Below are 130,943 nucleotides of genomic sequence, written 5' to 3' on the forward strand. Positions count from 1 at the left end.
GCTTTTGCAGTAACAAGAGCTCTAGAAACTAGTTGTTTGAAAGCTGGCTCACCACTGTGAAAGGCTATGGTATTTGCTTGAATGTGCAAACCAAAATGCAACTACAAGGCTAGTAAAAATGAAGAAGGAATAAAGATTTAAAAAGCAAACATGAGAAGGAGGATGTCTGAAGACGAAGCTTTCTCCACAGCACGCTACAGCAAGAGGGTAGCATGGAAGGTTCCTCCCTGAGCTTACACAGAGCTGAATTAACCCCTGCCCTTGGCATGGAATAGCAAAGAACCTGGCCAGAGGAAGCATTAAGAACATCAGAAATATTTCCAAGACTATTACTTAATTATTCATTCTCCTTTATTTTTTTGTGCTTCTAAGACAAGATTTTCCAGCAACACTTGCTACATGCTTTTCTCTATTTTTCAAGGACTTAGGAAACAGGGGCAGCCAGCCATTGGGTAAGCTGGCAACACCCTAGCCTTCCCAAGGCTGCTTTGCATGTAACACAAACTGTGTTTTAGCATTACAGAGTTGGAGTTGCAGTTCATAGCTTAACAGTAACTAAATGATACACTTTGGTACATGTGGACTGTCATAAAAAAAACTTCCTCTGACATTTCTTTCCTCCTCCTCCTTCCCTGTTTCTATTGGGGAAAAAAACTTGCAAGCAACTGGAAAAAAAACCACCTCAAAACCTTCACCAAAAAAACCCCAGCCCAAACCCTTATTCAGTTCAGGTATACAGAAAAGTGAGCCCCAAGTAGCAGAGCTTGTGACTGGGAGGAGCAATCCAAAACCTTCCATTGCTACCACCATGTTCAGTCTCCACTGAGTGCAGCAGCAGATATACTCACCTAGGGCAGCTCTCTGGTGCACCCCACACCCTTGCCCTACCACTCTAACACAATGTAAATTTTTAACTTTTTGCCTAACTTAAACCATCTCACCCCTTGCTGAGTTTTACAGGAGCTTGCATCCATCCTTCACACTCCCTTGAAAATCTACAGGGATACTCTCAAGCTGCCATTGGCCCATCACAAGATACAGAAGGCTTTTGGTTAAAATCAGCACATCAAAAGCAAAATGAGGTTATCAGGGAGGAATGAAGAAAAAGGGTTCTTTCACTGCAAGCTTTGCTGCTCCCAGCAAGTCCGTGTAGCAGGATGGAGAACAGTACTGGAAATAACCCTGACTATTACAAAGCAAAGAAAGGCAACTTTTCTCACCCCAGGAAGAAGTATTTCATATTCTGCCTGCTGTGCCACCCCTGAGATGTCTCCAGGTCTGTCTGGTGAGGAACTCGGGGCAGATGTGAAATCCTCTACCCTTTCACAAATGTTATGAAGCTCCTTGGCATGGGTGGCTACCTGCCTGACCTCAGGAGAGCTCCTAAATCAAAGTTTAGGCAGGAGTGGGTTAGTGCTGTCCAAGCATGCGTCAGACTTTTTACAGCTACTGGCAGAGAGGAAAGTGCTGAAAACCAGCAACACAGCTTACAAGGGTCAGTGCAGAACTCTGGTGCAAATTTATCTTCTGACACAGCCAGAAAGATATGTAAGGAAATAATTAAAGGCAATAACTTTTATAGTTCTCTTTGGTTAGGGCAAGGCCTGGCAGCTTCCTGAGTTGTCTCATCTCAGAAGTTCACATTGCTATGTTCAAAGCAACCTATGCTACCAACAACAACAGTGATCTCTGAAAATACTCACAAGCCAAACTGCAAGGTAGAAATATCAAGAGAGATGGCTTGAGGCCACATAAAACACTTTCATCAACTGAACAAAATTGAATCAAACAGCCTCAGAAGTATGGCAGTTTCCAAGTTCTCCCCAAAGCCTCTCTTCAGCAGGAGCACTGGCTCTTCTCCACACTTGGACTTGCAATCACTGGCCTGGAGTCCAGACTGAAGCTGTTTGGAGGGTTCTCCCCATGAAGCTGTAAGGTATTTCGGGCTATCAGCTCCTTAGCCATTAATGTGAACACCTCTTCTATGTTTTGAGCTTCTTTGGCTGACGTTTCCAGCACAGCTAAGAGCCCGTGCTTCTCTGCCAGGGTGCAGGCATCTTCAAACAGCACTTGGCGCTTGTCCAGCGAATCCGATTTGTTCCCTTAAAAGAAGGCAAAGACATACTTCAACTACTTAGGCTTTTAAAAATTTATTTTTAAATGGATGCAGGAATTGAGTTTTGTTAAACAATAGATTTATGTTAGCAGTAGGAGTTACTGCATAGAACAAGATGTGAGAACACCAGAGCCACAAATATAGACTGTGGTTTAAAACTGCAGTAAATCATATGATAGCAAAAGAGATGAAATCCAAGAAAAAACTAAAAACCTGTGTTCATCTGATTACTTAGTGTAAGTAAAAGATGACTTAGAAGCAACTGTTGTCCTGTTCCCTAGTGGTTTTAAATATTAAATAGCCTTTAAGTTGAATATTTTTTTTGTTAAAAATCTTTTAGGATGATGTAAAAAGAAAGACAAGAATTCAGATCAGCTACCTTAATGCCTAAAATATATACTTGTTTCTGCATGTATATATTAAACTTTTACTTGCAACACATTAGTCAAAATCTATCATGAAACACCTCAGACAAAATATCTTTGTATATTTAGGCAGTTGCAGCACATGTGGATTACTCAGTTATAGCAGATGACTGAAGTCCACATTTATAGTTTAAAGACAACCCTTCATCAAATTAGTACCTTGAGTATATATCAAGTAACTACCCTCTCATGAAGTCCCTTTAAGGATTTCTAAAAGGAAAAAAAACCAAAACCAACCTACCCCACAAAAGAAAAAAACAAACAAACCACAAAAAAAAAAAACAAAAAAAAAAAAAAAAAAACAAAAAAAAAACCAACAAAAAACCAAAAAACCCCCCAGCTTGAGGGTTATTTGCTTTCTTAAGAGGAACCCACCCAGCTTTTCCTCCTTCAGTTCCAGATAGGAAAGTTAGGTTTCCTAACCTCAACTTCCTGCTAGAAAGGTGTATAACATGACTAAGTGTAATTAAATGTACAATGATTTCTGCCAATGTAAGAAAAGCAAACAGCACCAGCTTTGGAAGAAAGCACCAAGCCGGATCCTTAACAAAAGCTTCACTTTTCACTAATTTAAGAACTTCTCTCCCTAAAAAAACCCCAACAACCACCACCATCCCCCACCACACACAGATAAGTCTCTTTCTTTAGATTCATGACAGAAGTTAGGAAAAACCAGCCAAAGTGCAGTGATTTACACCTCCCCTGCCCCCAGTTCCAAGCACTGCATTAGAAGCAGGTGCAGAGGAAGGACAGCAGAAATCTCCCCAGCACAAGCACGGAGGGTGCTGGGAGCAGAGGCAGCAGCTCAGGGGCCCAGCCTGGGGCTCAGCGCTGCCCCAGCCCCGCTGCTGAGCTGCTCTCAGCACACTGCAACAGGCTCGGCCACGCCAAAGGAAATAAGGGCAAGAAAGCCTCTGGCGTTTCACCACACCAGCGTTCTCGTTCGCAGCTCCTTCCCTGGGGGAGGGAACAGCAATAATAACCATGAAACCCAAGGGAAAGGAACCGCGGCTTCCTACCAGCTCCATTCCCGGCAGTTCCCAGCACTGCTCTCCTCCAAGAGGCAATTTCCTGAGCGCCAGTGGAATGCAAGCAGGCTACTCCAGCTCTGCAAAAGCCATCTCCCCATCTATTGTCTTACCTGCTCGGAATCCCATTACAGGGCAAAGCGCATGCACATCAAGAGAGCAGAGAGGAAAGATGAGAACCAGGAGTCTGTGCATCCCCCTTCACCGTGAATTATTGAGCTGCTACATTCCCGTGCAGCAGGAGTACAGGGTCAGGCTTGCTGCAGTTCTAACCTCAACAAGGTCCCTGCCTCCAGCCTGGCAGCAAAGCTTGTTGTGTTATTCCAGCAGGAAAGGAACAACTGCAAAAGGGTTTTGCTGTCTGCAATAGATTTGGTCCTGTCAGGACCAGGCTATGACTTTCCTCATTTTTTTAAGCTTAGGTTGAGTTGACACACTTGGTGATCTATTTTAATTAGAACTGAATTCTTCCTTAATGCATAGTGTATAGATGCTTCAAGTAGTGGTAGGAGACGAGGGAGATTTTATATCCATATTAAAAATCTACATAACACAATATTTAAAACTAAAATCCTACCAATTAACATCATGACCAAGTTTGCAGCACCATACTTTTCAATTTCATGAATCCAGTGAGGAATGGATTCAAATGTGGACCTCCTAGTAAGGTCATAGGCAAGGATGGCCCCATGGGCACTCCTGTAATAAGACTGGGTTATTGTCCGGAAGCGCTCTTGACCGGCTGTGTCCCACACTTGGATCTGTAAGAGAAAGGACAGAAGTTGTAAAGACCCCTGAACACCACTTTCCTGTGTGCTTGCCCTCAGCATTTGAAGCCCCTTGTCCAGAAGGCAGCCAGACCTGTCCCAGCTCACTCTACCACACCAGTGTGCTGTGCCTTCCCTAGATCCAAAAGGCCATTTACAAGCCTACAGTCAATCTACACAGACCAAAGAGAAAGCTCCAAGGGTCAACCCAGTTTTGCAAAGAGGCCAAGAAACCCATTTTCAACAACTGTAGTAAAAGACATAGAACATTACAGCCTTTCAAGAAGAAGAGCAAAGAACCCTAATACAGGGCTGGGCAGAGCAAATCTACATGTAAAACCCAGGCATCCTAACTTTCATCTGCACACAGAGGGAAGTTCTAGCCGACAGTTTCTTCTGATGCTTGTCATGAGAGTCTTCTTCCCTCAAATTAAGCACACATCAAATGGGAGCCTTTGGAAACTTTGAGGGTTTTTCAGCTTGGTGTCCAAGCTCAAACCCCCACATCTCTGGAGGGCAGACACATCTCCAAACTATAGCCTTCTTCCAAAGAACTCCCTGCAGGCAAAGCACAAGCCCTCTCTTCAAGCAGATGCCGAGAAGTCACGAGAACAAGTATGTACCCAAATTAGGGTGACTGCTTCCCCCAGGACATCTTCCTGAGAGAAAACTCCACTGGGAAACACCCCTGGTTAGAAAGGCAGCCAGGTTATGCCAGCTGTCCTCGGCAGGGCCGGGCAGGAGGTGCCTCGCGTCCCGCGGCTTCCTGGCACCGGCACGGAAGGGCGGCTCGGCCGAGGCGCGGCTCGCCAGGAGCCCGGGGCTCGCTCCCGCTACCGACCTTTACTTTCTTGCCGTCGATGTCCATGGAGCGCACGGTGAAGTCGACGCCGATGGTGTTCTGCTGCTTCTCGTTGAACTGCCCCGTCTTGAAGCGGTGCACCACGCACGTCTTCCCCACGTTGGAGTCGCCGATCAGGATGATCTTGAAGAGGTAGTCGAAGGCATCGTCCGCGGCGGAGCTGGGGAACGGCATCGCGGCTGCCGGGCGGGCCTGCGGCCAGGCGGGGGAGGAGGAGCAGCCGCAGGCCCGAGGAAGGAGCCGGTGCCAGGCGCTCACCTGCCGGCGCTGCCCTGCCGGGACAGGTAGCGCCGCCCTGCGCCGCCCTGCCGCGGGGCCGGCGGGAGCTGTAGTCCGCCCCTTCCCCTCCCTTTCCTTCCCTTCCCCGCCCCGGGCTCGGCCGGGCCGCGCAGGGGCCGGGCCGCTCGCTCCCGCCCCGCGCAGGGGGCGGGCAGGGCCCCGGCGGCGGCCGCGGCCGGACTACAGCTCCCGCCGCTCCGCGGGACCGCCCGGAAGGGCCGCCCCCGCCCGCCGACTTCCTCCGGCCGCGCTGGGCGCCGCGCACGGAACGCGGGGCCGGGCTCGGAACGCGGGGCCGGGCTCGGAACGCGGGGCCGGGCACAGAACGCGGGGCCGGGCGGCTCCCCGGGGCGTGAGGCGGTGGCGGCGGCGGAGCCGGGCCCTGCCCTGCCGTGCCGTGCGCTGCCGTGCGCTGCCCGCTCGGCTCCGCTCCCCGCCCCGCCAAGGACGTGGCCACCGCGCCCGGAGGGAGCCGCGTCCTGCTCCTCGCCCCTTCCTCGGGCTGGGCTGGGCTGCGGTGCCGGGCGGGAGCACGGCCCGGCCTCCCCGGCCGCCCGGAGCGCCCTCGGAGCCTTGGGGTGCTCGGGGCAGCCCCTTGTCCTTCCCCCCGGACAGCACCCGGCCGGGCATCCGCGGTGACACACGGTCTGCTTGTGCCGGCTGCGAGGGCACTGGGTGCGTTTGCGGCTGTGCCGCTGTTCTCTTTGGAAAAATGGCATAGGAGGGTGGGGGGCTGTTGGTTTGGGGTTTGATGGGGTTTTATTTGTGTTTTCTTTTTTTTTTTTAATTATTATTATTTTGAAGAAAAAATCCTCCCGTTTGTTCTGCACTTTGGAGTGTTAAGGCTGCGCTTTCCTGCTGGCTTTCGAGGGAAGTAGGGTAGCATTAAGGGTGTTTATTTTGAACCTAAGGTGTGTTATTTTGCCTTTAAGTGAAAGGATAAGGCAGAACACCGAGGAGAGCTTAACAAATAAGGGTGGAAGCCTATCAAAAGCTTACTCAGAATACCGGCTGGCTGTAGGTAAATAGTGCTGAATAGTTACATGAGGCAGTCTAACACTCTAAAAGCACTCCTGTTCCTTTCTTAAAGGCATGTGCTTCACTGCTTTGAGTTCTGTGGGTCATCCTGCTGCTGAGCTTTTTTGCTCTTCCTCCACCACAAAGTTATCATGGTGTTCTCACAATAATTTGACTAACTTTAAAGAAAAAACTGGTTGCAGACTTTTCTAGCCTAGCAAGAATGCAAGTTTTGAATATAGAAAGGGCAGGATGAAGACAGAGGGAAAACAAAATCTTTCATGGTTATCTCTACGCTGTGAAAGTGTCCTGTGCCAGAAAGCCTTCTAGAAAGAAGACCTGAGATTGGGGAGCTCTGAGGAACAGATTGTTTCGATAGCAAATGCTGTTTAAAAAAAATCAGGTGACTTTAAGGTCATGCCAGGTCTTAGCTTTAAAAGGACTCAGTATCTTGGACAAATAAGATCTACGTTTGCATGTGTTGACATGAAGCAAGTAGTAAATCTTGTGCTTTGGGCTGCAAACTGATTACCCAAGGAAGGAACTTTTCCCCACAACATTGCACAACTGGCAGTGTTTTGCTTTCCTGGGGACAGCTCGGTTATCTGCCTGGCGGGAGGGGAGGGAGAGCCAAGGAACCTTTTGTGTTTGACCAGCAGACCGTGTGGCTCACAGCCTGCAAGGACTGGAGCTGGGAAACTGGAGTGCCTTGGCTTCCCTTCTCAGTGCAGCTTGTGTGGGGACAGGCCTGGGCTGTAGGGCTGCGGGGTTACTGCTGTACTGTGGTGCTTGTGTGGGTGCTGGGTCTTCATTCACTGGTGCTGGGACCTCAAGTCAAGGGAGTATCAAGACTGCAAAGTTGCCTCTTCAGGGCTGGTCTGGCCTTCCCACAGCACTTTTTTTTCCTCTGTGTGAGCCCAAGCAGTCTAGACACGTGTCCCTACAAGGAGGTGCTGTGTGCCAGCTGCAGCAGTGGCAGGGTGGCCCAAGAGCTCCTGGGCTGTGTGGAGAGAGATGGTGCCAGGTCTTGTACAGACTCACTGCATTTGCCCTGAAAGAGAATGGAGGGGTTCAGGGAGGTGTAGGATAAATGTGTCTCTGGTGTCTCAAAGCTGTCATAGCTGGGTTCCTGTTACTCAGAGGATCTCCATGCCACGCTCTGTTTTGGAGGTCAGATGGGATGTCAGTTTTCACAGTGGTTCACAGTAGCTGGATATTGCTGTTGGTCAGGCATGTGTCACCACTGGGAGAACAGGGAAGGGAGACTGCCTGCAGTGCAAGGTGTCTTGATGAAACCTTTAAAAGCAGAAATAGAAAGTCTGAGTGAAATAAAGAGTTTTCAGCTGTAGAAATGTGAATGCGACTGTCTGGGCAATGACTTCTACTTTCTCCAGGTGAGGTTATGAAGCTGAACATGAAAAGACTTCTGTCAGATGTGCAAATAATTACATATAGCACCTGTGGATACATAAGGACTCAAAGGCATTATATTCTGTCTTGTTTCAGTGCTGATCCTTTGGGGGAACAGGGGTGGTGCTTCAGTTTAGCTCTCCTCAGCATTCAGAATATGGTGTTGGCATGTCTTCTGAAATACGTGTAGAGAGATTCATCCCCTCACTGCCCAGTGGGGCTGTTTCCCAAAATCTGTTAGCAAACATCATCCCTCGGCCATGCCAGCACAGCTGGGGCATTGCAGTGGTGTGACATGGAGCAGCATGAGGAAACTGTGGTCTGTGGTGGCCTTCCCGCAGTACTGACAGTTCCTGCTTCTCTTGAGGTTGAGGTGTCACCCATGCCCCACACCCATGTCCTGTAGGGACAGGAAGGTGTGACTTGTTGTGTGCTGTACTGATGAGTTAGGGACTGCTGGAGCTGTAATGCCAGGCTTGAGAATAAACAGGAAAGGATTCCAGCTGTTGGATTTCAGCACTGTCCTTACAGCTACTTCCCTTCTTCCATCTGTGCAAGTCCTCTCTTGGGCATATTCCTTCAACAACATCTTGATGAGGCAGTCAGATCCCTTCAAAACCCTTCTGCAGCCATAGCCAAATGCTGCTCCTGTGGCTTCATCACCTGTCTGTGTCCAGCCAGGTAGCAGCAGAAAGCTCTAATTTATGGTCACTCTGTAGTGCACTGTGTGTGTAAATGGTGCACAATGGTCTGTAATGGGAGAATGCTGGAAATTGGTAGATCAGGGGGTGTTCCTTTGGTCCTGGGCACTGAAGAGGCATCTGCTAGGAGAGAACCAAACAAGAAGTGCCATGAGGGTACTGGGAGAATGGGAGTGACAAAACACCTTAATGTACAAGTGATGAATGGGGAGTGGTGTGAAACAAGTTGGAAAGGCGTGGCATGGAGTTGTTCCATCTGGATTTGAGCTGCTTGGGGAGCAGAGCTGTACTTCATACACATGTTTTAATTCAAATTGGTTTTCTCTTCTCCTCCCTTCCCATCTTCTTCTGTTTAAGGGAGAAGAAGAATGACTTAATCACCCTCCAGCCCCCGTGGCCAAGGCAGGAGCAGGGCTAGGGCTGCCAGGAACAGAGCATGGCTGTGCCTGGAGCCTTACGGAGGCAGCCTGCCAACAGAGGCCTCGTGTCCCACTGCACCCACCATCACATTGTTGTGTTCCTGCTGACCTTCTTCAGGTAGGCTGCGTGCTCAGAGATTTGTGTTTCCACCTTTTCTCCAGAGGAGATTGGGCCAACCTGTGCCTGTCTGTGTGTTTCCTGGCAGTTATTCCCTGCTCCATGCCTCCAGAAAGACATTCAGTAATGTCAAAGTCAGCATTTCCAGCCAGTGGACTCCCTCACCCCGAAACAGCACGGCCCCCGAGCTCCAGCCATGTGAGGTAAGGACACCAGGGAGAAGGGAGTGCTAGGAAAGGTGGGCAGCTGCCAGTGGGCTGAGCTTGTGGGGCTGAAGAAGCCCCTTTAGGTGTTCCTCACTTCTCAGAGTGTGAGTGGAAGCTTCACGTGTTGGCACTGTAGTTTTATGGATCACCGGGCAATGCTGAAAGCTTCCCTGGTGGTGCCCAGAGAGAAACTTGTCAAGAAGCTGCAGTGTTCCAGTGGGAAGGGGGCCCCAGAAGAGTCTGCAGTGGCATGGAGGAGGGGGAAGGGAGACTCTTCCTCTGAAGGGTTGGAGGCAATAAACCAAAGCAGTTAATGGGCTTACAGAGAGTCCTGTGAAATCCTGGCTGTGCTTTCTCTGGGGCAGTCGTGCTGCTGCCACCCTCTTAAAAGGTTAGCCAGACTAGGAGAGAAGAGAGCTGTCTGACAGTGCTAGCTGTTATCCTAAACTGATGGTGAAGAATGGCATATTACCTTGCATCTGAAATGCCTGGTTTCCATGCTGAACATCCAGTACCCCTTGTCTGTAAAATCCTGGTTTCAGTTAAAGCAGTGGGAGTTTTGGCAGTGCTTGCTTGCAGGAAAGGAGGTTTGAAACTGCTTGCTTCTCACAAATGGGAAGGCAAGAACTACCTCCTGGTTCCTACCATGGGGTTTTTAGGCCTTTTTTTTTTTTTTTTTTGTAATGCTTTGTCCTGATGCTTTTGGGAAATGGAAGAAATCTCACATCAAAAGCTTGGCCACAGACCATGAGATCTATTAGGGCTGGGAGTTCCAAGTCAGCTGCTGGAGCATTGCCTGCATTAGAAATCATTGGTTATTTGAATGTTTGACAGAGGGAATAGAAGGATGACAAATGCTGACTTCGTGTGATAAGTGAAAACAGTACATTTGGCTTGTAATGTGTTCAGGATTTTACAGATAGCCAAAAGGAGTGAGCATCTCGGGGATGCTAAAATGAAATGCAAGGTGTTTAAATTTAGTTCTTTACTAACATTCAAACAACCAGTATATTTGTGAAGCTGATTTGTTGGTTTTTTTTAATATATAGATGGTTTGGCGTTTGCTGGATGTTGAGATGCATGTGTCTGATCAAGAAAAATGGTCAAACTGATCCTTTAGTTATCAATTTATGTTACATCTGTTAAACTAAGTGGATGTGTGATTGGTGTTGTCTGTACAGGATGTTCTCCTGGAGAGGTAGAATCAAGCTGAAACTGATGATGTTTGAGTTAGGCACATCTCCAGGTCGGGCTTGGGTTGGGTTTGTTTGTTTTCTAATGGAGGCATAGTGGGAAGGGAAGAAAACTTTGTTCTGATTCACTTCATTAATTCTTCAAATTATCCTCAAAGCTTGCTATTTTTTTTATCTGATGTCACTAATCTGTCTTTGGGGACTAGTGAAACTTTTTCCCTTTTTTTGATCATATTGAAACTAAAGTGAAACTCAGAGTAAGCACAAACCCCAGCAATATTAGTGATGACTGGAGTTTGTTGTAAATAGTTTCCAACCAGTCTATTTCTTCCCCTTGTTGCTTTTGTGTTCTTTCTTTTCTGTTTGTTTTCTGTCATTTCTTATTTTGGCTGCTGCCACAAATACTTGAAGGGAATTATTCATTTAGTGAAGACAGCAAGAGAAGTACAGAAGAGATGATGCACATAAACCAGAATATGCCTTTATTGTATTATTCATTAAAATGCTCATCAGTGTTTCAGAGTAAGGAGCTGTCTAACACCTGCATGCTTGTTAGAAGTAGGGTTTGTTTTGCCACTCATTTGTCTTGATTCAGGTGAAAGGAGCATTTCTCACTTCTGGTTTACTAGCTTGCATTTTAGAAGTGAAGCAAAGTGTCAGTGGACATTTTCTGCCAGAAGATAATGCCAGAATTGTTCCTGATTTGTTGATAACTGAAGTGTTGGAGAAATGGGAGCTTGCTTGGGCCAGATGCTGTTCTGCTTTGGAGCTGGGGTTTCCATTGAAAAAGAGTAGAATGAGCTGTGCCTCTCCCCATTTACCTGTCCAGTTTTTCCCTCTGTAGCTCTGGAACAGCAGCCATTTATTTCAAAATTCAGAAGAAGCAACTCTATTCCTGGGAACATTGGACACCATCTTTTTGTTTTCCTATGCTGTGGTGAGTAAAACTAACCCCAAACTGCTCAGCTTTGGTTGACTCTTGTTGGGAAGATCACACCCACAATAAAAAGCTTAGTTCAGAGGCAAACCTCTTTCAGTTTCTGTTAGTTCTGCCCATGCCTGTCAGCCATGTGAAGATGCTTGTTAACAAACACAAGGGAAATACTATCACTTCAGAATTTCTTACACCCTGTCACTGGGGAGGACTAGTTCTGTCTCTCCAAGAGTTCCCAGCTGAATTCTTTCAAACAAGAAATGTAATGAGCAGCTACAAGCAGGGTTTCTTTGGTGGCAGGAGAAGTGGCTAGAATCAAACTGTATCTTGATGTAACAGCACTGTTTGGATTAGTATGGCCTTTCTATGTGGTTTTAATTCTCACAGCTGCAAGGTGCAGATCCTCTGGCTTTGTCTAATGCTGTGGTTTGTTCTCAGGGTCTCTTTGTCAGCGGCATAGTTGGGGACCGCCTGAATTTACGCTGGGTTTTGTCTTTTGGCATGTGCTCCTCTGCTCTGGTGGTAAGTTGGAACATTGTAGAGGGATTTAAAAATCTGCCCTAGGGTTTCTGGGTAGGGTTTTGCTGCAGGGGAGAGGAGGCTGTGTTTCTGTGTGAATCTGCTCATCAGCTGTACCTCAGTGGTCTCAAAGCCTGCAGCTCTAACTTGGTGCTGGATGCATGAACTGCCTAAAGCATGGGGCATAGATGACTCTCTCCTTCCTGAAATGTCTTGCTCTGGACACTGTGTCAGAAAGAAATTCCTGAGTTGAGGCTTATCTAGAGAATTAATGAACAGCTTTTGCTCAAGATTAGTGTGTTTGGGCTTTTGGGGACTGTTTTGTGGTATAACTTAATCTCTTAGACCGTCTATGTTGTTATTGAGGCTTTTGCTTGCAAACACAATCTTTGCTCTGTTCTTTAAAGGACATCCTAACAATACCAGGCACTCATTTACTTATTTTATGTAACTGCCAGGAGGGTATGTGTCAAAAAAGAATGTCTGCTTAAAACAAAAGGTGCTTTCTGTTCAATTTCAAGCCACTTCAGATAAGTGTAAATCAGTTTTATCTCGTGGTTTTCTGGTTATTAAAGTGGTGGTAAGATGTGTGGAGTGTTTGTTTTACCAGTGGCTACAAACCCCACTGTGGCCTGTTGGACTCTGCAGACTCATGACTGAATGTGCATCAAGCACCCTGTGCCACAATGTGTGTTTATTTTGGGTTAGAGCACTTGGTAATTTGAGAGCTGGCTGTAGTATTTGTGTTAAATTTGGTGAAGATACATGACCTGTGAGTGCTCTGTGTTTGCAGAGAGCCTCAGGGATTAGCATGTCAGTACAAGAGCAGATCAAGAGACTACTGTATTTTTAGTGTTGTCATTGAAACTGTTTGTGTCTTCCTTCTCTTCTCCTGTTATAAGTGTGCAAAAGTCTTTTGGAGAGGAACTGCCATGACAGCACGTTTGTCTGGAGTCAGAGCTGTGCTGGCTCAGCAGAGGGTGCTGTGAGCCCTGTGCTGTGTCTCAAACACCAGCCTGGCCTCTGCCCTGGCCCTGCACAGCTCCCTGAAAGCTTGTTCCTTTTTTTAGGACCCCACTCCTGCTTGTCTTTCAGCAGTAGCCTCAGGGTGTCTTGTCTGTTTCCCCCCTGCTCTCCTCTAGGTGTTCTCCTTTGGCACACTCACAGAATGGTTGCATTTCTACAACAAGTGGTTCTACTGCTGTCTCTGGGTTGTGAATGGCTTGCTGCAGTCCACTGGCTGGCCCTGTGTGGTTGCTGTCATGGGAAATTGGTTTGGAAAAGCTGGGTAAGTTGAGTTTTCTTCAGTGACTCACTCATCTGACATGCTGAGTAACAGATTGAGCTGAAATGCTCAAACCAGAAAGGCCAACTGTTAGATCATAATTAAAATTAGGTAGGGTGAAATGTGCCTTACTTGTTGCATTCTCTCTTTCACTTTTTTGTGGAGCCACTGGACAGCCTGGTGTGAACACAACTGTGTGTGTTGAAAGCATAGGTTCAAACTTCAAAAATCCCATAGTGTGGAGTGACTGAATTTTAATTTTCCTACCACTGAAAAACCTGTTTCTCTCTGCTTAAAGAGGGCTAATGATAACTGAGTCATGCTGGGCTCTGTTCTCACTTTGGGGTATTGCAGATGAGCTCTAGTCATAGTTTGTAACCTTGTTTCCAGCTCACTCTCCTTTAACACAGATGTTTCAGGGTTTCTAGCTTATCTATTTGGCACCTCCAAGTTGTTATGTGTTTTGTTTTAAATGAACTTTAAGCTAAGCCCCTTTGCAATGGAAGGGAAAATGGTGTAACTTTATTCTTAAGTTAAAGTTCACTTACATGTTTTGGTTTTGTCTTGTTCTTAATGTCATCTGTCCTTGCATTGTCTGCTTCAAATCTTCTTTCCCTTCTGCAGGAGAGGTTTTGTCTTTGGACTCTGGAGTGCCTGTGCATCTGTGGGAAATATCCTTGGGGCATTCCTTGCCTCCTGTGTTCTCAAGTATGGCTATGAGGTAGGTATTGCTGCCTGGCTTCTAGCTGCACCTGCATGTCTGAATGGGACACTGGGTTTTTATCCTGTCTTTGAGAGACAACAGCCTCATATATCCAATTTCATCTTCCTGAATTCTGTGGAGGCAGAACAGAAAGGCTCTTCCTTTCCTGACTCTTCCAAGCTGGGAGAAATGAGCCCAAGACTCCTCTGTAAAAGGGACTGATTTTATTAAGGAGCTCTAGTGTCACATTGTACCTTCTTATGATTTGGGTGGTTCAAGTGCTCTTCAGAGTCACCCATCACAGGTTCTGAGCTGACTGGAGTCCCTGGAGCTGGAAGGGCATGGAGGCATAGCTGCTGTGACTGGGAAGAGGCCAGGCTGTCATGTGGCAGTGGACAGCTGAGCATGGGGAATGGGAGTGACCCAGCACATCTCATTGCATGGGGCCTCTGAGGAGGCTGGCACAGCTGAGCTGGTCACTCTGGACAAGAGCAACCTTGAAAAGCCTGGGAGAAGTGTGCTGAGAAATCAGAGCCAGACTCTTTCCAGGACTGCACTTTGAGAGAGCAAAAAAGCAGTGGGTGTAAAGTGAAGCAGGGATGGTTCCATTTGGATGTTTGGAAAACCATTTTCCTATGATGTATTTTAAGCACTGGAACACGGGGGCAGACTCTGGAGGATCTGCCTTTGGAGGATTTCGAGAATGTGATTGATCAAGGCTCTGAGCAACCTTGTCTGAATTTGGTGCTTGACTCTTCTTTGAGCAGTCCCTTCCCATAGAGGTGGATCTCTGGTTGTGTTGGCTCAGCTCCTTCCTCACTGCTGTCAGTGCAGATAAGCCAAGTCTGTTCAGGGGATGCAGAGATCACTTGTTTCCAGGTGTCTTGAATGCAGTCTGGCTTGTTGTAGCTGTGTTTGCTCTCTCATGAGGTTGGAATGTAAAGAAACCCTCATTAGAGAGGGAGGTGTTTGTGGCTGAAAGTGCTTTAAAAAGAATGTTGTATTTATTTCTGCTCAGTATGCTTTCCTGGTGACGGCCTCGGTGCAGTTTGCGGGAGGAGTCGTTGTGTTCTTCGGGCTCCTGACGTCGCCCAAGGAAGTGGGTGAGTGGAAGAGCTGTGCTATTTCAGTCCCTCCATGAGAGCAGATCTGCAGCTTCCCGTGGAGTGCTGCTCATTCTGACAGCATTTATCCTCAGGGCTCCTAGCAAATGGTGCTGCACCTTAGTGCACTCAATGGAGCAAATGCTTTACTTGCCAAGATCACACTAAATGCTGCCATGTGTCACATGAATAGGATCTGGATGTTTTTTAAAGCAAAATAAAACAGCCTGGCTCTAACATCTCCACTAGGATATGCCTAATTATCCTAATTATCAGTTTTTCTTCACCTGAAACATCAGTGTTTGTTAAAGAAACAGCAGGCAAACTGATAACTGACTATTGTAGGAGAAAACTATGGCAAGCCTTAAGTGTGCAGTGGGAAGGGAAAGTAACTTTGGTCTGCAGGTCTCCCACAGCCAGATAAATAACTCTTGGGTTGGATGTGTTTCTTCTCTGAGAAGGTGGTAGGCAAGTCAGAGTGCAACAGGGAAACAAAAGAACTTTGGGGCTTTGACAGGGCTGTGGAGGAGGTTTCCCAGGTGCCTGCAAAGGCTGTAAAGTTGGGAGCTCTAAAGCTGCCATAAAGCGTGCTCGTAAGAGTGCTCTGCATCCCAGGAAGCACAATGCAGTTCCCAGGCCTCCCATTCCAGCAGAGGCATTAACAGCAGCAGGTGTCTGAGGCCCTGCTGCTGCTCTCAGCTCCACGCTCAAGGGAGGTGGCACCCAGGGCCAGGCTGAGCATCCCAAGCCCTCAATGAGGGGGGAAGTGCACTAATTTGTTGTGTCTTCCAACTAATGGCCAGACACTCAGAGCAGACAAAGCGACGCCAGGATCACACAGTACTTTCAAGAGCCCTAGAAGACAAAGGGTAGAAACTGGCGGCACTGCAGATCACCATCTAGAAGAGTTTCTAAGCCACAGGAGGATGGAGGTATGGGAGAGCAAGGGAACTGCTGGAAGCTAGAATTGCTTAAAAGAAGTGAGCATAGCTTTAGAGTGGGGAGAGGGTGAACAGTCTGTGGTCTGTTTTTCCTGTTGCTTATTCCTTGTAAAACTTAGGCCTCCCTGAGCTTGGAGCAGATGAAGATGAAGCCAGTGTGGAAGAAGATGCCCACAGACCCCTAATGGGCAGCGATGATGTAGATGATGATGACCAGAATTACTCCATTCAAGCAACTGACAATGGCAACCAGCCCAAGGCCATTGGCTTCTTCCAGGCTTGCTGCCTTCCTGGTGTAGTACTGGTGAGGACACAGATTCTTAAGAGCTGACTTAACTGTTGAACATAAAGCTGCCTTTTTGTGTTGTCAGGATTTGTACACATCATTGTTAATATGCTGACCATATGTTGTAGTGGTTGGCATCTGATGTCTCATGCTGTGAAAATGTTGGGGTTGGGCCTGCTGTCCTTGTGTACATGGATGATGCTGTCTGGATGTGTGGTGTGTGTTGCTCTTCCCACTGCTCCATGGAGTGCATGTCATGAGCCAGTGAAGTGCAGCAGAGATCCTGCCCTTCCTGCTGTGAATCTGCAAGGGAGGCCATGCCAAAGGTGGCTGTAGGATCTGCCTTTCTTGGTAAGGTAGATGCCTGCCCTGAGGAGTGGGTTCTCACTCCTAACTGAGCATCACACAGAGCTCTGTGGCACTGATACTGAGGCTTGGAGTTTTTATCTTGAGTCTATCTTAAAGAAGAAAGCTGCCTGAAAAGCCTGAATCAGCATGATGTAACATCTGGCAAAGTGTGCAGGGTTTTTTTATGAGCAACAGGAAACAAGGCCTGATGATGCAGTTTCCACATATCCTTGTCCTGTCCCTTGCAAACTTGTGCTTCTGTATCAGCACTGTTGCCCAATTCATGTTCAGCTGAAAAGTTAACCTGTCATTAAAAAGCAGTGTTAACCTTCTGCAGCAGGACACACATTCTGTGTGCCCCCTGAATACTGGAACCAGTACAAGAAAGGGGGCAGAGCACTGGGAGCTGCCTGGGTTTGCCAGGGAGCAGAACTGCTGCATGGGCAGTGTTGTCAGGTACCCTTGATGAGCAAGGCAGTTGGCTGTTGTGATTAAGGCAACAGAAAATCTGGAAGGGATGGGTGCATTGTCAGTGTGTTGAGTGCAGGACAACCACAGTCCTATTGTTAGGGCTGCAGTTGAGGGGTGGCAAAACAAAGCAAACCCATCTTGAGCTCTTTCCTACTCTGGATAAATGCCTCACACAAAATGTTAGTGATGGTGTCTGCCTCAGTTGATGTGTGACTTGTTTTCACTGGCCTGAGCAAAAGGAGATGGCAGCAGCTGAGGTTGTTTGCTTTGAACTTTGGGGTTTGGGGACACATTCCATGCCCTAATCCAACAACCTGAGCACCTCTGAGTCAGAGCTTTATCTGATGTCAGCTTAGTGCCCAGCCAAACAGGGGTACCATGTCAGATTGGTGAGAGACCAAATGCTGAGAGAATCTCCAAAGCCTTGTCAAGATTCTACAAAGAATTCATTTGACATATTTTTTCTGTAGCTCCTCTCATCTCCTGCTGAGTGATACAGTGGAAGAGTTTTAGAACAGACAGCTTTCCCCTGAGCCTCTAGGAATTCAATGTTTAATCACTCAGACAATCTGGTAGACAGTTTCTTAGTGTGTTGTAATAAATATCACTTTGTACAGTGCACTTTTCACACCCAGAGGCAGGAGAGCCCTACCAAACATCCCCATGTCTTCTATGTATGGTGGAAATTAGTTTGTGTCCTAAGAGTGAAAAAGCATTAATAATACAGCTTAGAAGTCTGTATCTATTAAAATAATATAAATTCAGAAGAGATGATTTTGTGGAATTTAATATATAAAAAGATCTGCTTTTTGAAATTCAAAATCAAATGTCCATATGCACAGAGCCTCAAAGGTTGTGCTTTAACATCTTTATCCTATTTTGCCTTTTCCAATTAATTCCTTGAGCTGCTATCTTTGCTGAAGTAGGGTGACCTGTCCCTCTGCATGCTGGGCCAGCAGCCCCTGAGCACTAATCTTTGCCACACACATGAAGGCTCTGTGGGAGGAGATCTGCTAGCTAAGGACAAACTGAGCCCAGCAACCAAAATAAAGTTGTCTCTCAGCTGTTGGGTTTGGAAGCCTGTGCTCAGCTTTGGCCAAACCTTTCATCCCATGTTCTGGAATACCTGCCTGGGGATTATGAGTGAAGCTTTCTCTTGTGGTGCTGTAAGCAGATGAGCCTTCTGAGCAGCACAAGCTAGCACAGAGGAACCACTTCACATAACTTTTCTCAGCATGATGCACAGATGACTAAATCTCAAGCCTGTTTCGTGTCACGTGGCTGGCTCCCTTCTCTTCAGAAGGTGAATTAAATTTTCTTCATTTTTTGAAGACTAGTGTCATTTCCTCTCAAGGTTACACTGAAAGTGCATTAACCCATTGCATTCAGTGATAAAAAAATAACCTTTTTGACAATGATTTTTGTATTCCTGAGTTCCCTTTGATGTTCAGCATTAAACTTTCATGATCCTGCCTTCTTACATGAAATTTAGAAGTGCTTTCCTCTGAAAGCTTTAGCTGGATCCAGAGCGTTATGGAAATAAGCAGAAATGCTGTTTGCATTTCTCAAGTGCTAACTGCTCACTGGCCCTCTCTTTGTTCCAGTACTCCTTGGCCTATGCCTGCCTGAAGCTGGTGAATTACTCTTTCTTCTTCTGGCTGCCCTTCTACCTCAGCAGCAACTTTGGATGGAAAGAAGCAGAAGCTGACCAGCTCTCAATCTGGTATGATGTGGGAGGAATCATAGGTGAGTGAGCAGGGGAGTGACACCTTCTTGCAGCTGCTTCCCCAGTGTTTGAGAATGAGAGACAGAGAATGCAGCCAGAGCAGTTGTGTTCACTGGGATCTAGCTGGTCACTTAATGTGGGAAAAGTCTAAGTTTGTTTGTGGCTGCTTGACTTATCTTTTTTTTCCTTAAACACAAAGCATATGACCCCCTAAAGAGTTAACATATTAGAGTTAACATATAAGAAAAGTTCTATGTACAAAATGGGGCCCCTGCTTGCTACTTCCTTTCTGACAGGTACCCTTGGGGAAGATTTAGATCTGGATTGGTGGGTTCTGTACTGTCCTGTCTGTCCTGTGTTTCTAAGGACAGACTCATTGCAGATCTCAGGAGAGCAGGCACCAACTGTGTAATGTTCAGAAATTAAACCTAATTGCTTTTATTTCTGCTGGCTGCAAAACCTGACCTGGTTCTTCCAGAATCAAGATTATATTCTGTACATGTGTTTGGACTTCTACTCTCCTGTACTCAGGTTCTAGTTTTATTCCCTTGTCCAGTTAGCTTTAATAGACATCCTTGTTTGGGTCCATTCAGGGTCTGGTTTTGCCTCTGTGGCATTTTCTGCATTAGGCTTTCTCAGCATTCTGACTTTTACCAGCAGAACAGTTCCTGCAGAGGTACCCATGGTACATAAGGTGATTTTTATTGCCCTTTGGCATTTGTTGCATTGAGTTGCACCTGCCCTAAACAGGTGAGATAGCAGAGAATGTGAGGCCCCTGTGTGATAATGTTTTCCCTGTGAGAAGGAGCTGCCTTTTCTTGCACTTTCAGTCAAAGGAGCCAGCCACAGTGTTCAGCTTGCTTAATCCAGAGTTGTGGTGGTCCTAGAGCTGTGGTGGTCCTTTAGGGGAAGAGGAAGGAAAGTAGGTGCATTGGCTAGTGGCATGCCAAAAAAAAAAAGAAGCAATAAACTCCCAGTAAAGCAGTATGAGTAGTTTTCTCTGCTTTATCTGAGACTTAAATTTACTGTTGTCTCTGTGTCTGGGGCAGTAGGGGCAGGAGGCTTAGCTCTCAGGATGTTAGAGGGAATGTGTATTGATGAGGAGGCCACTGCATTCAGTGAAACAAGCTTTGTTCAAGGTATCAGCATCCTGAGCCTGACAGTGAAACTTCTTTTTTTGCCAGGTGGGACCATCCAGGGCTTGATTTCTGATGTGCTGCAGAAGAGAGCCCCCGTGCTGGCAGTGAGCCTGCTCTTTGCTGTGGGCTCTCTCTTTGGATACAGCCGTGAGTACTCGTGTGCTGCACAGGCTGAGAGGCTCGTTCAGAACCTCCTGCAGAGAACCAGAGCACAGCCTGTTCTCATTAGGTTTTCTGGTCTTCAGACTGCTGCTGGATCAGAATGGGGCCTTTTGGTCTGCTTTGATCAAGTGTGGCACTGTGCAGAAAGAAATCTGTTCTCTGGTTAATTGGGTGGAAATGAATGCTCTGAGTGGCTGAATTTCCCTGTAGTGGTGAGTTATGGTACTGGTCCTTCTGGTACTGATCCTTCTCCAGTGTCAGTGAGATTTTTGGCATTGTCATTGTGTCAGCACCATATTTGGCAGAGAAAGTAGTCTCAGGTGCATCCCTGTACTCTGAGGAAAGAGAATCTGTGGACAGATGTGTGCTGGAGTATATATTCACTACTCAGAGGCTGGAGAAGCTCTTAGACTTCACTACTTAGACTTCTGAAAATGGTGAAATTGCAGAGTTTCTGCCTCTTTTGTGGTAGATATAGTTCTTGGTGTCCAGTTTTTGAAAGGAACCTTGGGAAAACAGAGTGTGAGGAGATGGGAAGATGTAATTTGTGTGAAACATCTATGAAGCAGTGCTAGGGGTGACAGGTTTGTGTTTTCAGACCATGTCCTGTGGTACAGAGTGATTTAACTCTGGGATGCCGTTTCACTGCTCTGTGTGTTCCTCCAAAATGGGATGGTGACCCATACAGACTTTTATAGAGCACTTTGAGATCTGTGGGCAGAAATTTCTGCTGGATCTGGAAATGAACAGTGACTTTTGGAAGCTTGCAGGCTTACTCAGATGGTCTTGAAGTAATTATCATTGAATAGCAAGGATTGGGTTTGGTGGAGTTTTTGTGGCTCTTGTGTTAACTCATTGCTTTAAAAAGTGAATTGGAAATAAACATGAAATTATTGCTGATGAAGTTTGAAGTTTGTGACTAGGTAGCAGAACAGCCAGAGCCCCAGGTGCCTTGTACTTAGCTCAAAATGTGCTGCTGTCCAGGCAGATAGAGAAGCCTCGGGTGATCCAAAGTTCCTGTAGTGTGATAATTCAGCTTCCATCAGCCAAGCCAGGAAACCTTATTGTGCCCATAAGAGGGATAATGGCCTGAGAATATATGAGGAGGGTGCACCTTGCCTTGTGCAGTAACTCACCCTGTGTGGGCCCTGAGGGGAAGGGAGTGAGGAATTCAGGGGATGCCTGGAGGTGAGATACCAGGGAAAACTGTCTGAAAGGCCCTGAGGGGCTGCAGTGGAAAACTAGCCCCATGTACACATGCTGCTGGAGAGGCAAGGGGAACCTGTAGGTGTTCAGACATGGCTTTGTAAGGAGGAATTTGTGTTTTGGAAAATGTAGGAAGAGTGAAAGGGCTGATTCAAGTGCTGAATACTTTGTGATGAGAGTTTGAGCTGAGTCTGACTTCTCCAGAGAGATAAATGAAGGATTCTCTTACTATTCAAGTTTTATTTACACTCACCTGGTCTTTCTCTTGCAGGTTCCCCAAACAGCAAGCCTATCAATGCTGTGATCATGGCAATTACAGGTAACTTCTCAAAATCCACTATTATGCTGGTAGACATCTAAATTCATTGCAGAACAACCAGCAACACTAGCCAGGTGGTGGTAAGGTGTCTGTGTGTGCTGCCATCTCTGCTGGTTTTGCAGAGAGAGTGAAAACTGGGCTCCAGTTTCTGTTACCTTTGGAGAACAGCTGTAGGAAAACTGCCTTACAGAGGGAGGTATAGAATATAGACTGTATAGAATCATGGCCTGGAGCTGAGAGGATCTGTCTTGAGTGCAATATGCTGGAGGTGGATTTATGCCAAAATACCTAGCAGTGATGTGGTATCTGAGGAAATGAGGATATGGCAGAGTCATGAGCTGCAGCTCAAACTTGAGAGTGTTTGTCAGAATCCAAAACACCCTGTGTGCTGGGAGAGGTCACAAGCTTTTTGTGCTGCCACACATACTGTGCTGTGTTATGGAATTAGGCCTGCATGAATAGAGCCTTTCTTTCCAAACACTCTTATTTCAGAACTCTCTGTCCTGTTGTTGTGGGTATTTTTTTTTTGGCCTTCCATCTCTTCCATGAGCCCCTGGAGACTGAGGGTGTCCATGCTAATTAAAATGTTCTTGTTATCTATTTCTGTGTAACTACTCCAGATATTTCAGGGTGTTCCATGATTGTGTGTTTCAGGTACCTATCTCCCTGCAGTTTGTCTCTGAGAGCTGTCCCTAGACTTAATTCTTGTCCTGAGCTTTCGTGGTAGAAAATCTGTGTTTTGAAGATGGTTTGTTGAGAATCTGTATGAGTATTTGTTTTGCACCAAGGCTGTTTTTTGTCACTTTCAGGATTTTTCATCGGAGGCCCTTCTAACATGATCAGTTCTGCAATTTCTGCTGACCTGGGGCGTCAGGATCTGGTGAAAGGCAGCAGCGAGGCTCTGGCGACAGTCACAGGAATTGTGGATGGAACAGGCAGTATTGGTGCTGCCGTGGGCCAGGTGAGGCTGCCAGGGAAAAGAGAGGTCTGGGGAAGGAGGAAAAGTGTCTGTTGTGGTTACAGGTGTTAGTGCATTCATCAATCTGAATTGTGTTGGGGGAGACAGAGAGGGTTGGGGTTTTTTTCAAAATAATTCCTTTAGAATCATCCAAGGGAACATGTCTGTTTTAACAAAGTTTCCAGTGGAAACAATGTAATTAAGATCTAAACTAAGTGTTCACAGTGCTAATGTTAAGGCACTTTGGTAATTCAAGTGAATTTTACAGACTTTCATATCCTGAACTTCAAAAAGCTTTGCAAAGTGGGAAAAAAAGTATTTTGAAGTTTGGGGGTTTTTTTGTTTTGAGATGATCGACAAACCTTTTCTTACAGAAAAGTGTATCTCTATAACCGAGTAAAATTGGAATGTTACAGTGTTTATGAAGTGATTTAAAATTTGCTCTTATTTGTGCTTTCTTTTTTTATCTGTGGATGTCTTTTTACACCTTGTAATCCCAGCCCCACTTGCTCCAGCAGTCCTTACAGTCTGAGGAGCAGAGTGTTGCAGAGGAGGAAGCTGACAGTGTGCCCACTGGGGATGTTTTCTTCTCAAATACAAGTGTTAGCTACGTGAAAGAACACAGTGGTGCTCTGGGGAGGATTTAGTAGAGAGTTTGGAGCCAGTGTTTCTCCAGGCATCCTCCAGTGGTGGTAAAATACCAAGGATGCAGGCAAGGCTTGCAAGTTTCTTTGCCATTGATTGCCTGATAAATGCAATCATTCAGTTACTGTTTTGTAGGATAGATGCTGCTTATCTCCTCTGAACATGGAAAATTACAAGTGCTTTGAGGACAAATATCAGTGCACTGTTACACTCAGTGCTCTTCTGGCATCAGCTCAGTGTTTTTGTCTTCCCACACACATACCATCCAAACTCACATCATCATAAAAAGTGGGTCTTTGCTTCTGAGAGATTCCACCTGCCTCCCCTTCCAACACTGCATTTATTCCAGCAGAGACAAGCACGACGTCATTCTGGGGGTGTGTGAGTGACAGTAAATGCACAATGAGCACGTTGGAAATTCACATCCTGTTCTGATATACCCAGTGGAGAAGAAGGGAGGCCCTTGTGCAGCATCTGAGTATAAATCTGCTAATAAGAGACAGATTTCCTTGTGTGGCCTGGGCTGCCCAGCTGAGCCAGGGTGCAGCTCAGAACAGAGTGTAGTCTCAAGTGTCTTGCCTAGATGAAGGGTTAAGCAGTTACTGGTAGCACAGCTCTTGAAAATGTGTCCTGTGTAATTTATAACCCATTCTGGAGCTTTTAGTTCTTCTGAGAGTACTTACATCCACTTATGTCCCAGTGTTCTGTGCAAAAACCTCGTATTCAGCAGAGTCGATTTGTCACCCTTTGAAACTGTAGTTCACTTCTGTCTTTGTGCTGTTCTGAGTTACTGTAAAGCTTCAGGGTGGTGTCTCTGCTTTGCTGAAACTGTGGGTTTTGTACAGAAAAAGGCTGCTGTCCTGAGTCATCCCTTCTGACAGGAAAAGATCACACAGAGCTGGTCACAAAATCTTCCAACTGGAGTGCTAACAGCCCACAAAGTCTAGAAAATGAAAGTGTCATGCCTGAAAGTCATGTTTATCTTCCCAGTTTGAATAATATTTTTTTTCCTCTTTCTGTTTAGTATCTAGTGTCTTTGATCCAGGAGAACCTGGGATGGATGTGGGTTTTCTATTTCTTCATTCTAATGGTAAGAAATCACCTTTTTAAAAAATTCTTTGTCAAAGCTCAATTTGTCATAGGATGTTCTTGTGGGAACATGAGCACTGTGACTCCTGATACCATTCTCAAAGTGGCCTGGGGTGTGGCTTTGCCTCAGGTTGTCTAAGTCAAATCAGTTCATTTTGGATCCTTTAAAGTCACGTTACCCAACAGGAACTGAGATTGTAGCAGAGACACAAAAGTACCTGCCCAAAAATACCTGTATGCATTTCCTAAATCAAATGCCACCTGACTTCCAAGGTGGGGCTTCTCCCTCCTGCATCTCCATGGTACAGAGTTTCTAATGTTTTTGGAGAGCTGAAGTTTAGCTGCTTGTTTGTTAGGTCTTGAAGATTAGTGGAAAGAGTGGTGAGGGTATTGAAACTAAACTGAAAATGCCTTGGCCCTGTTTTGCTGCTGGGGCAGAGAGCTGTCGAGGCCCTGATGTCCTCAGTATCACCACAGTGGTGCACAATTTACTTGGTCTTCTCTGCTGGAAGTGCCAGGAGATGTCTCTGCCTCTGTGCTGGCAAGGGAGAAGGCCACTTTGGTAAGCAGCAGAGGTGGTGAGGAGCAAGGTCCCTGAGGAACTGGAGAGCTCATCTTTATGAAAAGGTGATCGTGACAGCTGAAATAATTGTATGAGCTTTCCTGCAAGCTCAGCCCTTCCTCTGCTGTGCCACTCTATCACTGCTTCCCTAAGCCTGTGTCTTCCTGGGATGGCCTTGGATGCACACTGGAGCAGGGGGGGCTGCAGCTCTGGTTGCTCTGTGCTAATTGTCCTGGATTTGCTTCTTTCCCCAGACGAGTTCCACAGTCCTGTTCATTTCACCCTTGATAGTGAGGGAGATCAGGCTGCTGCTGCACGAGCGGCGGCTGCGGATGCTGGCAGAGTGAATCTGCTCCCTCTGCCTGGACTGCTGTGTGCAGCTGACACCTGGGACACTCACCAAAGCTCTGGGAGACTTGTTGGGTACATCCTCCAGGTTTGGACTGGTTCAGAAGGACTCCACAAGACTTGATTGACTTGCCTGTGGTGAGCTCAGTCGTGAAGCACCAAATACCTGTCCTGAGACCACCTGTGTCGTGGAGCTGCTGACCTAAGCCAGACAATCCAAGGGACTGATGGATTGTCCCAGCCTCCCAGACCCTTCCAGCAGTCACACCAGGGTCTTCTGTTGGGTGTCTCATTCCTATACCTTTTCTTATTTATTTCTGGATTGCTGACCAAAGTCAGCTCTTTGAAACTGACAGTTTTCAGGAGGCTGTCTCGCAATGAATCTTGATGCTCTTTTGTGCTGGTGAAATCATACAGTGCAGTTCATGGATAGTCCTAAATTTCAGATCACCTTAGCTTTTAGAAAGGGCAAAAATAATTATTTGGGATTTATGCTGTCCAGTTGTTTAAAAACTGCTGTTGCTAAATCTCTGCACAGATGGACCTCTGCTATCCCCATCTATTAATTGTTACATATTCCAGTAGAGTCACATGAAGAAGTTACCTCTGTATTTGTTTTTAACATTTTTAATAATGTTACTAATCTCTGAGAAATGAGATTTCATTTTTTAAACTATTGAAGCAGACAAAGAGTGTGCAATACTTTATATAATCTCTGAAATAAGCCTTAATAGGTCCTTTGTGTCTAAAGGATCCTTGGATGGCTTCAGGGATCAGTAATGGGACACAAACACTTTCACTACTTTGTTTATTGCACCTGACCAATACTGACCAAAATGGGTGTGAGGTGACCTTCTGAAGGAAACTGGTGTCACTGACTTCATACTCCTTGGGCAATTGCTCATCTCTAGCAAAGCAGGATCAGAATGGAATTAAAGGAATTTAAGGGACCTGGCTGCTCTCAGAGAGAGGCTGAAATGTACTCATGGAGTAGCATTAATGAGCAACTGCTGCTGTTTCCCCTCATGCTCCCGTGGCTATGGCTGCATAGGGGACCTCAAGCTCCAGGATTTGGAAGCCTGAGTTGTACCTTGGAAGGGAAAGGTAGATGCAAGTCTGCCTGCAAGCACTAAAAACAAGTGGCTGTGCTTGCTGTGGTGGTGTTTGAGTGCTTTGCAGTACTCTGGTAAATGGGGTGACCAACTGACAGCTCTAACATTTATTGGTGACCTTAATGGGATCACTGAGTAACTTCTCAAAAAAATGCTTTCTGTTTATGCCTTGAAATAGGGACCAATTACACAATTCATTGTAACTGGTCTGTGTTAACCTACAGACCTTGTGAGCAAACACTCTGTCTAACTAGTCAGTGCCTGGATGGAGGTGGGGAGCAGCAAAAGTTGGAGCTGAGAATTTGAAAATTTAAAAGGGAACAGTTGCCTTTTCAAAATGTGCATTGATTTTATTTTTTATTTTTAATTGATGAATGTCGATTTTTAGTCATGTGTTGATTGTAATGAGTGGAACATCATTAGTGCCTTATGGTTCTACAGTTTTGAACGGTTGCTTGGTGGTTGCTGCTTCTGTAGTTATGTCTCCATGCACAGCTTTGCTTAATGTGGAACTCAGTTGCCCCATTTTATATTTTTTGAGTCTTTTTCTCTGGGTAGAGGTGATTATTGCATTTTTTTTGTTGACCCTCAAAGTATTTCAGTGCTTAGAAAAATAATGCCATTAAGCTGATACAGGGCCTGAGTCCTGTTCTTGACTCTTCTCATTCCCATTCCAATTTTTGCCTGTATAATTAGAGCAGGAAACTGAGAATCTATCATCCTGTTCTCAGAATTATGCCCTGGGGTTAGTTTTCACATCCCAAGCTACTCATTAGCCCCTGTACAAATAGAATGAAAACTCCCTGAAATTTAGTTCTAAAATTGATTGTGGCACCGTTTGCCCGGGCTACAGCATCTGAGAATCTCTGGTTTCAAATTCCAACCTGGATGAACTTTTTGGCTGCCTCTGTGGGCAGCAGATAAGCTTCTGATGAAAGGTGGGGTGGGAAAGGGACGTGGCTGGGGTCGAGGGGGAGGAGAAGGCCGGCCCCTGTAACAAATGGCTTCCTGTAAACAGCTCTGTCCCCTCTTGGGAAGTGTCAGCAGTGATGGAGTGCCAAGGCCAGGCTGCCCAGCGCGTGGTGCTTTGGGACCACCCCCATTAGTGTGCCCAGGGCGTGGGGATTGCTGCTGTGCTTGTCCTGGGTTTGCAGTTCTCTGTGTTTCTCCAGGGTGCTCTGAGGGAGAAAGGTTTTCAATCTGGTAATGTCTGAACTGACCTCACACGAATAAACATTCTTTGACTTGATCTGGGCTTGTCCTTCCGTGTGCTTTATTCCACTCTCCCTGGTGTGGTTCTGCTGAGCATCCTCCTCTTCCTCCCTTCCTCCTCCTCACAGGTCTGGCTCTAGCAGCTGCTTTTCACTCAGCTGCTGTGAAGACCTGAGCCCTGACTATTGCTGAAACCAAACCCTCATCCCAGCCTAAAAGGGGACCATGTTCCAGGGCTGCATTCTGGCACTCTTCCTGATCAGGCTCACAGGAGGTTTTGTGAGAGTCCCCTAACAGAGATGGTGTAACTAATGGTCCTAAAGGAACCAGACCATATACTTGGTTTTATTAATTTATTTCTTTGTTGATCTGCATGTAGAAGTCAGGTGTTCTTCCCTTGGAATTAAATGTGCCATGTGGCTGTGGCCCTGCTGTGCCTTCTCTCCTGTGGCTCATTCCATTAAACATGAATCCATGTCTTTGCTTAGCTGTGTTTAAATGGACACAGTGGGGGACTTGGTAATTGTGTTTGTGTTTTATTGTTTATAATAAATTCTGAACTGAGCACAATACCAGACCACTGGAGAAACTCCTGCCTCCATGTTCTGGTCTCTCAACCCCAAGTAGTTTGGTGGTACTATCATGCTGCTCCTCAAGGAAACTAACAGTTCATGTTTTTACCCCTTTTCTGTCACTTTTTTCCCCACCTACTCATCAGGAACTTCCCAGCCTACTCTGGAAGCACTCTGAAGAAGGAGTAGAGTTTTGCTTGAACATCTGAAAATGCTGACAGTAGCAAACCCCATCACCACCACTGTGACTCCAGAGCATAATGTGTGGGCAAGCAAAAGAGTAGGAATTGCTTAACTTCAGAAGTGCAAAGGAAATGCATAAGGAACTGATCTCTGTTTCAGACTGAATGCCAGGTGTGACAGACTGACCAACTGATACTGACAGAAAAGGTGTGCTTCAGCCCCATGACACCTGTCTGTGTTAAGGAAAGGCCTTGCAATAGGTGTCCTAGAAGCAATGCTGCTGTGTCCTGGTTTCTTTGGAAGTCTGGAACCCAAAAGGTTTGGATGTCTGCCTAGTGGGTACCACTGTGCTCTCCAAAGCAGGAAGAATTGAGCTTCTGGTCTCAGTGCTGGGCAGCCTTACTGAGCATGTGAGCTGCTTGTCCCCACCAAACCCAGGAGAGCAGCTCTCCCTTCTGCAGGAGAGTGGGACAAGCAGCAGCATGCTTTAGGGGTTGTTTTCTCTCAGAGATAGAAGGAGAAAGTATTTTGAGATTGTCCCAGAGACCTCTCCAGTACAAGAAATGACTGCTTGGGGGTGGCTTGGACACACTGCTCTTTGGTTACTCTCCTGCCATTAACCCTCTATCCAGCTGTGCCCAAAGTGCTCTGCCAAACCTGCTTGCAATTTCTCCCCCCTTCTTCTTTTCTAGGTTCTTTTCTAACTGGAATTGCCTACAGGGATGTTTTGGGTTCTGTATTGCAGAAGTTTTCTAAGGCACAGCATGCCCACCTTCCTGCTTTGTCAAGCCTTATCTAATCCTTTTAGTAAACAGCCTCCCACTTGCAGGAGCCTGAGGATGCAATGTGAGGCTGGACTGGGGCTCCCTGTGCTATGTACACGCCCATGAAAGCATCCCCCATCCCTGGAAGTGTTTAAGGCCAGCTTGGATGGGCTCTGGGCAACCTGGTCTTGTGGAAAGTGTCCCTGCTTACAGAAGGGAGGGTTTGGAACTAGATGAGCACTCAGGTCCTTTCCAACTCAAATCATTCTGTGATTCTATTGAAGTATCTCTAAATGAGAGTTGCTTAGAAGAGTATTTAGTACAAAGATTAATTCAGGCAATTACTGGGAACATTTCTTTTGGTTCTCCTGCACTGGTGATGATATTTCTGTACATTTGGATCCAGGAGGTTCTCTTGGAATGTCTCCCTTGACCAGGGCTGTGACAGCAGGCAGGTGCAATAGGCAAGTTGGAGTCTTCTCCTGGAGCAAAAGGCAAGCTTTTTTACTCTCTTGTAAAATTTAAGAGTGCTGGCAGGAGAAGAAAGACTGCTGCTGAGGATAGAGAATTCCAAGTAAGCTATTTGGGGACAATCTGGTTTTTTTGGGAATACATTTTGAAGTGGCTGATGGCAGTTGGAGGACTTATAGGTGAGTTGGTGAAGTCTCTGTAGTTTTGGTCTTCCCCTGTTGTGAAGCAAAGGAAATCCATACAACACCATGTCTTGTCCTTGAGGGCCACATAAGTAGCAACAGAATTCAGAGTGTACCACTGGAATGATGCTGCTAAGGAGGAGATTACTTACATGTGCTAATTAAATCTTCTTTGTTTATAATGCAGTTAGCAGAGTATCGGGGATTTAGGATGGGTTGATTTCTCTGGGCTCTTGGATTCCAACACTAGTTCAGGGAACTCCTGCACCAGGACACCTATATCCTCACTCCTTTCCCTGTTTGTCAGCTGGGACACGTTTCTAGAAACTCACTCATCTGCTCTGGGGTGCATGGCAGAGGAAAGGATGCTGGGCTGACAAAAGCTGGTGCTTGCCTGCAGCAAGTGCCAAAGATGACAAAGCATTTGGGTTTCAGCCCAGTGCACTATCCAGCCAGCAGGATGGGAGTGTTTGAGAGGCAGCAGTTTCATTGAGACTGGCTCAGCTATCCATTTACCTCTTCTTCAGCCTCCTTGCCTCTCTGCTGTAACTCCTGCATCCTTCTGGGAATAGTAAAATTTCAGTTTTTCCAGCAGGTTCATCCCAGGACTGATGATCAAGTCATGGCAGCAAGTAGGGCAGATGGCAACAAGCAGCTGTGCTTGCTCCTGTTGAGTGCAAAGGAGCTGTTCCATGGGGATGGGCACACAGGTGGGAGCCCTGCCTGTGGGAGCAGTCCTGTGGCAGCATCAGGGACTTGGGAACCGACCCACGCCCCCAGAATATCAGGGCACTGCCTGTGCAGGGCTGGGACAGCCTCTGCCGGAGAGAGCTTTGTCTCTGTCTGCATCTCTTCAGCTCTCAGGCCCATTTTAGAACTCTGTTTTGGTCCTGTGTGCTCAGGTGGCATCAGGGCTGGTTTCCCTGAGGGAAGGAGAAAGAGGAACACAGAGCCATGGCTCCAGCAAGCCTGGTTATGAGGGAATCTGTCCTTTGCTCCCAACTGCCAAAATCCCAACTGGTAAAATCCCAACTGCCTTATGCACCTGGTTCCACACTACTTTGTCACTTGCTTTGGTTGCTGTTTTGCTCTCAGTTGAATGAGGATCTCTGTCTGTCTTCTCCAACTTTATTAAGCACAATTTTCTCAACTGCCTTCACTTCTCATGCAGAAAGGGAGCAGGGAGTTGTTTTGGAGGGTTTATCATAAGTTTGTGGAGTCTTTTCTTTGCTCTTCTCTTCCTGATTCCACTGTCCCACCTCAGTTTACCTGTTTGACCTCAGATGTACAGGGCCACGTTCTTTGTCCCCAGCCTTTTCTTTGCTCCAGCCTTTGTGGTAGCTTGTGTGCAGGACCAGAGAAGGAGAGACAGCATTTTCTGTGCTAACAAAGTGAGCATTGTTGTAATGCTCTTGCAGAGTGGGTGGATGTGATTGCCGACAGATGTATTCCTTCTGCTGGGGTGTGGATTAAGGCTCAAGGTGACTTTGCTCCTTCATAAATTCACTGACTTTCCCCAGGGAACTGAAGGGGCAGGACTGGGAGGGAAGAACTATGATAAATGGAAGTGTGGGAAGGAAATGCACTTACATAGGCCACGCTGCTTAAGAACAAATGTGTGCTCTGTGAGGAGCTCTTGCCATTGCTTAAGATACCACTCAGTGGGTTAAAAAACCCAGGAGGATGTTTAGCTGAGAAGCTGAGCAGGCTCCCTGCAGGCTGCTCTCCCAGTGTAATTGCCTGGGTAAGTGGATTAGTGAGCAGCAGTGTGGCTTGTTGGGGGTTAGGCAGGCTCTGAGAGAGCAGATCCCTGTCCCCCACAAGAGGACACAAGATGCAGGAAGCAGCGTTGCTCCCTTCCAGTCAGAGCTGTTTGATGCTGAAAGCTGTGGCTGATGGTTGGTTGTCATTGTGGGGGCTCACTGGGAAGGGTCGCATGGAAACAGTTCCTTTCAGAGCTATCACTTGTCCTTATCTGCTGCGAGGTGGGTATAGTGACAGCAAATCACATCTTGGGACACTTCTCTGCCTTTGTTGCCATGGGAATCGGCGTCTTCCGCAGCTTTGTCTCCTGTGAAAAAAGAGGAGTATTGTTACCTCTGCTGCCTTGCCCACTGCAATGTGCTGAGGGTGAGAGGGGGGTTGTGGTCAGCCACAGAGCACCAGGAGGAAACCTCAGTGCTGGGGACAGGCTGTGAGGTCACTTTGTTGGAACTCTCACCAGCCGTGCAGTGCCTCCCTGTGTGCTGGCTGCTGCTGTGGCTGGTGATGCAGAGCACACAGCGAGGCACTCTGGCCCAGGTGGCCCTGCTCCACCAGCCCTGGCTGTCAGATGCTGTCAGACCCTGCCAGACTAACAGGGCTGGGACCTGCCCTGGCATCTGCTCCATGGTTAGGTAGAAGAATCTGGGTCATGTCTGATGTGCCAAAACATGACATCAGTTCAAAAGCCTGCCATGGCCCAGAGGTTCAAACATGGGGACTTAGGTGGGGCCACCTGCCTTTGGGGGAGTTGTAGGGTACAGAGAGAGGTGTACCAGTTTTATAGGAAACCTACTGTGTTTTGTTTCCCTTCCTGGGTGACTGAGTAGCCCCAGCAGGGACATGGGACCCATGCTGCAAGTGCTTCTTTCACAATCAGGAGGTGAAGGCACTGCAGAGTCACTGAGGGTACCCAAGGATCTGCCACAAAGCAGGGTTCCTAGCCCAGGAACTGCATCTCTCCTGTGCTTGAGTTCATGATCAAGCCCTTTTGAATGTGGTAGGGAGCTCCCTGTGTTCATACCATACATCTCATCCCTTCCTCCTAGCCCACACTCATGTCATTTCTTTAGAATTGCAACTGATCTCTATTTTAGTTACACTTCTAGTGTGGATTCCAGTACTCATTCAAAAGGTGTCTATCTGCCCAAAACTCCCACGTAGTGCAGTGGTGCTGTTATTTCCCCAGTACTGAGGAACTGAGTCAGAGGAAGGCTGAATGACACATCTGAGGTTACCCAAAGGGGCTGAGCCCTGCTGGGAACTACATCTGGAAGTTCCTCCCACTGTGGCCAGAGCCCTCACCCTCTTCTTATGTGGCACTGGCTGTGGGGCATCGCCCTGCTCTGCCCCCAGCCTTTCATCTCAGCCTGGGCCCTTGGACTCTGAAATGGGCCATAAATACAATCAGCCCCTTTCAAGGGGAGGGAGTGATTTATCTCAAGATCTAAACTTTTGGCAGTGGAATTAAAAGTAGAATTTGAACTAGTCTGTGCAAAAAAACCCACAATCACAATCTGGTGCTTTTGCTTGGACTTTGATGTTTGTACTGTTTCGTGCTATGCAAAGATACTTTTTAATGTTCAGCCATTCAAAGTAGAAGTGGTTAAATGTAGAAATATAGATGAGAGCTGTGGAAGTACTAGAGCAGCAGGAAAATACCATAAGAGTTTAACCTGGGACGGAAGGAAACTTACCATTTTCTCCAAAGTGTGTGCAAGTGTTACATTTTTAAAGATATATATGAAAAAATACCTGTATATTAAGCTGGCTTAAGGGAGTAGTTGAAAAATGCAGGAAGTTTCACTTTCTAGTCAAAGATATTTGTGTTTCTGTATTTATTCTTTTGCATATGTATGAGTATATACACATGTATAAATACATGAAATGCTCACACTGTTGTAGCTCAGTTTTTCTATATTTTTCTCTCTTCATATGGTGCTGCTTATTCTCTGAAGATATTCATCCCAAAATTCACTTTAACAGAAATGGGCTTCACTTACAACTTGAAGCTGTTTTTGTTGCCTTTGACCTCTGCTTGTGAAAGTGCTTTCTTGAAAGTAGCCAAGAATATAGAAATAACATGACAGGGTAAAAACAAAGAATAATAGAGGGTGGGCAACCACTGAGTCACCATGAAATACTGCCAATGGAGCTTGCTGAGCTCCAGCTCGGCTTGGTCTGGCTACCTATGTCTCATTGCTGAGTTCTTCAAAATGTGTCACTACAGACAGCTGATGCAGCCAGCTAACCACAGGGAAATGGTAGAGCTTCAAAGCTCTGGGAATAATAAAAGTCATGTCTGCCACTGTCTGCTTACTCACCCTTGAAACGAGCTGGTATGCAAGCAGCAGAGAGCAGTTGAGGCTCACAAACAGACTGACTCGTAGGCTGTGATGTGTTAGAAATTAGTCATGTTTCAGTCTGTGCTTCTGATTTTGCTCAGCAGTTGTCTGCACTGCCATGGTCTCTGCCTGCTGTCCTGGACATTGGGCAAGACAGGAGAGGTAGGGAGTGATGGGCACAAAAGGATCCCTCTGGAAAGGAGAACTAAACCCTCTGCTCTGCCCCACCACTGGTGGGGAGTGCCCAGACCAGCCTGGCAAACAGCCCTCCATGGCAGCGCAGCTGTGCCATTGCCTCTGGTCAGGGTTTGCACAGCAAGGGGTAAGAATTCCTGGTGCTGCCAGCAGCCAGCAGTGATGGAGGTTGGGAAGTGTGTGGATGTGGTGTTTGAAAGCACAAGGGAATGCTTTGTTGGTGTGGGGCTTCCTGTTCAGTGCCTTCCCCAGGGTGGACACCTCCACAAGGTCTTTCACCTTTGCCAGAAGAAAGGAAGAGAAGGTTGCTCCATTGTTCTCAGGTTTCAAACCAGCTTTCCCTCCCTGAAACTGTGGGGCTGCTTTGGTGGCGTTGTTCTTTCATGAGTCTGAAGTGGCCTAGCTGGGTTTTCAAACACGTTAGACCCAAATCCTTTTCCGGTGGGCTCAGGAGCCCCCTGTCCCCCTCCCCACTGCCTGGGGCTCAGCCCTGCTGTGCTGCTTTTGAAGCCAGGCCTACAGAGGTGCATCACCACAGCCTCAGGGCTTGCTGCAGGTGGGTTCTGGCTGGCTGTGGTGCCCAGAGCCCTGTTTGCCCCAGAGCACTGCAGGCACCAAGGGAAAAAGCCAGCCTTTTTCCTCCCCTTGCTCCATCCCAGGAGCACACGAAGGCTGCTGGCATTTCCACTTGCTGCCCACATGAGTGGAGACCCCATGTGGACCCATCACATATGGGATACCAGCACTGAGAAACAGATGAGAGAAATGAGCCCAGGGTGGCAGCTCATTGTCCTCAGCCTGAAAAATGTGGTGTCCAGTGCTCAGGGAGGGAACAATAATGTTGTGGTACTGCTGGTGCCACATGGAGAATGTAAAGGGCCTGAGCAGTGGGTGGTCTGATTTGAGGGATGTGCAGCGCTGTATTTTCCCATGCACTATGAGTGTCCTGGGTTGCAAAGCCAGCTGAGACAGATGGGTGCTGCTGGAGCCCAGCTCTTATCCAATGCTTTTTTCTTCTGCCCAGTACCAGGTGGCAGGGGACACAACCAGAGTGGTGGCACAGCAGCAGAGGGGATGCCCACCCAGCCGGTGTGTTCCCCTGGCACACCCACCAGCAGATGTGGTGCTGCACGATCCCACCTGCAGCCCACAGCTGTCATGGCAAGCAAACCTGGCTTCCAAATAAGAGCTGACAAACCTGAGCAGAGGGGCAGTGCCAAGCAGTGGCTGTATTTAACCCTTCACAGGCCACCTCACAGGTGAGGGCAGCTCCCCAATGGGATCCCCACCTGCAGGGTCCTGCTGCTGCTGGCACAGCCCAGAGCCCCGTGTAGGGCTGGGAGTGCTTTAATGTTTAGCAGGCACGGCTGCACCTGTGCAGAACAGGCCATGCAGCAGGAACCTGCTGGCAGTGAAAAGAGAAGGGGGTTTTACAGCCCATGCTGCAGGTGCTCTCTGAGATGTTAATGTCACATCATCTTGCTTCTACTTTTCAGAAACATAAAGCCCAACTCGAGTAAAAAATCCTCCAGTGGAGCTAATGAGAGTCACACATGTCAGTTCTTTCTGGCAGTCAGGAATTAATACAGAATATTTTATCCTTTAAAATGCTGGGCAAACATTAACTAACCCCCTAAACGCCCTTCTGGGATAGGTAAATATTACTCTCTCCCAGGTGCAGAAACTAAAGAGGAGAAGTTATGCAATTTGCTTAAAGCCACAGAGGGGATCAGGTGGGGGGAGGTTTTAATAGCTTGTGCCTGTGCTTGGGCTCATTACAGGTGCTGCCTCTCAGACAGTGTTCTTGTATAAGCTCAGGTGCAGTGGGGGGAAATATGCTGGTGTCCCCAGAAGAAGTGAACCAGCTGATGCATGAGCATGCAGGGGCTGTGGGGAGCATGGGCAAAAGGAGGGGCTTTTGGGGACAGCGAGCACATGGCTCTGCAAAAGCCCTCTCACTGTGAACTCAGTTAAGTTTCAGCCCACCACCTTCAAGGCAGGACTTGAAACTTGTTTCTTCCAGGCTGAGTTTGCCACGGACGGGGAGTGCCCCTCAAGGGCTTAATCCCAAGCTGCCTGTCTTTAAAGTGGGTGATAAATGTTGTCTGTAGAGCTGCCTTGTTATCTTTGGCATTTACATCCCAGATACGGCGGCGGGACGGCCGCGAGTTCGCAGACCTGGAGGGAAAGCAAGCTGAGCGCTCATCCCAAGGAGGGGGCTGAGCCTTCCCCCAGTGCCTGCTGCTGCTGCCCTCGGGTCAGGGCGAGGGTGTCTGTGGGGCAGCGGTGCCTGGTGCTCCACAGAACCACAGCACACATCCCTCCTTTTCTTCATGGCTGAGATTTGAAATAGCCTTGTAGTGAGGGGCTTCTCTCCCTGTGCTTAATTGCACCACACTAACCTCTCCCTACTCCCATTCCCAGAGTGGGTTGGCTCATCTCCTCCTTGCTTGTTTTCTCATCTCTGACCTAAAGCAGGGCTTTAGTTTACAGGTGACAGACAAAATTCAGTGGAAATGTTGGTGTGCCAAGCTGCTCTTGCCTGCAAAGGCAAAGGTCTCTTCTGTGCCTCCAAACAGTGCTGGGGGTTACCAAGTGTTTGTTTGCCCAGCAGACTGCAACCATGGCCACTTCAGGGCAGTCACCCTCCATGGGAAAGCCCTTGTTTGTTATCCCTGATCCTGGTTCACATGCAGTCTGAGGCAAGGCCATGTACTTGGGAGTCTGTCTCTGTGTGATGGGTTGCCAGAGAAGGCTCCTGTCTCTGCTGCCTTGTGCCTGGGCTCTTTTAATTAGAGACACATGGTTCATTATTTAAAAGAATATTCTTTGCTGGTTGTTTGTTAGGATCTTGTATCTGAGAGTGCTGCAGCTTGTGAGCCTTAAATTAAGCTGTAGGAAGGACACTGAGCACCTGGGGAAGGGGCTGCTGCAGAACTGGAGCCTATTGTTCTCTCCTTGAATTGTGGGGAAGCTCTTTCCCCATGCTGGCTCTTTTACTTGGGAGCCAACTAATACACACGGCGGTTTGTTTCTCTCTCCATCTGTTCCAACTTCAGTTTATTCACGGCTCTGTAGGTATTGTACACTCAGCTGCTTTTTTTTTTTTTTTTGGATGGGAGAGCCACCCCTTTTCATGGTTCACTTACTCATTTTGTAGGTCTCTGGCTTCCTTGTCAAGATTTCTCTTTTGTTGTATTAATTGGTCATAAATCTATAGTCAGGTGCTGCATGCGTGCTTCCCGTGTGCACCTTAACCATCTGCCAGGTTTCATCTCCATGGCACCCAGGCCAAATTCCAGCTCTGGTAATCACAACCTGCCTCCCTGCATTTTTCCTGTGTTTTTAATTGGCTTTAATTCACTTCTTTTTTGGTTTTTTCCTTCCCTGTCCTAATGTGCCCCTCCACTCTGTGACAAGGGGGGATGATCTGGGGTGGTGAGGGCTCCAGGCTGCCAGCACCCACCTGGAGCCAAGGTGTCCAGCACCATGGAGGAGCAGCCATGACACAACATGATGACTGGAGAAAACATTGCACTGGAAACAAGATGCACATTTTCAGCACTGAAAGCAGTTGCATGACTTTCAGAGGCACACAGTGAATTGTGCATTCCCCTAAAGTTCTTTCAGGGAGAGAATAGGTAGCTTTCTGAAATTGGTGCTGTTTCTTCCTCCCAGCCCTTCTGTCCAAACAGATCAGCTGTAGTCACTGCAGGAGGGCAGAACAACAACTGATAATGTTTACCCTGGTCTTAACACTCCTAGATTCTGATACTTTCAGGATAAAAGCTGATGCATCTGAGTGATCCCAGAATGTCCTGAAGCTCCAGGAGTCTGGCTGGTGCTGTCGCCTGGCTTATCTAGCACTTTAATAGCACAGCAGTTAGCTTTACAGCCGGGTTTTGGGAAGGCCAGACTGGTGTCTGTGTTTGGGAATTGCTCTGTGCAGCAACGTGGTTTTCTGGGAGAGAGCAGGCTCTTGCTACTCCTTTTGCCCTCCTTTGAGTAAAAAAATACTCAAGTCTCATTATTATTGAGACTTATAAAACTTGCTTAAAAACATGGCCTGAACTCCTTATTCACTTTGTCTATTTCTTCCTAGCCTGGAAGCTTTCTCTTTTCTCTGCTAATGCTGTTACTCCCAGTGACAGCCCTGGCTATGGGGATGAGCCACTGGCAGGGCCCTGACTCGCCTGTGCTCTCCACCTGGGAGTTCTATCTGTCACAGCCTGGCTCCAGTTGTCACACTGAGTGCTGTATGGACAACTGTGGGCACCCAGACAGTGGGATGGATGGATGGATGGATGGATGGATGGATGGATGGATGGATGGATGGATGGATGGATGGATGGATGGATGGATGGATGGATGGATGCACAGCCCAGAGCTGCCAGCACTCATCAAGAGGGTGGCTCCCTGCTGAGGATGGCAGAAATCCCTGCCTCTTATCCAGCATTTTATAGCAGGTAAAATCTTACTGGTCAAGGGCACAACAGTGGGAGAGACTGGATTGCAGGCAGGGCAATGAAGAGCACCATTTTTTGCTTCAGTAGGCAAAACATCCATGGGACTTCAAATTCCTGAGGAAGGTTTCTACTGCTTTGGAAACACCCAAGGAAGGACTGGCATTTTGGGAGTGTTCAAGGGAGTATTGCCACATGAAGTTACATCACCATCACCTTCTGTTCTTACATGAGCCAATGGAAGGGCTCATCTTTGCAGAAGTCCTCTTACCTGCCACAGACCTTCACTTGAAAGAGCATTAAGCTACCTGTGTTCCCTTCCTCTTAGTATCACAGAATTGTTTGGGTTGGAAAAGACCTTTTAGATCATCAAGTGCAACCATAAACCTAGCACTACCAAGAGGATAAAGTACCAAAGTCTGCCCTAGCAAAGCAGCGTTGAGCACAGAGGAAGAAAGACCAGTTCTTATCAATGAGCACAGCAGTACAGCTAGCAATAAACCCAGGCTCACTGAAGAGCCCTGCAAGCCCCACTCCAACAAAGTCCTGGCAATATTATATATTATTTGTCTTGTGAGGTCCTTGTGAAGGTGATGGCCTGATCAGCAGTATTTGGCATGCACATTGTGCATATAGGAAAGTGTCGGTCCTGAAGTAGAATCCAAGTCACTGGAGCAGGAGAAGGGAAGGGCTGTGGGAATGTGTGTCATTTCCTTGAGAGGGTATAGGCTGACTATAGTTCAGATTTGAACAGTATTTGGAAGCACAGAGATGTGGGGAGGAGGATTCCCTGAATGCTGCTTGCTGGAATGTTTCCTAGCACAACCTTTGGTGCATCTCTGAGTGAATAAATGTCTTTAGGGATTTGGTCTTTTACTTGTGAGACCTGGGACTTCAGCACCAACTTCCCATCTCTGGAAATCTCCAATGGACTTTTAACCATGGCAGCATCCTTAATTTGCTACAAGGTAAGGCTTCTAGATCAGCAATACACTGGGTCAGATTTGATTGTTTCAGATGTGTGGGTTGGTGTACCAGTGCAGTGGGTCAGCACTGTGCTTGTGTATGTCCTGACACCCTTGTGAATCCTAGTAGATCCTGTGAGCGAGAGAACTGGGGTTTCAATTTTTGCAAGGAGGTGGTGTGGCATAGAAGAAATGAGGATTTTAAACTCTGTGTCAGAGAAGAAGGAGCTGGCATGGTTGTGAGCATTGCCTCAGGAAGCATCCTGCCTTCCCCATGGCGATGCTTACAGCAGGGTGCAGAGGTCCCCCCTGGTTAACAGCTCTGTCAGCGCTCCCTTCTCCCGCCTTTTTCCCTGTTCCCACAGATCAGATCAGCCCTCTGTTCCACAGCCTGTCATCTGATTTATGGGAGCCATAAATTGCAGAGCACAAAGAAATAAAAATACTAAACACTTGGTTTTTTAAAAGGCCAACAGCGCATTGAAGTCTTGGTGATAATTTGCTCATAAAGAAATATTATGCTTCAGATCATAATCCCAGGCTGCAGATGGAGGCTGAGGTCTGGCCTGAGTCTCTCACACTTGGGCTGTAAAAGGAAGGCAATGGGATGAAAAAAACCACATAACATGTGGGGATTAGGCTCTGCTGTCTTGTTGTCCATCACCTCTGGTGCCTGGGAGGTCTTGTGGAGAAGAGAAAAAAATCTGTCCTGTGTTGGAAGGACAGTGGGCTCATGGAGGGATGAGAGGCAAGAAGGGAGGGGAGAATAATAATCCATGAGCAGCAGTCCAACAGCTGAGATTTGTAGGCTGTGTGCAAGTGCCCAAGTGGGGAGTTGAGGGCTGTTCCCCACGAGCCCCTGAGTAAGGGGCTCATCTGCATTATCTGTAGTATTGTCAGCATGGCCAGCCAAATTCTTCTCAGTGCTGCTTGGGCAGAAGTTGCCTTTAATAATTGTTGTTGAACACTGATTTTGGTCAATGCAGATGGGTGTCTTGGTTTCCAGAGGTGAAAACCAGCCCTCTGCCAGTAAGAGCAGAGAAGCAGTAGGTATGTGAGCAGGTGAGACCTTCACTGGTGTCAGCGTTTGACTGCTGGAGAGGTCTCCCAGCTGCCCCAGGCAGGGGCCTGTTCTGGGTGGATAAAATTCCTTTCTGGTTTGGCTTCCTGCTACAAACACTGTCTGTGTCTGTTTACCTACTGGGCTTGCACTGGGGACAGGCACATGGTGGTTAAAAGCAATGCATGTCTTCAAAGGAGATCACAGAGTGCACAGCTATTCCAGTGCAGACATATTTTCTCCTATCTGATCTTCTCCACCTTACCCTGTGAAAACCACCTATTAGTACACGGCTGTCTCAAAAGAATCTTGCTATGATGCTGGTAGGGTTGCAGGAGGGCAGGGAGCTGTGGTTTTTATTTTTCTTTTTTTCCTTCTGTCCTTTCCTTATGTTCTGCTGGCAGGAGGGCTGCTGGCAGCACTGTCTTGTGACCTGGACAACACAGAGCTTAGTAGCCTTTCTCAATTCTTCTTCCTACAAGAAACTCTCCTTTGAAAGGAAACTTTTCTTCCTCAGATACACATCCTAAACTTGGTGGTATAGGCCCACTTATAAAGACATGGGAACTGGGAGTCAAGACATGGGAACTGGGGGGAAATAGTAACTTTTGAGTTTTTCCTTTGTTTTTTGAGGGGTTGTTGTGTGGTTTTTTTCCCCCTCTAATAATAAAAATGAACATCTATTCTAGGAGTTCTATGAACACTTTTCTGGGATTCATAACACCCATGAAGCATGCTATTCCAGCTCTGTTCCAGATGCAGCCCTAGTAGTGCTGAATTATGCTCTCCCCAAGGCCTGCTGGCCACACTGTTCCTGACTCTGCCTGCTGTGCAGTTTGGGTTTGCAGTGAGACACACTGCTAACTCACACACTGCTTGGCAAGCCTGTGACTCCCAGCTCCTTTTTCACTGCACAATTACTTGGCCAGTCTGTTCCCAGCCCATGTGGATGCCTGTTGTTACTCCTGCCTAGGGCAGAGCTTTGCACTCCTGTTCCTGTGCACCATGAGACTGCTGTTGACCCAAAAGCTGAATTTCTCAGGGTTGTTTTGTATCCTCAGTTTGCTGAGAGTATGATCATTCTCCCAGGCTACATTTAAAAGGTTTTTATAACTCCTTGAGAACTACTGAGTTCAGCCTTGCTGCATCTCAAAGGCTTGCTGGCGGTCTCAGCAGACACATGTTAATGGTAACCAAAGGGGCAGGGTACTGCTTTTCAACAAGTACTTTCTTAATTAAAATAAGAAGGCTTTAACAAAAACAGATCCAAAGCATAAGTAGCCTGGGTGAAAAGGGAATCTGAAGTATTTAACTTCCCCCACAAAGACGCTGCTCAGGCAGTTCTGGGGTGGTCCTGGGCTAAGCAATGCCTGTGCTGCAGTGGCAGGAGCTCCTGTGCTCCTCGTACAAGCAGGATGGTTTCAAACACTCTTCATCAAGGACATGAGTCCAGTTTAACTCTCCCTGGGGAGTCACTTTTACCTTGTAACTTAATCCAGTCAAGAGTCTTCCCTCCTCTGCAGCCCTTTACAGTATTGAGTACTGTTGGAGAAACTTCTCCAGGAGAGAGGGCTCACAAGCCATTTCTCCTCTAGTTAGAATAGGCAGTTTATTTTCTTGGGGAAATCAAAACTTCTGTCTGCCCCCATCCTTTCCCTAGTGTTTCCTGAAATGTTTAACAGCATCCTCTTTGCCTTTTTCCCAGAGACTGAGTTCCTCTTTGTGGTCAAGGTTCCTCTTCCCTCCTCCTTAGTCACTGAGAAACAAGGACCTTGTTAATACATCTTTGCAGGGAAAACAGATGATCCTGATGGCCAAAATACACCATTTCTTCTGGTAAGTGGCTGCAGAAGTGGAACTTTGTTCCTTTCTCCAGTTGTATTTGCTTCTGCAAACATGAGGGAGGAGGGATGATTTCTCCTACCATATGTCCATTTGTAAGTGTGGGGAGTGTTTAGTGATGCCTTGTAATAGCACACAGAAAGGAATCACCTCTGAACCTCTTTCCCACCAGATCCTGCCTTTGATTAGAGATGACAGGTGATGTGTGTGTGCAGGTTTGGCACTAGGCACTGGTAGCCTGCATACAGCAATGAACATCTCACTTCTAATAGGGCTGAAATAGTGGCCCTTTCTGGGTCACAGCAAGCAGTAGCAGTGTGTTCTCAACTGATCCCAGAAGTGGTTGATAAATCACCAATTGTTCCAAAAAAATGCTTAAAAATTAAGAATGCTTCCAGGAACTTTACTTGGGTGTTTTTAACTCTGACCTTCACAGGGCACAGATATTTACAAAGAATAATCCAATTATACTGTTCATTATAAGGTATGGACATAAACCCTGTGTAAACAACAGAACTATATGCTCTCTGGACATCTGCAGGTTGGGATAAGCAAGCAAGCACACCTGTGCATCACCCTGCAATTCCGTGCAGCCTTGTCTGTTGGCAATCAGGCCCCATGCTGTCACCCACACTGGTTTGGGCAGCAGCTGCACAGCAAATGGAGCCTGTTTGGCTCTGTAACTTGTGAGCCTGCAGGGAAGACGAGGGTAGTATGGGATCTTTGGTTGCTCTGCTGGTGGGGAGGGACCTGTAATTGCTGTGTAACCTCTTCTGGCTGGGTAACTTGATCACTGCAACAGACATACACCAGGGTAAGTAGTGGTGATCCCAGGCCAGGCAGGATTCAGAGCATGCCACCTGCTCAGAAACTCTTGATTTGATTTTGGTTTTGGGGCCATCCTGCCCAGTGACACCTTTGAAAGACTGCACTCAGCTTTATCCATCAATGTTTCTCTCCCAGGTTTGATCCTTTGCAGGTGCTCTGTGTGCACCCTCACTGCATCCAGCGGGGTGATCATGCTCCACATCTGCCAGGGTCACTTTTCCCTCCAAAGGAAAGGCCTCTCAGGAGCAGCAGATAGAAAACCAGCCCTGGGAACTGCATTTTTTGGAGGTAAGCTGCCTAGTGTGGGCTTAATGGCCTGACAGGAGGCTGGTTGTGGGAACCCCAGCAGTCCCCCTGCACAAGTCCCAGTGCTGGGGGATACAGCCCCGTTGCTCTCATGGGACTCCGCGCTGCCACACTGACTCCACAACCCATCTCTGCTTGTCCACTTGGTTAATTTTTCAAGTGACATCATCTATTAAACACTTTAAGTTGGAGCACTGGAGGTGTGATTAGATTAAGGTACAATTCCAGCTGCAGGGGATAGAGACACTTAAACAGTGTAATCTGCCTTCTTGACAGAGAATTTCCTCCTAAACCTGGGGACCCTTTTGGGCGTCACTTGGGTGCAAAACTGTTTTGTCACAAGAGGAGGAAGGAGAGGGGTGCAGTAGTTGAGCAGAGCTGGCTCCTCAGGCACGAGGTGGTGAAGGAAGCCTGTCTCATGACCCCAGGTGGTGTGCAGTGGCTGCCTCTGAGCAGATGGGCAGTGGATGCTTTCTCTGCATGTCTCTTTTATTCCTAGGAAACCTGCACGATATGCTTTTCAAGCCTGCTGTTCCAGAAGAGCAACTGAACACGTGCTGAACTTTGATCCTGTGAGTGCTGGTGTTAATAAGTTACAAACTGACCTGAATGCTCTGCAGGAGCCAAAGGTAGCCCGGGGGAAGTTCTCTGCTTTTCAGTAAGAGGCACCTTGTTACACCTCATCTCAATCCCATCAGCTTCATTAACTCAGGCAGCCCCTCCAAGCTTGGATTTCACAAGGGCTCTTGTATTGGCTCAGCTCTGGGCTGATGCAGCAGCCAGCTCTCCAGCTGCTGAAATGCCGCTCTGCAGCTTGGTGTGTCCCTTTTTGCCTGGGGAAACAGGGAGGGATCACAGAGAGGCCAGGAGCTCTGCCACCAACCTGCTGCCCAGCAGCTCTTTCCCCTTTCTTTCCCAGCTATTTCCCCTTTTCCCTTTCTCTGACTTTTTGAAGATGAAGGTCCTTTGCTTCTATCTGGCTTTTTGCTTTATCTGCTCTCAGAGTCTTATTTGGTGGCTTTAGGAACAACTGTCTTCCTTCTGCAGCTTAGATGTTGCTGAGAATCTCTTGTCCATCAAACCTAGTATGAATCTTGCTTATAAAGCACAAATGTACTTTACAAGATCTGCTGAGGCTTCACTGTGAAGCAGAAAGTGATGCTGTTTAGATTCAAAGTTTCTACCTTTATTTTGAAGTAGGAATTTTAGAGTTTTCTTTAGGAAAAATGTGTTCCTGAACAAAGCTTGTCTGGACGCCTCCCTGTTGGTGGTCATAGAAGTTTTTCTCAAGAATTTATTTATAATTTATTTAAAATATACCAAATATAATGAAAATATAGGAAGAGAAACTGCACTTTGGGTAGAGTCTTCCTCTTTAATGACACTCCTTAGAACCAGAAAATGTCAGAAACTGTATCCCCAGAACAAGACTGAGAAATGAGACTTTTTAGTTGCATGCTGCCTCCTCACCATCCCTGTTCCTTGTGGACACCCTCAGGCTCCACTAGCAGCATCCCTGCAGCAAATGTCTTGGTTCTTGTACCTGGACCCTGTTCTGTGTGCCAGAGCTCTCAGCACTGCTGCCACAACTGTGGAGCAGGAGTGTGCTGGGGCTCCTTTGTAGTCCTAGGTGCTGTCCGTCATGTTTGGGCCTTTCCTCTCTTTCTTTGTCTTTGCTCCATTGGCCATATTGTTTGAACGACTTCCAGATCCTTGCAGGTATTTCTGTGCATTGCTAGGATTGGTTGTGTGAGCAGTGCCAGTGGAGAGGAGTGAGACAGCTGAGGGTGGCCAGGGCAGGGACTGCACAAGGCAGAGTGCTGAGCCCAGGTGAGCCAGACCTCTTTGGGGCTCTCTTGCTGGAACTGATCCATGTGCTACAGCTGCCATGGCACCAGGAGCGCTTTGTCCTTTGGGCAGTGGCATGGGCACCGCGAGGACACCCTGCTCCCTGCGCTCAAGAGCATCCCTGGCTTTCCCCTTCTCTCTGCCCTGGCCATTCCATTGCCAGTGTGCAGTGGGAGGAGAGTTGGCAGTGTGCTGCAGCTGGGGACTGACCCCTCGGGAGCGTTTGGCAATTACAGCTCTGCTCTGAGACCAGGCAATCTGGATCCTGCCACCAGCCCTGCAGGACCTGGGGGGCTGCAACGCTGCAGCCACAGACATGGCTCGCACAGGGGGTGCCGCAGCTACTGCTTGACAAAGCAGTGGAGGCTTGGCAGAGGTGTCTGCGCTGCTCCTAAGGCTGGGAGGGATACAGGTGGCGTGATGGGTGGTCCGTGCTCCCAGATCTGCTCCCTCACTGCTCCCTCTAGCCAGCAGTACCAGCCCTCCATCAGTGGCAGGGGGTTAGGGCAGCCCTCACGGTCACTTCTGCAGGACCTGGTGACCATTCCCCACCTCCCAAAGGCACTCTCTGGAGGGAGAAGAAGATGCTCAAGAAGGGGCTGCCGAGTGCCCTGTGTGCGTGGAGAAACACCCGTGCCCCGTCCGTCTGTCTGTCTGCCCTGCTCCTTACCTGCCCCGTGTGGCAGGAGCAGCGTGGGCCCGTGAGCCCAGCGTGGGCCCGTGAGCCAGCCGGGCACGGACGGCAGGGCCAGGCCAGGGAGCTTTCCGCATCCCAGGGCTCCCTCCAACAAAGCCGCGTCTGTCCTGCTCCCACTATTCCTGCCCGTGCGGTTGGGGACCGGGGGGCCGGAGGAGCACAAAGGAGCGCAGACAATGGGGCGAGCGGGAGCGCTCCTCACACCCATGGCGGCGGGCGAGCGGGCTTTGTGTGCAGCCGCGGCCTCCCTCGGCGGCGGGGGCAGGCGCTGCCGGCCGCCCCTTTGTTCGCTCGCTGCCTGCCAGGGGTGAGACGGGCAGGTGAGCGCCGCGCCGCGCAGGGGGCTGGCGGCGTGCGGCGGCGGCCGCATATTAATGCATTTCTGCAGCCTGTCGCTGGATGCTCGCCTTGATTCATGAGGCTCCTCCGTCGGATGCGGCCGGCAGGGAGAGCGAGCAGGGAGACAGCTATTGTCTGCCAGGCCCGCGGCCCTGCCGTGCTGCTCCGGCGCCTGCCACAGCCCCAAAAGCGCTTCGCACCTTCGCCCCGCCGTCCTTCCCGCCCGGCGTGTCCGTCTGTCCAGGCCGGGGAGCGGCGGGACTGTCTGGTACCCCAGGTGTGTCCCTGCTGAGCAGGGCAGAAGGCAGGTGGGCAGCAGGCCGCTCCCCAAACACCTCTGAGTGCAAGGTGGGGTGTCTGGGCAGGGCCGCGTCCAAGGAGGGCTTGTGCAACTAAAACCACTTCCACCCAGTGCCTTAGTGACACCAGCAAAATACCCTTGGTATTTTTTCCTTTTTTTTTTTCTTTTTTTTTTTTTATGGCTGTTGTAGATGTCACGTTACACTTCATGACTGGCTATAATTTTCAAACAAAGCAAATAGGCAGCTGGTGGACAGGTATTAAGCAGGCAGCAGTCAGCCTGTCTTGAAAAGGCTGATACAGGTACAGCATTTGATAATGCTTATGCGGGAAGGGTGTGGATGATAATCCCAGAGAAGAAAACAAACTGGACAGAGTGCACTCCATCATGCTGACAAAGAACTGGATTGTACATGCTGGGGTGCAAATAGGATAGTTTGCATATTCAGCTGACTCGCTCTCCTCTTTTCCCCTTCCCTGAACATAGGTGGTGCCTGACCTCCTTGGGGAGCTGTTTGAGTTGGGGGACAAATGTCTATGGGGGAGGGGGTAAAGGAGCATGTGGAGGAGAATGAGAGTTGAGAGGATGCTGATTTTAGGGGCTGCAATGCCTTGCTAGTGGGGAAAATGTCTAGGGACTGAATATAGGAAGCTACAGATATGCTAGTCTGACAGCCTTCCTTTTATATCCCTGACATGCAGCTTATCCCACTCTGAAACAGACATTGGCTCTCTAGAGCAAAATAAAGGTCCAAGGTCTGATTTTTTTTGTCCCCCTTTCTTTCTTTTTCTCAGCTGTCAAGGAATAAAGCTGAACTGAGGGGGAAAGGAGCATTTATTCCCAGTGGATAAAGAGAGAAAGGCTGAAATGAAGGATTTTCTCCAATGATAGCCCTCCCTGGGCAGCAAACCCCACCTCTGAGTTTCCAGTAAATCTGTTGGGAGTACAAAGCAAACCAATCCAGAAACGTCAAGGCATATTTACTGTCCTATTAACCTGGTGCCCCATTCCCTCTCTGGCACACGCTGGCAGCACACAAAGGTGTGTCCCAGTGCTGTGTGCTGGGGAGGGAGCATGGCTGTGAGCCCAGCTGGGGCAAGGTGACCAAATGGCTCCCGACTCCTGCTCTGCAGCCATCACAGCATGGAAAAGGGGTGCTGGAGGTGAGCCTGTTCTGGGAACAGTGGTGCTTGGGGGCTGTGCCAGTCCTTTGTGCTGTCTGCTCTCAACGAGGCAGAAATTCAATTGTAACAAGGAACTCGCACACCCTTATCTGCAGCTGAAGCCAAAGCAGCTTCTGTTAGAGATCACCTTGATTTGACTGCTGTCAAATGCTGGTTGCGAGTAAGATGGGTTTCCTGAATGCCATATTTTACTTGGTGACATATCTAAAACTTTTGGAAAGAGATTTTTAAAATAAGCTTGTCTTTAAGGTTTTTGCAGGTGTCTTTTTTACTTTTTTTTTCTTCTTGTAAAGAGAATTGGGCAACCACAGAATTTTGATGCAAGTTGCCTCCTATTCTCTTGCTTCATAGCCCGTGGCCATCCTAAAGGAAATGTTGATAAATTTGTTATATTTTCCATCTAATGCTCCTCTATGCTGTCTTCAGAGCATGTCCTGCCCCTAGTTGCTCTGTTAACTTGTCTCTGCTTATAACACTTGGTACATAAAACACAACCGGGCGCTTTTCGCTCTGATTAAAATCATGCTGTGCAATAGGAAATACAAATTAGCTCTGGCCTTTGGGCTGCTGACAAGTTTCCAGCTCTGCGGCTTTCAACACCACAGAGATTGTGTAACTCCATCTGTGCGTGCTCTGTGTGGTGACGTCTCCCCCTCCGTCATGAGCCGGGCTGGCTGCCACTCACCCAGGTTCAGCTGCTAATACTTCAAGCAGCTTTTAGAACTGAAGGAGGAAGAGATGCTGCCAGCAGCTGGGTGAAATGCAGAAACCAGCTTTTCCTTGCCAGAGGACTTTGTGGGAAGAGTTGAAAGGAGGAGGACTTCCTAGGTAATTCCCCCAGTCTTGATGTTTGTGCAAGAACCTCTCTTTTGAATGAACGACTGGGGAGCTCAGCACAGCAGAGCCAATGGTTCAGTACAAGATTAACCCCTGAAGGAAGAGCACAGCAGCCTCTTATTCAAACTGCAGCTTAAGTTTGTGTTGTCGTGAAGTGCACGGCACTTTCCTGCTTCCTCCAGGGACTCAAGCCAGGCATGCTGTGTTACATCATTTCAGCATTGCTCACAGGAGGGCTGAGGCTCCAGCTATGGTGTCACATTTTCAGCAGAAACCTTTTAAGTCTTGGCGACTTCCTGTGAGGATGCTGAAGCAAACAGTGCCCAGACCTGGGAGTGAACAAGTTGCAAATGACATCGTGGGTTTGAAACGCAGCGTGGGCACGGCGTGGGCGAATGTTCCCTGCACTGGGTGTTTTCTAAAGGTCTCTGAAGCATGAGGCATGACTGAATGACTTGTGTTTTCTTTAAATGATGAGTGGGAGAATTTTGAATCGTTGGTCTGCTTTTATTTTTGTTAAATGTGTGTGGGCTGACAACATGACTCAGTATTTTCTCTGCCGATGCAAAGATCACACTGCCAATTCTGGGTATATTTCAGACAGTTTCCTACGGAGAACTGGAACAGTTTTTCAGCTCAGAGCTTTGTTTTTCAGCAGCCTTAAGCCTATTGATGTGAAAATAAGTGATTTTAAAAATGAGTGTTTTGCCAAAATGTACATAAATACACTGAAGAAATGACCAAACATGGGGAAAGTCCCTCTACCCCCATGTTTTCCCAACAGTTTATCTGATTTTTTTCATGACTATCAATGTCTGATTTTTCTTTCTGATTCTCCCTAGCCTGACTTGCTGCTGGGCCATCTCTTTTTCGGCTGGATATCATCTCTGGTGTTTATTTGGCCATCCATGTCCTGCTGGGTGACAGTCACCATCCTGTGGCTGATGGTTGTGAGTTCTCCCCTCCTGCCAAGAGACAAGTAGGCATATTTGTGGGTATCTGTATGTGGTTCAGCCAGAAGTACCAGAAAATTCCCCTTTCTCCCTTCTGGCAACCTCCCTGCCCTGCTCTTCTACTTTATCCTCCCTTTATGTCATGTACAGTGTATGGCATGTGCTCTGGGAGATACACAAAGCCAGGCATGGGCTGTGGATGCTTTTATGGTGCAACAATCAGTGCCCTCTTCTCCCATACCCTCTTCTCTACTAATGTGCAATGTGCTGGTGATTATGTCTTTGATAGGAAGAGGTTTCTAGCTAAGACCCTCACCTGCAGTCAGCATTCCAGGGCTACCAATAAACCACTTTTCTGTGCTGATAGCAGCCCTCAGCCCTGTGGACCTTGCTGAGGGTCTATGAATGGCTAGAGGATAACACACTAGTGGATGAAGGATGTTGCACAGCAAAGGTTGTCTGTGAAGATGACGTGCCTGTAGATTCATTCTGTAGAGCGTGCAGAGTGAAATGAATTCCATACACTCTGCTTATTTGGTTGTCAATTTCAACCATAGAATTGCCACACTCAGTCCCTAGCAATGGCCTAATGTGACCTGTACTTGGCACCCAAACCCCACTACAATCCTGACTCCATACTGGCCCCTACAACAGTGAGCTGTACCTGACCCATTTATTCACAAGCTTGCACTACAGTACTAGACGTCTTCCTATCATTCTACTTCCTCAGTCCTAAGATTTTCTTCCTATTCTCTACCTTCCACTGTCCAGCCATGGCAATATTTCACCCCAAACTTAGGCCTGAGTAGATCCATCATCCCTACAGATCTCATTGGAAGCCATTTGACGTGGTTGACTCGAGTGCCTTTGCAGGCTTATCTCATAATGATAAGAAACAGGTAACAGGCCTTATAATTTCTGCACAATCTTCACATAATTCAGGAAGAATCCTACACTTAAACCCTTTTTAGCCTACAGCCTGATTCCAGCCTTAAGGATAAACTATCAGCCAGCATTCCTTGAATCACAAGCAGAAGCATTGTGCCTTACTGAGCACCAGCACTCAGGCTTGTCCTGAAGAGCAAGCAGAGGTGGTGCTCTTTAGTCCCTGGTGCCCCAGTCTCTAACCCTGACTTCAGTGTCTGATGAAGATCCAATGCTCCTCACTTACAGTCCTGTACTCTGAGTGCCAGAGCCACTCACCCTGCCAGCCCCAGCCCCATCCATGACTGTTTCTAATGTTGTTGCTGGATTCCAGGCACAGAGATGGGGGCAGTCACTGGGACTTGCTAGGTGTACAAGCTGTAAGTTGTATTTTTCAGATTGGGTTTGATGGGGCAGAGCATGTCTTGGTGGATTTTAGGGTGGAAAGATTACGTTTGGGCATGGCTTGAAGAACTAACTGGCTTGCTCAGCTGCTGAGGGGATGGTGGGCTGGGTACAAGACAGGGCATGGGGCAGAGTGACAGTATCTGTACATCAGTGAGCAAGCAGGCAGTCATGGTCTGTGGCACTGATCGCTCTGCTTTCCTAAAACAAGCTTCATTGTTCCCACCTTCTTAATTCTCACTGCCCTTCCACTGTTTCTTCATCACTGTCTCCAGCCTTTTTCCTCCAGCCTTTGGATTTCTAGAGCTACCAGCTGCTCTAGAGCTGGTTGTTCAGCTCTCCCCAGCTCTCTGTCATTGCTGCCTTGCCTGATTCGGCAGTCAGAGCCAGAGGCCCATCATATGAACCCTATGCTGCCTACTAGAAGGTGGTCTGCACACTGTATTTCACATTGATGTGTCTTGCTGGTTGGGAGACAAGAATGGAGACTGCTATGGCCTCAGGTGTCCTCAGGTATCATTGTGCAGTTGTGAATATTGAGCTTGCTTCTGCAGTTTTTTTGGGATTGGCCTTTAAACTTGCTTCATTTAATTTTTTACATTGAAGGTGGGTATTGCATTTTTGTTTCTGAACTGTATTTAGTAAGATTGTCATAGAAAGGCTCTCCAAGTTTCTGACAAGAATACTTATTAAAAGGGGGTTTGTAATTGTTATGGTGTGTGGTGCTCAGCTTTCCTGAATTTTTGCTATGTTACATTCAAGCATAGTCTACTGTTGGTGAAAGACAGCTTGGAAAGAGAAAAGCTGACAGCAGGTCAGACAGAGGGAGATGGAGCAGGTTTATGCCACTTTTTTTGCAACAGATGAAGTTGGCATTCCCCACCTGATTGAGGTGCAGCAGACTGAATCACTAACACACCTTGTTCTGAAATAAATCACAGTGACAAAACGACATTGCTTGTGGCAGTAGGCAAAGCGCTTATTAAACAGCGAGCGTTACTTTGCATGCTTAAATCACAACTACTCTTTTTCAACAAAAAAACAAACAAACAAACAAACTTTTTTTTATTTCCCATAATCAAGGCCAGTAAAGGGCAGGTCCCACAGGGTGCTGAGTCCAGCCCGTTTCCTCATTCTCTGCGCTCTCACTGATGGGTTGCTTTCTTCTGTGTCGAGTGAAAACTTCCTCACCCAGCCCTGAGCCCGGCCAGGTCCCCTCCCATGCAGTGCAGCCCCAGCCCATCTCTCCCGGGAACACCCACCCCATTCCCACCTGCCGTACCAAGGGGGGCTCAGGGGGTTTGTCCTTTGCAGACACTTCCCCATACACAACACGTCTGCATTTTTATGGCCGGGTTGGATAAAGACATGACTCCAGCTGGTAACTGCAGCTTCCAGATAAGACTGACCCCGTGACAACATGAGAAACACCCAGCTAAGGAGCAAGGAGTCGTCCATTTTCAGGCTCCAGGGTGGCTACATGTGCCAACACCTTGTTGCACAAAGACAGAGTAACCACTCTAACTGGAACACTTCTCTTGGTAGTCGTTACCTTATCTGTAATTGATTCTGCAAGAGTTTGCAGGCCCTACTATTAGAAAGCAACTTCCTGCATGTGTCTTTGAATCAGATTAATAAGGGAAACAGTATTTTTAATGACAGAGCCTCTTGGTATGTATTATTTCCTGAAACTCTGAAATTGTCATTTGTTGCCTTACTGGTGTTTCTTGTCCCTAATAAATTTACATCAGGTTTTTAGAAGACTGAGTGTCTACGGCCCCATTTTGAGTTGCTGAAATACCAAGGTGTGTTGGAAAACTAAAGAGTATTGAAACATCCACAAACAACGTCCTGCAGGTCAGAACCTTGCGCACTTTCTAAATAGGTCAGGGTTTCGTTCGAGAATCTGGTATTTCTTGAATATATCCTCTACACTTCCTTTATTTCTCTGTGTCATTCTCCTTTCAGTCACAGAGCCTGTGTGCTGGATTTATTTGTTTTACATTTCTTTGCTATCCATTTTGCTGCCAAATCATCATCTCGTGTTGCTTGTCTTATATAAATGTTAACATTAGCAAGCTTCACAATAACAGTCTGGAAAGGAAACATTTACTTCTGAGCTTCCCTCTGGCAAACAAACCTACAGCGTTTGCTTTTTTGTGGCTACTAGTGGTTAAGGCCATGGGTTGTAAAATTATAATGCTGTAGGGAGTGTCTATTACAGTTATGATCACTGTAACATGCACTTGGACATATTTATTGTTTCGCTTTTAAATCGGTACATTCAGTGTGGAGGACATGGCTCTCCATTCCCTCATACAATATAATCTCCATAGGTCCTTGAAAGGCTGCCGGGAAAAAAAACAACTCTGTTTTTAAATCAACTTTTTTGTTCGCGATGACACATAATGAAAGCATCAGTGTTACTTTTGTGTCCTGAAAGAAAGGGTGACGGCATGGAGCGGAACAGCGCATGATGCGCACGTAGGCAGCGAGAGCTTGACAAGAAATAAACCATTGCCACCCCCGGCTGGGCAGCGTGGAAGCACCGGCTCAGCGCGGAAGCACCGGCTCCTCGGGGGGTGTCGGGACGGGCCGGGGCAGCACCGGGCAGGGCAGGGCAGCACCGGGCCGGACAGCGCAGTTCGCCCCGGCCGCCGCCGCCGCTCTCGTTACATAACGGGGGGACGGGGACGGGGGGGCGGCGCGCGCCGCGTCCCGCGCCCGCCTCCTGCCGTGTCCTCGCGGCACCCCCGCCCCGCCCCGCCCCTCCCCGCGTGACACCAGCGCGTGCCTCCCCGCGGCCCGCCTCCCGGGAGGGGCGGCACGTGCGCGCCCCGCCCCGCCCCGCGCGCTCCACGGGGATAAATCGCCCTCTCCGCTCCCGGCCTGTCCGCGCACGCTCAGTCCCCGCCGCTTCGGGCGGCGCGGGGCGGGGCGCGAGCCGTTCGGCGGGGCGCAGGCGCGGCGGGGACGGTCGCCGGGCGGGGCGGCCGGGGCGGTGCTTCCCCCCCACCCCCCTCCCATCGCCGTCCCCGTCCTCCTCCTCCTCCCGCCTCCACGGGGGCCGGGTGACGCACGTGCGCGCGCCCCCGCGCGCTGTTGTCCGCTCGCTCCCGTGCCGCCCGCCCCGTGCGCGTGCCAGCCGGCGGCGGGGGGCGCGCGCGGCGTGCGGGGCCGGCACGCGCGCTGTTGTTATTGGCGGCGCCGCCGCGGCCGCGGCGGAGCGAGCGGGGCGGGGGGGAACGGAACGGGACGGGACGGGGAGGAGCGGAGCGGAGCCGGGCGGGCGGCTCAGTCAGGGAGTTCTTTAAAGATGGCCGGAGCGACGGCCGCCGCCGCGACCCCCGTGTACTGCGTGTGCCGCGAACCCTACGACGTGAGCCGCTTCATGATCGAGTGCGACATCTGCAAGGACTGGTTCCACGGCAGGTAAGGCGCCGGGAGCCGCGCCGGGGCCGGGCGGCGCGGCGGGGCAGCCGGCGGGCGGCACCGGGCACAGGCGGTGGCAGTCGCCTTCCCCCCTCCCGCCGGGGGGGACAATGGCTGCGCGGCGGCAGTACGGGGGGAGCGGCGGGTGCTCGCCCGGTCCGGCTGCCCCCCCTCGCCGCGGGGACAGTGCCGGCGCCGGCGGCCGTCCCCGGGCACATGGGTCCGCGGCTGTGAGGGGGCGGACGGGCCGGGCCAGGCGGGGGGGGCTGGTTACGAAAGAGCAACAGATGCGGGGCTGGCGGGGCCGGGGCCACCCCGAAGTTGTGCCGACTCTGCAGAGGCGTCGCGTGTCCCCCCGCGCCCCCCGGGGGTCTCTCCCGGGACAGGGCGGTCTCCTGGCGGAGAAGTGCGGACTCCGGGGCTGTCCCCGGCCGGGTGCGAGCTCCGGGCTGCCCGTGCGTTTTGTTCGGGGAGCGGCGGAAGCGGAGAAAGAGGGTCGCCCCGCGCCTCTCGCCGCTTTGACGTTTCCAGCCCGGTCCCGAGCGGCCGCCGCCGCCGCGCGTGTGTTTTGCGAGCCGAGCGTGTGAATAATAAAAGGCCCGTCGGCAGCGGCTGCGAGCGGGAGGAAGCGGCGGCAGCGGCGGCGGAGGAGATTCACGGGCAGTTAAACAAAGGAGCAAGTTGGGGGCCCGCGGCGGTGGCGGCGGCGGCTCGGCCGGGCCGGGGCTGCGGGGCCGCTCGGTGCCGCCCCCGCCGTGCGGGGAGCGCCGGGGAGCGCGCGGCGCCCGTGATTGACAGCCCGGCGTTTAAATACCCCGAGCGGCAACAACAACAGCGGCGGCCGCCCGCGCCGCGCCCCCTGCCGGCCAGGGCCCGCAGCGCCGCCCCCCGAGCCTGCCCCCGGGCCCGGCGCTCGCAGCGCCCCGGCAGGGGCCGTGCGCGGGGTCGTACTTGTTTTGGTTTGTTTTCCCTTCGCTTATTTTCCCTCAAACGGCAAAAGACAAACGCCGACCGAAAGTAGGTTGCGTACTGAGGTGTTACTTAACAGTAATTGTTACACGCGGGTGTTTTGTTGCCACGTTTGAGGAGGAAAGGAAGGCTCGCAGCGTTTCAGATGTTTACTTGTTTGATTTGTTCTTTGTACATGGGCTTCTCCTGGCTCGAGCTGCAGTGAAGTAGAAAGTGTGAAAAGGGCGTTGTAAACCATAAAAACTGGCAAAGCAGGATCGTTGTACCTTAAAAACAACCTCCAATTAATATTTTTAACTAGACTGCTACTACTCTTGCCAGTACTGTTGTTTAGAGAGAGACACAGAGCAGCTCTTCGGTTTACAGCAGCTTAATAGAAGTTTGTCAGAACTCGGTCACTGCCTGCAATGAAGGTGCAGGCATTGCCTGAAGTGTTTGTTACAGGTTCTTTCTCTTCCAAGTCTTCTTCTGCGTTTGTGTAGTTGCTCTTTCAGAATGTCCTGGCAATTGCTCAGGTTCCATGCAGGCTTAACTTAAATGCCAGCCCTGTGCGTCAGTATTGCTGGGGTATGGGTGAACTAGATTTTTGAAATTGTTATGGGGACAGACCACTTGGTAGCTTTCTTGGATCTTGATGTGCAAAAAGCTCCCCACAGGCTCCTGTGATTGAGCTCTGTCATGTACTGGGTAGAAGAAGCCTGTTAGCACTGAACTGCCTTGGTAGTCTGAAACCCTAAGAGTGGAAAGTAAGCAAGCAGGCCAGCAAGAGCTGGCAGCAGCCATGCTGCTTTGGGATTTAGTTGCATGCTCACCCAGTCTCATGACTAAGGGGCAGGTTTTTGGGAGACTCCTTTCCCCCTGCCAGCTGTGGTCTGCTCTGGGAATGCCTTTCTCCTTGCTGTAAGAGTGTATGAGGACAGTTACATAGCTTGTGAAAGAAAACACACACTCTCAAATCTTGAAGTTTTTGGTGAACTTCTTACTTTCATGTGTTCTTGATTTTATTTCTTTTTAATTTTTTTTTTCCTGGCCTGTGGAGTGAGACTGATGTGTGTTCTATCTTAAGAAACATAAACCCAGGCTGTGGTGTGCTAGCATGATACCTAGCGCATGTTATTGGATTATGGACTCTTTGCTGCCTTCCTGTGTATAGTCAAGAGAGTGCCTGAACAGTACAGTGGAGGCTGTACAAAGTCTGTTCTGGCACATTGTTACTTAGTCCCTTCAAATTTTTATGTGATTTTTTTTCCTGTGTGTTCTTCTTGCACTCTCTGTCTTCAAATGATTTGTACTTTGGTTTGCTGTTATCAATATATTAGTATTATAAAATACGCATTTTATTGCTTTTGGCAAATATTTGTGTTAAAGCAGATGTGTTTGTTATGCCTGGCAAGGCTGTGAACCTGCTTTGTGGGTTTCAGTTACTCTCGGAGTGGGCCTAACATGCAGCCACAGTCTGGTGTAATTACCCCTTGCGAACAAAAGAGCGTAACACGGGTGCCTGAGCGCTGTTTGAGGCTTCGCCGCCTTCCTGAATGGCTTGTGAGAGTGCAGAGACTACAGAGCTTCAGATGTGACAAACTGTCAAAGCTCTCAGACGTGCAAAGCCATTTATGTTTTAGGCAATTTTTGTGTTTTCCCCATCATTTTATCTGCTTTAAATGAAAATGTCACATTAAGCTGATTCCCGCTTTCTGACTTGTCTAGAATGTACTCCAGCTAGAATGAAGCATAAGAAGTCCTTTATGCTGCTCTGTGTGTTCAACTTTTCTTGGATCTGTTCTGCAGCTCTTGAAACCTCTTTAATTTCTTGGTTTCATCTTCAAATGATATGTATCATTCTATGATACTTCTTGTGCTGTCTCTGCCTTCCTTCATTTTTTGATGCTTTGCCTCAGTTATTAGGTTAACAACATGCTGTCATCTTGTTTGTGTTTTTTTGCTGTGATATGTTCTGTGCCAAAGTTACATATCTTTTTTTAAACTGCTCTTGCAGTCAGCTCTGTTCTTGAAATATATTTGTGAAGTTTGCACAAATCCTGTTGAAATTTTTGTTCTTTTTTCTGTCCATGATACATGTACTGAACTAGATTTATATGCCTTGCATAGATATGACTTATTCCTGTAGACTAGATCTCAGGTCAGAACAAACTGAAGTTTAGGCATATAATTCAGTTTTTGTCTGCACAGTGTAGGGTTGTCTGTGATATTTCAGAAGTAAAGTACTGTATAATTATAATTGCCTTTTGAGCAGGCTGGCTTTGTAAAGCTGCACTGGTACTGTACTAGCTGTAAAGGAGTGTCAAGAAGTCAGGTAAATTGAGAATTAAAAATGCAGGTGTCCCTATGAAGTCTTGTGTGTTGCACTTTTCTGGGGATGTTTTGTTTCTCAACAAACCTACAGTGATCTTCTAACATGTCTCAATGATGAATAGGTTAAGAAATTATCAAATGTGTGCATCTCAATTAGAGATCTCTGCCTTTTGAAATGCCTGCAACTTTTCTAATGTATTTTTACATTACAAAAAGGTGGTTTTTTTTTTTAATTAAACAAAGGAAATGTTTTACTCTTCAAAGTTAGAGCAATGGGGAAGTTAGAGAAAGGGAAGGCATCAATTTTTTGTTGTTCCTCTCAAAATTAGCAGTTTACCTGAAAATTTCATAATGATGTCAACTTTGGTGTCTTCTCCTCAAGGAGAATATATTTTATTTTACAGAAATAAATATTTAATTTGAGCAGTTTAGAGGGCAGTCAGGGAAGTACAGACTAATCTGTATGTAGTGTACATAAGAACATGCTTCTGTTGCAAAGCAAAGTCAAATTGATTAAATTTATATGGAATTGTTTTTAAATTGATAGCTCTTGCTCTCAGGATTAATTTGGTATTTTGTATAATCTAGAAAGAATTAACTTTGCCCTTTCCTACAGCAGTTCATTGGTGGTATTTTGCTATTAGGTGTTTGATGTTTTTTACAGCTTTGTCACTATTAGAAAACATTTAACAACATAATTTGAAAAGAAAGGGGATTCGTGTATCGTTTGAAGATTAGAATTTAAACTGCAGATGCCTTGAGGCCTTTTTTCCTCACATGGAGGAAAAATTCAGTGCCAAAGTCACATCTGAGTGAAGTTCACATAGAACATATTCTTTCTGATATCGTATGGGTTTGAACGTGCCTTTGTTTGGTCGCTGAAGAAACCCAAAACTTCTCATCCCCACCTTCATGTGATCTCGATGTAAAATCCAGGTTTCCCTCTTGCAGCTGTTAGGTGCCGTGGTACAGGTCTGTCTGAGCACACTGATTTGTACTCTGAAGGCAGGCTTTCTCCTTAAGAAGGAAATGCATGTGCTATAGTGACTACTTCTCCTGAATTGGTTCTTTGTTTTGGAGCTTTATACATCAGGTTCTGCACCATGGGCTTTGCCAACTCTTTGCTGCTGAAAGAGGCTGTCCTGCTCCTGCCTGTGTGCTGCTATAATTCCTCTTTTGCTGGTTCAGTGCTTGCCTGATTGGTAAATCAACTCTGCTCACAAAACTGACAGAGCCCATTCTCTTGCTGGGTTAGCTTTTTGTTGGGTTACTGAGTTGAGTGGGCTTGTCAAAGGCTAGGATGAGTCCCAGAGTGTTGCAAAACACTTGAAGGAATGTGTTGTTGGAGATGATACTGGTGGGAAAAGACAGAAGAGTTGGTAATTTTTTTTCCTTACTGCCCACTTTGGGATTGATAGCTCACCCAGTTTTGTAGAGCCTTGTTTTTGTGTCTCAGTCACAATATGTGATTCTGCCCGGGGTCCAGTGGAATCAAGGCATTTCCAGTGCAGGTGCAGGAGCACGATCCCAGAACATCATCTGTTGCAGGGGTAGATGAAGCTCTGGTGTCTGTCATGGAGCTGGAGGACAAGGCATGGTGATGCTCCTGTCAGGGAATGTGGAGGTTGCAAAGAAAATGCTTACAAACCTTTTCTGGTGCAGACCTTCTCTTTAGAGAAAATTAAGGCCTTGTAGTTAAAAACATTCAGGGACCTGAACTGAATCAACAAGTCCTTGTCTGGTCTACAGAGCTCTGGTCTGGCACCAGAGAACTTTGAAACTTTCTGGCTCTTGTGATGTATGAGCCTTAAATCCTTCATGTGGCAATTTGGTGCATCTTAGGGAAGTGTTTTAGACCTCAAGGGAAAGCTGATGTGTTTAATTTTACTTTTCCTTGGCTTAGCCATGTTTCCTCAGAAGTAAGATGGAAGTCTCAACTTCAGTCCAATGAGCTGCGGTGCCCTCTGCCAAAGAATTAAGTAACTTGAAGTGACTTCAAGCTCTTCTAACAATACAAAAGCTGAAACAGTTTTGGTTGAACTGAAAAGAGGCTTGTTATAATGAGGATGCCAGACAAGCACTTGTGTAACTGGATGTCTGTTTCCAATCCTTTTATATTCTTCATTTGGACAAACCAATTTTTTCGTCTTGGTTCCCATCTGTGAAGTGGGAAGACTTATTAATATATATTAAAGTTAGATGTGTTCTACCATAATAAGCACTGGAGAGTTGCAAGTATTCAAATTGCTTCAATTTTTGAAACTGTGTAATAACATGTAGAACTGTGTGCAAGTTTCTCTTTATGGTTTTCTTGAAGAACTGGCTTTATTGGAGGTAGGTGTACTTTGAAAGTTAACACTCCTTTCCTTGAGATCTGTAATTTTGTAATTTTTTTTTCATTTGTTCTGGAATAAAACATAGTAGGTGGTTCAGCTTATGCCTTCTGATAAAGCAACTAGGACAAGAAAAAAACACATTGTCCAATGAAGATCTGTAAGAGGACTGAATGGTACACAATTCAGCTTTTTAAATTAGAGTCCAGCAAGATTCTAGTGAGTTTCTAAGCAGTTATTTAATGGTAATAGTTCTGATTTCTAAAGCACAAATTATTACCTTTTCAGTGTTAGTTAAAAGAGTTATTTAAACACTACCTCTAATTTTCTGTAATATTATAGTTCACCTATATTTTTGGTATAATTGTTTTGTTTTCGTCTTGACTGTGCAAATGAAGGCACTGTAAGTGTAGTGAATTTTTTATTAGCTAGTTAATTTATGATGATTTTATATTCTGAAATGTTATTTGTTGATGCTCATGAAGCACTTCAGTATCTTCCTTTCCCTTTATGTTTAATACATAAATGGTTTGAGGAATTGAGATGTTTTCAGAAGGCTCAGCTTTGTGACTTCTGTATTTAAGAACTGGAGAGGTGAGAGGAGTCTGATTGTGGACTGCTGCTTGGTGCACCTAATTTCTGTATATACCTACTAAGTGCTACAGTGCAGAACGTGAAGTATATTCTTTTTATTTTAAACTTATATTTATCTGTTGATAATGATGTGTTCTCTTAGAGCAGCACATTTGCAGTCAAATGGCTTAAGCCTTACAGTGGAATATCACTGTTAACTGCCAGTGGGCAAAATCACATTAATTTTGTTTTCATTCTTCATTTGTGGTTTCTAGCTTTTTTTTTTTTTTGCGCAAATTGAAGATGAACTAATAGTCTTCATGTAACTATTTGTACTTTCCCTACATCACATGTAAAATAAATACCATTGTCTCAAAACAGCTCTGAGTAATCAGTAAAGATTTCCATAGGTGCAATGCACATACTTGAAACCATAAACATGCTCAAATTTTACATTTGTCTCATTGCTCAAGTATGAAAATTCAATTAACAGCATTGCTCTTGCTTTATTATCAACATATGAGAGGTATTTTAGTGAAATATATAGCTTTTAAAAAGCTAAGCTATTTTTCATTATGTCAGTCCTTTCTAATGTATTACAACATTAGCTCATGAATACACAGAACTAACAATCTATGGAGTATGAATTGTCTTGAGATGTCTGCTGTGTGGTGGTAATATGGATTTATGTGGCTGGTAACCCTCTTCAGGTCAATTCTGCTTTTGAATGGAATTAATATTTAATACTGTTTTCTCCATTACTTCAACATTAACTAAAGTAGACTTCAAAACTGGTGTTTCTTTTTGAAAATACTGAGTTCATTGTTGCTCAGGCAGGCATAAATGCTGATGTTCACCTCAAAAGCAAGAAAGCTTTTTTTTTTTTAAATCCTCCCACATTATTCTGTCTTAAAAGCCAATTGGAGTAAGTATGATTGTTCTAGATTTTTAATATATTGTGGTCTGAAGTCTATTTATTTTCATCTGAAACTGTTGGCTGACATTGTAGCTAGGCTGGGAAATTAATTTCGTAAATTTAATTGTGTTTGTTCCATTTACATGAATACTTTATTCACTTAAAGGCTCTTAAAGCTCTCCTCATGAAAATGAGTGCAAGGAAAGGTGACTCTCTGAGAAATGGAATCTTTGATATTGAAGATATGTGATTGCTCTGTTCTGTCATTCTTGCCACTTATCAGGCAGTATTTTCTAAAGAGAGTGACATTTTTCTTTAGAGATATTGATGTTTGCCAATAAACAAAGTCCAGATGAGATAAATGAAGAGCAGCCAAAGAAATTGCTGTATCTTATTACCCAGCAGTACTTGTAAGAGGTTGTCTTGCTCAACATACAGATTTTTAGTTTTGTTTCAATAACAAGAATATTTGGATCTTTTCACTGAAAGATTACATCATGCTGTTGACTTGCACAACTTGGTGTTAACAGCAAGCAGAAGAGGAGAAATGAGGTGTTGCAAGTCAGCACAGGGCTTTCAGGGTGCTGCTGGGCACATCTCTGAGGTGCAGAGTGCTGTAGGGAGCAGTCTAGAGCAGTACCAAAAGCAAGGTAGCTGTGCTAACGGGGCTCTGTGCTCAGGAAAATATTAACAGTCTGCCCCCTCAGCATAGTGTTATCCCTTATCCATGGAAGTGTGCGGTGCTGACATATCACAGCCTCAAGCCCACCCTGTCCTAGGTATTTCTCTGTGCTTCTATTGCTTATGTAACAGAGGACCAAAATCATGTCAAGGAAATTGGTGTGCACATGTAATCTCTTAAATCTCAAGCTACCTTCTGACTACAGTATTTGTCTGCCCATAGGACACGTCAGTGTGAGGCACAGGTGAGCAGCAACTTGCTGCCTCTGATGCTGTGCTCTCCTGTGTGAACAGCTGGATCATCTCTGGGCATCCCTTTGCATCTCCTAACCCTGCAGTAAAGTGTGCTGCCCTGGTGGAATGGGTGTCACAGGAGTAGCTCAGGATGCTGTTCTTGCTCTCACTGAGAAGGGATGGAGCAGCTGGAGCACTGAGTGACTGGCCTGATGTCCTTGCTGAGAAGTGCTTATTTAGCACTTGAGAACTGAGTGAAAGCAGATGCCTTGGCTGTACCTTCCACTTGCAGCATGGTCAGCTGGCTTGTGCTTGAAGCACCATGAAACTGGAGGATTTAGGTATGAACTAGGGTTAGAGCATCATTTGGGTAGATCAGCAATTGCTGAAGCAAAGGTTCATTCCCCCAGCTCTGAATACCTTCTGCAAATGTTACCTCCTGACTTTTATATCTTAACCAGTAAGGGCAGATTCTAATTTCCCTTTAGTTTTTGGAATTGACGGCTCAGCTAGCATCACCAGTGGGAATATACTGAGCATTCTGTTTCCTGGTCCTTATTTGACTGTGGAAACTAAGTTATTGTCTAATGAAAAAACTACAAACCCTCACTTTAGAGAAGAATGAACCTTTATACTTCTGGTTGGTTCTGATACTGAATAGATCTATCACTGTAAGAGGGAAAAAAATCCTGTAGATTAGTGAAAGGAAAATATCACTGGTAGCAGTGTTCAGCCTCTCAGTGTCAGGTGCTGTTACTTGCTTCCTCTGAAGATGCTTTGCATACAAGGTCTTTTCCTGCAGGTAGTTTCTTTCATAAGGGAAGAGACCTGCCATTTCTCTACAACCCTGTTTGCTTATTGCACATTAGTGCTGTTGTGCCTTTTTTCATTCCCCCAGCATATGAATGCTTGTGTCTAGTTGGCTGGATCTTTGTTTTTCATAAGATTCACTGTGTCTAATTCTCATTTTTTTCTTTGATGTCTGAAATAGTGATGCTATGTGGGGACTGGGACAAGGAAATGAGCCAATATCATGAACAAGTGTTAAAACATGGAGAAAAAAAAGCTTTTAGCCTTTCATTATGATCAGTGAAATGATGTTGAGCAGACATCTTGTTTGTCTGGACTAGACTTACATGGAACAGGCATGGGTGCATTTACACCGTGTGATGAAGAGGGAGCTGCAGTGCATTCCTCACTGCTCCTGGTACACCTGTGCTGAGAAGGGAGTGAATGCATCCCTGCAGTGTGTGGTGGCAGTTCTCAATGCAAGCTACATGGAAAATTCCCAGGGAGTTGCTAGTGGACCACAGAGGAGCTTGAAGCACTAAAGCCTCTGTTTGCAGTTTTCCAGTCCATTCCTGGGCAACAATAGTAAACTCTGACATGATTTTCATGACACATTATTAAATGCTTTGAATAGTCTATTTTTTGGTGTGGTGGCTTTTTTTTCCTTTTTCCCTTTTTGTTTTCTTGTACCTTTAATAATGAATTTGGAGAAAGAAGTTGCAGATAAATGTTGTATATAAATGTGTTGGTTAACCTAGTAAAATAAAATTCTGTTTCTTATACCAATCTGAGGAAGCTGGATGAGCATCTTTCTAGTGTGAGCATATGCATTGCTCTGAGCCCATGAGAAACCCATCAGCTTTCTATGAAGCTTGTGCACAATATTTTGGAACAAGTTTTTGTTAGGAAATGTGCTCTGTCCTTTAATATGCTTGCCATGTGTTTAGAAGAAAAACTGTAAATCTCTGAATTACCATTGTTGGAAACATACTGACTATGTGCCAAGAGGATGGGAGTAAAGTAGATACTTCCTTTTCAAAACTGTACCAGACACAAAATAATTGAATGGAACTTATGGCTTTCAGGTGTCTGAAAAATTGGAACTGAGATCAGAAGATTTTTCTGTTCACATGGGGTATCTACAAAGGGGGTAAGCAGCCTTGTATAAAGGAGTCTTGTAGGTGAAAAGCTGGATGGAGAGATGAGGAGAAAGAAAGACAGTGTAAAGAAAACTTATCAAAGCAAAGAATATGTGGAGAATATTGACTTGTACTGCAAAAGTGTGAAGTTTTAAATTTGAACATTAATTTGTGACTGAAAAAAGCCTCTGTGCTAAAGTGTCTGCTGCAGTGACCAGTCACTCTGAAGTGATGTGAGGAAGATCCAGGTTCTAAAGCAGCCAGTGGGTTTGGTGAAACTTGCTGATACAAATGCATGGTTGAGTTTTTGATTGGATGGAAACTACTTTATGGTGTGCAGAAAATAAGGAGTGATGATCTACATAGATTCAAATTTAAAATGTAATTTTCAGTATCTTTCTCTGAATGGAATCTAACCTAAATCAGCTGCAGCTAGTCCAGTTTTAATTACTGCATTTTCTGAAGATAAATACGTAGTTTGAGGTTGTCTTACGTAACTCTATGTCTTGAATTGCTAAAGGAGAAAATATGTCTTTTTAAAGATGTCTTTTTAAAGACTGGGTGTATTTAAATTGATGTACTACACATTATATTGTAAGGTTGGGGAATAATTTTTTTATTTAATGTTTTAAATTTTTATTTAATTCTATTTTTAGTTAGTTTCATAGCTGGTGCTAATGCAATATAAACAAACTGATAAATAAACTTTTCTTCTGTAATTGAATTGTAAGAAAATAGCTTAGTAGTTCCCATTCAGCAATATGTCAAACTCATTAAAGGCTCTTTAGAGCTCATTGACCTCTAAATCTTTATCTAGGAAACACTTCTTGTAAGAGATTATTCTTCTGTCAAGTATTTACTACTTTTTGCTAATTATCAAAGAAGAACCTCTTTGGCACTTTCACATTATGTTAGTGCAGGTTGTAAAGAAAAGCAAAACATCATTATCACTTTGAAGCCAGAAAAGCAACACCTGTTAAGTGTTACTTATACTCCAAAAAGCCTGGCAGGTATGCAGCATGTCTTTGGCAAGTTTTAAGTCCTTGCCAGTTCCTGAAATATTTAGAGAAATGGACACTTCTGCGTTTTTTAAAAGGAAAACAGGTGCATTTGTAGTCCAGGGAATAGACTGCTATATTTCTGTAGGCAGTGCTTCCTTCAGATTAAATCTGAAGACTAAAAAGAAGTACTAGTATGTCTTCAAACTTGGAAGAGGTTGTGCTGCAATTCATGCTCACTTTATCTACTTACTCACTGATGTCAGGAGCAGGGACCAGAATTTAAGATAATCTTGTCAGTGTCTGAGGGTTTTAACCAGACCCTTGTGCTGGGGTCATGTTACATTCTGTTCAGGGCCCAAAATTCTTGGATACTTTTCTGTAGAGTAAGAGGTCCTAAGTGGGGGAGATAAAGGGTATCTTTACATAAAAAGTGAGCTTGAGGTGAACATTCCCCTGAGATCTGTGTGTGCTTGAACTCTAATAACCTGAATAAGCACATCTTGGTTGGAAAAACAAAGTAACTTCTCCCTTCGAAACAACTTTTTAGTGCCCAGCACTTTGTCAGCTTGGCTTAGAGACCAGGGAGCGTGGCACAGGCTGGGTGGGAGCACAGGGTGAGCACAATGGGATTTTTGGGTGAGTGGTGAGGTGCTAGCTGAGTGTAGGTACTTCTGAGATTAGCTTTCTTCTGAGTTTAGGTAGGCTTTAGGGACCAGCATTTTAACTGGATGTTGCCCTAATAGCTATACATGGATGAATGATTTCTTCTGTGTTCTTGTAATTTCTTTTTTTCCCCTGCTGTTTAGATGGATTTCATATGCTTTCATCTGTGGCCATTGGTGTTTGTCCTGTCTGTTATTTTTGCCCTTCCATCAGGGCTATTTTCACACATTGATATTTACACATATTGGTAAGGTCAGAAATTTTCTCCCAAAGAATTAATTTTGTGTTTTTAACAATCAGTGAATCATAATGTATCCTGTAATTTTTACTGGAATGGTAAATCAGTATTCATCTCCAGGGGACCTTTGGCAATAGGCCCTCTGCTTCATGCTTCATATTTTTCTTGTGCATTTCTTTGAACATTCCTGTTGGAGTCATGGGAATTTTGCTCACTATGAAGAAAAGGTATTTTAAGAGATACATATATGCACACTACACATACACTGATATATGGATAAAATCATCTTCTTTTTCCCCATATAAAAGCACTGGAGCTGAGTAGCACGGATTGTGAAGTCAAGGTTACCTCTAAATGTGTGTATGTCAAATTTAGATTAAAACATGTGGATTTGTGCTTTTGCAAATAATTCAGATTACTCTTAAGTAGTATATGATAGAGTAAAAATGGTTTTGGTAACCTGGATCTGAACTCATAAGAATTTTAGATTAAAATCAGTATGTCCAATTATATCCAGAATAAAAATAATGGATGCAGATAGAATTCAGTGCTGATGTAACTCAACCCCCAAACTCTTTTTAGCTTTGTTCTTCACTATTTGAAGTTTCCACATGGTCTGGAAATTACTGTGCTTCATTAATTCCATCTGAAGAGGATTGAACAGTTAGATTTCTGTAGCTAGAATAATGTGTAAAAGTAACTTCTTGATATGTTATAGACTGCATGGTTGCAGTTTTGACCAGCATGCCCCTTTGGACCTCTATAAGCAGCTGAGAATCCAATAAAGATCTCTAAATTACAGGCATTATCTAGTTGATTGAAGGAGCTTTTTCTACTTACTGCTCTGCCAGCCAGCCAGTGTAACATCTGATATTTAGACTCATTATCTGTGTATCTGAAACAGTTTGCTTGTATCATAGCTTAAATAGAAGTTAATGTAATCAGATACTCCATCTGCTTTTGAAACGAGCATGGTGAGCTAGAGATGAGCCAGTTTGCTCTCAGATTTCCTCAGAAATGAGGCATCTGTCTCTATTTGCTCTTGACTGCAAATCTATTTGCCTTATACAAGTAAGGTATTTCAAAGCTATAGGAGCCATCGTGTAAATTTTTGTATTGTGATTAGAAGATGCAGAAATTATCCACCTTAATAAAAAGCTTGCTAAAAGTCCCTAGCAATGTCTGAAAAATATTGCAGGCTGGAGGAAGAATTACTCAGTTCAGAAGAAGGTGAGTTGAAAAATGTTCTTGATTTTTATTTTTAATTTTTTATTTTTCTTAAAGGAGAACTATTTAATTAAATGAATTTTGAAGGCACAGGAAGCTTTATTTCAGGTACAGCTGTAGAGGCTCTGAATGCTACTGTGAGTGTTAAGTTACTTAGATGGCTCCAGGAGGTCTTTAAAGCCAATCTGGTTAAGAATTTTTTTAACCCAGTTAGGTGGTAAAGTGTTTTTGGTGTAAGGAGCCAATTTAAAGGTGTGTAAAGCAGGCTGAAGCCAAGTTTGCTGTTACTGCAGGCTGTAAAGAAAACAAACAGACACACAGTAACTCAGGAGTAAGGGATTTGCAGCAATGGAGTTTTAAGGTTGTGGTAATACTGTTTGCTGGCGCTAGAATGTGGGAGACAGAAGAATGTGCGTCCTATTTGTTAGCAAAAAGTCCTATTTTCAAATAATTCCTGACATTGGTTTTCAATTGAAGTGGCTGGCACAATGTAAAAACAACCATAAGTGTCCTAATCAATCCCCTCAGGCCAGGAAGTCATTGTGGGTTTGTTGTTGTTCACCTCCAAATCTTTTTTTATCACTTGAGATACTTGAGAACAAGACAGATCTGATGGCGTCTACTGACCGTGTTACTCAGGATGTCATAAGCTTAGCAGACTGTGTATTGCATAAAATAACAGTGCTGATAGTACTTGTCAGGCTTCACAATCTTTTTAAACAGCTCATCTTTATTAGGCAACATGATCTTTCTAAACAACTCATCTTTATTAGACAACCGGAATAACCAGCTTGTACTCTCTCTGTAGGAGTCTGCAGTCCGCGCTCTTTGTAGATGAGGAACATTCAACACTTCTAGCTGTTGAGAAGGAGATGGAGCTGCTGAAGACATGGCAAAAAATTCCCAAATGGATTAAAAAATGCTTAGGGTGCAGATTGCCTGAAAGAGGTGGTTGAACTAATATTAGAGACACTTGTTACATAAAAATGATATAATAAATGGGTTTTTTGTGAGGCTTTGATGTAGGCAATTATGGAATTTAGAAACTGCTGAGAGTATGCAAGTCAGTGAGTATGCAAGAACCATTAGTGAGATTTTATTTTGATCAGTCTCTAAAAAACACAGGTATCTTCCCACTTCAGAGTGGTGGTCTTTATGTGTCTCTCAAACTAGAAGGTGGGAATTTAGCTGAAGGTTTGTCCTTTTGATCCTCTCCTGCTTTACAGAAAACTGTGTTTGATGTGGTTTAGAAATGTAGCTTCCAAACTGTTTGGATTACTTGTTTTATAGTTCCTGTTGTACTTCAGTGCATTACTGGAAAGAGTGTTTGTAGGCGAGTAATATATTGGTAGTGGCATAATGTCATACACCTGCTGGGTACTTTCCTTAGCTGCTGCTGGAGCTACAGGTAACTGGTCTCAAGGAACTGATTAGACACTTCATCAGAGAAGGATGCCTAAAAGAAGCCAGACTAAGACCATCTTAATGCTGTGCTAAAAAACCTTGGTTACATATGACATCTAGTGCTGGTGTATGTGTCTCTTGGACTCAGTAATGCCTCTCTTGATGTTGTGCAGGTGTATGGATAAAGTTGAGGAGGCTCTTCAGGTGTAGGCAGGGATGTTCCCTGCAGTCTTATTAGTAAATTATTGGCAGTGTATCTGTTAGGCCACAGTAGTTCTGAGTCTTAGTGAATAATGAAGTCCCAACAGTAGGCTTGGCCAGAACTAGTGGCTTCCACTGCTGGAAGTAGGACTGCTGCTCCCCATACCTTCCTCTCCAGGTTACATAGTCCTCGTCCCTCTCTCATGGATTGCCTCTCGCAGTTGCCCAACTATGACTTGATAAACAGGCAAAAGACTGGCTAGGTTAGTTTCTGTCAGAGTAGTGAATAAAACAGGTTGCCTTGTAGCCAGGCAGGTGTCAGGGCCATTGCAGGGAAGGGGAGTGGGAGTGCTTGCTTGGAAGGGAGTGGGTGACCTGCTCTGTTACAGCAGCTGCAAGCCATTGATTCAGTGCAAGCTATGTCATGTCATTTGCTTGTCATTTTGGATTGAACCTCAGTTTCTCTTCACAGGGTGTGTTTTTATAATTCTGTCAATTTCTGTCTTTTTTCTTTTCCTTCCAATGCCCTCTCTCTTTGAGACAAGTAACTAATATGTCTCTTCTGTATGTAAAAGCCCTTGCTTTACCTGATAGGAAACTGCGCTGGAAATGGAACTGAAATTCCTGTTTATTAGGCCAAAAGACTTGGTTGGGGTGCTAATAGATCTTAAAACCATTTAATATGCAGTATTTCTTTGAGGTGGCTAATGAGAATTGACAGGAGTCTGTGCACAAGTTGGAGCTGAGGAAGATTAGGACAAAAACCTGAGAATCTAAAAGTTGAGGCAGGCAAATGAGTGTAGACTGTATATCATTGAATTGTTAAGGTCAGAAAAGACCTTGTAAGATCATTTGAGTCTAACCATTAAACTACCACTGTCATGTTCCCCACTAATTCATGTCCCCAGGCACCACATCCACATGTTTTTTGAACACCAAGAGATGGTGATTCCGTGTATATATATATATTTACACATGTAATTAATAATCAGGGACATGTAATAAGAAGCTTTAATTTGCTGTATTGAAGTTGCCATAGTTGCTTTGTTCCTGAGTGAACATTTAATTAACTTGTATACCAATTTCCTTTTTCCACCCTTTTGTTATCTGTGTAGAGCTTAGGGTATTTCTCCCTTGCTTCTACTGGGGAATAATGGCAGCAGGTTTGGGTAGTAATTTGTGCCTTGGTAGAATGCAGCCACACAGAGGTGCTCAGTGGATGATAAGATGGATAGGTGGTGCTCTGTTTCAAGATGGATATGGAGGCTGCTTTAAATGGTTGAAGATTTTGTAGTGTGGTTGGTTTTTTGTTTTATAGAATTCAGACAAGAGTGTTTGATTTGAAAGTATTATTTTAAAGTACCTTATTTTTGCTTATTGTAAGTTCAGGATTTTTTTTTTTTTTTTTTTTTATTAAGCACAGCTAAAATAACCCTGTCTGGGAATTGAAATAAAGAAATTACCTAAATAAGATGTAGTTATGTGTCAGGGTGGTTTACTAGGTTCTCTTTTATCTTAGTGGGGAAGAGGTGAACTGTTGACTTGAACTCTTGAGGAGGAGATAAAAGTATATCATTGAAGAACATCTTTAATGGCCTAGAAAGCCTTTGTCATTAGTGTATACAGAAGCAGTTATTTTCTCTTTTTGTTTCTCCCTTTCAAAGCCCTCTCTCTCTAAACCAAATAACTAATATGTGTTTTCTTCTGTGTGTTTAGGGCCCATAGTACCTAATACTGCTTTTACAGACTGTGCATTGTAACCAGAACTGAAATTCATGCTGGCTGTGGTCAGATAAATTGGGACTCCAATGTTCCTAGAATTAATTGAAATCCATTGTTAATCCTTTTTCCTGCATCAGTTGTGGGAAGGACAGGATAGTTCTCATTTATTTCAACAGGCTTCATGCAGTGGCAACTTCACTAAGACACAGTGCTTGTAGTCAGATTGGACTATTGTTCCTTCTTCTCTTAGGTGTGTCAGTCTGGCCATGCTGGGAAAATGAATGGAGACAGAGGAGTCTGAACTGCTGTACAGAGTCTTGCTGAATTCTTGAGCAGTGTGCTTTGCTTCATATGTGTAGGGTTACATGGATTACTGGTTTTATAGTGCTGAAAAGAATTTCTTCATGTCAGATCAATGTTTATTTTTTCTTACTTTCAGATGAATCTTGTGTCCTGATTCACTGGCTGGTATCATCTTTGTTTCTCTCAATAGTTCCACATTGAAATAAGGCCTTCAGCTATCAGAGCTGCTTTTAAAATGTCTCTTTTTTTTCTCTGCTCTCTGACAAGTTGTTTAGTTTTGAGGTCTGCTGTAGTTTTCTTAAGTGTTATTTCTTTGATTGTCTTGAGGCAGCTTATTTTGCCAAAATCTACACTAGAAGATTCAGGTTCCTTCAGACCTTCATTTCTTTAAAGCAGTGTTTTTAAAAGAATCTGAACAGAATTAATTGTAAATACTGTTTTAAAGCAGCTTGATGCAAGCAGTCTGGTTGGGAAGAATAAGTAAAAATTTCATTTGGCATAGGAAGGATGAAGAATTTGCTGTATGCTGAATAGACGATACTAAACAGAAGGAGTACATCAAAAGTACTTCAGTAATGTTAACTTGGCTCTATCAGGAAATTGTCATTAGGAAAAGTAACTTCTCATAAAGGTGCTGCACAAAATACATGATGATGGCTGCCATTATGGATTAATTTGGACTGTGTATCTCTTCCTAGAAGTCATACATTGTAGTGAAAATGTTGTTTGACCTCAGTGTATATTTTTGCACATGAAACTGGATTTTCTGAGCATGTAATTGACTTCAGTTTGAACAGTCCTATGACTTCTTTTTGCTTAAATTCCTAATTGTTACATGAAGTGCTTGTCTGGAAAATCAGCTTTCCACACAATCTTTTCACCAATGCTTAGAAATAAGAACATGTTGATTATGCCAAATATTCTGTTGTCAAAGTATTTTCTAAAAGTAATAACTCTCTTACCTTCATTCTAGCAATTTCATTAAATTGAACTTTAAACAGATCTTGGAAAAAAACGTGTTGAGTTTCAAAACCATACCAGTTTGTTTTCAGACTGGACTGGAATTGTGGAATGGAGGAGTCAGTTTACAAATAATGTACGTCACTGTTTTTCCCTGACATTTCAGGTAACACGATGAGTATGTAGATTATGTGGCTACTTTCTCAGTGCAGGTAGAAGGTTTGTTGTATTTGTAACAGAATCAATTTCATTATGTAACTCGATAGCTTTGTTCTATTGACCATAATTTTCTTATTAAGTTTCTACATTTCAGAGTCTATTCTTTAGAATTAAGCTTTCGTTGACAAGCTATCACATACTGATTTTATTTATTTTAACCTCTGGGCTTTGAGGGAGTGAAAAGCACTGTTTCTTGAGAATGAATTATGTATACTGATTTTCTTTCTCAACAGAAAAATGTGCAAGAGTATTGCCATTAAAAGTGTATTCTGAAAGGACAGCACTAGCATCACTATCAGACTTTAAGTTTTATTTCAGAAGGTGCAGGAAGTCTGAACCTTTGGAAGGTCCTTTGGAATTCAAAATAGATAATACACCTGTCTGCATGTTTGTGTTACTGCAATACTTCATTTCAGATAGATATTACATAATTTAAAAGCAATAGGGTTGAATTACATTAGGGAAGTCTAAACCTATGTAATGAACATTAACATTTTTAATGTGCAATTTGATGTTTAATCATAAGTAGACCAAGGCCTCTTAGGACTTGGGAAGTATCAGAACAGATGTGTCTGAGCAGTCAGAGGTCAGAGGTTTTTGTATATTATGGCATGCAGCATTATTTTTCTTGGGATTATTATCTGTGTTGAAGGATGATGCAATATTTACTAAGTTAGTATATTTATAGGTATTTTGAGAGTTGGCCTTACATGTCATTTTTCTGTAGTTAAGAACTTGGTGGAATGTGTGAACTTGAGTGAATGTGCAGAAAAACTAGGTAAGCTATTGGGCCAACATGCACTTATTCAATACATATCTTAAAACATTGTGGGCTGTTTGTTTTGTTTTTGTTGGTGTTTTTGGTTTTTTTTGTTTGTTTTTTTTTCCTCTGAGAAAATGACTAACTTAGGGGAAGTTTTCTACAGAAAGAAAAACAGAATAACTGCTCTTTTATAAACAATTTTGAAGTGCAGTTTTACGTGTTCTTTGTGTTGTGTCTGATATCAGTTGCTCTCTTTTAAAAGGAATTTTGTTTTGCAAAGTGAATATGGAAAAAGCAAAACCTCAAATATTTTTATGTGAGTTTTTTTTTTGTTTTTTGTAATTTAAAGTAGTAATTCAGTATCTAGTGTATAGAAGTTTGTAATTTTCAAAAAGTGCTTCATTTCTGAAGTAAATCCTTGTAAGTTTATTGTGTTTCTAAAGCTGTTACCATGCTTATCATGGTAAGATGGAGAGATATTGGAAAAAAACGCCATGTTGCTTTGTGGCTTCTTTTGGTCTGTTTTGTTTTCTTTGGTGTAACTGCATGCATTTTGAAGAGTGGGGCTGGAGGGGAACTCTATCTAGCCTAAGGTCCAGGTTTTAAAAGCTCACAACATTTATTTTAAGTTTTAAACTCTTCTTCAAATAAACTTCATTTTTTCATCTGTTCTTGTGCTACGGGATGGTATGGAGTCTGTCCATAGTATTGTCACACTGACTTTGTCTTTATCTTCCTAATTAAGCATTTTAATATTGTCCCCTAACAAGTGGCAGATGTGGCTGGTTGTGGCAGTGACATCTTTAGTACTTCCATTGTTTTAACCTGTAAATACTGCCTTGGCATCCTTTTCCTACTTGGAAAGCATAGACTTAAGGAATTCTGGGTAGTCATTTAACTTAAAATCTGCCAGACAGACTTCCTACCCTATATTTTTATTTGCATTCTTGGAATGGAGTAGGAGAAGCTAATGTTTGCATAACTTGCAAGCTCGCTAACTAATTTTGGCAATAATTACAATAGGTTTTTTTGGTTTGTTGTGCTCAAACAGATTAGGACTGAAAGTAGCAAGTGCAGACCTTGTTACAGGTAAAATGAAAAGTTTGCTATAATGCTCAGTATATTAATAGAAATAGCTCTCATCCTGGGTGATTTGAAATTCAGTATTAAGGCTTGATAGTAAAAGGTACATTAACAGCATAAGATGGCTAAACAGTCATCTCCTTGTTGTTGAAAATTCATTTTTACAAAGAGAAGAGAGAAGTAACAATATTTTCTTTCATATGTCTTCTTGAAAATAACATTGTTGTATATTTGTTAAGCAACTGCACATAAGTGAAATGTGCATAATTTTATTTTTGATTTATGGAATTTTACTGTCAAGGTTTCTAAAACCTATCTGAAAAAGTGAGTTGAGTGGCATTTTTTTCTTTTTAGATCAGCTTATTGAACTGACTTGTCATGTGGCTGCCTGATGGTTTAGATCTGGTGAGAGAAACAATGGAAGCCCATGGTGGGACCTGTTTTTAGCAGCACGAACTATGTTCACTTTAATGCAGTGAGAAACTCTACCCTGTGGTAGTGACTTTGGTTTTGGGACAATTGAGGCTGTCCTGTTACTAATGAATCTTTGCTACCTCCAGCATTGCCTTGGTCCTGTCCTCATCACTGTTAAGACCCAGCAGAGAATCTGTATCTCTGTATCTTGGCTGCTCTGTGGATGACTGGAAATTGAAAAAGGATTTTGGCCATCTGCTCTGGCAGATAATAGGAAACATCCCTATACCTCCAGTAATTGTCTATAGCCCTGTGTTCTTGGTAACAGGAGCATGCTTTAATACCCCTAGTATTTTTCCACTCTTCTTTTTTGTTCTTTTCTTTTTTTTTTTTTTTTTTCCCTACTGGATGTCAAGACCTGTGCTTTTTCTTTCCTTTTATAGATAAAGCCTGGAGTGCTCACTGAGGCACATCAGGGAAAGGTTGTGGGTGCTGATGCAAGGGTGGACAAGGATGTGCTGAGTTCTTGCTCAGAAAAACAAAGGATGGTACAGAAAGGAGAAGGTTGTCCTCAGTGTTTATTCATGGAGGATATAAGGCGATTTTGCAAAATGTAATTTTTAGTAATTTTTTAGTTTGGAGAAGATGCAAGGGTTTGTGCTTGACTAAACATACTGGCAAGAGCTCTAACCTGCATTTTTGCTGCACAGTGACCACAAAAAAGTCAGATTGTTCAGGTTAGACACTGGAAAACCAAGAGATCTTGGGGGCTGAACTTCATGTGTCCCAATAAGTAAAAAACTTTAAAAATCTGCTAGTTTTCAGCTTTAAATCAACATCTAATTGTAAAATAATATCTATCCAACAATATCCATTGAAGTAATATTGGACATGCTGTGATGGCCTGCCCTGTTTCCTGATCTGCTAGGTGAAGCTTAGTAGGTGCAAAATGTGGTGCTGGTGTGGAGAGGAGTGGAAGCTGTTGTGGGAGACTTCCTAAAAAGTCCAAGTGCATCTAGGAAGGTGAGCCTATTCAATTGTTTTGCACATGGAAGGTGGAAAAGGACCTTATGGAATTGAATCAGTAGGGGGAGGGAACATAAAGAGGGGTATCTAAGAGGATGATGTCCCATCTACAACCCAGCTTCTTGGCAAGTTAGCTCTTTTTCTGTTGAAGGTGATTCATCTGTTTTCTACTGTCTTTTTATTAGATCATTGAGAATTGAATCTCTGTTTTCAAGATTTTATTCTCAGTATGCCTCATATACAGGAAATCTTGGAATATTCCTAGTAGGAATAGCTCCCTGGTTTCATCTAGGAATTAAACTAGGAAAATGGGCATCCACACTTTGCTGATTTCTTGAGTGCTTTTTTATGTAAGCATTCCCTTTTACACTGGGAGTTTTGTATAATGATAGGGTGCATACACTATTTGCTTTAATAAATTAGTTTTTAAAGTAGTCATATACCCTTAAGAACACTGACAATAAGGCTTTTGATCAAGAGTGCTTTGGATTTTTTCTTAAATCAGGATTCTTTCAGTCATACTAGTGAAGGTAATTAAGCAATCTCTAAAAATGATTTGGTTGTGCTTGATAATATCCGAAGCAGGGGAGAGAAAAGCCAGGCTGGCTTGAGAGCAAGCAGGTATTAGATGCAGAAGGTGCAGCAGCCTGTGTGGTGACTGACACAGATCCAATATTTATTCACACTGTGCTGCTGTAGGGGAGATGTGCCAGGTGCCTTGGGTGGCTCACAATGTACAGCCATGCAGTCTCCAGGGATGAAAGTTCCTGTAACTGTCCTGGACTTGTGCAAACTCCTTGTACAAGACATTCCAGCATAATCGTGAAATGGTTGTTTAATCTGTCATTCTGAATTATCAGTACCCATCTCTTAAAGTCTAAATTAATAACAATATTGAAGAAGAGAACAGCCTCTGCCGAACTTCCCCCTGCACTGTGGAAGAAGCCTTATTTACCCTTTATTGAAAAGCAGGGGTCTACTGGTACTTGTCAGATGTTGGAGTCATCTTCTGATTGTTTTTGATTTATACTGGCTGCTTTTCCATAGGTACAAATGTAATGATCAAATGGAAAGCTGAGACTAAGTCAAAAGCATGCACAGGCACCTTCTAGAGAGACTTAAGTTGGGAGAATGGTTCCTCAGACTTACAGTAGCAGGGGATTTCTTCAGATGCGAGGGATGGGCATGTTCTTGTGTGTGAAAAAACTTTCCACTTTCTGAGATCTTCTGCTACCTCTTGTTGACCTTCCCTTGATGCTAGATACCATGGGAGCTATGGAATGTCTCACCAGTCGGAGGCTGATGTAATGGACTGTATTTTTAACTTTTTTCTACCTTGCTATTCCTTCTACAGCATTGCAAGTGAAATCGGGCCTGGTTAACCTTTTCACCGTCATGAACAGAATAAAAGGTGTATTTTTGAACAGTCTTGTATGGCTGTTTTGTTTTCTCTTTTTAATTAGCATTATTGTATTTTATTGTTTAACACTGTAAGCTTTCCAGTGTTCCTGAGGATTAGTCTGTGACCTCCCTGTAGGAGATGAGCAATTCAGAAGCTAGGTAATATATACTCAAGACATTTCAACCCAAATGGATTGGGTTGATTGCAAGGTGAAGGGTAATAATATTTCATACAGGAGAACATCAGTAGATTGGGAGTTGCAGTGTTTGAGTATGTTAATGTTTTCCAGGCTCTCTGCTACCTCTTGGTGACCTTGTTTTGATGTGCGAGGTCTGAAGTTGCATTTGCCACAGTAATTGATTGCTTGCTAGTAGCCAGAGTGATTAATGTCAGATTCATCTGTGTGTGTTGGAGAAAGGGACACGGGGAAGTGACTTGTAATGGTGCTGTGTGTGATTGATGTGCTCTGTGGCATCCCTGGCAGTGCTTGTTCCTGCAGGTGCTGGCACCTCGCTTGCCCTTTGCTTCAGTCAGGCATCTGCGGCTGGATTCGCTTCCATGATCTCCAGATAGTGTTTTGTGTTTCCAGTGCTGGGTTCACAGGATAAATAGACTGAAAATGTGTGCTTCCCTTATTGAATGGCTATTCCAGACATTATAATACCATTCCAGTCTCTGTACACAAAATCCCATGTGCCTTCTTGAAAGGTTATGGAGTTAATCGTTAGTACGAAACCTGAAAATAAAGCAGAAATTCTGTTATCTGTAACATTTGATAAGGGACAATAGAATTAAGATTCTTAAACAGAATAGGACAAATAGTTGTCAAAGCTATTTTTTGCTATATTTTTATGCAAATTTCTTGTGGTTAGCAAGATAATCTGATTGGAATGATGATGAATGTATCAGATAAACACTAAGAAAAAGGGAAGGGAATAAATGAAGTGCAAACTTGATCAAGATACAGTTCAACATAAATATCTTTAGCTGTTCAAAAATTAGAAATTTATCTAAAATAATGAGATTCCTAAAGATGTATAAAACCAGCCTTCTGATTTGGGGCTTTTAGAATGTACATTTTAAAACAATTTTCTTATAATGCATAGGATTATGAGTCATTCATCTATTCTATAAAAAGAGAGAACACAAGCAGAAGGAAATGGGACATGCATTTTTAAAGACTGCTTCTGCCTTCCTTTTTGTTTATATGTCAGCTGGATTTTCATGTAACAATGATTCTTGTAGCTGTGGTCTTATAGCAGATGCTAAATATTGCAAGAATTGTGATGAACTATGGCAGCTGAGTTTTGTATTTAGATTTTAATAAAGTATGCATATAAAAAAAGCAAAATAATTTCTGGATTTCATGTGGTATGTAGGGAATGGGGAAGTAGAACCAGCTGAATGTTTAAGGGGGAACTTGGAATGCACTTCCCATTGATGGTTACATGGGAGATGCTCTTCAGTTTCAGATTGGATTTGCTCATTGTGCTTCCAGTGCTGGACTGTTTCTTGTATTGTTTTGGCAGCATGTACTGACACTTGCTGGAGCGTGTCAGCATTTTGGCACAGGGCTGCTGAGGAAAAGACTTTGTGTAGCTGGATCATTTCAAAGCTTCAGTGTATAAGCACTCATTACAGTTGATATGGAATGGGTTACGTGACTGGGGCACCGTTCCAGTTCTTGTGTTGCTAGAGTGCATTGAGTGTACATACCTCATTTTGGTGGAAATGTTCAGGGTTGTACTGTTTTTCTGTATTAACTGTAAAGTCAGCAGTTTGTAAGTGTCAGGGAACTTTTCACAGAACGAAGAACTCTGCCAGTATTCAGACCAGCAAGCAGGGATTACTTGTTTTTTGGTTTTTTGTTTTTTTTTTTTCTTTAGAACTTTGTGCAAAAGCACATGTTCTCCAATTAACCTCTAGTGTTTCAGCTTCTAACAAAATGTACTTAATTGACTTTAACATTGTTTTGTTTAGGTATCAGCAGAGTAGATGCTTTGTCATGACTTGCAAAAATTTTGCTTTTAATCACATTTTGACTGTTTTATCTGGAAAATATATGCACTGAGAAAACATTACATCTCTCAAGCACTCTTTAAAATACTTGCTGCTATTTTAAACCAAAACCAGTTCTTCTAAGTTATTTATGTGGTCACTTGTGTAGTTTATGAATCCAGTTCTATTGTAAAGATTTCAAGAATAACATTAAAGTATTCTTCATTAATTTGTCTTAGGAGCTAGGAGTCAGTTACATGATTTTTGCAGAAAGAAAAAAAAGACAAGGAAAATATCCAGTATATCTTCTATAATTTAACAGCACATAAACCTCAGTTGTTTTTATTTTTTTTTTTAACTCATAGCTTCTGTGAGGGAAATTGCTTGAATGGTTTTGTAAAAACTGTTTCCTGTAATTAGGATCAAGGTTTTTGGGGGTAATGGTGTATATATTGTGGATTTGCTCATTTCTAAAGGAATTTGATTCTTGTTTCATGTTTATGATTTTTTAAATGGCATTCTGTGTTCAGTGATAAATTGTTACTCAAAATTTATGTGGCAGCCCAGTAGTGGAGATAATCTGGCATCTCATTATAATTTTGTAGAGTAAGCACATTTTAATAAAAACCCAAGATTTAATTATTTTTTAGCTTGAAAAGTAAACCCTGTGTGCATTCTCATTAACATGTAAAAAATATTATTCCAGCTGCGTTGGGGTAGAGGAGCACCATGCTGTTGACATTGATCTATACCATTGTCCCAACTGTGCAATTCTCCATGGACCTTCTCTAAGTAAGTATGGGTTATTCAAATTTCCTCTTACACTTCAGATTGTTTTCTTCCCATATACAACTGCAAAGGACTGTTCAGAAGAATATTCGAGATGAGTTTGATTATTTAGAAGGCACTGGTTCTGCATGGCTAACTCTGAGCTGATTAAAAACCTGCAAAACAAACAAACCATCTTGAAATGTTCCCTGATGTGGAGATGCAGATAGAATATAATATAAGGCACAGCTATAGATTGGAGAAATCAAAGTGCACAGGGTAAGTAGAAAACAATCTGGACTTGGCAGACAGTGAGAAAATGAAAATTAGGGAATCATAATTAAAAAAAAGAGGAAAATACAAAAGATGGTTTCAAAGGTCCTATGCTTTAATTATCCAAGTTCTGATAAGTACCTAGGAAGGCAAGTTTGAAAAAATGTACAAGTTAGGTGTCTTTCCTTTTTTGATGGTTGTAGGCTACATGCTACAATAGTCAAACACAGCTTTTCAACAGTGACAGCAGAATATGAACATCCTGTGAATGGTGTTTGTTTGTGTTTTTTGTTGTTTGTTTTTGATTTTACTGTTTCCCCCCATTTATGTCCCTAAAAGTTACACAGTTGCAAATCTCAGGTTTCTGATCTATGAACAAGGTTCCACCAGGGTCAAAATGAGTTGCCAGAAAAGTCTGAAACAGAGTAACAAGAGACATTTCTTTTTTGCTGTAGAGATCTGCAGTGGCAAAATGGAACAGATTTTCTTTTGCTGACTACTGAAAGGATACTGCTTTATCCAACTCTTCTAGATTTTTCTCCATGTCCGCCCTTCTCAAATGGAAACAGGGTTGTAAAAAATATATTAAAAAAAATTACTTTTCCAACCATGAATTAAATTTGTGTTCAGACCTGAAAAGTATTTATAAGCAATGTGTTATCACTCTCCAAGCACTGAGCCATGGTCATTTGTGTTTCCTAATGCAGGTTTGTTTGTGGGTTTTGTTGTTTGTTGTGGTTTTGTTTTGTTTTTTTTTGGTGTTTTTTTTTTTGTTTTTTTTTTTTTTTTTTTGTTGTTGTTAATTTGTTTTTTGTTTATTTGGAAATTTTTTAGTTGTTTTTTTGGTTTTGTTTTGTTTTCCCCTTGAAGACACCACATAATGTTTTATAGTTTATACTGACTTAAAAAATATTTTCAAATCTAAATTTACTTTACATTTAGAAATAAGTTTAAGACCACCCTCAGTGATAGTCTTGTGGACTATGAACAAAGTGATTAAGCATCAATAGCTGATATAATTAATACATGTTGCATGATATGTATTTTCTGTAATATATGAGTTCATGGTCTGTTAGCTAAAAAGTAAAGTAAATGCTGGTTTATGTGCTTGTAGTTTTTAGTATTCCAGTGGTCATTTTTAGTTCAAAATCTACATGTTTGTCTTATAAATCAGAATACAAACAACAGCCATTTTTTTCCTTAACTTCTGTCTCTCTTATTTTTTTTCCTGTGGAATAGAGGGACTAGGAAGAGGAGTAGACAAGAGATAATATCAGACTTTTCAAAATAATAAACTAGTAAATTTGAAACTTCTTTTCTTTTCTTTATCAGTGAGAACTAGTCTGCTTTACCCTGATGCCTGTAAATAATCTTTTCTGTAATGTAAGTGCTGTCTCACCTGCAGCAATTAGACAGTGAGATGAGAGGGATTTTTGTTTTGGAAGTCTTTTCAAAAAGACAAGAAGCTGTGGTAAAAATTATCCTTGTTATTTCATATTGCCTCAAGTGTGTAGATCATCTAGATTTAGTAGAAACTTCAGACATGTCAGTTACCAACCCAGACAGAGGTGATATAATTAAATATGTCTTCACCTTGAATTTCATTAATTGTTCTCAGCTCTCAGAATCAAATCTACGGTAGTTTGTGGTTTGGGCCCTGCTTCCTTCAGATTTTAAAGAGACTGATAATGTCTCATGACTTCAGGTAATGCAGAAATGTTCCAGAGTACTTCAGTCATATGAAATTTTGTATGTAAGTTTAAAAAAAGCATTTTAATTTACAGCTTCATATTCTAAAATCCCTTTGCCAAAGAGTTTTAAGAGACAAAAATTCAGCTGTTGAAGAGGGCAAGTATATCTGTGGTTTCAACAGAATATGTAATCAAATGAGGTGGTGCAAAAAATTATTTAAAATATACAAGAAACACATACTTTACAGTAGAAATAGGTGGTTACTTTCAGTATCCTACAAAATGAATTGTGTAAAAGTTCCAGTAATGAAAAGAAAACTACTGCATAGTTAGATAGAAAAATGATATTAAAAATTCAATTTCTTCATGTATTTAAGAAAAAAAAATCCTCCTCACGATTTGAAAGAACAGTTTTACAAGACCTTTAGCAAGCAGCCATGTGTATAAAATGCTAAATAATGAATCCTAAAATCATAAGTAACTTAAAAAGAGAAAAATTTTTAAAAAATAGTAAAATACGGTGGAGGGTGTTTAAGATTATTTGATTTAGAGTATTATATTAATTTTGTTAGTTTCAAAGTTTTCTCAATGATTCTCAAGTCTAAAAATGCTCTATTTGCATGAATGCTGAGTCAGCTGTGTCACTAGCTTGTGGTGTCCAGAGCTTTGAGAAAGCACAATGTTCAGTAAATGTTAATAAGACTGTAGCTGTCAGGACATCACTTTCTTTATCTGGTTTTGCCTTCTCTATTCTGTCATACCCTCCAACCAGTGTCTTTTTGTTTGTGGTATTAATGCCTGTGCTTGGTCTGAGCTGCGAATGAGATGTTGGACCAGGCCTTAGCCGGGTGTGCTGTGATTTACTGCCTGCTCCTTAAAATCTTGCAGTCTTCCTGCAGTCTGCCAACATTTCTCTTGCCTTTTTGGCCTCTGGGAATCCCCTCTGGGAGCCCCCAGTACCCTTTCCAGGACCTGGGGGCTCATGGTACATGTGTACATCTCTTGATGGTGTCCATTTGCAGCCTAGCAGATGGTGATGTCTGTGGGAAACAGTCCAGTAGTGGGAGAAGGCAGGGAGGAGTGTTTGCCTAAGTAGAGTTATTGGCCCATTGTTTTGAGTGTAGGAGGGATATAATTAAAAAGAAAAGAAAAAGTAATCTTTCCACTTAATTTTCATGAAAACTTCCAGCACACTTTTCTGTTCCTCACCCTCCCTGCAACTGTCTTGTGTAGTTCTCAGTGTTGTCACAGGAGGTTTTACCTCAATTTTTATAAGCACCAAGGGTGAACACTGGTTCCTTCCTTAATTTGAGCATTAGGATCCATTCATTTAAAATGTTTTTATTTTGCAGTTGTTTCTGTAATGTTTTAAGGGGTTAAAAAACTCTAGAATGAAGGGATAGGTAAACAGAGAAAGTTTTCATTACTGTTTCTTCTTCTTCAGTACTCTCTTATGAAAGGACGATGTACATTGCCAAGTACAAGCAAAAGAATGATTATATTTTCTGATTTGTAAGTGTTGCAAAGACAGACTTTAAAAAGTGTGTCTGTGCTATAAAATCTCTTAAGCAGCTGTATTGTCTTACAATTTTAATGAGCTGTTGTAACAGCAGTGAATTTATGGGAAACTACTCTGTTGAAAATTAGTATTAGCCACTAATTTCTTGCATTATTATTTATGACTGAGAAAATAGCTTTGAAAACTTAATAAACCTGTCTTCATTATTTATGAAGTTTTACAGTATTTGGATAGTTGGCTCATTAAGCAGCACTGGTTTTGAGTTTAGCAAAGATCTATAAATGTCAGATTATTCTCTTAAAAGTCATCTAAAGGATCCATGTTGTCCTGTCTGTGGGAAACAGCACACCAATAGGAATTATTCCCTCTTATGTGTAATGACTACAAATGTCCATTATTCCTGTATAAACAACTGTTTTATCTGGAGAAGCAGCAAGTTGGTTTGTTTTTTTTCTTTTTTAGAAACTATTTTCCTCTCTCTGATACATCCTCAGCTTCCTATTATAGTGAGCTATGTTTTCAGTATTGCTAGTGCTTTTTACATTTTGGGTGCATCATGACTTAGTGAATTTAAGAATGAGCTCTGCCATGACGTTAAAATTTGTATTAATGCAGTGGTTTTGCTGGATGTTGTATTTCAGGCTGTTTGGCAGACAACTGTAAAACATTATTTGTGTTGACAAATAACCTTGGCTTTGTCCTCTTCTGAATTTCCTGAGCATATGTAACTGAATTTCTGTTTAACATTAGTGGTTAAATTACAGATCTGGTGTCAGTAAATCTTCTTGGGGCAGTCTTCCAGTAGCAGCTGTCTAGCTGGGGAGCAGAGTTTGGCTTTTTTAGGAAAAACTGAAATGCAGCCTTAAAATTATGGGACCCATAGTGTGTTCCTTAGTACAGTAAGTGATAAAGGTAGGAAGTTCAGCACTCTTGGAGGTTGATTCCCAAATGGTGAGATGGTGGTTCCTTTTGCAGAGACACCTCTTGATGATTTAATAGGGCTTCTCAGCCTGATGAGAGTTTGAGGATGAGAAATAGAGGATTATTTGTACAGGGGGGAAGTGCTCCAAAGAGCAGTTTACTAACAAACAGATGATACAACCAAGGGCTTCTGTTCAAGGCTTGTGCTCTTTAGAAATGGAGATGAAAAATGAGTGGTTGAGGAAGCCAAATCAATGAAATAACCATTATGAAATGATTTGTTATGAAATTATGAAAATTGGAAGAGAGGCAGTTGAGTTAACCACAATATCATATGTCACTTTGTCCTCTCCTTCACTCAAGGTCAAAAAATTCAAATGGGGAGGCTGTATACAGCTTACTAAGTTTTACAGAACAATTTTCCGATATGTAAAGGGGGCTTGTAAGAAATAAGATGAATTTTTACCGAGATCTTTAGTGATAGGACAATGGGTGATGGCTTTAAGCTGAAAGAGAGTAGATTTAGATTAAAGAAGATATTCTTTACTGTGAGATTGGTAAAACACTGGCACAGGTTGCCCAGAGAAATGGTGGATGTCTCATCTTGGAAGTGTTCAAGGCCAGGTTGGATGGAGCCTTGAGCAATCTGGGATAGTGGAAGGTGTCCTTGTTCATGCCATAATGTTGTAACTAGATCATCTTTAATGTCACTTCCACCCCAAACCATTCTGTGATTCTGTAAAAGTACATACTTTTTCTACATATGCTTTTTTTCATTTGGGTATCTGTCATTTGTCATAGGGAGATCATCACAAGTTTTTATGAGAATGTCTGGTGTTTCAATTTCCTTGTCCTTTAAGTATAAGGAGCAGTTAGGAATGTAATTTTGCTACTATTGAATTCTCAGTTCCAGATTCCCGAAATTGTAATAGAACTTCATTTATTCTTTATTTTTTATTACTATGCTGCAGCAGTGCATTAAAACTTCAAACTGTTAAGAAGTTGTATGTTTTGGAGTGCAGTGCTTTTGTTGCATATATTGTCAAGGTCACACCTGCCCAAAACAGTTTGCACACAAAACTGTAACTGTAACATAAGCAGTAGAAATGGTAGCGAATAGCAGTAATATTATCAGACTGGATATGGCTGTGTTTATGGGATGTAATAGCACAGTGGGATTAAGTCTTGTAACCTTGTGTGAATATGTAAAATGAAGTCTCTGGCTTTTCAAGAGCTGTGATTCTTTTGTTTATTTAAAAAAAAATGTCTGAGCTTTAAGAAATTAAAGTTCGATTGTTTGTTTTATAGCTGTCTTTTTGGATTTGTACAGCTTTCAGGCTGCACCTGTTTACTTGTGTTGGACTGGATATGGAGTCTTAACTTATGTATAGTGTGCACTGAGATTCTCACGTAGAAGGAGCATAAAAGTACGGAGTTACTGGTGTCTTGCAGATGTCATTTGTTGGAAATAGGTAGAATGTCACCTGATTACTGTGACTAACAAACCTTATTTTTTTAATGTGATTGAGGCATGTCTGTGTCACTGATGGGATGACTGCTAATCTGAGCCATCTGACTTAACTAATTCCATGTTTAATCCTTCTGAAACTTGTAGTGAAGAAGAGGAGAAACTGGCACAGACATGACTACACAGAGCCAGATGATGGCTCCAAACCAGTGCAGGCTGGAACACGGACCTTTGTTAAACAGCTGCGGGCTCGCTCTTTCCCAAGGTACAGAACCTTCCTTACGTACTCTGGTGGGAAAACACAGTGAAATGTCATCTGAGTATGTCTTAAAGGAAGTGACTAACATTTCTCTGCTTCATATTGTGAAGGTTGAGGATGACTTCGTCCTTCTTCAGAATTCTTCCCAGTGCATCCCTGTTTCAGATGGATACATTTCCCTTGTCATGCAGTAGCTGTTCAGTTTTGCACTGGGGTGGGCTGTCTGTTGGGACTGCTGCAGGGTGGTCTGAGAGGTTTTGAGTTTTGGGGTTGGTTTGGTGGTGTTTTTTTTTTTTATGTTTGTTTGGTTTTTTTTTTTGTTTTTTTTTTTTTTTGTTTTTTTGTTTTTTTGTTTTTTGGTTTTGTTTGTTGGGTGTGTTAGTGCTCTTAATGTAAGAATGTTGCCTGTCTATTCCTTTAGTTCTCAGTTTCATAGAACATTCACGTGAACTGGTAGAGTCTACCTATCCTTGCATGCTTTAGAAGAAAGTGGAGAAACATGAGTATACTTTAATCCTGAGTTTGGTTGGCTATCTCACTGAAACATAATGACTTACAATTCTTTAGAGCAGCTGGTGGTTGTTGTTAGCAGAATGTACTTTAATGCCTTATATGAGAATTCTTTTTCCCCATCCTTTTAAGTTACTCTCTTTGGTCTTACAGAAAGACTGCGAGTTTCCAGATGATGCGTTACAGTAAAAATTTCTTTGCTTGTTGAGGTTGTTTCCTTGGTCTATTAGTTAAATGCTTAATAAAATGTGTGGTTCTTTTTGATTCAGATGTAGCCATGCCTGTCTGTCCTCCCCCAAACTGAGACTTTTTTATTTCAGTAGTGCTTGGAGGATGCTTTTCTTGCTAATACTCCATCCTTTCTTTCCACCAGTGCTGATGAAGTAATTTTGAAAATGCATGGAAGCCAGTTAACACAAAGATATCTGGAGAAACATGGGTTTGATGTTCCCATTATGGTTCCTAAATTAGATGGTCTGGGACTCAGACTTCCTCCACCAACTTTCTCCGTTTTAGATGTGGAACGCTATGTGGGTAAGAGTCACTCTGGAGTACTTACTAAAATGGTCCTGCCTGTAAATTAAAATAAATTCTTCTAATACTAAATGATTAAATACTAAGTGATTATAAGAGCTTCCAGAGTGCTAAATATTTATTCTAAGTTCAAGACTAGGAGAGTGTAAAATCAGCGCTGTGGTTTGGAGTGGTTTTTTCTTCCCCCCCCCTTTTTTTTTTTTGTGTGTGTGTGTCTGTTTGGTAGATGTGTGTTAAGACTACAGCCTTATGTCTCAACTTTCAAACCTGTTAATTTCCAGGCAAGCTATATGTGGAATGCTGAAGGTTTTTTCTGCTACATGTAATCCAAGGATAATGAGAATTGAATGAATCACTCTTAGGATTAATTAATTTAATCATTGGTTAGGCTATGACAAAACTTAATGTTTTGGACTCAATATATTGGCCTTTCTGAGTTAAATCTTCCTGAAATTTTCTTACCTTGGCATCCTTTGCCAGGAGAGGCTTCCCAAGGGCCACTTCTTTCTTATCAGATCTCTCACCAGTGTGTAATTGTGCCAGCCTGATGTAAGTGCGCAGACAGAGGCTGAGGCAAGTGCAGCAGGACATTTCCTGTAACACATGGTATAGCTGAGATTCTGAGTGTGTTCTCACCATCACCTGATCTAATGATGTGTGCTGAAAGTAGGTTTTCTGTCCATCAATATTTTACAAAGGCACCAGAATATGCAGTGTTGTCACCATTGTGAGGATAAATAGAAATGTCTGTTCTGCCTTAAAGAGTAATTATTATGGTGATATTTCTGAATCTTTTTTTCTGGATTACTGCCTCTTTGGATTCACATAGAAACTTGACTGTCTCATCCTGACCTGCCAAGTTTTCCAGCTCAGGGAAAAAATTGGAATGTCACAGATATACCTTCATATTATTGAAATTAAAAATAAGAAAACTGAATAAGTACTATTTCAGCTGGAATTTATCAAGATGATACAAACCTACATTTTTAAAGTGAATGTGTTTATAATCTACATCTAGGCATGTTTCCCACATTCCAAAATCAAGTGTGTAACTAAAAGGACATTGTGTAACTAAAAGGACATAAACCAATTGCTGTTATAGTGGTGGTGTTAGTCCTTTCTCTTAGCCTGTCTAGTTCTCTACGTGTATCACTTCAGAACACATGGTCTGTGACTCCCTCTCTGTTGTTATCAGAAATGAAACACACCCATGATAATTATTCAGTGAAAGTACTGTGTGCTTGCAAGTTGTGCCTGTATTTAAGGAAGGTGGGGGGTTGGTGGTGCTTGGTAGGAAAAGTGAGGAAGAGATCTGCCTTTAACTTTGTCCATGCTGCTCTTTGCAATTGCAGCCATAAACCTAATTTTTTAACAGATGCAGCCATTCTATACTACTCTTTCTTTTTGGTTAACCACAGGAAAGAGGATTTATTTTTAGAGTGTTTTCAGTTCTGTCCTCGGCTGATTATAGTAATCAAAGTTAAACCTAATAAAAAGTTGGTTTATACTGATCTGTCTCTCTTCCAAGAGAATAATGATAGTAGTAGAGTTTTTCTGCAGAAATGTTTTGATGAAGACTGGAAAAAAGCTAATTTTCTCTTAAATTCCTGAAATGTCTTTTATCTGTGATAGCCTTAAGAAGGTGATCCTGTTTTTCACAGGTGGTGACAAAGTGATAGATGTCATAGATGTAGCAAGACAAGCAGACAGTAAAATGAAGCTCCATAATTACATTAAATACTTCACAAATCCTGACCGACCCAAAGTATTGAATGTGATCAGCCTGGAGTTCTCAGACACAAAGTGAGTATTGACTTCAATTCCTTGAATGTAGGAAGTGGTTTTCACTAAGCTGAACAGTATGTGTAGGAATATAATGCCTGTAGTGGGAAAGACAGGAGGAGGTGTATTTTATGTAGACAGCCACTGTCATGTAATGTGGGTATAAAATATATTTATTAGTTCATAAGTAATGTCTTTGTAGGAAGCTGTCATTTAAAAAGAGGTGTGCTTACTCCTGCTTATATTAACAGTTCTTTTTTGTTTGTTTGTGTTTTAAAAGGATGTCTGAATTAGTGGAAGTACCAGACATTGCCAGAAAGCTTTCGTGGGTGGAAAATTATTGGCCAGATGATTCTGTCTTCCCTAAGCCTTTTGTTCAGAAGTATTGCTTAATGGGTGTCCAGGACAGCTATACAGATTTTCATATTGATTTTGGAGGAACATCAGTTTGGTACCACGTTCTCTGGGTATGAATGCTGCTTGATTTACAGTCACAGAATATGCTGAGTTGGAAGGAGTCCATGGGGATCATCAAGTCCAACTCCTGGCCCTGCTCAGGACAGCCCAAGAGTCACCCCATGTGCCTGAGAGCATTGTCCAAACACTTCCTGAGCTCTCTCAGGCTTGGTGCTGTGCCCACTCTGCTGGGGAGCTGTTCCAGGGCCCAGCCGCTCCCGGGATGTCTTTGACTATGTGAAACAAAAGTTACTCAGTGTGCAGCCTTCTGTTGTAGCATTATCACCTGTATGAAACCTTGGGCTTGCAATGCTAAGGGAGGAGGTTGAAAGTGAATTACTAATCTCTGGTGTTGCATTTTTATGCTTTTATTTTAGCATGACTTGTAGGCTGTAATTGGTTGACTGATCACTTCAGTAGACTTGTGGGTGATACAGTAAGGTTTTAGCAGGAAAAAATAATTGAATGAAAATCATTGGCATACTCAATTTTTTATTCTCAAAAATCTGACCATGTGTACATCATAGAAGAGGGAAAGTGGTTTCATCCATTCATTATCTCCTTTGGTAGGTGTGGACATATCCATGAATTGTTTATAAAATCTGGATATTTTTGTATTCCCATGAAAAGTTCTGATTGGTTTGTTTGCTTCCTTTAAATCACAAGACACCACCTGTTTAATATGCTGTATCTAAGCTCTTGGTGGATTGCATTTGTGAGACACTGCCTGAACATGCCATAGTGGGAAGATGGAATACTTTACATTTAGATCAATCTGTTACTTCATTAGGAGTGATTCAGAGGTTGTAATGTACCTCTAGGAAAACATTAATTTATTTGTTTGGTATATTTGTTTAATAGGGTGAGAAGATATTCTATTTGATCAAGCCCACTGATGAAAATTTGGCTCTCTATGAGTCCTGGAGTTCATCTGTCACCCAGAGTGAAGTATATTTTGGGGACAAGGTTGACAAGTGTTACAAGTGTGTTGTGAAGCAAGGACACACTTTATTTGTCCCAACAGGTAAGACTTTACTCTTGGTATTAGGACTTAGCAAGTTTAATCACCAGGAATTATGAATATTGTAAAGTAATTGCATTATCGACATTTGGTATCCTCTAAAATTATAGATAAAAGAGAATAATAAAACAATTAGAACTGTAGATTTTCAAAGCAAGTAATTAGCTTTTAAGATTGACTGATAGTCATAACAATTATCAGGGAATGAAAGGGTATTTGTTACTCAATTAGAAGACAACAAATTAAAGTTGATTTTGATTATCAGGGAAGTAGTTCCGATTAATAAACTCAGATTGTTCACTATTAAGTATTCAGACTGAATTCTTATCCTAATTTTATAATACAGTTTTATTTTTACAGATTTCAGTATTGCAAGGCCTGCTAAGCCTAATTATTACAGAAACATTGCATAAACTTCTTATGCTGTAGGCTAGAGTATGAAGAATAAAAGTTGGGTGGGTTTTTTGGTTTGCTTTTGTTGTGAGAAGTGTCAAAACAATTCTTTAATAAAAGAATAAAAAACAGACAAATGCTTCAAACAAAACACCTCACCCTACACAAACTCCCAAATGCCATAAGCTTACAAGTCTTTAATAAATCAAACAATATTTTGCCAATAAAGTGACTGCCAGGTTTTGGTATTTTTGCTTATCCAACCTGTCCCTATAAATGCTTTTTAGTATTTTATTCTTGAAAATTTGTACTGGGTGCTGTCTTCTCTTTTTTGACTGGAAAGAAAGCTTTAAATACATGGAGCAAGAAAATGGTTTACAATTCTAGTTCTGGAAGAAACCTTGAAGATTATGATATGTACATTATTCCATCCTGTACTTTCTAGACTACTTCATTTTTCTCATAGCTCAGTTCTGTACCTGTGAGGTTCAGTGTTCACTGTTCTAGTTCACAGCTTGTGCAGAATAAGTACTACTTGATGAGGCCCTCTGTGTGCTTTTGATATTCCTGAGCAGCCAGAGCTTCTAAAACCAAGTATTTCCAGTAAGAAATAGCATTCATTGTCCATGTATGTAAGTTGCAAAGATCTATGAACAGAGAAAGCAGAATTACAGAATGACAAACTTTATTGTGACTGACAGAAAATAGCTTTCTAAGTAATCAGCTGAATCTGAGCTATCACTGTAATATGGCCGTGAAGAAAAGTATCATCAGATGAGAATTTCTCACGTGTACATGTATTTCATTGTGTGTACAAATAAAAGAGTACTTCCAGGTACACACGTGCATGTATGTGCATACACACATATTCATATACATATGATGGAGTGCAGCAGAAGAACCTGTAATTTAAACTAGGTTTCAAGACAGGTGTTTAAAAAAATGGGAAATTATCTGTAAGACTGAGGAAAGACTTTGACAAAAAGTCCCCTGATCTCTGGTGAAAATCACTTGCTGTTTCTGTTTGCACTGGTGCTAGTGGATGTCATGATTATTTTATAATCTTGGAAATGTGTTCAGTGTAGTCTTATCTAAAATTAATTCTGCATGTAGGTGAATAACATCTACTGGGAGGCTCTTCAAAGTTATTTAAATATTATTCAAGATATTCTGTGTGGTCTACACCAAATTTTCATTCCTTGTTATGTAGACTTGGATCAAAAGTGCAGCATAAAAATAGCAAGCAGGAATGAAAAAAAATTAATATCTTAGGTTGATACCGGTATGCCATGAAACTGCTCATCATTAGCTGAATTAGGGCATAGATTTAATGCTAGTTTGTAATATGTAGTTGTTTGTGATTTGGTCTGATCTTTCCTCAAATTGGGGAACTTCCTGTGTTTGTCCATCTTGCCTACACTCGGTGAAAGCATGAAGTAGTCTGCAAATGTCTGGCCAGTTCACCTTGTGTCAAAGAGCATCCGTAGGCATGCAAAATCAGATCTTGACAGAGAAAGTCTCCTTGTAGTTTACTTACACTAAAGCTCCACAGTTTACTTACACTAAAGCTTTCACAGATAACTATTTTTAATCAGGCAGCTCATGTAATGTGTTCTTTTGTGTGCTTAGTTGAAATTATCCCCCAGTAATTAGCTACATCGATAGTGTAACGTTGGCCATGCTCTACCGTGTTGAATAGTGGATTTCTGAAGGACAATATTTCAGTTATGTGACAAAGTTTATAGTGTGTCTAGACTGGGTTTTAAACTGATCATAATTTCACTTGACTTAGAATGGCTGTATTTAGAATAATTTATGGGACCACTTCTGAATTCCTATTTGAGAAACTTCAGTATTGCTAAATGATTTTATGTTGTTCAAACAAGCCAGTTACTGTAAGCAACATGTAAATACTGAAAGACATATAATTTTATTTTTATGACTTGATCTTTTGTTCAGTATATTTTTCCATTCCTGAGTTGTTTATATTTGTGGATTGGAGGGAAAACTTTTGGAATTTTTACTTGACAAGTTGGCTTTGCATCCTTACTGCCCCCTCCCAGTGATAAATGTTTTAAGCTTAATTATTTCAGAAAACTACAGTTCCATTAGATTTCTGAAAAACTGTAGTTTACATGTTGTTAAAATTACTTGTTCCTAGCACAGAATACAAATCTGTTTGCTTTTTTTCTTTCAGGAACAGTGTTTTTACTTATATGTGTATTTAAGAACAGTCCTAGAACAATTCATAAGTATGTATTAAGTTTCACAATCTGTCATTTCAGGCTGGATTCACGCTGTGCTCACATCTCAGGATTGTATGGCTTTTGGAGGAAACTTTTTGCACAACCTCAACATTGGCATGCAGCTCAGGTTAGTCTCAGCTCTTCCTGTACTTGTTCCCCAGTAAGTAGGATATTCTTTTCATAGAGATTTTTCTTCATGCACTTAACCAGGATCAAATTGGTGCAGGCTCTCTAACAGACTATAGTGGCATTTTCAGTTAGAATGTATCAAGCACGTTCTCTTGTTTTACTTCTGCAAAGTTTGTTTCAAAAGCAAAATGATGGCTGTGCAAGAATTTAAGTGACTAAAAGAAGGAAAAAAAAAAATCTACTTTGGAGATTAGTATAAGTGAGTAAAACAAAACTAAGCAAGCCCAGGTGTGCGACACGAGTTGAAATGAGCATCCTCAAGTCAGCATTGCTCTAAGGGCAGCTGTATTTAGTTTTTGTCCAAGATGTAGAGCTGTCTTCTAAACATATTGTTTTTATTTATTACAGTGGAATCCCGATAAAATTCCATCTGTTAAAAGATCACACATTGGGTTTGTATCCTAGTTTTATGAAGTCCAACTTTATTCTTAGAAGTGCCGCAGTCAAACTTGATAAGGTCAGAGCCTGAATGAGACCAGAGTTCAATCTTGTCTGTGGTCTTGTTGGGGTTTAACTATGTGGTACTTGACTTCTTTTATTTATCATGGCCATGGTTATTTTATTTCATTTTATTTTGGACATTGTGTCAATTTGAATGATTACATAGTTGAATAATGAATTTGATAATTAAAGCATTCATGTTTTGTAATAATTGCATTTATTCAGGTGTTATGAAATGGAGAAGAGGCTAAAAACCCCGGATCTTTTCAAATTTCCTTTCTTTGAAGCCATCTGTTGGTTTGTGGCCAAAAACTTACTGGAAACATTGAAAGGTAATGCATGTTTTTTTTAACAGATGCACATACACCTGCTTTTATAATTCTTTTTCTCTTAAATGATAATGGACCATGGTCTCAGTTTTTCTCCCAGGCTTCTTTCATATAATTTAAGATCTTTGAATATCCTTTGATAGCCTTTACTTTAAGCAAAGAGTTCTGTGAAATGATCCCCCTAACTTATATCTGTGAGTTTCTTCTTGGTGGCTTTACAACCAAACATAGAAGTTTTCTTGCACTTCTACAATTTTCTTTGGCCTTTCCATTCACAGTGCTTGCTGTCCTCTGCTGCTGGTTGTGGAAGGAAAGATGTCTGTGAGGGCTTTTGTAGGAAAGATGTGTACCAGTTCCTATGGGCTGTGTTAAATCACTATATCAGTGCTTATCCAAGCCTCAACAGCCTCCAGTTCTTAACAGCTGCTATTCTTCTCCAAACTTCCTCACCCATTCCTTAATTGCTGTAATTGTACTCATGTATATTTGAGAGAGTGCCTATCTGACTTCACCTTTTTTTGCTCAAGTATCTTGCCCTCTGCCTGCTCTGTTTAATCTTAATAATACAGTGTATTTCAAAGGACAGATGTCAACCTTCAGAGGAGGCTGCTGAATTCAATTTCTGTTGTGTAATAGATCAGAATTCCATGTAACTGTTTCTAATGTGAAAACAGTACAAGTTATTGAAAATTCTCTTCTCCTTTCAGCAAGTTAAAACATTGAACAGCCCTTAATTCCTGAAATGAGTATTTGAAGTCTTGCAGTGACCCCAGAGCAGCTCAGAAATTTTACCAAACAGTACAAACTTACAGAAAACTTCGTCCAAAAAGAGTATTTTTATCTTGAAAGCTTGCTTTGGTTTCTCTCATTCATGCATATTTAATGTTTACAAACTCGTCAGAAGCCATAGGAACTGTGTTCCTGCTGGAAAAGCACATATGTTTCTGTAAGATCTAGCTAACTATAAGCTGTGTGTGTTCACCCCACTCTTCCCTCTCCTTTTTTTTTCCCCATGACTCCTTGAGTCCATAGGCTATGAGCCCCTTGTGTCTTAGGGAAGAGCTGTGAAGCTTATTCTCCTATTATGTTTAATCTTTGGTTTAGCAGATGTTTTGTCACTGAACAGCATTATAAGCATCACAAAAAATAAAAACTGATGTTTCCATGGCTAGGGTGAAGTTTATATTGGATTTTGACATCAAGGCTCCTATGAATTAGGTGTTTGCTAGTCAGAATCCATTGTTTTATGAATTAAGGATGATGCCAGTTCAGTTTTGTGGGGTAATGGTGATGTCCAGCTGTTAGCAGTACTTTTTATGAAATTCAGGTCAGTGAGCAAAATCAGCACAGCATGTCTTTCTGCTTCATTTTATAGAATGGTAACAGGGTCATAAACATTTTGAATTTGACTTTTTATTGCCAGAAGGTGTTTCAGGATAAGTATTATTGCATTCACCTAAATAATTTTCTTAATTCTTGGGGTTTCAAAATAAGCGATGTGTGCTGTAGTTCATGTATGCTGTACTCATTAATTTGAATTATTTTTAACTCTTGCAATTGTTTCTATTGCATCTACAAGATTCAGCCTGTGGTAGTCCATTGTATTCTTAAAATTTTGCCAACTAAGTCAGCTAATGGGCAGGAAGATTGCTGCTGCCAGTACCTCTCATACCCTTTAATAAGTAGGAGGCCTTGGAGAGAAGAGCAGCTGTTTACTCACAGAACCTTCCTTTTCCTGCCAGCTTCCTAATACAAAATCCATAAGAATGATGTTTTTTTACTGTGTTCTTTTAAGGGGATAAAATGAGCCAAATGGTTCTAGTGTTGATCCATTTGCTATTGACAAGTGGAAATATTTATCAGGAACATGAGGAGAGGTTTTAATCTACTTTTGACTGTTTATAGAGGATTTATTTTTTTCCTTCTTTTTTTTACCCCTATGAGAGAATGAAATAGAATTGCAATCAGTTGGGAACACAACTTCCCTAAGAAGAGAAGATTCTGAAGCAGGGTGGTTTCCACCCCTGTCCTTTTGATTTTGGGAGTAAAAATGATGTAAACCATGTGAAGGAAGAACTGTGATAATGGGAAGGGTGACAAAATGTTTGGGAAGTGGAAGTATGCTAGTGTGAGCCATTTGCATATGTATGGAGATAAGCAATGCAAATTCAAATTTAGAGATACATCCCACATCCTGCTGGTCCCCTTTGACTAAAATATTTCTCAATGAAATCAAAGTGATTTCTTTCTTCAAATGTGTTTTTTTTTTTTTTTGTTCTGTATTTTAGGTCTGGATTCTTTTTTCCTAAATGACCTTTAGTATGTTGTAAACTAACCCTAATTAATACAAGAAAAAGTTTAAAAAAAGGAAGTTTTATGTAGAATCACTCTGAGGTTGGATTTGGTTTTTTCATGGTCATTCTTGTTACAGTATGCACATAAATGCAGCATGCCATGTTTCATTTGCTTGAAAAATTTTTCCTTTACTGTGCTGTTGTACAATGGCAACTTTATTGGCTGAAGGGTAGGTATCTTTCTATTTTTTCTCTTGATGTGTTTCTAAATTGGTTTCTGTATCCTTTTTAGAACTGAGGGAAGATGGTTTCCAGCCTCCAAGCTATTTAGTGCAAGGAGTGAAGGCTTTACTTACTGCTTTAAAACTATGGATGAAAAAAGAAGTACGTATAAGTGATTTTGTTTGCTATTTTGGTGAGCTCTTTTTTGATTTAAAACTAACTGAAGATCTATGCCCTTTTAAAGTTTAGGATTATTTTTATCTGCTTGTTAATGAGTACTGAAAAAGTCTATTGAAAGTATATACTGCTGATTTGGGGAAGAATCATAATGACAATTTTTTGTTCCATGATTAGTGACAATTTTTTATTCCATGATTAGTCACTGAACAATCCTATGACCTATAAACTTCATAAAAAATAAAAACTCATGTTTCCATGGCTAGGGTAAAGTTTATATTGGATTTTGGCATCAAGACTCATCAAGACTTACATTCCAATAATCATGATTCCATGATTATTCCAAGTCTGTTAGGCCATTTAATAAGCTCCAGTATTATAGCTGATTGAGGTAGAATCTTGCTTTACCTCAGGATAGGGTAAGAGTGCCAGAGGATAAGGTGATAAGGTGGGGAATTTTCTAAGAAATATGTTAATACATTCAATTAATTGTCATCTGAGGCAGTGGAGGGATGGAATACCATGGCATTTTCCATTTTCCATTCATGTCAGTGGTGTGGAAAGCACATTTTAGCTACACCTGCTGAAGAGTCAGTTTAAATTCAGATTGAGGAATATTAACTTCAGTTGAAAACTCTCCTTGCTCAACATTGATTGACTCTTGTAAAATCATAAGTATGCCATCAGTGCTGGCTTTGCTGGTGCTCTTTTCTCCAGGAAAGCTTGTTTTGGCACAGAGCTGGGTCTGGCCTAACTCCATGTGTTTTTTCATGTGCCTGTGCTAATAAACCCTCTTGGAAGCAGTGCTCCTGGGAAGTGCTGTTCACTGACAGGCAGTTTGGTTCTGACTGAGGGTATTAATTCTACTTTGTTGCTGATTGTGATATTGCCTTGTTACAAGCCAGACTTGAACTGGCTCTTTGAGATCTCTCTGTTCTTTCATCTCACAAATTCTACTTGTAAGAGAACTTATCATACATACATATTGCATGGTATTATATATGATAATTGCATAATACTGCATCCAAAAGTATGAGCTCTGTGGAACTGGACATGAGGTGCAAATGCAGAGGTGGTTTTTATGTGTGGAATGTGCTGGGGTCCAGCCTGTGTAGCATTACTGATGCCAGATGAAACTCTGCTGGCCCTCTGAGTTGGTTCTCCAGTGTCTCTTGGTCTCTGCTCTTCTGGATGAAGGCTTGTTAGTGAGCAATGTCTCAGTGTTTACAGGACCTAAGCTCTTGAACCACGTGTGAATCCAAGCCATCTTTGCATCTGTGGCATGGATAATAAACACAGCCTATATAAATTCTTATTTTGGTTTGAAATTGGATTGGCATTCCTTTTTTCTAGATTGCTGTAGTGTAGTATTGTAGCATTTGTGTACTGTCTAGTAGGTCATTGACTATTTTGATTCATGTGGAATGTGGTACATTCTCTCATTCTCTGTGGAAGAGAAATCAATTGCACTTGCTGCATTCTGAATGCTTATTAATGAGACCTTTGAGTATTCCTAAACCACTGGATGAGCAGACACAGCCATTGTGAGTGAAGTGCAGAGCATCAGTGATTCAGCCACAGTGATGTCTGCTGGCCACCAGCTATCATGTTTCATACCCTACACCCATCTTCTCTGGCTGCTGCTTCCTCCTTGAGCCAGTCCTGCTGTGCAGCAGACCATGTGTGTGATAGGTGTGGAGCTGTGGGCAGGTGAGGACAGGAGGAGCTTTGTGCATTGCAGTTTGAGCTGCTCCTGCTGAGGATTTCAGACAGTTCCTGTCCTGAAAAATGGCAAATACATGCTCCTCAAGTGAGAACCCCTCTCATGAGCTTTCACATTTGTGTCATGGAGCATGTCTTTTTAACATAGGTGAATTATCTTAGAGAATTGGTTTGTGCCATTTTCTGGAGAATTTCAAGCTCATCTTCTTTTGAGACAGTGAAGTAGGAAGGATTTAATGATCCTAAAATGACCAATAACTTGATGGAAAAATTACACAGTTTAGTGACAGAGCTACTGTTTTCTCCAGGGTGAATGTGTAGAGGTATGATACCTTCAAAGAATGAACAATGGTAAATAATAGCAGCTGATCTAATCTTCCCTGTAGAATTAGGGGCACTGAAATGAATAATCATATCATGATTATATGTTGGTGTTGTTTTTTTTTTGGGACGTGGAGAAAGCATTTGTTTTGATGACTGAGAGGAAGCCAGGTTCAATGAAATGCACATACAGTATTGAATTGCTTCTAGCAATCATTTTGCTGCTGAATCTCATTTTTGAAATGTGGGTAGCTGAAAGTGTTTGGGATGTTTTTCCATTTAAGTAGTTGATTACAGGAATTCAAGGCAGTCATTCTAGCCTGTGTGTTAAGTGATGTTTTTATCTGTTTAATTCTAGCTAAAAGTGTTCTAAATGGACATTTCAACTACATACAAAATATTTTTTGCTGGATCTAACTAAGGAGTATTTGAACTCTTGTTGTGTGTGTATATATGAAATCTGTCTTTGATATGGTTTCAGAGGATTAAAGGGAACATAAACTCTTACAACTTCCTATATTTTTATAAGGAATAGGCATTTTTTTTCCTGAGTTGCATTTTCCAACCTGCTAGATTTTAAATAAACTAAGAAGGTAAATTTTAAGAATTGGGTGTCAGGAAGATATCTAAAAATCTGCATCTTGGTTACTCTTGGTTATTCTTGAGATTAAATTTTTGTCAGGGTGACATTCCCTTAGTCTTAAGGTGTTTTTAAAGTCATGACTCTAATGAATGTCAAAGTATTGCTCTATTCTGACCATGGTAAAGGGAAAAAAGGAGATTACTGTACTGAGGATAAAAAAAAATCAAGTGGTTGTCAGTATGGCTTTCTGTTACCTCTTCTTTGGAATGCTGGAGACACTGAGGAATATCTGCTTGCTACTAAAGCTTGGACTGGAAGCTACTGCATGTGTATATCAGTCCTGGCAGTTTGTGATGATTATTACAGAAATGAATCTGGTTTTTATTTTACTTTTATTTTTTCCCTTGTAGTTTTGTTTATTTCATATTATTTCTGCTTTTATCTGGGAAAGAAACCCCAAAATTAAGTATCTTTTTCTTCTCTCTTTGCACACAGCTTGTAACAGAGCATGCCTTTGAAATTCCAGACAACATTAGGCCTGGGCATCTCATCAAAGAGCTCTCTAAAGTGATTCGTTCTGTAGAGGTAAGAACAGAGGCAGCCCTACATAAGTCTTCAGAAAATAAATCTTTGAATCGGGCAACTCCATCAAAGTTATGCTTCTGGGTGACCATGTGCACCTTTAAATTTATTTACCATTTATTTAATAATAGAATATCAAGAGGAAAACTCTTTGGAATACTCAGCTATGGGTATTTCAGCTAAAGAAAATGGACAGTGTGATTATTTATTATTTTTATAATTATGTGTTTTTGTTGATTTTTAGATTTTAATGGTGAAATTATTTGTAGTTTAGCATTTCTAAAGTGTAGTTACTTATAACTGCTTAAAATTATTATTATTGTGTTAGTTAGTTCTGGTCCAGTTGTCATCTGTTTTGCTCACTCCTCCGTTTTGTGGCTGTGTGTTCTAGTCAGTGGGGCAGGGTGGCTTTTTTTTTTTGTTGTTGCTTTCCCATATCAGTGTTTTGCTCCTTTATTCTTCAGTGGTTATTGATTCTTGTTTTCACATGAAAATTTTCACATTTCCATGTGAAGAGAATGAATCTGAGGGGATGTGATCTGTTGTGTACAATACATTTCTACCCTGTGCTGCCTTCCTGAATAAAACCATGTGTTTTGGTGGCACTGTTCTGGTGGAATAGCATAAAAGCTTCAAATGAAAAAAAAGGTGCAGTAGAACTAAACTTTGTACATCAAATCCAAATGCAACATGTAGTTACTAATCTAAAATGTCTAACAATTTTCCTTACATAATTTACATTTAATTAGATGAATAAGAAGCAGTACTTAAATATGTGGATTTATTCCTCTGAGACTATTCTGAAAAGTGCTTTTAATTACAGGAGGAAAACAGCAAATTAGTTAAAACTCAGGGAATTCTTGGTGTGTCTCCAAGTTCACGATCTTCACATGAAACAGCTTCCCCTCACCACTCCAGGCGAAGGGTGAGGAAGCTGCGAGACCATGCTACCAAAACTCCTTCCAATCTGGACATCCTGGAACTTCACACTAGGGAGGTGCTGAAAAGGCTGGAGATGTCACCATGGGAAGAGGCAAGTATTGAGTTGTGTGTGAGAAAAAACAAAACCAGAGTAGTTTTCTAATCTGTTGAAAAGAAAATGGTTTTAAGATGTGTAAGAATACAGACTAGAACTCTGTCTCATGTGATATGGATACATTGTTTCAGAGTTTGTCAAATTTAAATTGCTTTGAGCTAAGAAAGTTCTGCTTAAGGCAAGTTACTATCCATTATTGATATTTTGCTGTCCTTTAAATCAGTTCTGAGATATTAATATCAGGAAGCACGCACCCAACCCAGGAGTTGCTGTAGCAGTTCCAAGCCCAGCTTCTGGTTTGCCTTAGTGTATTGGTATTTCTCCAAAGGAAACATAAAAGGAGTATTCTAGGAAAGTTGTATTTGTTTCAGGTGCTTCAGGAGAGTATAAATGATTCAAGGAAGGAGAAGGTGCAGTCATCTCCTGAAGTTCTTTAAATCCAAACATGTTTTGTCTGAGCTTTTCTCAGTTGGTTTTCCAGGTGGTAACCATGCTAGTAGTGAATTTAATCTTTTATGGAGTGCAGAAAAAACCAATTGAGTTCATAGGAGGAAATAATAAGCAAGATTACTTTTACCTCTTTAGGATATCACAAGCTCAAAACTGAATGGGAGGTTTAACAAGCCCTTTCAGCCCTCTTCTACAGTACCTGAATGGAGAACAAAAGACAATGATCTTCGCCTTCTGCTGTCAAATGGAAGAATAATTAGGTATAAAGGATTGCTTGTGAACACTCTTTCCTGGTTATTATGGTCTGGAGTATGCAAATTGTTAATATTTCTATTTGTAGAGCTCTTAAGTTCTTACCAGTAAGAGTCTGGCTAGGAAAACAGGAGTGTCTGTGTCTGCTGTCCCCTAGTGGAGCCACAGTTAGGAAGTGAAGAGGAAGGGATTCTTTGCATATTCCTTTGTTACAGCATTTCATTCACATGCTCAGTACTGAAGGGAATGCTTCAAAGTAGAAAGAGTTGTTTTGTATCTGTTTATAAGAGTGCTTCTCATTAAAAGTACTCTGATGTTAAACTTCATATCTTTATTGAAATGACAGTTGTATAGGAAGTAAGTGGGAATACCTACAATTCAGAATGAAGAGATGAGCATAAGAGAATCTTACTGTTATGTCTTCAAAGTGTGTTGTAAATAGTGGAAGGAAAATGGTTGCTTCAGGTTTTTAAGAGTAAAAGCTAATTTCTTTTTTTTTTTTTTGTGAGAAGAGATGAGAGGCGTCCATTTACAGATCGAAGTCTTTACACAGCAGACAGTGAAGATGAAGATGACAGGACAAGGTCAAAAAAGACAGCTGTGAAGGTAGAAGAGCAGCCCTCAGGATTTGAAGGAGAAGGGAATGCGGATGCCCAGAAACCACTGAACAGTAAGATTGTCTCCATGTCCTATCAGTTGAACATTTTGATGGTCTCAATGAGGGTCTAACTACCTTTTGTAATATTTCAGTCTGATTGAGTATATAGATGATCAAGAAATAAATCAGAGCAGTAGTATTAGAAGTTACACAAAACATTTCTTAAGTATTTGTCTACTGAAGAAGCTAACAGGATAGAGATGAAAAGTAAAACTCACCTTTTTCTGTTAGTGCTGTCATGAATGCTATGGAGAGCATTTTTCACAGTGGAGATTTAATTGGTGTTCTGGATGAGTATTTGTTACTCTAGGTCTGCTTCATAATGTAAGAATGCTGATTGGATTTTGTTGTTAAAACCAAAATATACCTCATTGTGAGAAACTCATCATCATTTCACTCTGGAGAATGAAAGATCATAATACATAGCCAATTTTAAACCTGGCAATTTCATAGTTGATCATACAATTTTGTATGTTTTACTAATGCATTGCTTTATTCCATACAAGTGAAAAGACATAATTTAACATTAGTAAAATCTTATGCATTTGAGCTTTGTAATCTGCAAGGTCAGGAAAGAACTTAGGTTATCTGTAAAACACTTTCATTCCACTTTCCAGTGCTTTAAACCACCCTTCACTGGGAACTAATCTTTAGTGGTTTTTGGTAGCCTCCTGCCAAGTGTTCAGCAGTGATGATCACACAGTGTATTAGTAAAGTATCAATACTAAATGCCTGTTGCCAATGCCTGTTTTTAATAGCTCTTACCTGTGTGCAGATAGAATTAGTCCTTGACATAGCTGTTCAGCTCCCTGCTGTATTATAAGTCACATCCATTCACAGTAGAGCTTGAAAGGGCTCAGAAGGTGTTTATTACAAAACTGAAGTCAACACTTAAAAGATGGTTAGACTCCTCTGGAGACTTCCAGTTCTGAGTTTCCTGTACAACAGACCATACCATTTGACTCTGCTGTCAACCTGAATAAAATATTTAATTATTTTCATTAACAAGGCAAACTATAATCCCTGTTGACTGTGCTTCCATATGTCACAGAGGACAGTATTAAAAAACCTGCACATGAGAGAAGTCTCTCTTGGGTATTCTTGAAACAGGACAAACAGCTTGTTGAGTGAAGGCTTACTGTAGTGGTTTTCAGCTTCTAAAATTAAACTAAGTAAATCTAACTAAATTTTGTACTTGAATCAAAGATTAAATCATACAGAGAAACGGTAACTTTTCTTCAAAATTATTGCTCTTATTTGATACAGAATGAATATGGCAGCGAGTACCCAAATGCATTAAATGTACTTAGAACTATAAGTGAATGTTGGAATTGTTCTTCCAAAAATTGAGCGCTCAGGACTAATCCTGATATTTTTAATTGAATATTGAGTGTCTTCAGACTTCCCTGAGTTTGTGTTATGTGTGATTATTTTACCTTAACTGAGACTCTAGAGAGAGAGGGGAAAAGCATTGTCTGCAGAGAATTCTGGCAGAGGAACTACCTGTTCCCAGAACAGCTGCCAACTTTGGTTGTTCTTACTGGGATTGAGGCCAAGAGGAATGTCCACAGACAGATGCCTTTAAACAGATCAGACTCTGTCTAGCTTTGTGTGTCATGCCAAGATCCTGGTTTTAAATGGTGACCCAGTGTTAGCACAGGGACAGAGATCAAGTGCTGTCCTTAATTGAGCAAGATACTTGGTGTGAACGAAGCGAAAGTGGTTTGAGATCTTTCTTACTTCACAGTGTCTTAGCCTGATCTCACAGATTATGACTACTCTCACTTGCCCAATTTGAGGAATATTCCTCCTTGTCTCTGGAGGCATACAGAGCAATATAGTTTCTTGGAAAAGATAGTAGTCTAAAGGAGAGTTCTTTTGATCTCTAAAATTATGTTTTCTGTATTGTTCATGCTCTTCCTTATCCTAGAATCTTATTTGCCTTTTTGAAATGAGCCAGAGGCATGAATTATAGTCAGAAATCCCTTGGGTTGCTTTGAGCTGCAGTAATTAAAAGCATTAATTTATCGTTATATGTTGAGCATTACTTTATAAAGCTTAATTTCCTATAGAGTGGTGTTGCTCATTTAATGTGCTTGGATATTCCTCATGGTTCTTTCTAATACTCTCTTAAGTTTAGTCAGTCTTCTCTAGCTTTTGGTCCCAGCTGTTCAATTTACTCTCTGACAAATCTCATGTTAGCTTCCTTCTGACTCTAAAAATAGTTATCACTGGGCAGTGTTTAGAAATCAATAATATCCCTTCAAATATATTTGATGCCTAATTGTGATCTTTGCCAGAGTCTTCAATAGGAGCAAACCTCAACTAGAATTGCACTGTATACATAGTTACAGGTACATCCTTTATGCTTGCATAATTATAGTTAGGAAGAATTGTTTTTATGTGATTTCATATAAAACTATGCTGAAAACAAACAACATTTCAATTTTACTTGTCTTCATTCTAAAGTTACTTTCTGATTTGTTCAGCTTTGCTTTCAGCATTGTTTTGTATGAAACTATAAATACTTTTAAAGTAATGTTTCTTTGTTTTAAATGTTTTAAAGTAAATGTTTCTTTCTTTAGATCCTATTTTCTTGACACACAGTCATTATTTTTTTTACCCTTTTTTGCTTTTCTCCAAAAAACTTATGCTAACTGAACTGCATATTGTCATCTTTAATGAATTTGTACTTAATCAAAATTTTTGCCAGCAGCCTTGACCCAGGTATACATACAGCTCATTCCTGGCCTTGAGCCCTGGAATCCAAACACTTAGCAATGTGTTTCCTGCTTGTGGTTCCTTGGGACAAATGCAGTCTTTCAAGGGCACATGCTGGTGAAAACTGCTCTGACTCCAGCCTGTACAAAAAAACCCAGAAACTACCCAAGTGACATCTCTGAAGTGGGTGCCCTTAGGGAAAGAAGAAATATGAACTGTTTTTTCCTGTCTTCATCTGCTCAATTGCTTGAGGAGTCTGTTGGTCAGCAGTAGAAAACTGACTGTCATCCTAAGCAAACTAGTGAGCCAGATCACTGTATGGATTTGCCTTTGTTTACAGACTGTAAAAATATGTGTTTCTTGGATTTTGCTTCAAAAATAGCTGTTAAATATTAACATAGTTAATGTTGTGTCGTATATTTTAATCCTTCTCTCTGCAGTGTTCTTTGAAAGTGTGAAATCAGAACTCAGGAATGGATCCTCAGAGTACTCTGATATTTCTGATTCAGAAGAATCTGAGCCTGATTGCACTACACAGGTACATATAAAAAAAGCCTCAGAAATGAATGAAGCAATTAAATATAATTTTGCTCATGTACTTCATATTTGTCTGGTCAAAATTTGTATTAAAGCAGCAATAACAAAGTATGTAGTTCTTGTTCAGATTAATATCAAACAATGTGCTGCTTCATTTTTCATTTATTCTAGTGGTGAGAAAAAAGCTATACTATCTTGAAATTTCATATTCTTTGTCATTGACGTGGGGTTGGCAGAGGATGAACCCTGCTCTGGAACAAAGATAGTCTGAGGAAAGTCAGGTCCCGGTTGCTTTATTTATTTCTTCAATAACAAGTCTAAATTTCTTCATTCAAATTACGAGTATCTACCACACAGTTTCCTTTTAGAGCACAGTTAATAGGAAACCATCTTACAGGTATTCAGTTTTATAAACAATCTGGAGTGGCTAAATCCTTTTCAGGGATTTTAGACTGTTGGAAATAAATGGGAGTCCTCCATTTGAGGGTCTAGATTGTGGTGATTTCTTCAGAATTAAATGAAGTATGAATGCACATATATGTGTAGATATTTACACACATATTTTTAATGCAAGCTCTAGAATTTAGAGATGTGTGAATGTGTTTATAAATAATTATTTTTTTATTTGCAAATTTGGTTTGTACTTAGTAATTTAAATTCTTATTGGTTAGCAGTAAGGTGAAGTGATTACCTGACATTTTTGTTTCATGCTTCTGGAAGGCTAATGCCTTGGTCTTTCTTTCAGTTGTCAGCCTATTATATGACTTTACAAGAAGTCTTCATATTCCTACTTTTTCCATGGTGGTCAAGATTTTTTTTTATACTTGCTGTCTTTCATCATTACATAATCTAAATGTTGGAGTAAGTGATAGGAACCTTCATGGTGTGATTTCTTCTGGTTTCCTAAACTGCATTGCCAGCAGCTTTGGCTCAGGTTTCCTTTTCTAAGACACAGAATCAGTGGTGGCTCAGAAGTGATACATTTCATCTTTGCAGGAGAATATAGCCAGTTTTGTGTGACTTTGTAAATGAGTGAATGTTTTATATTTATGCTGTACTTACTCTTTTCCATGTTCTCCTGCTTTTTAATTTTAGGAAGCTGCTTGTGTGAATGAAACTATTATATAAAAATACCTCTTGGTGATAAAATGCACTTCATTCATTCCACTTCTGTTTTTGATGGTGGGGATAATAGTGTCAGTCTTTAAGAATTATCAATGTTCTGATCTTCTGTTTTCAAAACCTCTGTTGAGTATCACATATACTCCTTGGCTTGAGGAAAAAAAATAGTGATGTTCTCTGTATTTGTTGAAAATAGATTAGTCTGAATTACCAAGATGGAACATATGTACTGTAGCCCTTGCTTCCTGTAAAGGCATATTGAGTCACATATGGTTGCTCCACCTTTGAGAAGCTCCTGCCCATACAAGCTGTAATCTCAGCAGGAGCTGAAAAGCTCTTTCATTCATGAAATGAGGCTGTGCCTCTGTAAGAGAGGCAGCAGCTGTTGTGTCTGTGTTCCTGCTGTCCTCTGGATTTACCTGGGAGTATCTGTCATTCATCAGAGATGGTGCTGTTGAAAGTTATATTTTGTGAGAGCAGGAACCAGAAGCAGTTTTGTGGGGCAGAATGTGTCCTGTTATATATAGTAGGCATCAATTCTGTCTGCTGCTTGGAACCATACTTCTGTATTTTTATCCTGTACTTTGAATATTGAAGATAAGAATAATTAATGCTCTCATTAAAGAGAATGCAGTGATTTGAGTATGGTGTCATATGTGAGGTGCTTTGTAAAAAATGGATTTTTGGAGATGCCTTCTGTATTGTGAAACATGTACTTATCAGTATTGCAAAATTTGAATGTGTAGCATCTCAGCTGCTGTATTCAGATTAACTGCATTCTGGATACTATAAGTATAAAAACAGTTGGACCCTGAAACTTTTGAGTTCTTCACTTAGCATAAACTAAGGTAGCGCTGCCTTGTGAAGGCTGACCTAGAACAGTCTAGATAGAGCTAAAGGAATACAGTAGATGTTTAATAAAAGGCCTCAGTAGATCCACCTTGGGCAGCACAAGAACCCAACCAGAGCTGAACCCAAGATGGACTCAAAAATGGTCACAAAATACACAACCAGTCACAGAGTCTTATACTTCAATAAGTTCTGGTCCATTTTCATATTGGAGTTAATTGTCCAATTATAGCTTTAGCTTAGGAAGTGCCATCCTTCTTGTTTTTCTTTCTTCAGTTCACATTGTTGATGCTCTTGGACCTGGAATTTGGATAATTTGTCCTTGGTGCCAAGCTAGGAAAGGAATTGTTTTGTCTTTCTACTCTGTGAAGAGAGCTTACTGACCCTTAATATGAAGCTCAGAACTACACACTAAAACAATACAGAATCTGAAAAATATAAAAGCTAAAACCTAAGGCATCAATTCAGTCTTTGCTTAGGAGGTCTGGTGACCATTCTGCATACTGTTTCTTCTTGTTTCAGCAGAAGGATTCCTCCACAGAGGAGTCAGAAAGCTCAGGTGATGAAGAGAAGCAGGAAGTAACATCCAATTTCAAAGAGGAATCTAAGGTCACACGAGACCTTTGTCAAAATACCCAGAAGCCATCCAGAAATGAAATTCCCAGTAAAAAGTAAGCACATTGTGGGCATTTTTTATGAACTGTTAGATCTTTTAGCATGTACTTTATGGCAGTGTAAAAATCAGTCCTTCAAAGGGTTCTGTTTGAACTGCTCACTACTCCCTTGATTTTCCTAGGGAATGTCCTACCTCGACAAGTACAGAAGAAGAAGCTATTCAGGGCATGCTTTCTATGGCAGGATTGCACTATACTACATGTTTACCAGGTCATACTCAAAGCACAGACTGCACAAGTAAAAGAACCTCTCTTCAGGAACACAGAAGCTACCCCAGGAGTCGGCATAAAGACAGACAGCCATCCCAGAGCCACAAACCCATGGAATGTGGTAGGTATCTGAACTGAGGAACTGCTGCTCCCTGCTTTCGGCACAGTGCTCAGAATAATCACTTAAAGTTACATTTTTAGATTTGTAGTTATTAGATTAGTAGCTTTTAAATAAATCAGACTGACATTTTAGAAGGTGTATTCTGTGGGTTTGCATTGTATTTTTCTATTAAAAGTAAGTATTACTTCTGAAAACTGGAGCAAACTTAGCTTATCATCAGAATATTTAAATATTTCTAAATATTTCCTTCTAAAAGTTTTGTGGCATACTTACAAGAATGGGAAAGTTGTGGCTAGAGTGAAAGTATTAAAATTTAAACTTGTTAAACTTCTCTTTAGGTAGGTCTGTGAAGGAGGAGGAAGGAGACTTGGGAACTTCAGCATGGACTAGACACCTGAATGAAGCTTCGAGGATTACCCCTCAGGTAAAGCAATACTTAGAATATATTGGACACATTTTTATAGGAGAAGAGATGGTGAAATTCTAAGTACAGAAGGCATGGTGGGCTGGTCTCTAAACACTGTGTATCTCACAGATACTTCTGGTTCTGGTAACTGGGTTATTTTTGTCATGGATTTTTTCACTGTTGTTTTGGGTTTTTTCCTTTCAAATTCTTTTCTCTCATAGTGCCTAATATTAAGGTGCTCAGGACAATATCTTGAAAAATAAAAATTACTGCATTAAAAATGTGTGAATTTGTATTAATTCCAACTGGGGAAGACTTTGTTTATTCATTGTTATTCCTTACAGAACATTAGAACAAGGGGAACTTGTTGATAGTATGTATAGTAAAAATGCTTGCTTAGGAGATTGGTACTGCTGAACTGATAGCTTTCAACAGCTAGCAGGTAGAAATAGTTTTGTTTTCTGATGTCCAAATGGAATCCAGCGAGGAATGAAAGGTTGTGTGCCTTACACTCTGACAATCTGAGCTTTTCTACATTGTGAACTTTTTTATATTTCTGAACTTGTCTGTATTAGAAGTATTAGAATAATTAACTAGAACAACTAAAGTTGCAAAATACAGCCATTAAATAGGCTTTTTAACTGTGTGCTTTGTGGTGTATGCTTTGTAAGAATATTTGACTGCATGGTACTCCTTTGCAGTTTGTAATTCCCAATTTAGCATTTATTCTTTCATCAGGTGAATATTGAAAACAAATTACCAATAAAGTAGTCAGTGATTATGGTATGGCTTGTTATAGTGGCTGGTTTAATCAAGAACAATTGCATTTGTTTTGGTCACTGCAAGCTGAAAAAAGGAAGTAGGGGAATGGAGTACATTAGTATGTATACCTAAGCAATAGCATTGCCCTTAGGTGCATACGGAAAAGCTTTCATGTTATCTTTAAGAGGTATCTATTCTAAAAGAAATGATGGACTCATAAAATGGCCAGATACTGGTGGAACTGAAATACCTGTTTCAAACAGTACCTGTTTCACAGTGGTATAATGGGAAAAACTGGAGTGAACCTGTAGCCAGAAGCTACTAACTTGTACATCTTTTCTTCTCATTTCCATACTAGGATGCAAATAAAACTCAAAAATATATCAAGAAGGAGGGTGCATCAGAACCCAGTTTTAAAGTTCAGGAAAATAGAAGCATAGTCCACAGCAACAGCTTGAGTTTTCAGCATGGCAAATACACACGAGACTCCAGCCTGATGCAAGCAGAGTGTCAGCTGAGTGATGGCAGCCTTAGCCCCGACAGGCCCTATGGGGAAACGTCCTTGTCTGTCCCACTGCACCCAACGAAGAGGCCAGCATCAAACCCACCCCCCATCAGCAACCAGGCAACAAAAGGTAATGCTGACTTGCCAAAGAGGGCTGGGGGAGGGAAGTAACAGACTGAATGCAGAAACTGAGTAAAGGATAGGATTAGACCTTGAGGGAAAATACCAAGTGAGCATGCTGTGGACACTCAGATTTTGGTACAGAATGTGGGGAGGTGGAATTAAGAGAGATGTAACTAGTCTGAATCAGATAAGCTTAATAAAATGTTTAGAAACTCTTGACACTTCAGAAACAGTCTGATGAGCATACTATGTAGGTTTTTGGTTTCTAGTTTATATTCTGCAGTTTACTCAAGAATAACTTGAATAAAATTCAGGAAGCTCAGTTTAAGTTCTCGCCTACTACACCCACTCTGCTTCCTAGACTGAAAATATTTGTAAATATTTTTGTAAATATTTGTAAGTGTTAAAAGTCTTAACTGGTCCATATATATCAGCATTTAAGTAGCTTACTGGTATCAGAATGACCATTTGCGTCAGGCTTCATACAGAGCTGATAGCCATAATACACTCATTTTATTTATGATAAACAGTTCCTGGGGGTGTTCTTTCTAACTACTCTGGTTCCCTGCTTGTTTTACAAACTGATTCCAGTGAAAATTTGGCTTGCTTCAACTTGAAAGCTGGGTTTTCACCATTGTTGTACAATAATTAAAATTGATCCTGAAATTGCTGACTGAAGTCCTCGCTTGGGTTTTTCAGGCAAACGTCCAAAGAAAGGAATGGCAACTGCTAAACAGCGCCTTGGGAAGATCCTGAAGCTGAACCGGAACGGCCATGCACGCTTCTTTGTTTAATGTAGCTGCTACCTGTACTACTGCTGTCTTTCCTACAGACCAGTATTGAGGGCAACAGAGCCTGGAGCTGCTGTTATTCCTCTGCTTGAAGCAGACTTGCATGTACCATAGAAAACACTGCCTGATGAACAAAAGAAAGAAAGAAAAAGAAAAAAAAAAAAAAAGGAAAAACAAAAAACCCACACAAAAAAACCCAACCCAATGCTGCATTTTCACTGTGCCACACCTGCTCAGCAATAACCATACGGGAACGGGGAAATCTTCAGAGAGACATGGACTGTGAGAAATAGTCTCTCATCAGGGCTTGAATATCATTTGTTGCTGGTAGTTTCTGACCTAAATTAATGAGGGGAAGATGATGAAGGTGGTTTATCAATAATTTATTTCTGATAGATTTTTCACAACTTTTAAATTCATTTAAGAAACTATTTATTTGGAAGACTTTTTCTGGGGGGGGGGTGTTTATTAATTTAGATTTAATAATGTGAAAGTTTTAAATTGTTTTGATAATGTGTGTTTGGTGCAGTGGAGAGCCACATTAATTGTGATTAGTCTGGACTCCTAAATTTGATATTCAGGTTATAGTCTTAAATAGGGGTGAGATGCATTATTAATTATTTTTTAAATTAAGGCATAAGGAATCTTATTATTTTTTTCCTGCTTTTTGTAAGCTATTGGCTGGGCTTCTGTTGACCTGCAAGTTGCATATTCTCTGCCAGCTTGATTATTTTTTGACCTGTCCTTTTTAATATCAGATTTATTTATTTAATGGACTAGAAGAGACTCCTAAAGACAGAAGAATTTTCTTATGTTGGTCCAGTAGCTAACTTGTTTTAAAATACACCTCTTTCCTTCAAATCTGAGTTCATATTTTCCTCCTGATGATCTGTCTGTGATGATTTTCTTGTGTAAAAAGACTCCCTGAAATTGTATTTGTACTAGTTATTTAAGAGTTAGTACAAAGGAGGAAGACCCATTACATCTTTTGGAGGAACGAGTACATCAGTTAAGATAAAAGTTTCTTCATAACAGTTGCTCTCAAATAACTCGTAAGATACACATTGCAGTTAAAAGATTTGGCATTTTACTTAATGTAGCATGGAAGAAGCATTAAAATGTTATTGTATGTTAAACACATTTTACTGAGGAGTCATGAAAGCAGGAGAATGTGTGCTGCTTTCAAAGCTGGGCAAGACAGCAAATGGAAAGTCTTAACTGGTCCATATATATAAGCATTTAAGTAGCTTACTGGTATCAGAATGACCATTTGTGTCAGGCTTCATACAGAGCTGATAGCAAATGCCAATTCTGAATTATTGTAAATAATTTTGATTTAAAATTTGTATTTTTCTGTAATATAAAATTAAATATTTAACTTTTAAGGGTCGGGGATGAAGGCAGAAAGGGGAATACTTTTACTTGATTCTGGAAAAAGGGCATTTTGCAGGGTCCAGCCAAAATGTAAATGTCAATATGCTAATGACAACAATATTGTTGGTTGGGGTTTATGGTTTTTGTTTTTTGATTGGTAAGAGTAAAAATACTCCTGCATAGCTGTCCAAGTCATCAAATTGATTTTAATTTTCCACACCAATTTTTCCTTCCTCCATATCCTATACTGGAATAATTTTCTCTTGTGGTTTAAAAACAAAGTCAGTTTTATTTTCCGGAATATTTGTGCAGAGTTATTTTTGTTTAGGCTAGACTATGAATGAGTTTAGGAATTTGTGGAAATAGTTCTGATGTCAGGTGTTCTTTATTGCTGCAGGGTCAGAACCAGTTAGCACTATGTTATCCTGTTTCTAAAGGGAGAAGCATCAAAATGGAGTGCCACTGCAAAAAAAGTCAGGCAGCTTTCATAGCTTTACTTTGTCTGGAGATTGGAAATTATAGTTTAGGAGTGTTTTTTGCAGCCTTGCTTTTCTATTATGATGACTTTACTTCTTCTGTGACTTGTGTAGGTGAATTTTTAAACTATTTTTTTGTTTGCTAATTAATGTTTCACAAAACCAAGTTTTTAGTCTTTTTTTTTTTTTAATTTAACACACGTTATCCACCTTTAGAGTATTGGGAATGGAGGTAGTCAAGGATTTCTAAAAAGCAGAAGATAAGCTAAGAAGTATTCTACAGGTGCTGAAAATGACTATAAGGACGTGCAGTTCTCAGGTGCTATGTTTTCTAGATGGAAATAGTTAAAAGAGAATATTTTAACTATCTTCTAATATGTTCTCACCAAAGTAAGTAAAAGAAATAAACTATGTTGTCAATATTAGTTAAAATTATATACCCATATAAATTTTCTCTTCATTTAAACTTGAGCAAATGGGTTTAATGCCTGCCAGGCTTTGGAAACTGTTTCAGCTTTAGCATATTGAACCAAACCGTTTCCTTCCTGCTGGCTGTGCAATTTCTAATGATAGAAAATTCCAGTTTAGGGCAGCAATCAGATTCAGAGCAGAATAAAGAATGAATTCTCTCTCCTTAAAGACAGATTTTTGTCTAAAGTAAAAGTATGCCAGAATAGAATCTGGAGTAAGGAATTTTCAAATACAGAGTATGCTTTCTTGTACATGTGATTGGTTTATACAGAGTCCCTTTTCTGACCATCCATGCTATTCATCTGTATCTTACAGTTGAAATATAGATATGGCTGGACCCATATATATTATTTCTTCTTGGTTTTATCCTTTCTATTTTTCTTTTTTTTTTCCTGAGTGGCTCTCCACTGTCATGAATTTATGTCATAGTCTCTTCACAGGCTGTCAACAGGCAGAGGTTCATTCCCATTTTCTTCAAATATCCATGCTTCCAGCAGAAGTTAAATCTGATGTTCCAACTTAGAACAAGTTAATTCAAAAGAAATTGCCATGTTAAGCAGTATTAAAAAAAAAAAAAAAAAGCAAAAACAACAAACAAGAAAAAAGAAATCTCCTGGTAGCTGATGAAGAGGATGTGGTGACCTCACTTGTTTTGTGTACTTGTATGTAGAGATATATTTATTGTATTCTAGCTGAAATCACTTCTGCACCAGTCTTTCTGTAGATGGCCTGAACCTTGTGTTATTGTAGTGGAGAGAAAAAGCCCAATTTTTTTCTTTGCTGTCTCACTTGGGGTGGAAGAGGGAGGGAGTAGGGAACACTGGCTGGACAACAGCAAATGACACCTGCTATGGTAACTTTTTTCAAGGGTAATATTTTTTGAAAAGTCAGAGAACTTGCATTTGGCATAAAACTCATTTTTTTTGTTTGTAGGCAGAACAATAGGAAATGAAATATTGTAGGGGTTTTCCCACTCTCTTAAGTTCTCATGTTCCTACAATTGCAGAAAAAGAAACAAATATGAAAATGGAAAGACCACCTAGAAGCTATATCCAAGATTCTTCCAGCAACTTTCCCTTTTCTTTTCCTATTATACTTGCTAATAAACCCTGGCTACAGGGTAGCCTTTGTTGACCTCTGAGGTAGATTACCTATGCAACCTATAATACTCTACATGAATTCATTCTTAAAGAGAATTTTGGAAGGGTTAGATGTTGAGAGTTAAAATTGTTGTTTTCTGATCACATGAGAGGCTTTGGGGTTTTGATTTTTTTTTTTTAATTTTTGGTGTTTGAAGTTCTTGTGTTACCTTTGGTAGAGATGTAAGAGAGCACAGTGTCACGACCACTTTTTTGACACTTTGGCTTTGCTTAAGGCATAAGCTACCTTCACTCATGAGACCATAAAGTTGCAAGTGTTGAAAATTTTTGCAGGATTTCAAAGCCAGAGCTGGTGGGAATCTTGCCTACCCCCTTTTTGGTAGCTGTGGAGACTAAGCAGAACTAGAATGACCCAGTGGCTTGTGCCCTCTTCAGGCTCCACGTGCCCACCTGTCCCTTCACACTCCCACCACGACCCCCAAGCCTTGTGTCTTTCCAGAGTGTCAGTCACAGAACACTTCCAGACCATTAAAAGCTGTTTGTAGTTCTGGGGCTGAGTGAGCCCAGCACTACTCTTTGACAGAAGAAATACAAATGGAACCAAGGGCCTTACTGTTTATTGTTAAACAAGATGAAAAGCTGCAACATCCATTTTTCTAAAAAATAAACCCAACAAAAAACCACCATGGTAACCCTCTTTGTGGGAGAGTATGAATGATAAGTCATGCAGTGGATGGGAAATGAAAGTAGCACTGATAAGGAGATGCAAGTTCTTCATAGGCTGCATTTCTGTTTGGAAAAAAAAAAGACTTTTTCTACTTTTAATATAAATTAAGCCATAAGAGTTTCATGCTGTGGGAAGGGAATGAAAGGGATCACTTTAACAGATTATATTGATATGTATTGTCACTTCTGCTGGGAAATGTCTATTGCTGCCAATGCTTTGGTGAATCTTTTTTTTAAAAAAAAAACAAACATGGAATTTGAAAAAAAAACCAAACAAAAAATGGGGCTAGTTCTTGGCTATATTTACTAGTTTTGTAGTAATGTTTTGCTGGCCCATTTGTCTCTTCCTCCTTTTTCTACTCTCATAGTCTAATTTCTATCTTTCCTTCTTAATGTTTCTGAAAATGTTAGCTTGTCTGCTCAGTAGGGGTCGGTGTATGTGTGTCTTCCTTTTTACAGAAACGCACTACTGTGTTAAGTATTTGGCTGGGAAATGGGATGCTGCAGCTTTAAGAGCATTTTTTTCAATTCATAACAGTATTTCCCATCCTCTTTTGCCTGCAGGCAGGGAAAGTGTATGTACAGTATTTATTTTGTTTTGATTTTACTTTAAATTTGTAAGTTTCTATAAGTAGTTCACATTGATTATTCTAGGGGAGGACAAGTGGCTTTGTTTAAATTTGTATTTGATATTCATAGTTTCCACTTTCTGTACTTTAAAATAATGAAATTAAAAAATTGTATGCTTATGTTTTGATTTTAGCACTGGAAAGTGTTTAATTTCTTCAGACTTCTGCTCATTTACTTCAGTGTAAATACCGTAAAATGTACAGAGTATCATCGGGAGAAAAAATGCTTTTCTAGGTCCAGTCTCTGTGCCCTTTGCCTGTTATATTTTAAAGAAGAAATTTGGTGGAGAAATGTGAGGGAATATTCTCATACCATTTTTAAAAAAAAAATTTCAAAGTGCAAATTTCATTTCAATCCAAGTATATTATATGGCAACTAAATGCATTTTGTGAAGATGTGTATATTCTTTTTGAATCCTAATATAAAAAGGAGGTGCAAGTGTTTGTGATTCATCATATTATCGGATCTAGATTTGTAAGAAGGGTGTCAAATGGTATTTTTGTATTCTTGCTCTTCGTTTCTGTTCAGGTTTGTCTCATGCTACTGATGGCTGACTCAGCTCTTGGTTTATTGGTTGGTTTGTTTTTTTCTTTTTCCTTGAAGTGTGTGCAGTTTCTGCAAGAAGAGCTTTCTCTTTCACACTTACATGTGCTTAGCCACACTTGCTTTTGTCCTGGAGGACTTCCCTGCTGCTTTTCCCTCCTGACATCATCACCTGGTTTGCAGCTTGGTGTGCAGCCTTGTCCTGTGCCCCGCTGAGCTGCTGCAGTGCCCTGCTGAGGGTCAGTCAGCCTGAGATAAATGATGCACCAGGGGCACTGGAACAATCAGATGGCAAAAGGGTTTGAGATCAGCATCCTGCTCAGGTTTGCTGCTTACCCTGGCTTCTAGTTTACAGAGAATTTCTGGGTGACTAGGAGTAATGACTAGGAGATCTGAATTGTGCCAGGTGCTTTACAGAAAAGAACAAGAATGCTGGCCTCATCAAACCATGTACTGCCTAAAGGGACAGTTGAAAACCCATGGCAAACAGGGAAGCTGTTTGACCTAAAGTTTAAAACATGATAGTGTTCCAGATCTGGTGAGCAGAAACTTCTATGCCGTTTCAAAAACAAATTTCATTTGGGTGGAGGGAGAAATAGAGTCAAGTACAGGGGTTGATGATACAATATTTATACTTCAGATATCTGTTCCCACTGTATTTTGACATGCCTTTACATCTTTTCAATTGATGTGTTAAAACTGATTTTAAATTTGGTTAGCCCAAGATTTGCCAAAGATCTGAAAGAACTGTTTGTCTGTCAGAGCAACTGCATATTTTGGAAAGGTCTTAATCACTGTGATTGAATAGCAATGCTACAGCCTATGCATTTCCATCAAATACTCATCTGGATCTGTCACACTCAGCTCACTGCTCAGACCAATGTTTTGGTCTTCAAGTGATAGACTTAAGAGAGCTCCTTAGTGGGCCACGAATACAAGCTCCATGCCTGTATAAAAACCTAAACAAGCAACTTTACTATTTGGCCTTTTGTTTTTTGCCAGCTACAATTAAAAGATTTTTTTTTCCTGTCTCAGCTATTTTAGTGGATGACAGGATAATACACTGAAATATCTCATAGTGCTGCTTTAAATGCTGCTGGACAGCCTTCAGCAGCTGGAGCCGTATTTTCATTAAAAGTCAGTTTCTGGTCTCCTGCTTTTCTCTTTGCAGAGAATGGAGAAATAATTACCTGGATTGTTCTTTCCTGAGGGACATAAGGGTTTTAAAGATTTCAAGGCTACCAAATCCAGCAAAAGAATTGAATTTCTAAAGTCAGGGAATGAGCAAGATACCCATCTTGGTATCTGAAGACTGAAATACTGATTTTGGTCTTTAATCAATAGTATTCTGCTGTGTTTGAGGTAAAGTACCCACTGGTAAAGTGCCTACAGACTGGCTTTCCATTTCTGTACATTTAGTGAAGTTCAGCTCTCTCCAGAGGGTTTGTCCTGACCTGCTTAAGCTGTGAAGCTTTTGTGGTGGTGGCTCATCAGGTAACATCTTCAACCAAACCTTTTCTGGTTCATTTTGTTTAGGAGGACCTTTGGATTCATGATGGAAACATGGCTAATAGCATGAATATGGTAAAGTCAATCATGCTGAGTGTTTCTGTAGAAACTTAGTTTTATCTTTGTATAGAAGTGTTTGTCCTGGGAGCCCTTGAAATTACACTTTTAGTCTGGTAAGTAATGTCAGCTGTCTCAAGCCAAAAGTTAATGAGGACTGAAACTGTAAAACCAGAATGTTATTGTAACTCCTGATACAACCAGGATTGTTGATCTCCGTGGTTTCTACAATGGTAGTGACTGAAATTTTTATCTGCAGAAAAAACAGCTGGTGATCAAGACAGTGAATAAAATCTGTCATTGCCAGAGCTTGTAGTATTCCACCTAACAGCTGGCTAATAGCACAGTTTGCTCTGTCTAGACTAAGGTCTGATTTTTCAAAAGCCAATTATATTCAGTCTTTAGAATAACTATTGCAATTTTTCAAAGAATTGTGTTTGGCTTAATAGATCTATTTATCTGTACTGCTTCTGCTGTATTTGCTTTGGTCTTGGAAAAAATACTCTACTTTGGAACTTTTAAGTCAACTGAAAAAAAAAACCAGTATACAAACAGTCTGCTTGTTTGTGATGCTTTGCCCTGAAGTTTATTCCTTGTAAGAAATTTTGCTGCAATGAGTGTGAGTAAAGTTCCCATCCATACTTTGAGAATGTGATATCTGTCTGGAAGAAACATTTGCCCACGAATCATACGCTTTGGTGGTAAGTCATAAAGATACAAGTTGGCTTTTTTTTCTGGTTAAGCTAAAAGCCAACAAAACTCTAGAAACTGCTACTCTGGTCTCCTCAAATAGGCTGTGGGCTGTGGAAATTTTGGCTTAATTTGGCAGCAGTTTCAGCCAAGTATTAATATGAAGATATTAAATCTTGTGCTTAATTCTTGAGTTGATTTATAGTTACAAAGTGTTTTTTACTTTTTACAAAAGGTGTTTGAATTGCTTTGTCGCAGTTCTGACCCAGTAGAAATTTTCCTGTGCTCAACCAGCTCCTGTAGAAAGAGTTTTAAATTCCATCATGATGTGGTTACTGAACAGAGCTGTTCCCATGTGTTAAAGCATGGCACCTCTTAAAGGAGAGCATTCAAAGTTTATTTCCCATGCCAGCTGTCCTTAAAGTAATGTCAGAACTTGTTGTTCAGATGAAGTTCTTCCTTCAGTGGAACCATTTTGCTTCCCAGTCTGTTTGTATTCAGCCCAGGTCTGTTGGGAGTGGGGAGAAGAAAACTCTGTGGGCTGTGCAGTGCACTGCTGTGAATTGGGGTGATTGCATTGCAGACACTGCTGGACAGCTGTGCCTGGCATTAAGCACCACAAGTGGTGCTGACCTGTAGTCTTGGGAGAGACACCAAGCATTAAATGAGACATGGCATGTGAAGGGTGCCTCTTTCTCCAGCTTTTGCAGCAGATCAGAAAAGAGGAATTTGTGAGATGCTTTGGGAAAACTCAAAACCACTGTGTAACAAACCTCTTCTGGTGCTACAAGAAGTTATTTTAGACACTGGTTCTGTTAATTCTCTTCACTATTAAGAGGATTTCACTTTAAGAAGTTCAGTTTATACAGAACACGAAAGATACTTTGTGTAATACATCCCAGCTCCCTTGTGAATGAGGTCTGTAAGCAGAAGTGATTTGTGTTGGAACAACTGAAGTATTTGGAGAGTGGGAATTCCAGTGCAGCACTCATTGTTGTGATGTAAGACATTTCCTTCATACAAACCTTATGTACTCACAATACAGGGCCACTGCTATGCCCTGATGGCTTATAGACTGTTTTCAGTAATGCTGGCATTAATTTTCTGTTGCCACTAATATCAGTTTTGAACAGTATAAAATATTAGCTACCAAACTCTCAAACTCTAGTCATATTAGCTATAATTAAAGGAATGTCTTCACTAATCCTTTTATTACACATTTCAGTAAACACCAAAATAGTCCTGTCAATACCTTAAAATACTTAAATTCTTTTCCCCTTGGTTGGGACATTCAGTCATTTCTGTATTTTTTCTTTCATTTTGCACTGATGCAAGCTCTCGCTATATTTTACAGTTCATGGCTTGAAGAAAAAGCTGAGTTACTATTCTGTGCTGCACTGTTGTGGTTCACTGAAAAGGACTTAGAGATTGGGAACAACACAAAAAAGAAATCATTGATCTGTTAAACATTCTGTGGAGCCCATACCTCCAGTCATGAAGCAAATGAGCACAGGTATAACTTGATATCTTAAAGGTGTCATGTTGACTCATCAGATCAAAATGTGCATAGTGGTAGAGAATAGAAAGGAAACCATATATGTAAAATTAAGTATTTTTTTATTAATTGTGTACAGGAATACTAGATTTTTCACTCTCACCTGCATGAAGGAGTTGAACTGAACAGGCTTAATCCTGAAAGATTAGGTTGATAGAAATCACTGCAAGTAGCAGGGCTGTAATAGGGTTGGTTTCTAGCTAGAAGCTCCACTGGCTTGGTTTTTTAGGGAAGAATTTATTTGATTTGCACACCATGTCTACCCTTTACTTCTAACCAGTTCTTATACTGAACATGCATATGATAACTCTGATGAGATTAGTATTAATGCCTCAGCTGATACAGTGGTGTATCTTTCAATATGTCCCTGTTCCTCTGAGGGTTTTCAGGTGATGCTGTGGTTTGTTCTTTTGGGATCCTTGGTCAAGATTTAGGATGATTCAGAACTCCCAGTGCTCTTCTGGAAAAAAGTGATTTGCTTTGTCCTAGCCTGCTGTGGGAAGGAGTCAAGATGACTTTCCGTGGTGCCTGGGAGTTGCTTTCTCCTATGCAGGAATTCTTTGAAGGTGAAGACTTTGGATTGTGCTGCTGAATCAAAACTTTTGTTTTGCTAATGTGATGAGGACCACTGGGGTGTAATAGTGAGGGAAGGGGTCAGAGGAATCTCAGGTCAGCAGAGTATTCCAACCCTGCCAGCCCCTGTGTGCATGGCATGGAAAGGGTGGGACCCTGAAACATCCCTGCCTCCCCCTGCCCGGGGTGTGAGCAGCAGCCTCGCCTGGGGCAGCTGAGAGGATGGGGAAGGGCTTCTGGTGCTCCTTCCCCTCAGTGGCCTCCTCTTGTCCTTGGCATGGATGTCAGGATTGCACAGGTTAAGCACATTCCTGTGATAAACATGACAAAAACTAACCTGGAGTTACCCAAGCAGTACCTGGAATGGTGGGAGCTTTCTTATAAATGCAACCCCTGAGGTCAGCTTGGGTTTGGAGCTTTTTGAAGTGTTACTGAAGTCTTACTTTTCCAAACCAAAGTGACTTATGCTACTGTCATAATATGAAGTGAACCTCTCAATTTTGCAATTTTGGAAAAGTTATTTCTAAACTATTGCCATTTTGGTTTGTTTCATCCTTCCTTTGTTACCTTGATACTGAGTGGAACGTGACTTTGTCTGGTGTTCCAATCACAGAATAATGGAGCAGCTTTGCCTGGAAAGTCCTGTTAGTGGCCCTGAACCATCATTTCTGCCACTGCAGTAACAGGATGGAAGGAGGTTGAACAGATATTTTGCTTTCGTATAAAAACTTCTAAACTAAGCATCTCTTGGAGACTTGTTTAAAAACTCTGGATCCCTCTGGTTGAATTTCTTAATTAGCTGCCAAAAAGATTGGGCTATAATGGGTCCAGACTCTGGTTGGCTTTGCAAAGGATCTGAACTGGAGGATATTTACTGACTCTCTTTTTTAAAATATATCTTTAATTTCTCATGGCTTGACTTGTATACTGTTGCAACCAAGTTTGATACAAGTTAAATATGAAAAATCTGATAAATTTTAAATGGCTTATTTCTATATATTTTTAGGTTTTGTAGCTGGAAGCTAAAGAATCTCAATGAGCATTTTATAGATCTATATTGATTTTTACTTCTTCTCCAGTTAATTTTTTTGGTTATGCTTTTGCAGTATTTATGCAGTGAAGTACTGATTCCTTCTCACTGATGTGATTCTTGTATGTATACCAAGACATCTCTGGCCTTCTCTTCTACATTTTTCAAATTCCCCAAATCTTTGGGGATGTTTCTGAGTGCAGCTCTTGCTAGATGATTTTCCTGTCTCCTCAAATGCTATTGATATTTCGAAGTGCTAATTAATGACACAGTGTGAGCCCAAAGGTTGGCATACCTGTGAACAGCTAGTACAACTCAACAGCCCAAAGAACTTTCAAATCAACACCATCAAATCATCATCAATAACATCAATACCTTGGAAATTTTAAAAGTGTAACAGTAAAATTTAGAAAAAAAGGATTTTTTTCTCTTTTGGAGATGTTATGGCAAGGACTTTTAGACCACTTTCAGACATAGAACCTGCATCATTTTTATTTTGCAAGGTGTCTTAGAGCTGTGCAGAAGGAAAGATGCATATTTGTATCCATGTGAATGCAGCACATTTAATCCATGCTTTTCCCACAAGTAGGGGTTGATTTGTGAGGTAAATGCAGTTGGACAGAGGGCCAGGCTGTCCCTCTGAGCCATGGTGTAATCCACTTCTCTCGCTCTGTGGCAGAACCTGAGCAAAATCTAGGTTTTGGAAGTCCATGTTTTGCACCTCAGGTATGGAATAAGGGACAGTGATCATGTAGAAGCAGCAAGGGAAAAAAGAAAAGGAAGGGATGCTGAAGATTGTGGGGGGCAATGAACCCTCTGATGTTACTTAGGTCAGCTGTTGAACAGTTCTCTGCCAAGTCATCAGAAGGATGTGCTGGACAAAACATTTCTAAAGGGAGCTTTTCTAGTGCAAGATGCTGCATTTAATTGCTCTGATGCGAGACATCTTGGGTGTGTACAGAAAATGGGCAGGATTAACAACAGTTTCTATTGGCACACCCTGAGGAAACTGCCTGATGCCTCCCTCTGAAATTTCCCTGTTGTTTTTTGATGGCAAGGCTCTGAGCCTTTAAAGGCAGATGTGGTGCCAAGGTTATGTTTCTACTACCTGGCTGGTAGAGTGTGTATAATAAATAAATATAAATTAATTTATACATGTATTCACATATTCATATATTTAAATATCTTTATAAAGAAACCAGAAGGTGTTCTGCAGTGCTATAATGTCATATTCTCATGGCCAGCCACAAAGGGAGTGGAAACCATTGCTAAGTGACAGTCTTTGCAAAAACTCTTATTTTGTTTTCTTTCCTTTCCTCCCTCTTGTTTCACTAGGGTGTCACTGCTTGTCCTTTGTGATGTGTCCTTTCTGGGATGGCAGCTGTTGGATGCTGGATCATTGTGCAGTGCCTAACAAAGAGATTCAGATACCACCTTGGACCAGGATTAGTTATAATTCAACTGTCTGTAATATTTTTACCCATGCTATTTGATTAGGATAGAATTTCCCATTCTATCTGTTCCATTCCAACCCCAGAAGATGGTAGGGATAACTCCTTCCCCTTTCCCTCTTGTTGTCCTGCAGACTCAGCATGGAGAGTGCTCCAACAGCCATAAATGTTTAGGAAGGATGTATTTCCATAAATGTTTAGGAAGGATGTATTTCCTTGGCTGTGGGTCATGCAAGACTGGAAAGCGCACAGCAAATGAAATAAATTCTTCTGCTTGGAACAAAATGTGAAACTTGTGACTTTTATGAAAATTCCCCAAATATGAGGGGTAAGGATGTGTTCATTCCCTTTAGCCACATGTGCAAGCAGTGAGGAATGAAAGCCTTACATCACTCCCAGAATACGTGGCTCATTTTGCATTTCCACTTTGTGTTTCTTGAGCATACAAGAGTCGCAGAAATCTGTATTTTTATCCTTGAGCTCCTAGCACAGGGAAGTTAATGCGGCATTCCTGACCGCCAGGAGGAGCTCAGACACAGCCGGCAGCCTCCGAGCCTGCCAGGATTGCTCCAGAGAGGGAACTTGAATGGGAGCAGTGCAGGGGCAGCCACCCCTTGATGCTGTCAGTGCTGCCATTTGACCTAGGAATGCACAAAATAAAACTACACCTGGAAAGGTAAAACCAGCCAAACCCGAGGGCAGTGGGACAATGCCATGGGCAGATGCTGAGAAGTAAGAGAATGTGATTATCCATCATGCTGTGAATGGCTTTGTTTATACAGAGAATCCTGGCCTCAAACAAAACTTCCAAAATCTGTCTTTTCCCCCTTGGTAAAAAAAAAAAAATAAAAGGCAAGGTGGCATAAACACCAGCTGGCAACCAGAAGAGGGGAGTGTTCCCATGGTACAGTGCTTTTTAAAGTTTTAGTAAAGCTCTTTATAGGCCAGTCAGTAATGCCACTCTCTTCACCAGTGTGAATGTTCCCAGTTATCCAGGGCAGCAGAACAAATTTGTAAGTTAAAGCCTGGAAGTTTTTATTGTGGAAATGATGCCTGATTTCACAGAGCACAGAGCTTCACCTTGCAGCTGCTGATTTTCCTCTTCTATGACAAAACAGGACAGAGCCACCAGCATGGAAATTGATGAAGAAATTATTTTAACAATTTTCTGCAAAACTGCAAGATGAATGAGAAGAATCCACTGTCTGTCACATCTGTTCTGCTCTCTATTTTTGTACTTGTTTTAAAATCTAGTATTCAACATTGCCTCAAGACCAACCCATTCCCTTTTCACTGAGGCAAGACACTGATGTCTGTAACCCAGTGACTGTGGGTACCTTTCTTCTTGCTGAAAGGAATCAGTACTGAACAGAGTCTTTTTTATCATAGCTGAGCTCTTATCAGCCCATCTCCCTTTATATTGCTTCCTTCCCCAGCCATTGTGGAAACAGACATCCTGCCCCAGGCCCTGAAATCCGCAATCTGCTGCTGCTTCTGTGGAGCCTCTGGAATTTTGCCAGCAGCCCCTTGGGGTGGTCCCAGATGTGATTGCTTTTTCTGTGCTACCCTGAAAATATCCGGTGGAAACAAAGGACAGCGACAGCTTTGCAGGCCAGCACTTCCTCTGCTCTCAGGGATGTACAGTGGGAGATGTTAGGCACGAGGTACCCCAGAGAAATCATGACTGAAATGGCAGGGTCACAGTCAAAGGGATATTCCTACAATAGAATAAAGCCAATCTTTTTATTGCATTTCTCAGCTGGTCCTCAAGTTTACCTCCAGTTCCCTTGAACTCAGGAGATGTGTATGGGATGTATTTTCCACAGCGTTCTTCTGCAGGGAAAATGTAAATTCCTTGCATCTATGTTGTGTGTGAAAGGAGATTAGGTTTTAATACTGCTCTCCTTCAGTGGGGGAAAGGAGAGGGAAGCAAACAATTCTATTTTTATTTCAAAGTAACTTGAGCTTAAAATAGCCACTGCCCTAAAATAACACCAAAATGTGTTTTTTTTGTTTTTTTTGTTTTTTTTGTTTTTTTTTTTTTTTTTTTTTTTTTTTTGATTCAATAGCTTTTCTGGGGACAGGGCTGTGGGAGAGAGGAGGGAAGTGAAAAAACCAACTTGTGACAGTTTTTGTGTTTTGGATAAGTGGCGGGGGTTGTGCTATTCTGGTAGGCTTGGAGTTTTCGGCAGTCCTGTCTATCAGAAATCCAGCATAGTAGTGCTGGCTGTTGCTGTCAGTGGTTGAAGATACCCATGTGAAGGCAGAACAAATGCCTCTTCCTGCTGGGTTTCCCTGTGTAATGTGTTACAGCCTTTTATTTTTCACTTGGTTCTTTGATCTTCCCTGCAGCTTTCCTGCTCCAGGTTGCCTGACAGAGTTCCCCATGCCTGCTTCACTCCTCAGGTGTTTGTGCATGCAGTAAAACTTTCAGAAGGATTTTAGAACCATCATCAGTTTTTAGGCATTCACTCCTTGAGGAAGCAGAGGTGAGAATCCAATGCCATCTTCACTGTGGGTTTATGGTTGTTGGTTAAAGTAAGTGTTGAGTGTCACAGGAAAGAAAGAAAAAGTCCAAATATCTCTTTGTTGGGATCCATCTTGCAATCTATCTGTCACTAAAATGAAAAGATTGGAGGGAATTCAAAAGAAGTGAAGAAATAAAATATGGTTCCCAGTGAAAGCTACACATGTCGTGTCTCACCAGTTCTAGAAAGCCATGTGTTGTTCAGCTGAGCTGAGGAATTGTTACCCCTGAAGGCACTTTATTGCTACTTTAAACTATGGAAAACCTCTGCTCTGCAACTTGTTTTCCACACTGAAATACTTGGAGAAAGTTGATGTTGCACTTGTCCCTTGGATTTTGCAGTGTCTTTTGGAAGAATGTTTATGTAGACCCTGAAATTACTGCAGTTTTTCAGGACTGCAATTTACTGTGTTATTCTCCCTCATGTCTCCTCAACTAAACCCAGCCAGCTTTCTGAGATGCAGCTCTGGCTGTCCTTGGGGCCATGTGGGAAGGTTCTCAGGCTGGGGATGTGAGGGCTGTCCAGTATGGCCTTCAGGTTTATTTCCAGAAACAGAAGTGTATCTCTCTGGCATCTGCTCTGTTAAACATTGACTTTCTATCAACAGTGTTAGAGGTAAGGAATCTCCCTGGAAAAAATCAGCTCATGGGGATTTGCATTGCTTTTCTATGACTGGAGCACAATTTTTTTAGTTCATTTTTTAATTTTTTTTTTTTTTTAAGTTGGGACAGAGAGGTGTTTTGAAGCATTTTTTCATACAAGGCAGGAGCATCAAAAAACCAAAGCACAGGGGTTGGTACTCAGTCCTTTGCAAGCAAGGCTGATAAAGCAGAGCACCTTAGTGACTGAAAGTCTGAGATGCATTTTAAATAATGCCTGACTATTTGTTGTTACTTTTCAGAAAATGCCCTGACCTTGCTTGCTTACAGATGGGTTTTTCTTAACACTGGGTGCAGTGCCAGCTCCAGCCAGAAACACAGCACCCTCTGTGAGCCAACAGCCTGAAATAAATGGCCAGAGGTGGTTGTGAAGTGTCAGGGAGCTTGAGCCCAAAGCATGATGAAAACTTGTACATGAGAGGAAGATGCAAGAGCTAAATCTGATGGTCCATGGAAAACTGGTGATAGCACATAATGGATGTGCAGCCAGGGAGGAGGGAAGTTCATTTGTGCATTTGCAGGCACACAATGCCAGTCTACAATTGTTGCGTGTGGCACAGTCTTGGCTCTTTGCATCAGAAGGGGCTCTGTAAAATGCTATGAGGTGAGCTCTGTGCCTGTCCCTCTGCTGTGGTGTCAGCTGACTGCTAGTCAGGGAGGGCCCATGCCAGCTGATGGGAAGGTGAATTTCCAAGGGCTGATGCACCACTTGATACCCATTTATTCCAGAGTATTCTGCCAAGGCTTCCATGAGGAATGTGTGGGGGGGAGCTCTTGCCCCATCTCATACATGTGTGTCACCCAAACCACAGCAAAGAGGAGACATGGAAGCAATGCAGTGCTGAAGACACCAAAATAAGCTGATTGCAGAGCAGGGACCTCTGCTCTGTTGCCCCCCTGGGTCCCCAGCCTGGCTATGAGAGTTGGCTGTAGCTATTTCATTTCCAGGAAAGAGGCTGATGCTATTGACCCTGAGCATTATTTGCCTAATGAAATACAGGGAACTGAGGGGTGGGGCTCGATGTGAGCATCTGCAGCTTGCTGGTTTTCCTCCCTCTCCTTCCCTGGAAGTGTTTTGCAAGAATGCCTCAGCACTGCCAGAACACTGATGGCTGGTAGAGACATCCCTGCTCCAGGGGTGTCCTATCCTGGAATGCTCTGCACTGCTGCCTTGCAGCCCTTGCTGATGCAAACCACGTGGCTGGAGCTGTCCTGCACGACGAGGAGCCACAGTGTTAGAACTGCCAGGACCTTGCAGCAGGACAGTGTTTTGCCAGATGCCCCAAGCCCTCAATGGTTCTAGAGAGCCCCTCGTGTCTGGGCCCTGCCTGTGACACTGAGCCTGGCTGTCACCTTGTCCCCGTGGCCCAGGCAGAGCAGGGAGTTGGCTGTGAGAGCAGACTGGCCTCAGCCTGTGCTGCTGGACCAGCTGGGCTCTACCAGGGCTGCTCATTCCAGCAGCTTTGCCACTGAAAGCAGAGGGGGAGGCAGGTCATGTATCAAGCTGGCTTCTGGATAGTGTGGCATCTTTGTTTGCTAGAAAGCCCAAATGGATTTGCAGATTCCAAAGAAAATGCCATCTGCCTCATTACTGAGCTGCATTCTGTTCCAACTCTACCCCCCATTTATATTCCCCAACAGGGATTTATTGTTCCTTTCAATCTGATGTTTTAATCTCCAATTCCCCTGTTGATTCCCTTTCCAGAGCTGCTGCTCTCACTTGTGTCTCCCCTGCCTTTGCATTTGGAGTGAGACATTTGAGAGGTGAGACACTTGCTTCTCTCAGAAGCAGCTTTACCTGCCCACTCCCACTGTCTACCAAAGGAGAGGAGCTGCTCTGGAAACACAGCAAATGAAAATACAGCCACAAAGTTGCACTGCCTTTCCTACCATGTTCCTGTGAGTCAGGTATTAAACACCTGAGCTGGCATGCACAGGCTCTGGGCTTTTCAGGAGACACCAAAACCTGACTGGGGGCTGGCACTGTATCTGTGCTTGCCCCAAGTCCTTTGTAAGACAACCCTGTCCAAAGAGAAGTAAGGAAGGAGAATGTGCACATAGGCATTGCTGTGGCATGCACAGAGCTTGGCCAGAGTCTGTGCTGCCTTCATGCTCAACAACTCCTTGCTCTGAAGGCCTACAGGAAAGCAGGAAGAAAAGTGGCCCCGGCTGCTTGCTTTGCAGAGACGAACAGTTGGTGGCAGCTGAAAATGAGGCTTTTAGTAACAAGGTTGTCTTTCCCTGCAGGTGGAAGCTGTCTGGGAGGAAGGACCAAGGCATTCTGCATTTGAGGAGCTTCCAGAAAAGCCTGACAATTACATATTTCAGAACATGTACCCTTAGATGAATAACCAAAATATTTAAGGGTAAGTCAGCCAGTGATGTGGCACAGCAGGGACAGAGCGTTTGCACTCGGGTGCCAAATCCACACCCCCCCCTCTGTGTCCCAATGTCTACGGCGTGTGCTGTACAAGAAGTCCCTTCTGTCCCAGAAAGGGCTGTGTTTCCTGTGGTTTGTCCTGTGGTGCCTATTTCTCAGCCTTTCCCGCTGAGAGGATGCGAGAGGATGCCATGGCTGGAGCGGGCGGGTGGCAGCGGCAGGATCGGCCCTGCTGGCTCGTGCCAGACCCTGTGCAGCTGCAGGGCTCAGTGCCAGGGGCTCTGCCTGTGCTGCAGAAAGCCTGGCTCAGAGCTCAGCAGCAGAACCCTCAAGCTGTCTCCAAGGCCTCCTAGAAAAACCATCTCACTGCCGGATGTACTTGCTGGCTCGTTCCGTCTCATGGATAAACATCTTCCATTCTCTCCCCATGGCATGGGCACAGGGCACCCCCAAAGCTTCACCTCGAGGATCCCGGGCTCCTCACTGCTTCAGGGTGTGATCAAAGTGCAAGGGTCTCTGTTTTCTTTCCTTCCTTACCCTAGAGGTCTTTACCTAAAACTTGCTGAAACCTGTGGAAAGACTTGTTGGCTTCTCCATGGACTGAAATTATGGTTTGCTTCTCCATCAGTTTCCTGTCTGTGGCATTCTGCTGGTGCCTTTCTAGGTTACATTTTTCAGGATAAAACAAAAAGAGTGTAGAGGAGGAAGGGGAAAAAACCCCAAGAAACATTTTCCTTCATTTTTCCTTCACCTAAAAGAGCACCAGGTGGCTGGGGAGGGAGGAGAGAGTTACAGGGATTGCCAGGACTTAGTGATTTGGTATCCTCTGTACCTGCTGCTGAGCAGCCACCTGTTAAATAGAAACAGTTGGATGCATGTGGAATAATCTCTTAATACTGCTTCTACTGTCTTGTCTCCAGTGACATGCAGGATATGTTGCATCTTCTTTCTGGATATACTTTGTGAGAGTACAGCAGGAGGCTAGACGTGTTTTGCATGTGAGTACAGTTGCATAATGCATGACCCATTGACCTGGGGCTTGGATCTGGGCTGTTGGAGCTGGAATGGTAACACTTCCCACCAAACTGGTACTGGGATGCCTGTTGGGGGCATCCAAAGAGACACTGGGAGAGGAGAGGGTGATTGTTTGACAACCTTGGCCACGTTGGTGAGTCCAGGGAGCAACACTGACCATGACCTACCTCTTTGTTTGTCCCTGAATCTCTCCAGAGCCCAGCACCAAAGGGCCAGGTCAGCAGTTATCTGAGGCTGCAGTGGGATGGAAAATGGCTGGCAGGGACTGGCAATTCCTGGTAGTGGTGGTGGAGTCTGGGGATGCTCAGCATCTTCTGATTGAAAGCAAACACTCTTGGTGGCCCAGAGGTCCAATTCTGAACAGGTCTGAGGAGTATTCCTGACATCTGTTTAACTCATCCCAGCTGATTATGTTTCAGTCCCAAGCTTTGACGAGTGCAGAAGCACAAACTGTGGCCAGTTTGTGCCCCCAAACACCCATCTTTGTGTGGCAGTAGAGGCCCACATGGCTCACTATCACTGTGACAGGGAACAAGGGCTTGGCCCCAGCTGTGTAGTTGCTCCCCTTGGAAGTTTTTCCATTTCTGGAAGGAGTGCCTCAGCTGGTGCAGCCTGTGCTGGTCCCAGTGACGTGTGGAGGCTGTTACGTGCTTACATCAATCACAGCATGCTACTTTATTTTCTTTCTCCTTGGATGTTTTGTAATACCTTCTCAATTCAAGGGCTAATACTTTTCATAATTACATTTCAGCAGCTGCATCAATCTGGAATTTGTACAGATGTCCTGAATTTTGCAATGTTCTCACTTGCATGAGGCACCTCTCCCAAAGCACTGATGCCACGGAGGGGGTGTCCCACGAGGCAAGCAGCACTGCTGAGAGTGCTGCAGCCCTGCCAGAGCAGTGACCTTCCTCAGGTAATGGTCTCCTTGTCCTGACTACCTGGGAAGCTGTAGGTGCCCTGAGCAGTCCTCTTGTTCTCCTTGTCTCACATGGCAAGTCAGCTGGGGACAGAAACAAGCAGAGGTTTGAAGCAGATGGAGCCAGGTGGAGATGCCAGGAGCTAGAGACACACTGGCTGGTATTGTTTCAAGGCATCCAGGAGAGGAGCTGAATTCAGATTTTCCATATTCAGGGTGGTGACTCCTTGGCACTGGCCACAGTGACCCCAGATCCAAGGGCCTCACAGGGTGACAGCCGAG

The 130,943-nt window shown here is 42.6% G+C and overlaps 3 protein-coding genes across 4 annotated transcripts; 2 read left to right on the top strand and 1 right to left on the bottom strand.

Annotated features, from left to right (window-relative positions):
- Positions 1-333: 333 nt before the first annotated feature.
- On the bottom strand, positions 334-5,456 carry RAB19 (RAB19, member RAS oncogene family). Its single transcript, XM_063154132.1, has 3 exons — positions 5,178-5,456; positions 4,147-4,330; positions 334-2,102 (listed from the first exon to the last, which is right to left on the bottom strand). The coding sequence occupies exons 1-3, from the start codon at positions 5,370-5,372 to the stop codon at positions 1,837-1,839; spliced, it is 645 nt and encodes a 214-aa protein (XP_063010202.1). The 5' UTR covers positions 5,373-5,456; the 3' UTR covers positions 334-1,836.
- A 548-nt stretch (positions 5,457-6,004) lies between these two features.
- SLC37A3 (solute carrier family 37 member 3) lies at positions 6,005-27,646 on the top strand. The gene is made up of 15 exons (XM_063154133.1): positions 6,005-6,152; positions 8,963-9,142; positions 9,231-9,345; positions 11,386-11,478; positions 11,914-11,997; positions 13,137-13,282; positions 13,904-14,000; positions 15,001-15,085; positions 16,146-16,330; positions 18,736-18,877; positions 20,042-20,143; positions 21,636-21,683; positions 22,493-22,644; positions 24,311-24,376; positions 25,192-27,646. The coding sequence occupies exons 2-15, from the start codon at positions 9,042-9,044 to the stop codon at positions 25,282-25,284; spliced, it is 1,509 nt and encodes a 502-aa protein (XP_063010203.1). The 5' UTR covers positions 6,005-6,152; positions 8,963-9,041; the 3' UTR covers positions 25,285-27,646.
- Positions 27,647-54,296: 26,650 nt separating this feature from the next.
- KDM7A (lysine demethylase 7A) lies at positions 54,297-115,864 on the top strand. 2 transcript variants are annotated; one of them, XM_063154135.1, is made up of 20 exons: positions 54,297-54,466; positions 79,744-79,829; positions 85,825-85,942; positions 86,820-86,980; positions 88,642-88,783; positions 89,043-89,229; positions 90,080-90,242; positions 92,918-93,005; positions 93,734-93,840; positions 96,424-96,515; positions 99,652-99,741; positions 100,562-100,771; positions 101,360-101,484; positions 101,989-102,146; positions 105,296-105,393; positions 107,886-108,034; positions 108,160-108,368; positions 108,707-108,792; positions 109,895-110,171; positions 110,864-115,864. In XM_063154135.1, exons 1-20 carry the CDS (start codon positions 54,351-54,353, stop codon positions 110,956-110,958), a joined length of 2,757 nt encoding a protein of 918 aa, XP_063010205.1. In that variant the 5' UTR covers positions 54,297-54,350; the 3' UTR covers positions 110,959-115,864. The 2 variants fall into 2 exon arrangements, with proteins under 2 accessions (XP_063010205.1, XP_063010206.1); XM_063154136.1 differs by having other exon boundaries at positions 107,889-108,034.
- Positions 115,865-130,943: the final 15,079 nt, after the last annotated feature.

The sequence above is a fragment of the Melospiza melodia genome, chromosome 4 (genome assembly GCF_035770615.1).
Source record: "Melospiza melodia melodia isolate bMelMel2 chromosome 4, bMelMel2.pri, whole genome shotgun sequence".
NCBI classification, from domain to species: Eukaryota; Metazoa; Chordata; class Aves; order Passeriformes; family Passerellidae; genus Melospiza; species Melospiza melodia.

Bases quoted from the DNA above. Each gene is read 5' to 3' on its own strand.
- RAB19 (XM_063154132.1), bottom strand. From the start codon at position 5,372: ATGCCGTTCCCCAGCTCCGCCGCGGACGATGCCTTCGACTACCTCTTC. The intron at 4,331-5,177 runs GTCGGTAGCGGG...TTTCTCTTACAG, and splicing joins TCGACGGCAAGAAAGTAAAG to ATCCAAGTGTGGGACACAGC. The intron at 2,103-4,146 runs GTAGGATTTTAG...CCTTCTTTTAAG, and splicing joins CTTGGTCATGATGTTAATTG to GGAACAAATCGGATTCGCTG.
- SLC37A3 (XM_063154133.1), top strand. From the start codon at position 9,042: ATGGCTGTGCCTGGAGCCTTACGGAGGCAGCCTGCCAACAGAGGCCTC. The intron at 13,283-13,903 runs GTAAGTTGAGTT...TCCCTTCTGCAG, and splicing joins AATTGGTTTGGAAAAGCTGG to GAGAGGTTTTGTCTTTGGAC. The intron at 14,001-15,000 runs GTAGGTATTGCT...ATTTCTGCTCAG, and splicing joins TTCTCAAGTATGGCTATGAG to TATGCTTTCCTGGTGACGGC.
- KDM7A (XM_063154135.1), top strand. From the start codon at position 54,351: ATGGCCGGAGCGACGGCCGCCGCCGCGACCCCCGTGTACTGCGTGTGC. The intron at 88,784-89,042 runs GTGAGTATTGAC...GTGTTTTAAAAG, and splicing joins CTGGAGTTCTCAGACACAAA to GATGTCTGAATTAGTGGAAG. The intron at 99,742-100,561 runs GTAAGAACAGAG...TTTTAATTACAG, and splicing joins AAGTGATTCGTTCTGTAGAG to GAGGAAAACAGCAAATTAGT.